The following is a 141483-nucleotide window of genomic DNA, read 5'->3' as shown; positions in this document are numbered from 1 at the left end:
AGACACTTGACAGTTCGTCATACTCCATAGCAAAATAATATTGCAGAATGAATGAACAGAATGATCATGGAGAAGGTTCGATGTATGTTGTCAAATTCCAACTTATCAAAGTCATTTTGGGCCAAAGCAGCCTTTACTACATGTTTTTTATCAACCAATCTCCATCCGTTGCCATTGAGAAAAAGACTCTACAAGAGGTACGGTTTGGTAATCTTACTGACTGTTCTGATTTAAAGATCTTTGGGTGTCATGCATATACTCATGTTAATAATGGAAAATTGGAACCGAGATCCATTAAATGTGTTTTTCTTGGTTATAAAGCTGGTGTAAAAGGGTATAAGTTATGGTGTCCTGAAAATAGAAAAGTTGTAATTAGCAAAGATATTATTTTTGATGAAACTACTATACTACCTAACTTATCTATTAAAGACTCTTCCCATAAAGAAAGTCAAAAGTAGGTAGAGCATCAAATTAATCCAGAATCTACAACAGAGTCGACTCCTCAAGCTAGTACAGAAATTCAGAATAGAGTTACTTCTTCATCATAATACTCTATTGCCAAAAACAGAACTAGAAGAGAAATTAAACATCTAAAGAAGTATGTCGAGGCTGATCTAGTTGCTTATACTTTAAATGTGGCTGAAGATATAGATGCAAACCAAGAGCCATCTAATTATTCTGAGGCGGTTAGTTGTGAAGACTCAGAAAAGTAGATGTTTGCTATGCAAGAGGTGATGGAACCACTCCACAAAAACAGAACATGGAATCTTGTGAAACTTTCTAAAGGCAAAAAGGTTATTCGTTGTAAATTGGTGTTTAAAAAGAAAGAAGAGACTCCAGGAGTTGAAGAACCCAGATATAAAGCAAGGCTTGTTGCAAAGGGTTACAGTCAAATTCCAGAAGTGGACTTTACAAATGAGTTCTCCCTAGTTGTGAAGCATAGTTCGATTTGAGCTTTGCTTGGTATTGTGGCCATGCATGATTTAGAGCTTGAGCAGTTAGATGTAAAAACTATATTTTTGCATAGAGAACTTGAAGAGGATATTTACATGCAACAACCAGAGGGTTTTACAATCTCAAAAAAAGAGGATTATGTTTTCTTGCTAAAAAAGTCCATTTAGAATTTAAAACAGTCACCAAGATAGTGGTACAAGATGTTTGATTCCTTTATGACTTTTCATGATTTCAAAAGAAGTAGCTTTGACAGTTTTGCTTACTTTAAGAAAAATAGTGATGGTTCTTTTATGTATCTACTCATTTATGTTAATGACATGTTAATAGTAGTGAAAGATAAAGAGGAGATAAGAAAGGTTAAAGCCCAACTAAGTGAAAATTTTGAGATGAAAGATTTGGAACCAGCAAAAAAAATACTTGGTATGAAGATTCTTAGAGATAGAAAAACAAGTAAATTGTACCTAAGTTAGAAATGGTACATTGAGAAAGTTCTTTGCAGGTTCAATATGCAGAGTGCTAAGCCTATTAGTACTCATTTAGTAACCCATTTCAGACTTTCATCAGCTTTGTCTCCACAATCAGATGATGAAATTGAGTACATGTTACATGTTCCATACTCTAGTGCAGTGGGATCTCTCATGTATGCTATGGTTTGTTCACGTCCAGATTTATTATATGTAGTTAGTGCAGTTAGCAGATACATGACAAATCCTGATAAAGAACATTGGAAAGCAGTTCAGTGTATTTTAAGATACTTACGAGGTACTATTGATGTTTGCTTACATTTTGGAAGAACTAGAGATGGAGTCATTGGGTATGTTGATGCTGATTTTGCTGGAGACCTTGATAGAAGAATATCTCTCATAGGTTATGTCTTTACAATCAGAGGTTGTGCAATCGGTTGGAAAGCTACTTTGTAAGCTACAGTCGCTTTGTCTACCACTGAAGCTGAGTACATGACGATTACTGAGTCTTGTAAAAAAGCTATTTGGTTGAAGGGACTCTTTAGTGAACTCAATGAAGACCTTTAAATCAGTACAGTATTTTGTGACAGTCAGAGTGCCATCTTCCTTACAAAAGATCAAATGTTTCATGAGAGAACAAAACACATTAATGTTCGGTATTATTTTGTTCCTGATATTATTGCTTGTGGTGATATTGTTGTGAGCAAAATTAGTACTCATAAAAATCCCGCAGATATGATGACTAAGTCACTTCCTATAACCAAGTTTGAGCATTGCTTAGACTTGGTTGGTGTTCATTGTTGAAGTTAAACCCTTAAAGGGTTTTATGGGTTTAGGGTTTAGAGTTTAGAGTTCGCGATGAAGAACATGTTCATTGAGAATTCATGTCAAGGTGGAGATTGTTAGAATTAAGTGACCTGAATCCTTATTTAAATAAAATACAATGGTAAAATAAAATAAAAGTAAAATCTCTATAGAACTACACTTCTTTTATTTTATTTTAGAATAAGGTTTTTTAAACCTTATTAAACTCTATCTATTTGATATTGATTAGAATAAGGTGTTTCAATCTTACTACACTCCTATTAGAATATGGTTTTACAAGCCTATAAATAGACATAGTCTACTCCTCTTGTAATCATTCGAATTCGACATAGTGAATTTTCTTCTCATTTGTCCGTGGTTTTTTTCCGAAAGGGTTTCCATTTAAAATCTGTGTTCTTTATTTTTTTTATTTCTCTTTTCTTTGCGATATATTGTCATTACAGACATTTTATTTTATTTTTACAATTTTTATAAATCTGTTAAAATGTTGGTGTCTTATTTGTATTTCAACTGTGTTGTGGTCCTTATGGCTAGCTAAAAACAAGGTGGTTTCTAATTATACGATTGTTTCAATGGACGAGGTTCTTTTTTCTGACTAAACTGATATCAATGTTCAAGGTGCATTGACTGAATCTTTAAGGTGGGATTATCCTTGATTTTGCTTTCATTCCATTAAATTTAGGGTGGGTTTGGATGGACGGTATATTTACTGTAGCGATATTGTAATGTGAGACTAAAAGTAAGCTAAATGCACCGCACCTAATCGCCCATCCAAATCTACCCTTAATGTGAATGGCACAGTGAGAGGGTATTCAAGTCCAGAAGGGTGTGGAAGGGTGGTGAAGGACTTGAGTCACAATATTTTAGGATTTATTTGGTTGGGTGGAAAATTGAAGGAAGGAGGGGAGAAATGGAAAAGTGGAAAGAAATAATTTTTTTAATATCCTTGATAAGAAAGAAAAGTGAAAGAAAATAAAATAGGAAAGATAATAATTTTTCATCATAATACATTAAAATCAATCTTTCAAAATTGGAATGATAAATCGAAAGAAAATGAAAGAGATGTGTATGGTAAATTAAAGTTATGCGTTTTCAATACTACCAAGCAATAGATGGAAAGAAAATTAAATTTCGTTAAATTTTTTCATATTTCTGCAAGCACACCTATGAAAATAAAAATCATATTTTTCATCTTTCTATTTTTCCACCTTCAATTTTTCAGATTTATAATTTTCTTTCCGCATTAATATTATTTTTCATTTTAATTATTTTGAAAATATTATTTTTCACCGACATAAATATAATCTATATCTATATCTACTTATTTATATTTATAAGGGTAAACTATAAAAATAATTATTTTTGTTTGCCTTAGATTACATTTTAGTAACCTACGTTTAAAATGTTATGTTTTAGTCACTTACGTTATCGTTTTGTTAAGAAGTGGTCACTCTACCGTTAAACTCTATTATCTTCCTAACGACAGTCCTATGTTGTAGTCCAAATCGATTTTAAATGCCAGCTTGGATGTCCAATTGCTAGGATGAAATTACATAATTATCATTTTCTGTAAAAATGAAATATTTTTAGAATTATTGTTAAAAAAATTGTAAAAAGACCAAATAGAATATTTTAACTATAATTTAGAGTCAATTTAGATATTAACCCTTGAGTTAACATGCCATGACACTTTTCAGCTAATGATTTAACGACTATTAATGGACGAGTGACCAAAATGTTATAACTCTATACTGTTAGCGACCAAACTGTAATATTTTCATAATTCAATGAAAAAAAGATAAATTTAAACAAAATTGAGTGACTATTTTTATAATTATCCAAAGAAAGACTTTAAATTGCACAACAAAGTCCAGGAAAAAAAAAGGGGTTAGAAAAAGAATAACCATATTGGAGCATTATTGAATGTATAGAGATTAAAAAAGAATAACCGGACCCATCTTAATTATCGTTGAAGAAGAAAAGTGATAGCTTCGTTGTCCAATTGCTTATAAGGTTTCACATTATAAGGTCATAAGCAATTGATGACATAGTTGAAAGGCTTTTAGATTGAACAAATGAAGTCAAGGCGCCTGGTCCCAACCCCAGGAAAGGGGTAAGAAAATGGAAGAATCATGGAAAATTGGGTAACCATTATTAAATCTAGGGCAAACTATAAAAATAGTTTATCTAATTATTAGTGTGTTTTTATTTTGGTCATTTAAGTTTAAAATTTTCTATTTCATTTACTAACATTATTGAAATTTAATATTTTGGTTGCTCCTCTGTTAAATCACTAACGGTGGCCTTTTTTATTAATATAATAACAAATTTAACCCTCCAATGTTGACAGATTCTATCAATTTAGCTTTAAATCTAAAAAATCAACAAATTTAGCTCTCAACTTTATACATTTTGTCAATGTAGTTTTACTTCTTAAAAATTCAAAATAAATATTTAAAAGTTTTAAAAGTTTTTTATAAAATACATAACAAATTATAAATAAATGAATACATATTTTCTCTTTTTTCTAACATAAAATTTATTTATTAAAACAATATTTTTATAAATAAAATATTTTTAAAAAAACCTCACAAACAATACTTAAATCATATTCAAACTTTTCTCTCTCTTTTTTTTAGTTTATTTTATAAATAATAAATTTTATTATATGTTTGACCTTACTCCTTATCAAATTAGTCAAGCGTTGGGCATCACCTTCGCCCACACCATCAGCACCAATACCCCTTACTTTGAGCTCATCAATTTTCACACCTCCATCATTGAGCCATCGAACTAGGAATTGGTTGTAGAGTTCGAAACACGATCTTCCACCTCTTGGGTCTTCAAGACCTCATTCTCGCCTATATATCTCTGATAGGCGTCGAAACCACCAAATATAAATTCCTACTACAAAATAACAATATTAGTAGTATAGAGCAGTAGGGTCGGATTCGCATGGATTGGCTATCTAATTTTGCCTTTTTTCGTAACCAGAATCATTGTTGCGATCACAGTCGTGCCCACAACTTGTGTGTAAAAATGCTGAAAATAGAAAATAAAAATGAGGGGCTTAAATTGATTAAGATAATAAAATAAAGAAATACGAAAAATAAAATAAAAACATATTTGAAAATGTAAAAATAAATTTAAGAAAATAAAATAAATGGATAAATAAAATATTTTTTTAAGCTTAGCCTTAGCCTCGGTGTACTCCAATCTTGAATCGATCATTGAAATATATTTTTCCTTCCAAGCAATAAGCTGATTATACCGACCAAGAATGTCCCGACCGCTAACTTTTCCTTATGTAGTCAATCCCGGTTCGACCTGCAAACTGACTCTTGCCAAATTTCTAACTGCGATACACGTGTTCGCAATTTAAGATTTTGACAGCCTTGCGATCTGAAAAGCCCAACTCGAATCAACAGTCTCAACCGCGTGGGTCGTTTAAATTTGATCTCTATCTCCCTTGACGGAATCCAATTGGCTTTTCCCACCTAGACACGTCAATTTGTTCGCGGGAATTCGAACACAGTATAACCAATTCATCTTCCCAACTGTACGCAAAACAACTCCAACCCAATGTGCACTTTTTGAATTGAAGCTGAATCAACTTTAAAGGACGAATTTGTACTATCCCATATACCGGAGAGATAGAAAATACTGCATTGAGAGGTTTTTTGAGTGGGCTCGTATCTCACGATTGTTTTATTGGAGCAATTACCGGGCTAAAGCTAAAAAGAGTTTAGTTAATCATGAAAAGAATCAAAATAAATGGTTTAATTGGAATTATGGAAAATGGAAAAGGAAATGGCCTTGAAAGGTAATTAAACCAAAAATGTTGAAAGTAAAGGAATGAAACAGTATGTGAATTGTCGCCGGAAAGGGAAGAAAAATAAAGAAATTTTTTTTATTAATTTGTGTTCAATTGGTTGTAGCTACTAAGTATTTATATATACTTTTAGTGCTAAAATTTAGCTAGATTTTTCCTAAATATTATTACTAAATAATTCTAAATATTATCACTAAATAATTTAAAATTCAAAATTAAATTTAAACTAGAATTTAAACTAATTACAGAGTTGTAACAATATAAAAAATCCTTCAATCTTTATCTAGTAATCTTTGAATCTTTAATCTATCAATCAAGCCCTCATCTTTGTTTTTTGTTCCAATTTAGTCCCTTTTTGTAAGAGTGTGAATCCAGCACACCAACTTCATTCCTGATAAGAAAAATTCAAATTTAATAGCATTTTATTTGATAATTAGCCAAAAATAATATATATTAAAAATACAAATTTATCTTGCTATCAAATTCCCCCTACTTAGCTGATACTTGTCCTCAAGCATGATATCCACTAAAAATAATTCGTCAATCTCTTTCAAAATCAAAAACCCCTTCCTAGTCAAGCATACTGCAAACAATTAGGTGAATAAAAAATAAACAACTGCTAAACTCAATCTATAAGCATTTTATAAAATCTCGAACAGTATGTCAAATTCAACTATTTCACTAAATTTAGGCTTAATCAAACATGCAAAATGATCATGCCCAACATATACTTTTACTTATATCTATTTAATTATTTTTATTTTTATTTTTTTTTCAAACATAGTCAAGTCCTTTGACGCGAAGTGAGATGACAACCAAGCACCTCACCCTGGTTACTCAACACGTTCAATTTATTTATTTTTAATGAATTCGATACATAATCAAACCTTTTGATGCAAAATGAGATAAGAACCCAATCACCTCATCCTAGTTACTCAATTTCACATGTCCCTAATCGATTTATTTCTGCTTTCTCAAGCTAGCTCGGTTAGCAGAGTGTTGCAAGCTTCGGCTTGTCACCAAACCTTTTGATGCGAAATGAGATGACAACCCAAGTACCTCGGTTACTCAACTTGGTCACATTTCTGAATCTTCACACCTAACCAAGCTATTAGAAAATTTATTTAAAACGAGTACTTTCATTAGGCAAGTTAAAAAAACCAACAATTTTCATGAAATATTGACTAAGGCATAACATTTTCAATTCTACAAAATATTCATTGATCAAGCAAGCAATAGTTGTACATGATTCACCCACTTATTTAAGTAAACTAAATATAAGAATTAGAGGTTTATTTTCGAAATGAATTAATAAATTATTCTTAGAAAAAAGAAAGTATGGCATGATCCAAATTCTCCCTACTTAGCCTACATTGCCCCTAATGTGCAAAAAGAATAATATGAGTGGAGAAAGTGTAATCACCATTTATATTTAATGGGCCGGAAGGCGGTGGAAATGATCACTTTGTAGTATGTTGAGGATGCTTGAGATGTTGGCTTCCACTGTTTCGAGGCGAGCTTCAATGTAATGAAGTCGTTTATCTACAGTAGAAGGTGGTTGCTCCTGGAAAATAGATTGATCAAATGGATTAAAATAATATTTATTAAATTCTCAAACTAAACTAGAATTCAAAATTAAATTAAATAAATGAAAATAAATAAAAATAAATGTCGGTTGCCTCCCATAAAGTGTTTTTTTTAATGTCGTTAGCTTGAGAAAACATGAAAAATTTAATCGTTCGGCTCCTCGAAAAATAATTCGTCCACCACGTGTACTTAAAAGTTCTCGCAAAAGGGTTTTAACCTTTGATCATTGACTTTAAAACATTTTTCGGATTCCTCGCTTTTAATTTCAAATGCACTATGAGGAAATATTTTAGTAATAACAAATGGACCAAGCCATTTGGTTTGAAGCTTACCCGAAAAAATTCTCAGTGTAGGATCGTAAAGTAACACATTCTGGTCATCTGAAAATTGTTTGCAAGATATTTTTTGGTCATGAAACGCCTTAGTTTTGTCTTTATAAATTTGGACGTTTTCATATGCGTCTCGCCGGATCTCTTTGAGTTCTTGAATATCTAATTTTTGATAACTACCTGCGGCGTCCAACTCCATGTTGCATCTTTTTACTGCCCAAAATGCCTTGTGTTCTAGCTCTACTAAAAGGAGACACGGTTTACCGAATATAAGTTGGTAAGGGGACATTCTTATGGGTACCTTGTAAGTAGTACGGTACACCCACAATGCATCATTTAAATGTAAGCTCCAGTCTTTCCTATTTGGTTTCACGGCCTTTTCCAGAATCGACTTTATTTCGCGGTTTGAAACTCCTGCTAGACCGTTTGTTTGTGGTTGATAAGCCGTGGCCACACGATATGTCACCCTATACTTTTTCAGTATAATATCAATTACCTTATTGCAAAAATGAGTTTCTCGATCGCTGATTAATGCTCTCGGTGTGCGAAACCTGGAAAAAAATAAATTTTGTTAGAAAATCCCACTACAGTTTTAGCATCAGCATGCTGGGTAGCTTTAGTTTCTACCCATTTAGATACGTAATCTACAGCGAGAAAAATGTAAACATTATTAAATAATGAAACAAATGGTCTCATAAAATCGATGCCCCACACATCAAAAATTTCACACATATGTATTGGTGTTAGGGGCATCTCACTCTTTCGGCTTAAATTCCTCACTTTTTAACAACTCTCGCAAGTTTTGCAAAATAAATAAGCGTCACGAAATATGTGTGGCCAAAACAATCCACACTTAAGTACTTTATGTGCGGTGCGTTTAGGACCGAAATGCCCTCCACAAGCATAAGAATGATAAAAAAAAGGATAGATTGTACCTAGGTTTCTGCGACACATCGTCCCAAATATAATATCGTGAGTCTCTTTTGAGCTTGTGCTTTTCAAAACGTGATACGTTGGAAAAAATAATACATGTAGAAATGTAATTTACCATATATGCAAACCATGGGTAAACTGTTTGAGCTGACAGAAAACTTTCATTTGGGAAGTCATCTTTAAGAGGTGTGTTATCTTTTGAAAAGAAAATTCGACTCAAATAATCAACTACTAAATTCTCACTTCCTTTCTTATCCTTGATCTCGAGATTGAATTCTTGTAAGAGAAGAATCCATCGAATCAACCTAGGTTTTGCCTCTTCTTTCCCGATCAAATATTTCAACGCTGCATGGTCAGAAAAAACAATAACTTTAGTGCCTAATGAATATGATCTAAATTTTTCCAAAGTAAAAACAATAGCTAATAATTCTTTTTCAGTAGTTGTGTAATTGCTCTGGGCAGCATCTAGCGTTTTAAAGGCGTAGGATATGACGTGAGGTTCCTTCCTAATTCTTTGCCCAAGGACAGCTCCTACACTTTGGTCGCTTGCATCGTACATGAACTCGAAAGGGTAGTCCCAATTTGGCAGTTGTACTATAGGAGCTAAAACAAGCTTTTTTTTTCAGAATGTCGAACACATCTTTTCATGCTTGATCAAATTCGAACTCTTTATCTTTTTGCAAGAGATTGTAGAGCAGTCACAAAATCTTAGAAAAGTCCCTAATAAAGTGCCAAAACCTGCATGACCAAGAAAAGAATGAATTTCACTCACAGTTGTAGGGTATGGAAGTGAGTTGAGAACATCAGTTTTGGTCTTATCGACCATGATCCTTTTAGTGCAAACAATATGCCCTAAAATCAATCCCTTATCTACCATAAAATGACATTTTTCATAATTAAGAATTAGGTTAAATTCTAGGCATCTTTCTAAAATTTTAACTAGGTTTGACAGACATTCATGAAAAGAATTTCCATAAACTGTAAACTTACCATACACCTTTGGAATGTGGCTGGTATATTGCAAAGTCCAAACGACACCCTTCTGTAAGCAAACGTGCTAAAGGGGCATGTAAACTTTACTTTCTCTTAGTATTTCGGTGCCATGGAATTTGGAAAAAACCTGAATAACCATCAAGACAACAATAGTGAGTTTTTCCCGCTAAACTATCTAACATTTGATCAATAAAATGAAGTGGAAAATGGTCTTTCCGAGTTAAAGAGTTTAACTTCCTATAATCTATACAAACTCTCCACTCATTTTGGACTCGAGTGGGAACTAAATCTCCTGTTACATTTTTTATTACAGTTATACCAGTTTTCTTAGGTACCACATGAATTGGGCTGACCCAATTACTGTCGGAAGTTGGATTGGATAGATTATCTCGGCGTCCAATAGCTTTTGAATTTCCTTTTTGACAACCTCCATTATTGGTGGATTAAGGAGTTTTTGAGCTTCTCTTTGGGCTTGCATTTTCTTCTATTGGTATTCTATGCATACAAGTCGAGGGACTTAACCCTTTTATGTTGGTAATTGTCCATCCGATAACCCCTTTATAGTCTCTTAAGACTCAAATTAAATTCTCCTTTTCCAATCCTAAAAGTTTACTTGAAACTATTACTGGTAAAGTGTTTCCATTACCTAGATAGACATACTTCAAGTGTTTCGATAATGATTTAAGCTCTATTTCTAGGGCCTACAAAATAGAAGACAACAATTTAGTTTTAGAATGAGAAAGTTCAAAGTACTTACCTTGGCTTCTAGGGAATTAATGAGTCTCCAATAGAACAACAGTTTCCTAAATTGATTTTCTGAACGTCATTATCTCCTCCAATTTATCCATCGTATTAATATCTAAACTTTTAGAGAGTACAGTTTACAATCCATCCCCTTCATGATACTCATAATGAAATTTTGTTAGTGGTTCGATAATATCAATACTAGAAATATTTGACATTATTTTGTTTTGGCCCATCCCTTTATAAACATTAAATTTTACCACATCACCGTCGAATTCCATAGTTAGGGTTCCACTACGAACATTAATCTTTGTACTGCAATACTTAGAAATGGTCTCCCGAGTAGAATATCAGAAGCATTTTTTGAGTGGTCGTCCTCCATATCGATGATGTAAAAGTCTATAGGGAAAATTAGTTCATCTACTTTTACAAGAACATCTTCCAATACCCCTTCTTGATATACGCATGACCTATCTGCCAATTGAATAATTACCCATGTTTCTTTCAAAAGACCCGTGTTTAGTAATTTTGAAAATAGATCTTTACATTAATAGGTGCTTCTAAATCACACATGGCTTTTTTTAGGCCAATATTACCTATTTTGAAAGATACAGAAAACATACATTGGTCCTTACACTTAGGTGGAATTTTCTTTTGTAGTACTGTAGAAACATTTTCTCCCACATTCACCTATTCGTTTCCTTGAAGCTTCTTTTTTCGGAACACAGTTCTTTCAAAAATTTTACATTGCGTGGAACCTGTTTAATTGCATCAAGTAAAGGGATATTAATTTTTACCTTTCGAAATGTCTCAAGGATTTTTTTTCCTCTCATTCCTTTTTAACTTGGGAGAGCCTTCTAGGGTATGGGGGAGGTACAACAAATAGTTTATGAGGCACCGATTTAGTGGGAGCTACTGGTTTGACTTCTTGTTTAACATCGTGGTCACGACTCATGCCAGACACTAGTTTTGGCTCTTTCCCATCCTTTACGGTCACAACACTTACATTTGGACGTGGATTTGGCTTGGTTTGAGTTGATAATTTTCCTTGGTTCTCCAAACTACTAATCGTAAGAGCTCACTTACTTATTTGCTGATCCATTTCTTAGAGATGTGCTTCAGTCTTTTGTTAAAACTTTTCAGTGCTAACGACTAACCTTTCTACTATGGTTTCGAGAGATGAATTTAGAGGTTGATAATTTTTTGTGGAGGTGGTCTTGGTTAATATAGTTAATTGTATCGAAGGTTCGATCCATAGCTTAGATTTGTGTGGTCTGCATTGTATGTGTTTGAATATTGATCATAGCGCCTTTAAGGTGTCCCTAGGAAGTTCCCAACGTAATCTACTTGTGCATTTGTGCCCTCAAGTAAAATTGGGCACGAGTCGGTAGGATGAATAGGCTTAGCACAAATCCCACACAACTGAGCTGGGTTCGTTTGTCCTACAAGCATATTTTTAAGCACATTAGTAAGTTCGTCAATCTTATGTACTATGGAAGGAGTAATTAGCTCATGAACCCTTCTTGTATGTTCCATAGGTGGTCGATACTGTTGAGAATTTGCAGCCATGGTCGAAATTAATTCCTTAGCTCTTTGGAGAGTCATGTTCACAAGAGTCCTTCCACTAGTGGCATCAATCATCTTCATTTCAATTGAGAGTAACCCCTCGTAGAAATACTATAAGAGCGACTATTCAGACAGGCCATGTTGTGGGCAACTTGTGTACAACTTCTTGTATCGCTTCTAAAATTCATAGAGTGACTCTGCTTCCTTTTATTGTATTCCGACTATACTTCTCCTTAATCCGGTTGCTCGAGCTGCTGGGAAAAACCTATCAAGGAACAATCGAGACATATTAGTCCAAGTATTAATAGATCCCAGAGGTAAATTAAACAATCATTCTCTAGCAGAGTCAGCTAATAAAAAAGGAAAAACTCATAGTTTTATTTGATCCTCAGTTACTCTTTTTGGTTTCATGCTTAGACAAACAATGTGGAACTCTTTCAGATGAGTATGGGGGTTCTCATTTTTCAAACCGCAGAAAGTAGCAATAAATGTATTAATCCCAACTTTAACTCGAACAGTCGTCTGCCGGATAAGTTATGCATAACGGTTGTTGTTCATCTAGGGCAGTGACAAGTTGGTGTATGGTTTGATCTGTTATTTCCTCTGAATCTTCGGATGAGTAGATATCTTCGGTGTAAAATCCTTCTCTAAAATCGGGTTGTGGTTATTTACGACACCAAATAGCTTTTCTTCAAAGTGATCGATCCAACTTTTCTATCTCTGGTTCAAATGCTAGAGTCATCAATTCTAATGACAAAATAACAGTAATTAGTAGTAGTATAAAGCAGTAGGGTTGAATCCACAAGGACTGACTATCTAATTTTGCATTTTTTCGTTACCAGAATTACTGTCGCAGTCACAGTCATGCCTACAACCTATGTGTAGAAATGCTGAAAATAAAAATAATAATGAGGGGCTTAAATTGATTAAGATAATAAAATAAAGAAATACGAAAAATAAAATAAAACATATTCAAAAATGCAAAAATAAATTTAAGAAAATAAAATAAATGGATAAATAAAATATTTTTTAAGCTTAGCCTTAGCCTTGGTGTATTCCAATCTTGGATCGATCCTTGAAATAGATTTTTCCTTCCAAGAAATAAGTTGGTTATACCGACCAAGAATGTTTTGATCGCTAACTTTTCCTTATGTAGTCAATCCGGTACGACCTGTAAACCGACTCTTGCAAAATTTCAAACTGCGATACACGTGTTCAGAATTTAATATTTCGATAGCCTTGAGATCTGAAAAGCCTAACTCGAATCAAAGGCCTCAACTGCGGGGTCATTTAAATTCGATCTCTATCTCCCTTAACGAAATCCATGCAACACCCCAAACCCGGCCTAGACGTTATAGTCGAATCTAGGAGTGTTACGATGCAGGGTTTTAAAACACGCTTTTTTTGGTTAAAATATGTCGTGTTATAAGTTATCCTTTAAATTATTTGAAAAATTTGCAGCCGAAGTATGAAAATTATTTTTTTCTTAAAAAACCATTTGCTCGCGAAAAATCGAAATTTTGTCAAAACGTTACAGTTTAGAAATCATAAATGCAACCAAACCAAAAAATTCAAAAGAAACAGTCCAAAAGTCCGGAGAGTCCAAAAATTACAAAACTCTCACAAATACTAGAAATTTAAGTAGTAATAATAAAAACAGTTTCTCGTCTAGTAGTCACTGCTGAGCCTCCGTCGCACCGAACCGCCTATGTCCGTGGATTACCTGAACAGAACAGACAAACAAATGTGATTTTTTGTAAACTCAGCGTGTAACCCAAGAGAGATAGACATGCAAAAGTACACAGTATTCTCATATACAGCCAAATACAGGTTTGGACCTAAGTCCTTAACAGAAACATATATTAGATTCAGATATTCAAAATAGAAATATAGAATTCTACCCCCATCCTTTACACACTATCTTTGACCATCCCATTACACCATGTGGAGTTTAAAACACCCACCCATCCCTACACACCATATAGTGTCGATGCGACACATAACAGAATAATGCGCAGTCAAGTTGCCAGAAAATAGGTAAAGGGTTGCCATACAAATCACTTCCTCCTCATATACAAATCTCACCCCATACATATATACAGAATATTTATACAGAAATAACAAAATTAACATGCTTAACATGCTCGTATACAGATAACATACATACTTAAACAGAACAGTCAGACGTACATATCAATTTCCTACTTAGATTAGACTATCAGAATATCAAATCACATATAATAGGGTTTGGTTAGCCGTTATCGACCCTACGGTAGGCCCACAGTTGATCGGAACGACCTGTGCGACCCTAGAGAAAATTTTATAATTTCGGGCCCACATGCTCGTGTGGGCCTACATGCCCAATCCAGTCTAGCCCATGTGGCCACATGGCCTGGCCCAAAGCCCATACACCCGTGTGGCCCTGATGTCACACGGTCATGTCTAGCACACAGCCACACCCTCGACAGTCACACGGCCGTGTGTCGCACACAACTAGCCACAAGCCTGTGTGACGTAGACAGTCCCAATTTTTGGCTTTCACCAAACCTCGATTTCTCATGTTTTAGGTACACACCTGGTTCATTTTTGCTGCAGAAACAACCTGAGACTCCCGAAACCTAAGAAAAAACATTCCAACGGCTGATTAACAGACAATTTGTGAAATCCACAACGCAAAATCGAATTACACAAATGAACTTACAGCCGATAAAAACCACTACTCTCTCGGTTTAGGCCGTTGGAATGCTAACCATAGGTTCTCCATCTATTCCTGCACAAAACGTTCTTAGAGAATTACTTTCTTTTTACTTTCCCGGCCACTATTAAAAACCAATGCAAAGAATAAATCCCAATTAGTTTACAGAAATCGAAACCTACAGTCAACAAAACCCCACTTACTAGAATCACACGATGAACACTGAAATTTCAAAATACGATGATACGACAAAAGATTATAGACAGAATTGCAGAAAAATAAAGAGGAGTAGTAGAGAAAAGAGAAAACTAACATTAGACTTTTGGGAAGAGAGAGAAAAAGAAAAAGAAATTAAAATAAAATAAAATTAAAGAGGATTTGAGCAAAATCCCACTACATCCACTAACAACCCAACTATCTTAGAATCCCACTACCACCGAACTACTATCAACAGCCGACGCCAAAAATTATCTCCCACTTTCACTCTGGGATTCAAACTCAAGACCTCCAACAAACTAACTCCTTACCACTCGAACCAGCAATCTCATTCTAACATGAATTTATAAAAAATATTATATAAGCCCACCCAACAGGGATAAGGCTTGGATAAAAAATAACAAATTTTCAAATGTGAGACTTGAACCCAAGACCTCATACACACACCCAGAATACTTAACCACTAAATCAAATACACATTTGTGTTAGATCTCAAAAAAATAGACTTAAGTTAATTGGGGTGTTACAATCCAACTAGTTTTTCCCACCTAGACACGCCAATTTGTTCGCAGGAATTCAAACGCAGCACGACCGATTCGTCTTCCCAACTGTACGCCAAGCAACTCCAACCCAACGTGCACTTTTTGAATTGAAGCTAAATCAACTTTAAAGGACGAATTTGTACTATCCCATTTACCAGAGAGATAGAAAATACTGCGTTAAGGGTTTTTTGAGCGAGCTCGTATCTCACAATTGTTTTATTGGAGCAATTACCGGGCTAAAACTAAAAAAAGGTTTAATTAATCATGAAAAGAATCATAATAAATGGTTTAAATGAAATTATGGAAAGTGGAAAGGGAAAGGGCCTTGAAAGGTAATTAAACCAAAAATGTTGAAAGTAAAGGAATGAAACAGTATGAGAATTGACGCCGGAAAGGGAAGAAAAATAAAGGAATTTTTTTTATTAATTTGTGTTCAATTAGTTGTAGCTACTAGGTATTTATACACACTTTTAGTGCTAAAATTTAGCTAGATTTTTCCTAAATATTATCACTAAATAATTCAAAATATTATCACTAAATAATTCAAAATTTAAAATTAAATTTAAACTAGATTTAAAACTAATTACATAGTTGTAACAATATAAAAATTCTTCAATCTTTATCCAGTCATCTTTGAATCTTAAATCTTTCAATCAAGCCCTCCTCTTTGCTTTTTGTTCCAATTTAGTCCCTTTTTGTAAGAGTTTGAATTCAACACACCAACTTCATCTTGATAAGAAAAATCCAAATTTAATAGCAATTTATTTGTTAATTAGTCAAGAATAAATGTATTAAAAATACGAATTTAACTTGCTATTAATCCCTAATCATGTTTGCCCTCAAACACAACCTCACACGTAACAAAATAATTCTAGGCAACAACATAAAGACATTGGTTCTCACCCTTTTCGACATTAGGTTGTAACTTTTGACCCAACCTAAATAAGGTGGCCATTAATGTTAAAAAAAAGGGGGAAAAGTTGAATATGTGTAAGTCTTCTTCATTGTTTTTCCCCTTAAATTGTTTTTATTCATGATATTAATTTATTTATAAAATTATTACTTTAATAAATAAATTTCATGTTAGAAATGAAAAAAAAATATTCATTTATTTATAAATATTTTATAATTTTATTGAAAATCATCGTTTAAATATTTTTATATTTCTAAAGTTTTATTTTAAGAATTAAAACTAAATTGAAAAATGTGTAAAGTTTAGGGCATTTGTTGAATTTTTAGATTTAAGACTAAATTAATAGAATTTGTAAACATTGGAGGGTTAAATTTAATATTATACCAATAAAAAAGACCACCATTAGTGATTTAACGGGGAGTGACCAAAATATTAAAATTTGATAACGTTAATGACTAAAATAGAAAATTTTAAACTAAAGTGATCAAAATAAAAACATGCTAATAATTGGGTGACTACTTTTATTATTTACTCTTGAATCTATAACCATCATTAAAAATTAATGAGTGGATATGTTCATCATTCAATAAATAAAAATATATGACAAAAATATTTAAAATTTAAAATTTATATTTTCATATTGACCGGTACATTGTATCTTAGCCAATACGGGCGAAATCTTGGACTTATTAAGTAGCTAGCTCGTTAAAATGAATTGCATGTAGAACCAAATTAATAGAATCGAACAAAAATGAATAAAAATGACTTGAGATTTAATTTAAAGTTTTTGAATTATTAATTAATTAATTAATTGGAGTTCAAAAATGAGATTAAATTAATTAGTTATTATGAAATTGTCATGACTTTAACAGAATTAGAATTAGATTGATAAAGTTATTTAATTAAAAAATTAATTTATTTAATTTAATGAATTTAATTAATTAATATTTATTCTGAGAAATAGAAAATAAATATTGAGTTGGATTAAATTATAAAGTTTTGGGTCAAAAGTATATGCAGCATATATAGTGGACCCAATACATGAAATGCCCAAATTCCCCTCATTTACAAGTGAGGGGCGACAACCTTAGTATTCTTAACTAGGGTGTGCCGCCCACCCCTCTCTTAGTTAGACTAGGAGATTGTTTCCTATTTAAATAATATTATTTTGCAAGAGCTTGTTCAACTATGATTCTTATATCTCTCCCTATAAATAGATGACATTGGTTGACCTAAAATTAGAAGTTTAATAAATTTTCATATATCAATATTTTACTAGAAAATAATAAGAATTTATTTACTTAAAATAAACTCTATTTTTTGAGAATTACAATATTCGTCGGTTTTTATTGAGAGAAACTATTTTCCTACTAAAAGTAATTACATTGTTTCTTTTTCTGTGTTTGGTATAACACCTTGTACCCGACTCGATCGACGAGTTTGGATATAAAATGTCACATAAGCTCTGAGACAATTATGAGCAATCTACAACTAAGTTGTACAAGCAACGCGACTAAAATCGCCAAATATGCTTTTACTAGTCATACTTAACTTAGCTAGTTGAATTGCTAATCGAAAATACGAATACCAACTTCTAAATCAAAAGCCTTAACAAGCGGACTTATGGAAAATTTACAATAACATCTAACCTTGAGGCTTACCCTCTAGGTCACTTCATTATATGCATGTTCCAATTTTGTACACAAGTTCGCCTAAACTTGATCGAATTCTGGCTTGATCCCTCTTCAGCTCCTTATATAAACCATTATACTTGGAAAACATAACAAAAACTAAGTTCAAATGAACTTAGTCAATTAGAGACATCTAGACAGATGACATGTAGAGGCCAAGGCAATAAAGAAGTGATTTAAATATAAAAGGCCTTACGAGCTGATCTTCTTGCCCATCTTGGTGATGAATAGTTTGGCAAGTTAGTTGACTAAAAGGGGGAGTGTTACTACCGTTGGGAGTTGATGTTAAAGGGAGTTATTTTGTGAACTATTATTTTATTTTAGATTACTTTAATCTTTAATTTTCTACTTGATGATATAATGTTGCTAAACTTTATTCCTTGTGAACGAATGACTTTTACTATTGATGCATTATTTCCTCGTTTCATTAACTTAGTTATAATTATGATTGGTTGATTATTGATGCAAAACACAAACTTGATATTGATGGTGTTGGAACATTTTAAATATTTATAGTGTTCCAATAACTATAAATAAAAGGGTGTAATGTTTTTGTTTATTGATCTAGAGTTATATCACTTGATTTTTGTAAAAGAATTATAACCATACAAGTAATATTACTTGAATAGTTATGAGATATTAGTTGAATAATTATATCTCTCTTTTAGAGTGATTATTCGAAAAGACACCTATTGAAAGTTATGTCTCTATCAAGAGACATAAGTATTCCTATAAATAGGAGTAAGATTTCATTTGGAAAAATACAAAAAATTCTCAAAAAAAATTTCTACCCTTCTTCCTTCTTCTACTATTATTAGATTATTCTATAAAGAATTACTGCAAAAATTCTTTATAGAAATTGATTTTCTTGTTATACTCTGCTCAGTACTCTGTGGACTATTTTCATCAGTGCAAAACGCAAATAGTCACTGAGCTTCATTGTATCCTCGGGATTCATTTGCTTGAAACTCATTTGCACCCCAAATATAGATAAGAGTGAGTAGAGCCTTAAAGATAGTGGTTTGATACACATCTTCTTTGCCAAAGCCTGCCATAGGCATATCTTGAACTATGGAGGATATTAACTGAGTCGAAGTTATACTTATAAGCTAGAAGTCTTCTAGTCTTCAACTTGTGAACTGCCAAATCAAAACTAACTCGGGTTTGATTTCCACGAACGTAGTGCCCTATCTTTTCAAAACCTGTATCCAAAAGAGAACATATCTTATACGAAATGGTCATACATTTTTCCACCTATGACCAAGTTGTCTTCACTTCAAACGAGTCAACTTTGACTCCTTAATAGACGAGGGATGTCTTGTTTCATCAGTCACCGTTAATCCTTTCAGAACATAAAGACTGCTAATATTTTTACCTTTCATCAAAATGAGAGCCCCATGGGATACCCTAATGACACTTGACTCGATGTAAATTCTACAACCCTTCGAGTCTAAAATTCTTGGAGATGAGATTTTTCTTTAAGTCAAGCACATGCCTAACATCTGACAGTGTCATAATTGTCCCGTTGTGTATCCTGATCTAAATAGTATCAATACTGGTTACCTTACTGGGTGAATTATTCCCCATGCACACAACTCCACCTTCAACTGAACTGTATGTGAAGAATCAGTCCCTATTGGGACACATGTGGAAAGAACACCCTGAATCCAAGATCCACTCAGACGTAAGCTCAGAGCTTTCACTTGTTGACATTAACAAGAAATCATCACCTTTGTCATTGGTCAAATTAGCGCCAACTAAATCTTCCTCATTGCTCTCAACAGCCCTTTTATTTCGCAGTTTGTAACAATATGCCTTGACGTGACTAACTTTTTATAATAGTGACATCTTTTGTCTCAGTTCCTTGATGCTACCAAAATTAAGGTTTACCTATTTGACTTGCTATCTGAACCAAACTCATTGTTGAGTTTGCCTTTACTCAATAGATGACCCTTCACATCCTCGAATGAGAGATTATCTCTTTCATAAATCAAGGTCTCCTTGAAAGACTTGTATGAAGGGGGTAAAAAGTACAATAATAGCATAGCCTGATCTTTATCGTCAATTTGAACCTAAATATTTTTTTAAATCATTTAAAAAGTAATAAATTGACTGATGTGACCTCTAATATGCTCACTTTCGTCCATGCGGAATGTGTATAGATGTTGTTTCAACACCAATCGGTTAGCTAGAGATTTTGTCACGTAGTGGGTTTCTAACCTTTTCCATAAGGTGAATGTCGTTTTCTCCATCAAAACCTCATGTAACACATTATTTGTTAGACATAATTGATCATGGATAGAGCTTTTTTATCTAACCTATCTCATTCTTATTTATCCTTGTTTGCAGGCTTCTTTTATGTAAGGACCTTCTCAAGATCGCTCTGAATCAGAATTGTCATAATCTAAACTTGCCAAAGATTGAAATTTATGATGTCATCGAACTTATCAATATTAAACCTTGTTACTACCAGATAAACCTGATTAAGTAACAAACAAGTAAAATAATAAAGAAATTGAAAAGACTGAACAAAAATATTTTACGTGAAAAAACCCCTCCGAAAAGGATAAAAAACCATGAGCAAAAATAAATTTCACTAAAATGGAAAAAACGAAGATTAAGAAGATGGAGATAAAACTAAACCCCTAAACCCGAAATAAGAACCCAAAAAATGTAAACACAAAATTTCTCTACTAAATGTGTTATAAGTTATTTTTTTAGGGTGAAAAAGGACCTATTTATAGACTAAATTTTTAAGTCAAATAATATTAAACTAATATACACTAATAAAAATTTATGTGAAAAATTAAAAACAGAATTTAATATCTCCCAAAAAAAAAAATGAGACATACATTCAGTTTCACAATTATATATAATTTTTTCTCAATTGTTATATTCTCCGAGATGCAAACTTTTAAAAACGACAAAGTGGAAAGACTTCAGATTGGACAACCAAGTCAAACAGCCGTCCGAAAACCAAACCCAACAAAGGGGTAAGACAATGAATACTTACAAAAGAGATTTTAAAAATGTTGGTGATGGGATATGTTCCCAGCAGGAATATTGTAAAATTACTTATATTTTTATTCCAATAATTTAGTTTAATGCTTATAATGAACCTAATTACTGTTTTGATACCTTAGATATAAAACCAAATTCAATCCATCTTGGATAATTGTAAAGTAACTAAACTCCTTCTGCTGTTAAGATTTTTAAATTGAAGTTTCTTGATTTCTTTATCAATAATTTCCTAAAACAAAAGTGCAAATTATTTTCTGTGTTATTTTATATAACTTTTTATTTTATTTTAGAAAATAGTTAGAATTATCTATAATTCTTTATTAATTCTTGTATAAGAAAACAAATACGTTTCAATACGGATAAATACTCATCCTCTAGTTCTAGTAACAAGCTCAATACTAACGCCAATTCAGTAATGACTCAATTGGCATGTTATATCCAATTTTCTTTCTAGAAATCTAGTTAAATGAACCATACTTATATTCTTACTTTATGGTGAAGTGTTGTTGAGGGTATTGACAGGATAAGAAAGAAAAGTATAATGATTTTTGGTCCTTCAATTTTATAAAAATGTTAATTTAGTTTTCTATTTCATTTTTGTCACTTTAACTCTTGAACTTGTATTATTTGCCAAATCACCTAAAATAAATAGAATAGTTAATGTCATTAACTTTCTTGATACGGCATACATGTGGATTGTTACGTATATACCACTTTAGCAATTAATTAGTTTTTTAAAAAATATTTTATATATTTTATACTTTTTTAAAAATTTAATATTTTAAAATAATTTTATAACTTTTTGAATTTAAAAATTAATTAATTGCTAACTTGACATAAACGTGTATGCCACGTCAACAAATTTAGCAAATGTTAACTTTTCCATTTATTTTAGAGTAATTTAACAAATAACCAAAATTTAAAAGTAAAAAACATGAAAAATTAAAATATTTTTTTGTAAGTTTAAAATAAATATTCAAAAGAAAACCTGTCAACCTCATTGAATGTTCTAAGAAATTTCATGGCTTATTTTAAATTTTAGTCAATAGAAACACAAATGAATTAGTGTTTAGATGCCGCTAGTTAATACAACTGGTAGGGTTGTTCATGTTCTTCGAAGTGACTGCTTAGTTGTCATTATATATACTTCAGATTTGATAAAATAATTTTATTATCATGTTGTCTAATAATTTCAGTAATCTAATAAAATGTTGTAATCTTAGTACAAGTGCAGTTAAATTACAATTCTATATATTATTTCTATGTAAAATTTAATATTGTAATTTCTTAAGAAAAAATGAAATTTAGAAAGAAATTTTTAAGCAATAATTACATAATTATCTTATCAGATCCTATAATAAATTCCGTAGTTTCTACCTAAATCACATTAAAAGAATTTGCAATCTTGCAAGAAGAAATTACAACATAAACTCCCTTTATATATATAAACACACACATATTATGTAAAAGAAGTGTGGGCATACGATTAGTGATCATTCAATTATCTGTCTAGCAATCTCAGTTCTGCCTTTCTTGGTAGCTTGATAAACACCCAAAATCAAATGGGGAATACTTTCCTCAGCTTCGCTCTTCTTATCATCTTCCATTTTTCTATGCCTACTATCTCTATGAAATTAACCACCATACTTACAGATCAATCAGCTCTTCTAGCACTAAAAGATCATGTTATTCATGATCCTGAAAATGTCTTGACAACTAACTGGTCAGCCTCTGCCCCTGTTTGCAATTGGTTTGGTGTAAGTTGTGGATCCAGGCACCGTAGAGTCACAGCTCTAGACCTTACTGGGTTGGGACTCGTAGGCACCCTTCCACCTCACTTGGGAAATTTATCATTCCTTTCTCTTCTTTATATCACAAACAATAGTTTCTATGGCAGATTACCTGCCCAGTTATCCAATTTGCATCGGCTGAAATATTTAAGCTTTGGTAACAACAACTTCGGTGGAGAAGTCCCATCATGGTTGGGATCATTAACTGAACTTCGAAGGCTGTTTTTGTACCAAAACAACTTCAAAGGTGTTATTCCCTTCTCTTTAGGCTATTTGTCGAAGTTAGAGTTCTTGACTTTGTTTGAAAACCAGATTTCAGGCTCAATTCCCTCCTCCATCTTCAATATATCTACGTTGCAAAATATTTATCTAAGTTATAATAAGCTCTCTGGCTCCATACCCTCTGGTCCACATGATTTGCTTTCGCTAGAATTGATTGATTTCAGCTCCAATAATCTCAGTGGTCATATCCCGAAAGATATGTTTGATTATCTTCCAAATTTGAAAGAATTGTACTTAAGTGTTAACCTGCTTTCTGGTAGAATTCCTGCCAGTCTATTCAAGTGCAAAGAGTTACAAATGTTATCTTTAGCGTATAACCAAATGGAGGGGAGCCTACCAATAGAAATTGGGAATTTGAGTATGCTTCAATACATCTATATTGGTCGGAACCACTTTGAAGGTAATGTATGCTAACCATTTGTTAAAGCTTTTTGAAGTGTTTACTTTTTTTTTTTGTAAGTACTTTGAGAATGTAAGGAAGGATTTTTTTTTTTTGGAAAAGAAATTAAGTTAATGAATATAACAAGTTAGATCAATCTTCTATTGAGATTGAAAATATAAATTTACTTATTAAATGAATTCATAGTTGAACATTTTCAAAAGAAGATTGAAGAATAAACTACAAGAAAATGATGAGAGAAATATTCTTTAATTTCCAACGGGACTTGGAAGTGTGTATGACACCTAATATGATGTGAAATACCTTTCTAATGGTGTTTTATTTATTTAGCCCTTCAACTTTATAAAAAATCATTTTAACCCTTTATTTAATTTTTTTTTGCTTCTTATGGTGTTTGATTGTTTCTATACATATATTTAAAATGACTTTTCTTTTTAAAGTTGGAAAACTAAATAAGTCATTATACTTTTATTTCATTCTTATAATCCTTGGTAAGAGATGAATTTTGAGTTTGATATGTGAATTTTATAATTGCAGGTAAAATTCCTAAACAAATTGTGAATTTAACTCTTCTTGTGGACTTTGATTGCTCCAATAGCAATTTTACAGGTGAATGTATAAGAAAGAATTAAATTGTTTCCAAATTATTTTTATTAGTTTGCAACTTCTATTAGTATATGTAGCATTATTTGTTTTGAACTTTATTCTGCTCAATGACTTACTGTGTTTTGATTATTTTACAAATAGTTATAAATTTTTCATACTCATTGCAATTAGTATATATGTATTTTTTTAAGTCCATTATTTGGCACACAAAACCCTAAGGAGCCTAAAATTATAATTGATTTATCTTTATGTTCTTAGAAGAATAAAAATTTAAATTTATCAAATCAGATAAAAGGAAAACAAGATATATTTTCATTTTCTTAAACTTATGAATGTTTGTTCTTTATGATTTAATTCACCAGTATTTTCTACATTTGATATTTGCAAGAGCTCCAAAATTGTAGACTCATATTTGATACACTAGTTGTCAATAAATTTACACATCGTTATATAATTTAATTTAAAATTTTTATAGTGTTTAAGAAATATAAGCAAATGTTTCATATATAAACTCTCTTTTTCCCACATTTGTCTAATATTTTTGTTTGATAAAATTTATGGCAGGTATAATACCAAATGAGATTGGCAACCTAAAGAATCTACAAGTGTTGAATTTAGAATTAAACAATATTGCTGGTTCTATTCCTCCACAAGTATTTAATATTTCGACTCTAAGGACGATTTCTTTGAGTACAAATCAGCTCTCTGGCCATCTTCCATCAAACATGGGCCTTTTCCTTCCAAACATGGAGAGATTATATCTTAATTTCAATCACCTTGTCGGCTCGATCCCAGTGTATATTTCCAATGCTTCTCAGCTTACTCTTCTTGACATGTCTAATAATTACTTTTCAGGGTCCATTCCTGATAATCTGGGCAATCTAAGAAACTTAAAGATTCTCACCCTGGCGAATAATAGTTTAACTTCCTCAAGAATGAGCTTTCTCTTTTCTTTGACAAACTGTAGAGTCTTGGAGAACCTTCTTTTCGGCATCAACTCATTTATTAGTGGTGAACTTCCAAGAGTGGTAGGAAATCTCTCAAGTTCTCTTGAAGAGTTCTCTGCTTCTGCATGCAACATCAGGGGTAGCATCCCCAGTGAAATTGGAAACTTAAGTCACTTGATAAACCTTGAGCTAGGAGGCAATAAATTGATAGGACAGATTCCTACTACAGTTGGAGGATTGGAAGAGTTGCAAAGTCTTTCTCTTGAGGACAATAAGTTAGAGGGATCCATCCCACCTGAGTTATGTCATCTAAACAAATTGGCTTTCTTGTTCTTGACCAATAACAAATTGTCTGGGCCAATACCTGCTTGCTTTGGTGATCTCACTTCATTAAGGCAACTATTTCTAGACTCCAATATGTTTTCCTCCTCAATACCTTCAACGTTGACAAAGCTCAACTATCTCCTCATCCTATACTTGTCTTCAAATTCTCTAAGTGGTCCACTGCCAATCGACATTGGAAAATGGCAAGTTTTGACTAGTTTGGATTTGTCGAACAATCAGTTCTCAGGTGATATCCCAACTGGAGTTGCAGATCTCAAGGACCTCACTCATTTTTCCTTATCCAATAATAGAATCATGGGTTCTATTCTTGAGTCTTTTGATGAATTGTTGAGTTTGGAATTCTTGGACTTGTCAAGAAATAATCTATCTGGAGAGATTCCCAAATCCTTAGTGAAACTCCGTTATCTCAAATATTTCAATGTCTCTTTTAATAGACTTGAAGGAGAAATTCCTGATGGAGGATCATTTGAAAACTACACAATCGAATCATTTAAGGGGAATGAAGCCTTGTGTGGTGCAGCTCGACTTCATGTTCCAAACTGCAAAACTAGACCTCTTAGAAATTCCAAGGCAAAAACTAAACTCCTAATATATGTAGCTCTGCCAATTGCCTCCACAATTTTGGTTGTGGCTCTGATAATCATTATCTTGCAATACAGGAGGAAAGACAAATTGCCAACTCAAGAAGACATGATACCTTTAGGAACGTGGAGACGGTTTTCATACCACGAGCTTCGTCAAGCTACTGATGGATTCAATGATAGTAGGTTGCTTGGTAATGGAAGTTATGGTTCAGTATTCCAAGGGAATCTCCAGGATGGGACGGTAATTGCGGTGAAGGTCTTCAAGTTAGAGTTAGAAGGAGCTTTTAAGAGCTTTGATGTTGAATGTGATGTTCTCTGCAACACTCGTCACAGAAATTTAGTCAAAGTAATAAGCAGTTGCTCTAATGATCTTAATTTCAAAGCGTTGGTGCTTGAGTTCATGCCTAGTGGGAGTCTTGATAAATGGTTGTATTCCAACAACCAATATTTGGATATCCTACAAAGGTTGAACATAATGATAGATGTTGCATCTGCATTGGAATATCTCCACCATGGTAATGCAACACCCGTTGTTCACTGTGATTTAAAACCCAACAATGTTCTATTAGATGAAGATATGGTTGCTCATTTGAGTGATTTTGGCATCGCGAAACTCTTACGTGAAGAGGTTTCAATGATACAAACCATGACAATGGCAACATTTGGATATATGGCACCAGGTGATACTTCTAATCAAACTCCATTTTTATTTTTCCATTTTCAATGTAAGCGTAGCATGTGCATAACAAAAGGGATCATATATGTTAAGATTTGAGTTTCAAACATATTAAATGTGACTTTTTAAGGAAGCAACTAGATTAAATCCCAGTTCAATTATAACATGCAAGCATATAATGTTTCGGATATTTTATACAAATTTTTCATTATCAAGATATCTTTGAATATTCATAATGTTGTTTTTATATTCATACAGAATATGGAATCGAAGGAATTGTTTCGACAAAAGGTGATGTGTATAGCTTTGGTATTCTTTTGATGGAAATCATCACAAGAAAAAAGCCCACAGATGAAATGTTTGAAGGAGAAAGAAGCTTGAAGAGTTGGGTGATAGAGTCGATATCATCTTCGCGAAATCAAGTTGTAGATCCCCAGTTGTTGAGCACCATTGGAAGGGAAGATTTAAAAGTCAAGAATTGTGCCTTATCCATTTTGCAAGTTGGCTTAGAATGTTCTACAGAGTTACCAAATGAGAGGCTTCATATGAAAGAGGTTGTTACAAAGTTAAAGAAGATCAAAGTAAAGTTATCAAGGGATATGCAACGCGTTCGTTGAAGAGGCCATTGTTAAATTGATTAAAATAAACATAAGCTTTGCTTTCTAGCAATGTCTTTGATAAATATTTATACAGATGCTCTGTTTTCCTATAAAGTTTATTAATAGTTATTTCTGCATTTTGTGAATTTTTTTAAAAAAGAAACAAGTTCAAAGAATTAGCTACAATTAGGTTGATGATAGTCTATATTAATCATTGCTCGATGAGCATCTTCTTCTAACAAAGATCGAGCATGATCAGCTGGGTCTTCAAAAGTTGTTAACCTATTAAGATTATTAGGAACAACTTTGGTCATGCAATCTGTCGGTCTATTATGTTCTCGCAGGACATATCGAAACTTAAGTTGCTAATATTACTTGTATAAATCATGTATTAAATGAAGTTCAAAAAGATTATTATCAACCGCATAACCGTTCCCAATTATATCAATTAGCAATGTATTTAAGTTCAAGTAAGTTATGCTGATTTTTATGATCATTTGTACTAATTTTATGAAATTGTATTGGTACAATATATTTTTTTTAAAGAATATAGGTACAGATCATTAAATGCCCAATTTCAAAACATAGCAAATTTTAGTTTAATAAAAATACTTTTTATAAGCCAAACAAACCTTATTAAAAGAACAAAAATATAAAACAGTACATAAAAGGGACATCAACATTTGACACACTCGATACGTATCTCTCTGGTCTTCAACCAATATGAAGTAGTATAGGTTTCATTATGGTAAATGTAGCAGGCCCAATTTGCCTGGATCCAAAATCAAATAAATAATACCAAAAAAATAAAAAAAAGTCTAATTTTTTACAGAATTCAACACCCAAAGCCCTACAAGCCCAAATTACATCCAACAAGCCCAAATTACAAAAAGCCCTAATGGCCCAAAACCTGAACTCTTTAGCAGAAACCCTCGCCCCTAACCCTGTTATGTCGCACCTAGCCTCTGCCACCTCTGACAGCCACTTGCCTCCATCGCCCATCCACTGCGACCACTTGCTCCACCGCCCATCAACTACCCTACAAAAGTGAAGCAAACACGCAAAGTAATAAGAACAATTTGTATATTGGCTACAGGCAGGGGATTTTTTCAAAAAAAAAAAAAAAAACTGATTCAAACAAGAAAAAATAAAAAACAAGAAATACAAAGCAAACTGAATCAGGATTAAGGTGTTTCTTCCTTTTTGTTTTTTTTTTCATTATTTTTATTTTATTTTCTTCCTTTTTTTTCGAAGCTATTTTTACATATATACACATAAAAAAAGAACACAAAGAAGGTTTATCTTTTTCTGATTGCACGAAAAAGAGAATTTTTTGGCCTTCTGGCCGCCATTTTGGAGGGTGGGGATTATTTCTCATTTGGTTCATCCTTATTATTCGCGCATTCAACTTGGTCCTTTTCTTTCTTATTTATTTTTGATTTGTCCCAAATTTTTGTTTTAAGCTTCGATTTAGTCATTTTTTGTTTTTTTTGCTATTTTATTATTTAATTAATTTAATATTATTACTATTATTATTTTCCCCATTTTATTTATTTACTCGTCATTATTACCATATTATTAAATTAATGAGTTTTGCATTATTATTTCTATTATATTTTTTATATATTTATTTACCTAAATATTTTATATACATTTATTTTATCATCAATTTATTTATGTCTTTTATATAATTTAGAAAAACTTTAAATTTTATTATTATTATCATTATCATTATTATTAATATTATTATTCTTAAATTTTTATACAATATTTATTTATTTCTATAATATTAGGTCTTTAGCTTTAAATTTTTAGTTCGTTATCCTTATTTTTTTGACTTGTTTATTTTATTTTATTCTCCATATTGTCATTCACATTAACGCACTTATTATTTTGTTATGCGTATTAACACCGTACTTTATTTCTACCAATTCATATTACATTAATCATTACCCAATACATATTTTGTAATAAGCAATATTTCGCATTTTGGAATTCGAAAAGTTGTTCCTTAACTTACGAGGTTTTGATTTTCTCGATAAATCCAAATGTAATAACCCTTTTTTAACATAAAGTTTTTTAACAATCTCGAGAATTAATAAAAAAATCGTATTCTAACTTACCGAACATAATTCCTTTTCTAAAATCGAGATAATTGAATATCTTTCAAATAAGTAAATTTTTCAGCATTCATTCTCGTATCGGGGTTTAAGACATTGTGTCCTAACTTACGGGACGTAATTCTCTATCTTGATTAACGTGAAATATGCCCCTTTCTCGAAAAAATTTAATTTTTAACAAAGGATCGTATTTTAAATCTCTTCAAAATTATTAATTTTCGACACTAAGACACTAAGTAATAAATTAGGTATCAATTTTGGGCATTACGAGGATGCTAATCTTTCCTCGTACGTAACCGACTCCCAAACCCATCTTTCTAAATTTTGTGGACCAAAATCGTTGTTTTGATAAATCAAATCGTTTATTAAAAACAACCACTTTTCAAGGTGATCTGATCACACCTCATCAAAAAGGATTGGTGGTGACTCACATATTCGTTTTCGTTTTTCAAAATCCAAGTCGATCCTTTTACAAAAATAAAAAGGTTTCGACAATTAAGATTTTGATGTGTTTCGACCATTCCGGTATGTTTTAGCTCGTTTCAGTCAATACTAACTTATACTAGTTCGTACTAGCTTGTACCGATTGATAGGAGCTGCTTGTCTTGAGATATTATGCAGTGTGTCTAGAGACAATTGATAGATTGTCTCGAGACATGACTTGCCAACGACTATATAACAACTATAAAAGCTAGAGGGAAAGGTTATATCTAAGCCTTAAGAAAAAGATAGTGTTGTAAATGTTATACCCTCTCCTTGAAAGGTATTAATTCTTATAGTAATTTGAGAAATTATTGATTGAAGTATACTAAAGTAGTGGAGATAGGCAATTAGAAGTGAACTACTTAAATTGAATTGCCCAAGCTTTTCTTTCCTTTCATTTAGAAAAGTTTACATTCCATAAAAAAGATGACTGAATTATCCAACGAGTATCATGGGAATTGTCATCTAAACTTTTGTTTGCTTAAGACTAATATCCTTCCTATTTTCACACACGTTCACATAATTTGTTGATTGCCATGAGATTTTGAAGCACTCTAATTATCTAACTCAAAATTTTCACCCAATGGAATATATTGAGAAACTTTTTACGGTAGAAATAAGAAGATAACTCCCTCCGTTGAATTTGCCACAATAGAAGTAAAAATTACTTGTTCAACGATACAACACATTGAGAATGGTTTTCATAATAGAAAATATCAATAATTTTTTATTTGGAATTGATAATTGACAATTAATCCTTTTTCATATCTAAGTAGAAAAATCTAATCAAGTAATACTTATTTCATCAATTATTCATCAATAATAGTAACATTTAGAAATTTTAACAGTTTCAAAAATTAACACTCGAGTTAGCTAAACTAGATTAAAATTAAAATAATTTCAAAATGTAAAATTCATTAAAATGATTTACTAATATTGATAGAATCTATAAATATTAATATGAATGTTGAATTTTTAGATTTAGGGCTAAATTGATGGAATCTATAAATATTAGAGGGTTAAATTTGTTATTATTCCAATAAAAAAGACCACTATTAGTGATTTAATGGAAGAATGACCAAAATATTAAATTTTGATAACATTAGTGACTAAAATAGAAAATTTTAAACTCGAGTGACCAAAATAGAAATATGATAACTGAGTGACTATTTTTATAGTTGTCCCTTCAATTTATAACAGTCACGAAAAATTAGTGAGTGGATATGTTCCCAACACTAGTCTCTTTGCTAAGAAAATAACATTTCATACTTCAAATAATAATTTATATAACAAAAATATTTAAAATTTAAAATTTATATTTCCATATATTGATCTCTACGTTGTATTTTACAGTTATTAAATAGTTAGCTGGTTGAAATAAAAATAAATTGTATATAAAATTAAATGGATAGAAATGAACAAAAATGAATAGAAATGACTTGAGAATTATTTTAAGATTTTTAAAATTATTATTTAATTAATTATAATTAAATAATTAAATTTTAAAATTGAGATTAAATTAATTAATCATTACTTATCCGAATAAAAAATTAAATATATTTTTTATAGATTCTTTTATGGTGAAATTGTCGTGATTGTAACAAAACTAAAATTAGATTAAGAAAATATTTAATTAAAATTAATTAAATGATTTAAATAAATTATATTTTAATTAATAATTAGAAGATTGTTTGTTTTCTATTTAAATAATATAAAATTTTCAATCATTTCTAAAGCAACAAAGTGGAAAGACTTTATACTTTAGCTCTCTATTTAATTATTTATCTCTTTTAACTCTTGAAATTGTATTGTTTGTCAAATCACCTAAAATAGATAAAAAATTAGTATTTATTAATTTTATTGATGTGACATACATGTGAATTGTCACATTAGCAATTAATTATATTTTTACATATTCTAAAAATTTAATAAATTTTAAAATAATTTAATAATTTTACTTTTAAATTTTAAAAAATTGCTAACTTGGCATTCACGTGACAATCCACGTGTATGCCACATTAGCAAAGTTAAAAAAGTTAACTTTTCCATTTGTTTTGGAGTAATTTGACAAATAACGTAAATTTAAAGATTACAAAATAAAAATAAATAAAAGACCAAATAAATTATTATTCAAAAAAATTTTAAATAAAATCTTTCAACCTCAAAGAAATTTCATGGTTTATTTTAATTTTTAGTCAATATCTTTTTATTCAAAAATTTTTAGTCAATAGAAACAAAATTTATTAGTGTTTAGATGCCGCTAGTTAAGCAAGCGGTAGGGTTGTGTATATTCTTCGAAGTGACTGTTCAGTTGTCACTCTATATACTTTTGTATTTGATATATAATTTTATCATTCTTATCTAATAATTTCAGTAATCTAAAATAATTTAATGAAAAGTTGTAACCTTTGTACAAGTGCAATTTAACTACAATACTATTTAGTTTTTCTATGTAAAGTTTAATATTGTAATTTTCTTAAGAATAAAAAGAAATTTAGAAAGAAGTTTCTTAAGCAATAATTACATAATTATATTATCACATCCTATAATAAATTCCATAGTTTATACGTAAATCGCATTAAAAGCATTTGCATTCTCGCAAAAAGAAATTGCAACATAAACTCCCTTTATATATACACACATATTATGTAAAAGAAGTTGTGTGGTCATTCAATTATCTGTCTAGCAATCTTAGTTCTGCCTTTGTTGGTAGCTTCATAAACACCCAAATTCAAATGGGGAATACTTTCCTCAACTTAGCTCTTCTTATCATCTTCCATTTTTCTATGCCTACTTTCTTGATGAAATTAACCACCATACTTACAGATCAATCAGCTCTTCTAGCATTAAAAGATCATGTTATTCATGATCCTAAAAATGTCTTCACATCATATTCTCATACACTCTTACTTTTTCTTTTTTTATTAAAAAACCCCAAAAATTACCTTAAGTTTTCCAATTATTTACCTTTCCAACGCTAAGGTCACTCTCACACCGAAAATTTCTGGTAAAAAAAACTAAACAGAAATCCAAACATTGTGCCATTATGACCCCAACCTTCTATTATATTTGTGTTATATTATCATGCATGTAAAGCTGCACCATTGCACCTATGTTCAATTAAATGAAAATGTATATGTGCTATTCTGCTTTATTCTTTATGGATCATCTTGTTACTGCCTAAGTTTCATGACTCTGCTGCAATATAACTACCTTTTCGCCATGAGCAAAATCAAGTAGGATAACTATTATTTTCATGATAGAACCGGTTAAGGATATCACACCAAGTTTCTTTCATAAACAATTATATCACTGTCATCAATCCTAAGTCTTAACAGCTTTTGCATACCTTTCAAATCAGATTCACAGCAACAACTAATCGAGAGAAACAAAAACATCAACAGCAACGATGTTCTTGCAACTTAGATTGCATGGGGTGAATATAAAAATCAGAACATCAACAGAAACAAAATTTCACTGGATGAAAGAAGATAACAAATAGCCTGTGCAAGATCTAGGTGGACTAGCAATCTAAAGCAATCATGGGCTCATTGTCAATGAAATAAAAATCCGCTATTAAAAAGAAGCAGTGACAAATGTAATTAGACAGGAGATCAGAAATTAACTAAGTAATTCACAATAGCTGGTGTTAATTATCGCAATAACACCAACTTTCACTTAAGCCTTCCATAGCAGTCAATAAAATATGCATATGGGAAATAAGGAGGGAAAACTCACCGAGAGACCTTCAATGGGATCCAGGTGGGATCTAAAATGCTTTGCAAACTCAATCCGAACTGCTTTCCTCTTCCAAAATTTCAAATGCCCTAGTAAAAATAAATAAATAAAATGAAGACAAGCAATCTATAAGCCAGTACCAAAATCCCATTCACTGTTAAAGCCTCAAATATTACTGATAAAATTTAAACGAAAAACCCGAATGAGAAAAGAAGCATATATACACTTAAAGCAGACTTTAGATAATGACACTTTCTTTTATCAATACAATATTGGGACTTTCAGATATTGTTTTATAAATATTGACATCATAAAGCTTACCATCAACATTTCCAGTGATGAAAAAAATCTGCAGACGATACAGCAACATAAGTAACTACATCTCGATGCATATAGTTTTTCTCATACCTAGAAATCACACACACAAAAAAAAGAGGCATACATCATGAGCTCTTGGAGCTCTTTATTCGCAACTTCAGTACAAAGAAATTAAGGTTTATTTTGTCGGTTCCTTTGCTCCTTGCTTCTTTTTTCACTTAAAAAAACAAAATGAAAAAAGGCTGAAGCTTGAATTCAAAACCCTAAACTCCAAAGCAAAGAAGATAATTTCATTAAACCCTACGGAAACCATGAGAAAGCGACAAAATTCCAATAAATAAATAATTACTGAAGTGAGAAGAAGAAGAAGAAGAAGAAGAAGAAAGTTACATGTTAGTTGAAGGTAGGGAATCGAGATATGTTTGTTCAAACTGGAGCGGGCGCTTCGGTTGAGCTCGAGGGGCGGGTCCTGGTCCTATAACCGGCTCCTCCTCTTCCTCTGCGATAGTATTCAACTTTCCGTTTCCGTTTTGAGGTTCTTCCATTTGCGTTGTTTTTCTCTTTACCTTTTTTTCTTTTTCCTCTTCTGAGATGTATGCAAAAAGAGGGAGAGAGGGGAAGATGATGATGAAGATTGTGGTGGCAGAGAGAAACACTTCAAGGATTTTAGGAGGGAAAAATTAGGGGTTCCCGGGGAAATTTTGGGATAAAAAGTGATGTGGAATGATTTTAGTTTTTATATTTTATTTTTATTTGTTATAATTTGGTTCTATCTAAAATAGATAGTTAACTATTCATATAGATATGTTATTTTTATTTATTTATTTATCAATGTTCTTTTTTAAATCTAATATTTAAATATATCAAATGATTTAGATTAAATATTTTTAAATACAAACCTTAAACCCCTATCCCTTAACCCCTAAATCATAAAACATAAAACATAAACCCTTAACCCTTAACCCCTAAACCTTAAACCTCAACCCCTAAACCTTAAACTATAATCCCTACACCCATAATCCATAAACCTTAAAATAATAACTCCTAAACCTTAAACCTTAAATCCTAAGCCTTATACCCTAAACTCTAAACTACAATGATAATTAATTCAATATTTTAAAAATAATACTATCTCTTTTACGATTATATAAGAAATTATTTAATATATAAATTAAAAAACAATCAGTCATGTACCAAAAAACTTTAAAATTATTTTAAATAATGGTATTTTATTTTTTATTTTTAACAAATATTTTTCTATATTTTTACTTTCAAAATTTTTCTACGTGTTATTATTTTTTTGAAGAATTTAAATATTCAATTAAAAATAAACTGTATTTTAATTAATATAAATAAACCAGTTAAAACAGATAAAATGCTCTTTGCGACATTTTCGATAAAGCGACGCTAAAGCTCGATCTATAGCGGCGTTTTTCAAAACGCGCCGCTAATGCTCCATCTCTAGCGACGTTTTACTAAAAGCGCCGCTAATGCCACTAAAACTCAACATAAAACGATGGTGTTGTGCTTAAATTTTTTGCGGCATTTTTCTAAAAGCACCGCTAATGCTCGATATATAGCGGTATTTTCCAAAAAACGCCTCTAATGCCACTAAAGGTTAACACAAAACGACGGCGTTGTGTTTAATTTTTTTGCGGCGTTTTTCAAAAAGCGCCGCTAATGCTCGATCTATAGCGGCGTTTTTCAAAAAACGCCACTAATGCTCGATATGTAGCGGCGTTTTTCAAAAAGTGCCGTTAATGCCACAAAAGCTTAACACAAAACGACTGCGTTGTGTTTAATTTTTTGCGGTGTTATCAAAAAGCGCCGCTAATGTTTGACCTATAGCGTCGTTTTTCAAAATGTGCCGCTAATGCTCGATCTATAGCAGCGTTTTTCAGAAAGCGCCGCTAATAATCGATCTATAGCGGCATTTTTTATCCAAATGCCGCTAAAAGTGTGGCTAAAAACCTGTTTTGCTATAGTGCCTGTAAGTTGTGGATCCAAGCACCGTAGAGTCACAGCTCTAAACCTTATTGGGTTGGGACTCGTAGGCACCCTTCCACCTCACTTGGGAAATTGGAGTTGTTACCAAAGCTTAAATATTTCAGCCGATGCAATTTGGATAACTGGACAGGTAATATAGTTTCTACGGCAGATTACTTGTCTAGTTATCCAAATTGCATCGGCTGAAATATTTAAGCTTTGGTAACAACTCCTTCAGTGGAGAAATCCCATCATGGTTGAGATCATTTAACTGCACTTCGAAGATTGTTTTTGTACCACAACAACTTCAAAGGTGCTATTCCATTCTCTTTAGGCTATTTGTCAAAGCTACAGATCTTGGTCTTGTCTAAAAACTGGATTTCAGGTTCAATACCCTCCTCCATCTTTAATATATCTTAGTTGCAAAAGATTGATCTAAACAATAATATGCTCTCTGGTTTCATACCCTCTATTCCACGAGAGATTTTCTTTTGCTAGAAGGCATCGATTTCAATTTCAATAATCTCAGTTGTCATATCCCAGAAGATATGTTCGATCATCTTCCAAATTAGAAAGAATTTGCTTTGAGTCTTAACCTGCTCTCGGGTAGAATTCCTGCCAGTCTATTCAAGTGCAAAGAGTTACAAATGTCATCTTTATCGTATAACCAAATGGAGGGGAGCCTACCAATAGAAATTGGGAATTTGAGTATGCTTCAATACATCTATATTGGTGGGGACCACTTTGAAGGTAATATATGCTAACCATTTGTTAATGAATATATTAATTTTCAAAAGAATATTGAAAAATAAACTAATAAACTACCAGAAAATGATGAGAGAACTATTCTTTAATTTCCAACTCGACTTGGAAGCGTGTATGACACCTAATATAATGTTAAATATCTTGTTAATGGTGCTTTATTTACTTTAGGCATAATGATTTATTTATCCTTCAACTTTATAAAAAAATCATTTTAGTTCACTATTTAATTTTTCACTTTTTTAGCCCTTAAACTTGCATTGTTTGTGAAATTACTCCAAAATGGATGGAAAAATTAATGTTCGTTAACTTTGCTAACGTGACATGCATAAATGTATGCCATATTAGCAATTAAATAAATTTCAATTTTTAAAAAAATAATTTTTAAAGTTTTTAAAATAATTTTATAATTGTTTTGAATTTTAAATTTTAAAAATTAATTTGTTGATGTGACATACAAGTGGACTTTTCAATCCGTTTTGAGGTGATTTGACCAACATAACAAGTTTAAAGGCTAAAAGATATAAAAAATTAAATAGAATGCTAAAATGACCTTTTTTTTATAAACCTGAAGAGCTATACAAGTAGAGGTGATCATGGGTTGGGCTACCCGGCCCGGCCCAACGGTCCGCCTAAAAAATAGGAGGGTTCGGGTAAAAAAATAGGCCTGAAATATGGGTTTGGGCAAAAAATGAAGCCCATTTAGAAAACGGGTCAGGCCTCGGGTAAGACTTTTTTGGCCCGGCCCAGCCCAGCCCGAATTATATATTAAATATATATTTTTATTTTTATTTTTAATAAAATATACTTTTTATTAAATATATATATTTTTTGGACTTTAATCCAAATTATATATTAAATATTTTTTAATTTTTAATCAAATATGGGTCGGGATGGGCCGGGCTCGGGCTTAACAATTTTCTTTCGGGCCGGGCTTGGACAAATTTTTAGGCACATATTTTGGGTCGGGCTGAGACCGGGCCTAGAAAATAGGCATAAAATTTTTTTGGGCCCAGCCCGGCCCATAATCACCTCTATATACAAGTCATTATACTTGGAGTTCTCCATGGGCCGGGTCGGGCCGAGTTCGGGATGGGCCCTAACAAAACTTTAGGCTTGATTGTTAGGCCTAAGCTCGGCCCAAAAAATAGGCCTAAATTTTTGTCCAAACCCAACCCACATCATGTTAAACTCAGGCTCGAACTGACTCAACCCATATTAAAGCCTAAAGTATCTGTACCATAAGAAATGTATCGATACTTGCTATGAGGTACTGATTCCTTGGGGCTGGTATCAACATTCAGGTAATTTTTCTTTAATTTTCAAAACATCGAACCTTAAAGTGGTATTAATACTTTTGTGAAAGGTACCGATACTTTGTTAAGGGTATTGATACTATTGATTTTTTAGACATGTATTTGGGCCAAGCTGTCGAAACCATTTTTTTGTAAACGGGGTCGACTTGGGTTTTGAAAATGAAAAATGAACGTGGGAGTCGCCACCAATCTTTTTTAATGAGGTGTGATCGGGTCACCTCGAAAAGTGGTTGTTTTTAATAAACGATTTGATTTTATTAAAACAACGATTTTGGTCCACGAAATTTAGAAAAATGGGTTCGGGAGTCTATTATGTACGAGGAAGGATTAGCACCCTTGTAACGCTCAAAATTGGTACCTAGTTGATTAATTAGTGTCTTGGTGTCGAAAATTGAAGATTTTGAAGAGATTTAAAATATAATCCTTTTATTTAAAACTTGTATAAATCAAATTACATGTTAAGACCCTCTCATTTCGAAGAGAAAAAATGTCACACCCAATGGGTTAGGGCATGATATTTCACATCCTCAAAAATGAGGTTGTCCTTTAAAAAAACTCATGCAATGAAATTTAAAAGGATATTCAATTGTTTAAGTCAGATGAAGAAATCGAAGCACAATATGTTCGGGCCCAATTTCTCAAAATTCCAAACATTGAATATTGCCTTTATTGTTTTTTAGAAAAACCCTCATCTCGAGAAAACATGTCATATCCAATGCGTTAGGACACAATGTATTGAATTCTCGATACGAGAATAAATGCCAAAATTTACTTGTTTAAAAAGATATTCAACTATCTCTAGTTTAGAAAAGAGATCACGTCCCGTAAGTTAGAACACGATCATTTGTTAATCCCCGAGATCGTTTAAAAAACTTATGTTTGAAAAGATTCGTATATTTGAATTTATCAAGGAAAATCAAAACCCCGTAAGTTAGGGTACGACTTTTTCGAATCTGAAAATACGAAAAGCTATTTATTTAAAAAAAATTTGATATATCGAGTAAAAATGAAACACGATGTCATAGTAAAAAATGCGAAAATAAATTACATTGTTGGTATGCATAACAAAACAATAATAAATACGATGATACAAGCATAAATAGCACGAGCAATAGCAAATAAAAGATAAATAAAAGACGAATCAATTATGTAAGATAATAAGTAAATAAACAAGTCAAATTAAAATATCTTTGAAATAAAATGGGCACATAAATAAAAAAGTAAACATCATGCGAAACAACGAAACAATAAAGGAAATAAATAAAATTATAAAATATATATGTGTATGTGTATATACATAAAATTATAAAAATATGAAAATATATGTATGTATATATATAATTTAAAATTATAAAATAATTACCTAAACACTACCTACTACCACTAAGTATATTGAAACTTGTTAAACTTAACTTGTACACTTTGCAAAGCTAATTTATCAGCTCAAACATCAACCAAATTACATTAAGTACATCAACAACTTAGTTCTAATCTAACTAAGTTACAAAATATCATTCAAAAGTAGCAAAATAAATCAGCAGCATGAACTTCAGGTGGAACTGTTAGGCTCGGGCAGCTCCTATTGCTTCTTGTCAGCATGCAGGCCAACTTCAGCACTCCTCCTTGGCTTGCATGCTGCAAACTTTCAATTTGACTCTAAAATGCTCAAACCTTGTTACATTAAGGGGCTTTGTCAAGATATCAACCAATTGATCCTCAGAACTGCAATGAATCAGTTTCACCTCTTGAGTTTGTTCCATTTCCCTAACAAAATGAAACTTAATCTTGAAGTGCTTTGTTCTCCTATGGAACACTGGATTCTTTGCAATTGCAACAGCAGATTAATTGTCACATTTGATCTCTGTTGCTTCCCTTTGGTGTAGATTCAGGTCTGTCATGATCTTTCTTAGCCAAATGGCTTGGTTAGCTGCACTAGCAGCTGCTACATTCTCTGCTTTAGCAGTTGATTGAGCAACAACAGTTTGCTTCTTTGAACTCCAACAAAAAATTACTGAACCAAGGGTAAACAGATACCCTGATGTGCTTTTCATATCATCTATCGATCCAGCCCAATCACTATCAACATATCCAAGCAGCTTCAAGCTTTCAGTCTTGGTGAACATCATTCCAAAACTCAGTGTACCTTTGATGTATCTGAGAACTTTTTTGGCAGGTTGAAAATGCTTCTCATTGCAGCAGTGCATGAATCTAGATAGCAGACTTACAACAAACATGATATCTAGTCTAGTGGCTGTCAAATAGAGTAAACATCCAACCAAACTTCTGTAGGTTGTGTTATCTACCTTCTCAAAATCACCTTGGCTTGACAGCTTCTCTCCAACAGCAACTGGAGTACTTATTGCTTTACAATTCAACATGGAGAACTTGTTCAAAATCTTCAAGAAAAATGCCTTCTGACTTAGAAAGACCCCATGCTGAGTTTAAAACACTTCCATTCCCAGGAAGTAGGACATTTATCCCAAATCAGACATCTCAAACTTTTCTTCATTTTATCTTTGATATTAGCCAGCATTTTATAACTTTCTTCTGTCACCAGCAGGTCATCAATATATAGAGACACTATGAGCTGTGTTTCATTGCCATTTTTCTTTACATACAAGGTTGGTTCACTGATACTTCTTTCGAACCCCGAGCTAGCTAGGTAGCTATTGATTCTGTCATACCAGGCTCTTGATGCTTGTTTCAAGCCATACGAGGCCTTCTTCAGTTTATCCACTTTGTCCTCTTCACTAAAAACTTTGAAACCTTTAGGCTGTTCAACATAGATTTCCTCATTAAGAAAACCATTGAGGAAGATTGACTTTACATCAAGTTGATGAATTTTCCACTGCTTCTGTACAGCCAAAGCAACTAGCAGCCTAATTGTGTCAAGCCTGGCTATTGGTGCAAATGTCTCATAGTAGTCAATGCCATACTTCTGACTAAATCCCTTCACTACCAGTCTTGCCTTTAGCTTGTTCAAAGTTCCATCAGCAATTTGCTTGGCTCGAAACAACCGTTTCACTCCTATGATCTTCCTGTTGGCTGGTCTAGCAACTAGCTCTTAGGTTTGGTTCTTGGAAATCATGCTCATTTCATTGAGCATAGCCTGTTTCCATCCTTGTTGAGCTTCAGCTTCTTCAAAGTATCTTGGTTCAACAGTAGCCACTTCCGCCCTTTCATATATCTTACTCAAAGGTCTGGTTCCCCTAACTGGCTCATGGTCAATGTCTATTTCAAGATCATTTCAATCAGCTTCAGTCTGATCTATCATTAGATCTTTAGCAACTATTTCTGGTTTATTTTTATTCTTGTTCCAGCCTGAATTCACATTAAACACAACATCTCTGCTCACAAAGACTTTGTTGGTTGAAGGATCCAGAATCCTATAGCCTTTCTTCACACTACTGTAGCCCACTAGGATACCATGTTGTGCCTTTTTGGCTAACTTGTCCCTCTTGACAGTAGGAACATGTGTATAACAAATGCAGCCAAAGACCTTTAGGTGAGCAAGTGATGGTTTGTACCCAAACCAAGCATCAAATGGAGTTTTATGAACCAAAGCCTTAGTTGGTAGCCTATTTTGAAGATAAATAACAGTGTTAATAGCTTCAGCCCTTAAGGTTTTGGGAAAATTTCTCTCAAACAATAGACATCTTGCCATATCCATTAAGCTTCTATTATTTCTTTCACTAACACCATTCTGTTGAGGTGTCTAGGTGTTGGTAAGTTGGTGCTTGATGCCTTCTTCATCACAGAAACTCTGAAACATTGCTGAGGTGTACTCTGTCCTATTATCTGACCTCAATGTCTTCAACTTGCAACTTGTTTATGTTTCTACTGCAGCCTTAAACTTTCAAAATACTGGGGTTACTTTTGATTTGTGCTTCAAGAAGTAAATCCAACAATATCTCATTGTTTAAAAGCTTTTGTCAATGTTCTTGAATATAACAACATTAGGAGTCATGTAGTTTGTGCAACCACTGTCTATCAGCCATTATTTTCTGCCTTTTCTTTTGGCATCTGAGTAAGAGACTGCAAAGACTTGCTCTTTCTTTTGGCTGTTGAGGTTGGTTTTGTCTCAGCTTGCCTTTATTTCTACAGACTTTCTCAACATGGCACATCTTTTTGCAGACTTTGCACTGCACATCAGGCCTAAACTAATAATTTTCTCCTAGATGACTGAGGTTTCTACAATGTGGGTAAGGTGGATATCTTCTTCTTGCTCCATCTCTTCTTGGCTTATCAGACCAGGCCTTTCTCCCTTTGTAGCCAGAGGAGGTCGAGGCAGGTCTACTTTTGGCTTGGAAGGCACCTTCTTGATGCTCCTCCTGCTTGCTGACCCTTCTTTGCTCTTGTGCATAAAGAGCATTGATCAACTTAGTCAAAAAGATACTAGTCAGATCTCTCGAGTCTTCAAGGGAAGAAATCTTGGCTTCATATCTCTCAGGAAAAGTTGAGATAACCTTCTCTACAATTCTTGGTTCACTAAACTGGTCCCCAAGCAATCTGATGCTGTTCACAACGGCCATAATTCTGTCTAAATATTACTTTACAGTTTCCTCCTCCTTTATCTTTAAATTTTCGAAGTCACTTCTCAAATTCAGGAGTTGTTGCTATCTTGTTCTCTTAGTCCCTTGAAACTCCTCATTCAACCTATCCCAAGCCTACTTTGGTGACTCACAAGCCATGATCCTTGTGAAAATCACATCAAACATACTATTTTGGATGTAAGACATGGCCTTGTGTCTTTTGGTTCTTTCATTTATATGCTGCCTGATCTGAGCCACTGTGGGATTGACTCTTAGAGGTGCTGGTTCAACATCAAAGTTAACAACCTCTCACAAGTCGAATGCCTACAGGTAGGTCTTCAATTTCACTGCCCAAATGTGGTAGCCTTCACCATTAAACACTGGTGGTGGAGTTGGAGAGAAACCAGATGAATAAATGATTTTTTTTTAAATTTTAAAAATAACAGGTCCACTAAGAAATAAGCTCTTGATACCAATTGTTGGAACAAATGAATGAAACAAGTAATTTCTTGAGCTAGAAGGCTTGATGCTTCCTGTGTAAACAAAATAGAATTTTGCTTAAAGAACAAAAGAAAAGAAATGAATCATGAGAGCATTGAATGATGAATTCTTTGATGAATATTTCATTAACTTGAAGAATGGCATAATGCCAATACATATACCAGACATAAGTTGGTCAAAGAGAAATAAAATAATTACCTAAACACTACCTACTACCATTAAGTACATTGAAACTTGTCAAACTTAACTTGTACACTTTGCAAAGCTGATTTATCAGCCCAAACATCAACAAATTACATCAAGTACATCAAAAATGTAGTTTTAATCTAACTAGTTACAAAATATCATTCAAAAGTAGCAAAATAAATCAGCAGCATGAACCTCAGCTGGAACTACTAGGCTTGGGAAGCTCCTGTTGCTTCTTGTCAGCTTGCAGGCTAACTTCAACAAATTCAGTGATAGTAGGTTGCTTGGTAATAGAAGTTATTGTTCAATATTTCACGCGACTCTCCCAGATGGGATGATCATTACGGTAAAGATCTTCAAGTTAGAGTTAGAATGAGCTTTTAAGAGCTTTGATGTTGAATGTGATGTTCTCCGCAACATTCGTCACAGAAATTTAGTCAAAGTAATAAGCAGTTGCTCAAATGATCTTAATTTCAAAGCGTTGGTTCTTGAGTTCATGCCTAATGGGAGTCTTGATAAATGGTTGCATTCCAACAACCAATATTTGGATATCCTACAAAGGTTGAACATAATGATATATGTTGCATCTGCATTGGAATATCTCCATCACGACAATGCAACACCCGTGGTTCACTGTGATTTAAAACCCAACAATGTTCTATTAGATAAAGATATGGTTGCGCATTTGAGTGATTTTGGCATCACCAAACTCTTATGTGAAGAGGTTTCAATGATACAAACCATGACAATTGCAACATTTGGATATATGGCACCAGGTGATACTTCTAACCAGACTCCATGTTTATTTTTCCATTTTCAATGTAAGCGTAGCATGTGCATAACAAAAGGGATCATATATGTTAAGATTTGAGTTTCAAACATATTAAATGTGACTTTTTAAGGAAGCAACTAGATTAAATCCCAGTTCAATTATAACATGCAAGCATATAATGTTTCGTATATTTTATACGGATTTTTCATTATCAAGATATCTTTGAATATTCATAATGTTGTTTTATATTCATACACGAATATGGAATCGAAGGAATTGTTTCGACAAAAGGTGATGTGTATAGCTTTGGTATTCTTTTGATGGAAATCATCACAAGAAAAAAGCCCACAGATGAAATGTTTGAAGGAGAAAGAAGCTTAAAGAGTTGGGTGATAGAGTCGAAATCATCTTCGCTAAATCAAGCTGTAGATCCCAAGTTGTTGAGCACCATTGGAAGGGAAGATTTAAAAGTCCAGAATTGTGCCTTATCCATTTTGCAACTGGGCTTAGAATGTTGTTTTGAGTTACCAAATGAGAGGCTTCATATGAAAGAGATTGTTACAAAGTTAAAGAAGATCAAAGTGAAGTTATTAAGAGATATAGAATGAGTTCGATGAAGTGGTAGCTATCAAGTTGACTAAAATAAACATAAGCTTTGCTTTCTAGAAATGTCTTTGATAAATATTTATACTGATGCTTTGTTTTGCTATAAAGTTTATTAATAGTTATTTTTGTATTTTGTGAATTTTTTAAAAAAAGAAATAAGTTCAAGCAATTAGTTACAATAAAGTTGATGGGAATCTATATTAATCATTGTTGGATGAGTATTTTCTTCTAACAAAGATTGAGCATGATCAACTTGGTTTTCAAAAGTTGATAACCTGTTAAGATTACTAGGAACAACTTTGGCTATACAATCCGCCAATCTATTATGCTCTAAAAAGACATGCAGAAATTTAAGTTGCCAATATTGTTTTGCATAAATCATGTATTAAACAAAGTTCAAAAAGATTATTATTAATCGCATAACCATTCCCAATTATATCAATTAGAAATATTAAATTTCGCTAAATTTTTATGATCATTTGTAATAATTTTATGAAATTGTATTGGTGCAATTTTTTTCTTTGTAGAATATAGCTACAAATTATTAAATGCTCAATATCAAAACATAGAAAATTTTGATCTCATTTTTCAATCTTTGCATAAGGTTTTCATTTATTTTATTTTAATAAAAATAGTTTTTTATAAGCCAAACAAATCTTATTAGAAGAACAAAAATATAAAGCAGCACATAAAAGAGATATCAACATAGAACACGCTTGATACGTATCTTTCTGGTCTTCAACCAATACGATGTATTGGTTAAGATTTTGATGCGTATCGACCATTCTAGTATGTTTTAGCTTGTTTCAGTCAATATTGACTTATACTGATTCATATCGGCCTTTCTTGAGACATTGTGCAGTGTGTCTAGAGACAATTGATAGATTGCCTCAAGACATGACTTGTCAACGACTATATAACAACTATAAAAGCTAGGGGGAAAGTTTATATCTAAGTCTTAAGAAAAGTATAGTGTTATAAATGTTACACATTCGTCTTGAAAGGTATTAATTCTTATAATGATTTGGGAAATCATTAATTGAGGTATACTAAAATAATGGAGGTAAGCAATTAGAGGTGAGCTACTTAAATTGAAATGCCCAAACTTTTCTTTTCTTTTCTTATTATTTAGAAAAGTTTACATCCCGTAAAAAAAGATGGCCGGGTTATCCAACGAGTACCATGGGAATTGTTATCTAATTTGTTGATTGCCATTAGATTTTCACCCAATGAAATAAATTGAGAAACTTTTTGTGGTAGAAATAAGAAGACAACTCCCTCCATTGAATTTGCCACAATAGAAGTAACAAGATTACTTGTTCAACAATACAACACATTGAGAATGTGAGAGGTATAACATAAATATAATGTGCATCAACAATTATGCATGAGATCCTATTTCTTTAAAAAATTATTTTTAAAACAATAAAGGTAAGGGATTGAGTCATCGCTATGAGAATTCTAATTTTCGGGACTTCTATTTTGTGTCTATTTGCAAAAACATCATAAAAACTATGTTTTTTTTGTAACCTTTTTAGAAAACATCACGAAAAACAATATTATCCGCGACATTTTCTAAAAAGCTACAGTAAAAAGATTCATGAAAGAATGCATTTTTAATGAATAAATAAATAATTTCTAATAAATATTTTTATTGTTTTAAAAAATAAATAAATAATTTTTGAAAATTTTCATTTTCTTGTATTTTTAATGAATAATTTTAGAATCATCATTAAAAAGTTGTAAAAAGACCAAATAGAATATTTTAACTATAATTTAGAGTCAATTTAGATATTAACCCTTGAGTTAACGTGCCACATCACTTTCAAAGATGCAACGACGGTTAATGGACAAGTGACCAATACGTTATAACTCGATACTGTTAGTAACTAAAACGTAACTTCTTGTAATTCAATGATAAAAAAATAAATTTAACCAAAATTGAGTGACTATTTTTACAATTTACCCAAAGAAAGACTTTAAAATGCACAACAAAGTCCAGGAAATTTAGGGATCGGTTATGTTTCCATACCAGACCTTAATTATCCTTGAAGAACAAAACTGATAGCTTCGTTGTCCAATTGATTATAAAATTATCCCAATACTGAAGTTTCTCTCAAATTAGACTATTATATTATAAGGTGATAAGCACTTGTTGATGTTTTTAAACGACATAGTGGAAAGACTTTAGATTGCTCAAAAGTAAGTCAAGCCAATTATTAGTCACCCAACAAAGGGGTCGAAAATTGGTAACCATTATTCAATCTAGGGCAAAGTATAAAAATAGTCACCCAATTATTAGTGTGTTTCTATTTTGGTCACTCAAGTTTAAAATTTTCTATTTTAGTCATTATCATTATTGAAATTTAATATTTTGATCTCTCCTTTGTTAAATCACTAACGGTGGGCCTTTTTATTGGATAACAAGTTTAACCCTCCAATGTTGATAGATTCTATCAATTTAGCCTTAAATCTAAAAACCAACAAATTTAGCTCTCAACTTTACACATTCATCAATTTAATTTTACTTCTTGAAAATTCAAAATAAAAATATTTAAAAGTTTATTTTTTGATAAATATGCATACTAAATGAATACCCATTTTCTCTTATTTCTAACATAAAATTTATTTATTAAAATAATACTTTTATAAATAAAATATTTAAAAAAAACCCTCACAAACAAGACTTAAATCATATTCAAACTTTTCTCTCTATCTTTTTTTAGTTTATTTTATAAATAATAAATTTTATTATATGTCTGACTTTACTCCTTGTCAAATTTGTCAAGCATTGGGCATCGCCTTTGCCCACACCATCAGCACCAATACCCTTTACTTTGAGCTCATCAATTTTCACATCCTCCTTTATTGCACCATCAAACTAGGAATTGGTTGTAGAGTTCTCGACATGGTCTTCCACCTCTTGGGTCATCAAGACCTTATTCTCGCCTATATATCCTTAATCATGCACGCCCTCAAGCATAACCTCATACATAACAAACTCATTCTAGGCAATAACCTAAAGACATTGATTCTCACCCTTTTCGACATTAGGTTGTTGTAACACCCCTAACTCGTGTTCGTCGCTGAAATAGGGTTACAGAGCATTACCAGAATTTACAAAACAAATAAACAGATATTTCATATCATATAGCATTCATATCCGAAAACAGTCGTAATCAAGCATAATGTTCCTTATGTGAGCCCTCGAGGCCCAACATACACATTAAAAACAAGTCGGGACTAAATCAGGTACTCAAAGAATTTTTCAGAAAATATTAAAAATTTTCAAAGGTGCATGAGACACACACCCGTATGGCTAGGCCATGTGTCTCACACAGTCAAGAGACATGCCCGTGTCTCAGGCCATGTGGGTATTCAAAATAGGGACACACGGCCGTTTCCCAACCCATGTCCAAACTTATGAGCTCTATGACTTGTCACACGGCCAATCCACACACACGTGTGCTAGGCCGTGTAAGCATTCTATTTTGTGCAAATTTAATATACAGGGGACACACACCCGTTCTGCCTGTGTGGCCAAAAATAGGTCATTTCCAAGCCACATTTCTTACCTCATTTATCATCAACCTAACACAACACTTACACAACATCAAGTCATAACAAGGCATTCAAATCAAGCTAAAAAAAAGTTTTATACATAACATATCAACACATATATCCAAGTATTCAAACTTGCCAAATTGACCAAATACACATATATGAATATTTTTACCAAATATACACTCTCTCATACCAATCATCAATATGCTTATAAATTATCCCATATTCAACCACATCAAGCACACATCAAACATGATAAGGCCACAAGTATATATACATCAAAATATACCAAATACAAGCCATACAAATGGCTAATTTCAATAAAATATTGGTATACCATCATTGGCCAAATTAACCTATACATGCCATTATAACCAAAATTAGTTTACTATATGTACCAAAAAAGCTGATGGATAGTGTGAAGTAGCTCCGACCAACTTCCAACCAAATCGAGCTTCTGAATTACTATAAAACGTGGAAAATAAAATAGAGTAAGCATTTAAGCTTAGTAAGTTTGTATAACATGGAATTTAACTTACCATTTATTCACATTTAAGGTAAGCATTCATAACATATCCAAACCAATTTAGCCAAAAGCCTATACACATATCCTCAACATGTTAGTCATGTGAATCTCATGTAATATTCCATAAACATGGGTGAACATAATCACCAAGCAAGTTCCATATACATGTATCATCCCATTTCATGTTTCATTATCATCAATATCATTTCCATGTAATTCAAGTATACACCCATAATTGTTCATTTCAAACTCATATTGTTTCTTATCAGAACTTTGCCCGTTGAACGATTTAAAATATCGTTGGATACACGGGTAGTACACACGAAGTGTACAAATCTATAACCCATCAATTCATGTACTTGTATGCTTATATAAGCATGTAAACGGGAAGCTCTTCTGAGCCATATAACAGGAAAAGGATATAATGTATTTTGGTTATTGGTCAAGAGTTATATCACTTGATTTTTGACAAAGAATTATAACTATACTAGTAATATTACTTGAATAATTATAAGATATTAGTTGCATAATTATGTCTCTTTTAAAAGGGATTATTCGGAAAAGACACCTATCGAAAGTTGTGTCCCTATTAAGAGACATAAGTATTCCTATAAATGGGAGTGAGATTTCAGTTGAAAAAATACAAAAAATTCTCAAAAGATTTTTCTATCATTCCTCCATCTTCTACTATTATTAGATTATTCTATAAAGAATTACTACCGAAATTCTTTATAGAAATTTATTTTTTTTGTTATACTCTGTTTTGTGCTTAGTGAACTATTTCATCAATACAAGTCGCAAATAGTCACCGAGCTTCATTGTATCTTTGAGGTTCATTTGCTTGAAACTCATTTCCACACCGAGTATAGGTAGAGCAAATAGAACCTTAAAGATAGATGTTTGATACACGCCTTGGAACCTTGTTTTATTGCTTTGTTTTTCTATTCGAGTTGTTGTTCATGGTCCGTTTGAGCTCCTTTTATGTGTTTGAAATTTTCCTCACCAAAGTTCCACACCAACATATGGTTAATTTACTTAATTATTTTCTAAGATAGTTTTGGAAATAATGGGAAATGCTAAGGGGGAGATAAAGTTACCTGATGATATAGCTCCAATTGTTGTTTATGTTTTGTTCAACAAATTGTCAAAAGGGAAGATTGTTGAAAACTATGGAATGACTAAGATATACTTGAGGAAGTGTCACTTCCTGAAGCACTGCAATTGGTTAAACTGTTTTCATATCTAGGTGATTGACAATTTATTGAACCGAATTTTTTGGTTGTGCTGATATTGTGGATTTTATCTAGCCCATCAATAAAGATCATGTAACGCCTTGATTATTTAACCTTGTTTCTGTGAATTATGTCATAAATATGTATTTGCTTCAGTGGCTGAGTATTCTGATTGTGTGTTTGAGGTCTTGAGTTCAAGTCTCACTTTTGAAAAATATGATATTTTTTATCCTAGTCTTATCCCTGTTGGGTGGGCTTATGTTATACTTCCGGTACACTTGTATTAGAATGAGCTTGCTGGTTCGAGTGGTAAGGAGTTAACTTGCCTAAAGGTCTTGTGTTCGAGTCCCTGCGGGAGCAAGGATGATAATTTTTGTCTTGGTAGTCTGATAGAGTTTGGGTGGAGCTGAAATTCTAAGCTGGTTGGATGTGGATTAGTGGGAGTTGAAGGGATATTTTATTTAAATATTATTTTATTTTTATTTTCTTTTCCCAATTTTTTTTCCCTTATGACGTTTTTCTATTCTCCTATTGTCAAAATTTTCTTTTTCTTTTCTTTTTGATTTCTGTCATAACCTCCCTTTCAAATCAAGGTGTTTCGGTCTTCCTGTTTTCGTACGGCTTGGTAAGTAGTGGTTGAAAGGTTTAGCATGGGTTAGGGGAGATTTATTTGAAAGCGGTTTTTCTTTTTAACGATGTTGTCTTTTTCGTTAGTATTGATTTTTTGAGTTGTTGGCAACAGCGAATTGTGAGGAACGGAGCTCTCCTCTTGTGGAATCGTAGAATAGAGATCATTCGGGAAGTTGGGTAAGTGATGAACACTCGATTTCCACTGTAGTCAATTTCTGTAATTTGGTTTAATTGAGGAGTAAGACTGATTTTGGGAGCGTGTATTGTGATTGTTAGGTTCTGGTGGTCTCGGGATTGTTGTAGCATAAAAAATGAACCAGGTGTGTAACAAAAACACAGAAAAATAAGGTTCGGTAAAATCCAAAAAAGTGGTCTATCACGCCACATGGGCGTGTGCGACACACGGGATAGGCCAATTTGGGGCCAAGTCGTGTGGGCCACACGAGCAAGGCCAATTTGGGCGTGTAGGCCCACACAAGCATGTAAGCCCAAAATTCTGAAATCTTCTCTATGGTCACATAAGTCGATTCAATCGACTGTGGGCCTTCGGTCGGGTCGGTAAGGGCAAAACATACCCTAATGCATGATACATGTATTCTGATAGTCTGATTTGAGCATTTAGAAATTGATATGTATGGTTTGACTAGTTCGTAATAACATGTATGCTACCTATATATATATATAAGCATGCAAGACTTGATAATTTTATTATATCTATTATCTGCTATTTATATATATATGGGGTGGGATCTATTTATTGGAGGAATGTTCTGTGAGGCCATATTTTGCCCTTACTCTAGCAGCATAGCTGCAAATTATTCTGATAAGTGTCGTGCAGACACTATGTGGTATGTAGGGATGGGTGGGTGTTTTATACCCCACATGGTGTGATAGGATGGTCGGAGATGGTGTGTAGAGGATGGGGGTAAGATTTTGCATATCTGTGTTCTAACTATCTGGTTCTGTTAAGGACTTATGTTTGTATGTATATCTATTTTGCATATGGAAATTCTGAGTATATTTGTATGTCTATCTCTGTTGGGTTACACACTGAGTTTATGAAAACTCACATATGTTATCTGTTTTGTTAAGGTAGTCCTCAGACATAGGCGGGTCGGTGCGACAGAGTCTCAGTGGTGACCACTAGTTCGCGAACTATTTTGATTAACGATGTTTTTAAAAATTTGAATTGTTGTTGAGAGTTTTGTAATTTTGGGACTCTCTGGACTATTTGTTTTAATTTTGGTTTTGTATGTGTTTTTTGACTTTTATACTGTGAGATTTGACAAAACTACGGTTTTACGCAAGCAAATATTTTCTGAAAACACAAACTCGATTTTCAACTTTAACAATATCAAACTTCCGCTGCAAAATAAGTTTTCTGAAAGATCAAATTAACAATATTTCCCTTAACGAAAATAATAATAAGATTGATTTTAAAACCCTTCTTCGTAACACTCCCAAATTTGGCCATAATGTCTAGGCCGGGTTTGGGGTGTTACAGATCATATCACTTCAGGAAACATGTTTAAGGGATCGGATTGGATCAGACCATGTCTATCTAATCGCTTGGATCGAGGAAGTTGAATCGAATTGGAACGTTGAAGACTTAGCTGCCAACAATCATTGTTTACCTTATTCATTATTATAATTTATTCAACTAGTTTAGTTGTTGTTTAATAGAGATTGATATAGATTTTCATTATGTTAGTAAATCTCGAAATCTATATATAATTGAGAGACTTGTATAGGTGATTGTGTAGAGAATTGAGAGCACTTAGTCTATTTAAGCGAAGAATATTGTTTGTAAGAGTGCATTTGATTGTAAAACTTGTGTATTGTGATTTTATAAATTAAGTTCACAGAGGTGAATTTAGTGGTGAGAGTACTAGTCTTCAAAGGTACAAAAGTGAGGAAATTGCCAGTGGGTTGTGATAGATTTAAGATCACTTATTATAAATGTTGGTGATAGTAGATATTTCTCACTAAACTAAGATCCGCAAGCGTAAAAAAACCGAACTACGTAAACAATTTGTGTCTCCTTTTTTTATTTTTTATTTTGTAATAAGTTGAAAAAGTGTCAACTTCGCAATCACTTCTTCCCGCACTCAGATATGCATACTTTTAAAACGACAAAGTGGAAAGACTTTAGATTGCACAACTAAGTTAAGCAGCCGTCCCAAACCAAACCCAACGAAGGGGTAAGCCACTGAATACTTAGAAAATTGGAGAGCGCGCCATTACTGAATCTATAGAGATATGTTCCCAGCACCAATATTGTAAAATTGCTTATCTTTTTATTCCAATAATTTAGTTTAATGCTTATCATTAATCTATTTACAGTGTTCATATCTTAGATATAAAGCCAAATTTGATCCATCTTGGTTAATTGTAAACTAAACTCCTTCTGCTGTTATGATTTAAATTTAAGATTTTAAATTAAAATTCTTGATTTCTTTATTCAATAATGTCCTAAAATAAAAAGTGAATTATTTTCTATGTCATATTATATAACTTTTTTTTTATAAAATGCTTAGAATTATATATCTATAATTTTTGCTAATCCTTATATAAAAGGATAAATATATTTCAATAAGTTTAAACCTGTGTCTTTTTATATATACAGACAACAATATCAATTTTCTTGCTAAAAATCTAGTTAAATGAACCATGCTTTATATTCTTACTTTATGGTGGTGTGTTGTCGAGGGTACTGATAAGACAAGAAAAAAATGTATAACAATTTTTCCACCTCCAACTTTATAAAAAGAAGAAGAAGTAATTTTAGCCATTTATTTAATTTTTCGTCAGTTTTAACTCTTGAAACTACATTATTTGTCAAATAACTTATAATGGATGAAAAAATAACATTTGTTAACTTTGCTGATGTGGCATACATATAGATTACCACGTATATGTTATGTTAGCAATTAATTAATTTTAAAAAATATTTTTATACTTTTTAAATAAATTTAATATTATTTACATCGACAATGTTAATAAACATTAATTTTTTCATTCATTTTGAAATAATTTGATAAACAATATAAGTTTAAAGACTAAAAAAGTCTTTTAAAAAAATTAGAAGCCAAATAAGTTATTAATTCAACAAAAATCAAAATTAAAATAAAATCTTTCAACCTCATTGAATGTTGTAAAAGATTTCATGGTTATTTTAATTTTTGGTCAATATCCTTTTGTTCAAAATTTAATCCATCTTGGATAATTGTAAAGTAACTAAACTCCTCCTGTTATGATTTAAATTTAAAAGTTTTAAATTGAAAATTCTTGATCTCTTTATTCAATAATTTCCTAAAATAAATAATGCAAATTATTTTCTAAATCTTGCTATATCAAATTCTTTTTATAAAATGTCTAGAACTATCCATAATTTTTTTGCTAATAATTATATAAGAAGATAAATATGTTTCAATGCATTTAAATTCACATCCTCCTATACTGACAATAATATTAATATATTCTCTGGTTCTATACCCTCTGTTCCACGTGATTTGCTTTTGCTAGAAGTCATCGATTTCACCTCCAATAATCTCACTGGTCATATCCCAAAAGATATGTTTGATCATCTTCCAAATTTGAAAGGATTGTACTGGAGTCTTAACCTGCTTTCTGGTAGAATTCCTGCCAGTCTATTCAAGTGCAAAGAGTTACAAGTGTTAGCTTTATCGTATAACCAAATGGAGGGGAGCCTACCAATAGAAATTGGGAATTTGAGCCTGCTTCAAGACATCGCTATTGGTCGGAACCACTTTGAAGGTAATATATGCTAACCATTTTTAAAACCTTTTGAAGTGTTTACTTTTTTTTTTAAGTACATTGAGATGCAAGGAACGATTTTTTTTTGTTTTTTGAAAAGAAATTAAGGTAATGAATATAATAATTTAGATATTGAGATTGAAAATATAAATTTATTTATTAAACGAATACATAGTTGAAATTTTTCAAAAGAAGATTGAAGAATAAACTACGACAAAATGATGAGAGAAATATTCTTTTAGTTCCAACTTGACTTGGAAGTGTGTATGACACCTAATATGATGTGAAATACCTTGCTAACGTGCTTTGTTTACTTTAGAAATAATTATTTATTTAGCCCTTCAACTTTATAAAAAAATCATTTTAATTTTTATTTAATTTTCCGCTTTTTAGCTCTTGAACTTGTATTGTTTGTTATATCAGCCCAAAAATGTATGGAAAAGTTAATGTTTGTTTACTTTGCTGACACGTTAGTAATAAAATAGAATTTTTTAAAATTTTAAAATTAATTGTTGATGTGGCATACACATGGAATTTTCAATTCATTTTGGGATGATTTGACAAACATTGCAAGTTTAAGGGCTAAAAGAGATGAAAATTAAATGAAAGACTAAAATGATTCTTTTAATAAAATTGAAGAGCTAAATAAGCCATTATACCTTAATTTTATTATTATAATCCTTGCTAGGAGATGAATTTTTAATTTGATATGTGAATTTTATAATTGCAGGTGAAATTCCTAAACAAATTGTGAATTTAACTCTTCTTATGTCGTTTGATTGTTCCCATAGCAATTTTACAGGTGAATGTATAAGAAAGAGTTAAATTATTTCCAAATTATTTTTATTAATTTGCAACTTTTACTGATAGTTTTATTAATTTGAACTTTATTTTGCTCAACCGCTTTCTGTGTTTTGATTATTCTACAATAATTATAAAATTTTCATAGTCATTGCAATTAGTATATTTCTTTTTTTTAAGTCCATTATTTACATTTACCCTGTTGAGGCCAAACAAAACTCCAAGGGACCAAAAATCATATTTGATTTATTTTTATGTTCTTAAAATTTTAAATTTATCAAATCAGATAAAAGGAAAACAAATTTAATTCACCATTATGTTCTTAATTATTTTATTTGACTTATAAATGTTTGTTCTTTATCATTTATTTCATCATTATTTTCTATAACTTGAATGAGAAGTGATTGTATGAAACTGTGATTCTACGTAATCTCTATCCCTTTCCAATAAGAGAATGATAAATCAGATTTTTCCTCTTAATTTTAACTTTTTAGTTGGATTTTAAATTTTTCAAGAAGAAAAGCTAAAATTAGGAGGAAAAATCTGAGTTGTTATTCTCCTATAAGGATAAAGATGACATAGAATTGTAATTTCATACAATCCTTCTCATTTTGAACTTATTCCAACTTTAAACCTAAAAATTCAATTTAAAATTACTTGAAGTACTTTAATATTTGCAAGCGCTCTATAAAAACAATTTTATTGTGAATTAATTTTTTGTAAATATTGTTGATTCATATTTGATACACTAATTGTCTATGGTTGTACACATTATAAAAAATATAAGCAAATGTTTCATATATATAAACTATTTTCTTCCTCATATTTGTCTAATATTTTTGTTTGATAAAATTTGTGGCAGGTATAATACCACGTGAGATTGGCAACCTAAAGAATCTAAATTGGTTGGATTTAGACTTTAACAATCTTACTGGTTCTATCCCTCCACATGTATTTAATATTTCAACTTTAAGGATGATTGCTTTGGATATAAATCAGCTCTCTGGCCATCTTCCATCAAACATGGGCCTTTTACTTCCAAACATGGAGCAATTATATCTTGCTAGCAATCACCTTGTCGGCTCGAACTTTCTTTTCGATAGCAACCCATTTATTAGTGGTGAACTTCCAAGAGTGGTAGGAAATGTCTCAAGTTCTCTTGAAGAGTTCTCTGCTTATTCATGCAACATCAGGGGTAGCATCCCCAATGAAATTGGAAACTTAAGTCACTTGATAAGCATTGATCTCGGAGGCAATAAATTGATAGGACAGATTCCTACTACAATTGGTGGATTGGAAGAGTTGCAAAGTCTTTCTCTTAAAGACAATAAGTTAGAAGGATCCATCCCATCTCAGTTATGTCATCTAAACAAATTGGCTTTCTTGTTCTTGACCAATAACAAATTGTCTGGACCAATACCTGCTTGCTTAGGTGATCTCACTTCATTAAGGCAACTATTTCTAGACTCCAATAAGTTTTCCTCCTCAATACCTTCCACGTTGACAAGGCTTAACTATCTCCTCATCCTATACTTGTCTTCAAATTCTCTAAGTGGTCCACTGCCAACTGACATTGGAAAATGGAAAGTTTTGACTAGTTTGGATTTGTCGAACAATCAGTTCTCAGGTGATATCCCAACTGGAGTTGCAGATCTCAAGGACCTCACTCATTTTTCCTTGTCCAATAATAGAATCATGGGTTCTATTCCTGAGTCTTTTGATGAATTGTTGAGTTTGGAATTCTTGGACTTGTCAAGAAATAATCTATCTGGAGAGATTCCCAAATCCTTAAAGAAACTCCGTTATCTCAAATATTTCAATGTCTCTTTTAATAGACTTGAAGGAAAAATTCCTGAAGGAGGATCATTTGGAAACTACACAATCGAATCATTTAAGGGTAATGAAGCCTTGTGTGGTGCAACTCGACTTCATGTTCCAAACTGCAAAACAAGACCTCTTAGAAATTCCAAGGCAAAAACTAAGCTGAAGCTCATAATATATGTAGCTCTGCCAATTGCCTCCACAATTTTGGTTGTGGCTCTGATAATCATTATCTTGCAAAATAGGAGGAAAGACAAATTGCCAACTCAAGAAGACATGATACCTTTAGGAACGTGGAGACGGTTTTCATACCACGAGCTTCGTCAAGCTACTGATGGATTCAATGGTAGTAGGTTGCTTGGTAATGGAAGTTATGGTTCACTATTCCAAGGGACTCTCCAGGATGGGACGGTAATTGCGGTAAAGGTCTTCAAGTTAGAGTTAGAAGGAGCTTTTAAGAGCTTTGATGTTGAATGTGATGTTCTCTGCAACACTCGTCACAGAAATTTAGTCAAAGTAATAAGCAGTTGCTCTAATGATCTTAATTTCAAAGCGTTGGTGCTTGAGTTCATGCCTAATGGGAGTCTTGATAAATGGTTGTATTCCAACAACCAATATTTGGATATCCTACAAAGGTTGAACATAATGATAGATGTTGCATCTGCATTGGAATATCTCCACCATGGTAATGCAACACCCGTGGTTCACTGTGATTTAAAACCCAACAATGTTCTATTAGATGAAGATATGGTTGCTCATTTGAGTGATTTTGGCATCGCGAAACTCTTACGTGAAGAGGTTTCAATGATACAAACCATGACAATGGCAACATTCGGATATATGGCACCAGGTGATACTTCTAATCAAACTCCATGTTTATTTTTCCATTTTCAATGTAAGCGTAGCATGTGCATAACAAAAGGGATCATATATGTTAAGATTTGAGTTTCAAACATATTAAATGTGACTTTTTAAGGAAGCAACTAGATTAAATCCCAGTTCAATTATAACATGCAAGCATATAATGTTTCGTACATTTTATACGGATTTTTCATTATCAAGATATCTTTGAATATTCATAATGTTGTTTTTATATTCATACACAGAATATGGAATCGAAGGAATTGTTTCGACAAAAGGTGATGTGTATAGCTTTGGTATTCTTTTGATGGAAATCATCACAAGAAAAAAGCCCACAGATAAAATGTTTGAAGGAGAAAGAAGCTTGAATAGTTGGGTGATAGAGTCGATATCATCTTCGCGAAATCAAGTTGTAGATCCCAAGTTGTTGAGCACCATTGGAAGGGAACATTTAAAAGTCAAGAATTGTGCCTTATCCATTTTGCAAGTTGGCTTAGAATGTTCTGCAGAGTTACCAAATGAGAGGCTTCATATGAAAGAGGTTGTTACAAAGTTAAAGAAGATCAAAGTAAAGTTATCAAGGGATATGCAACGCGTTCGATGAAGTGGCCATTGTTAAATTGACTAAAATAAACATAAGCTTTGCTTTCTAGCAATGTCTTTGATAAATATTTATACAGATGCTCTGTTTTCCTATAAAGTTTATTAATAGTTATTTCTGCATTTTGTGAATTTTTTTAAAAAAGAAACAAGTTCAAGGAATTAGCTACAATTAGGTTGATGAGAGTCTATATTAATCATTGCTCGATGAGCATCTTCTTCTAACAAAGATCGAGCATGATTAGCTGGGTCTTCAAAAGTTGTTAACCTATTAAGATTACTAGGAACAACTTTGGTCATGCAATCTGTCAGTCTCTTATGTTCTCGCAGGACATGCCGAAACTTAAGTTGCCAATATTACTTGCATAAATCATGTACTAAACGAAGTTCAAAAAGATTATTATCAACCGCATAACCGTTCTCAATTATATCAATTAGCAATATATTTAGGAAGTTACGCTGAATTTTGATGACCATTTGTACTAATTTTATGAAATTGTATTGGTACAAATTTTTTTTTAAATATAGGTACAAATTATTAAATGCCCAATATCAAAACATAGCAAATTTTGATATCTTTTTTCAGTCTTTGCATAAGCTTTTCATTTATTTTATTTTAATAAAAATAATTTTTATAAGCCAAACAAATATTATTAAAAGAACAAAAATATAAACAGTACATAAAAAGGACATCAACATTTAACACACTCGATGCGTATCTTTTTGGTCTTCAACCAATACTAAATAGTATAGGTTTCATTATGGTTAAGATTTTGATGTGTTTTGACAATTCCAGTATGTTTAAGCTCGTTTCAGTCAATACTAACTTATACTAGTTCATACTGGCTTGTACCAATTGATAGGAGCTGCTTGTCTTGAGATATAGTGCAGTGTGTCTAAAGACAATTGATAAATTGTCTCGAGACATGACTTGCCAACGACGACTATACAACAACTATAAAAGCTAGAGGGAAAGGTTATATCTAAGCTTTAAGAAAAAGATAGTGTTGTAAATGTTATACCTTCTCCTCGAAAGGTACAAATTCTTATAGTAATTTGAGAAATTATTTGATTAAAGGATACTAAGTGGAGGTAGGCAATTAAATGTGAACTACTTAAATTGAATTGCCTAAGTTTTCTTTTCCTTTCCTTATCATTTAGAAAAGTTTACATCCTGTAAAAAAAATGATCGAGTTATCCAACGAGTATCATGGGAATTGTTGAGAAACTTCCTATTTTCACAACGAGTATCATGCCTAAGCAATTAGAGGTGAACTACTAATATCCTTCCTATTTTCACACACATTCACGTAATTTGTTAATTGCCATGAGATTTTGAAGCACTCTAATCTAACTCAAAATTTTCACCCAATGAAATTTATTGAGAAACTTTTTATGGTAGAAATAAGAAGATAACTCCCTCCATTGAATTTGCCACAATAGAAGTAAAAATTACTTGTTCAACGATTCAACACATTGAGAATGGGTTTTCATAATAGAAAATATCAATAATATTTTTTATTTGGAATTGATAATTGATAATTAAGCCTTTTTCATATCTAAGCAGAAAAATCTAATCAATTAATACTAATTTCATCAATCATTCATCAATAGTAACATTTAGAAATTTTAACAGTTTCAAAAATTAACACTCGAGTTAGCTAAACTAGATTAAAATTACAATAATCTCAAAAATATAAAATTCATGAAAAACAAGATTAAAATTACTCACCGTGTAAAATGAGAAGGTTGGCCGAACATGGGACTTCAACAATGGCTGCTCATATGTTTTCTTCTGTTCTCACGGTTTAGAAAAAGACTTTAGATTGCACAACTTAAGTCAAGCTATAAAAGTCATGGAAAATTGGTTGGCCATTATTGAAACTATAAAAGTGAATTGCAAAATAAAAAGTCCAATTTATTTTGAAGTCATTGTTGTATCCATTTCTCGTAAATTCGATGGCTCAATATGGAATTTTATTAGTCAATTGCATAAAAAACAACTTGATAAAGATCTTGTCCAAGTTAAATCATAGATACAAATTATTAGTGTGAGACGAAATTAAAGAAAGCTAAGTTTGCTGCGTTACTCATAGAATTGCAATCAGTAAAATTAGCTGATTCTTTTTCTTAGTCCTCGTCTGTTCTGAAGCTGCGGTAATTATGTATTTGTGTAGAATTATAAAGTAAATAATTAAAAATTAAATATACTTTAAGCAAAGTTTTTAGAACTAAAATGGTGGTTGAAATATTGGTTTGTATAGTTGGATTACAAATTATTAAAATATTAAAAAAACGATTCAATCAGTTTTTTAGTCTAGTTCTAATATTGGTCTGTACTGGTTTGCGAGTGAACTGATCTAATGCCTCTCTCCAGACTGGTATCATTGCCAGTTCAATAGGTTCAGATAACCATGACTCAATCTACATTTTTATCTGTACCATTATTTTAAGTCTTTGATTGAGTTGATATTACGAGTCAGACGAGCATCAACTCGGTTAGAGAAATTATGGAAATGTTCTTTTGTAATTAAATAAATTATATTATTCGGGGGTACTTTAATCTTTTACTTTCTTAAAAAAATAAAAAAAATATACATATTATAATATCTACGCCAATCACATTAGCAAAACCCTAAATTAACCACTCAACCAAAGTTTTATTTTGATTTTTCATATACAATTTAATTTTATTATGCACACTTCATCCATTGTATATATTAATAATGTTATTAGTTGAGTTGGTTTAGTATTGTTAATTTAATGTATTTATATGTTTAAGTTTAGTTTTACTCACAATTTAATCTAATTTTTAACTTTAATATCATACATATTTCATGTGTTATTATGATTAATTAGTTTCAAACTATACGATTTCATTATTTATTGGATTTCATTTTAAACACAAATCTATGTTCTAAATTCATGATTGCCACATGTGCACAACGTGATAGGATTTCTAATATAATTTAAATTTAAAGGATTCTATGGTTTTTAAAACATTACATAATTACAATTTCAAAATATATATTTTTATAGTATCAAACAATAAATAAATTTTAAATTTTTATTTTTAATATTTTTAATAAATTATGACCAAGTTGAATGTTTTAACTATAGTTCAAAGGTCAAATTAAATATTAACCCTTGAGTTAACGGCACTTTTCCTTAAGGATAAAATGGCGGTTAATGGATGAGTGACCAAAACGTTATAACTCGATACTGTTAGTGACTAAAATGTAATTTTTTTATAATTCAGTGAGAAAATAAATTTAACTAAAATTAAGTGACTATTTTTATAAGTTACCCAAACGACAAAGCTGAAAGACTTTAAATTGCACAACAAAGTCGAGGAAAAGACGAGGTTTGAAAAAGAAGAACCTTCAATTGGGGAGCATTATTGAATGTATAGAGATTTTAAAATGTGCAAAACATTGAAAAGAAAATGGCCAAAAAGTGATGGAAATTTAGTGACCATGCCAGACCCATCTTAATTATCCTTGAAGAAGAAAAGTGATAGCTTCGTTGTCCAATTGCTTAAGGTTTCACATTATAAGTTCATAAGCAATTGTTGACATAGTTGAAAGGCCTTTAGATTGCACAAATAAAGTGAAGCCGGGTCCCAACCCCAAGAAAGGGGTAAGAAAATGGAGGAATCATGGAAAATCGGGTAACATTATTAAATCTAGGGCAAAGTAAAAAAAATAGTTTATCTAATTATTAGTGTGTTTCTATTTTGGTCATTTAAGTTTAAAATTTTTTATTTCATTCATTAACATTATCAAAATTTAATATTTTTGTTGTTCCTATGTTAAATCATTAACGGTGGCATTTTTATTAATATAATAACAAATTTAACCCTTCAATGTTGATGATTCTATCAATTTAGCTTTAACTCTAAAAATCAACAAATTTAGCTCTCAATTTTATACATTTTGTCAATGTAGTTTTACTTCTTAAAATTCAAAATATGTAAAGTTTTTTTTATAAAACACATAAGTTTTATAACAATACATAACACAATTATAAATACACATGAATACCCATTTTCTCTTCTTTCTAACATAACATTTATTTCTTAAAATAATATTTTTATAAATAAAATATTTTTAAAAAACCTCACAAACAATATTTAAACCATATTCAAACTTTTCTCTTTTTTATTTTTAGTTTATTTTATAAATAATAAATTTTATTATATGTTAGACCATATATAACGTTAGGCTGGGTTTGGGGTGTTACAGATCATATCACTTCAGGAAACATGTTTAAGGGATCGGATTGGATCGGACCATGTCTATCTAATCGCTTGGATCGAGGAAGTTGAATCGAATTGGAACGTAGAAGACTTAGCTGACAACAATCCTTGTTTACCTTATTTATTATTATAATTTATTCAACTAGTTTAGTTGTTGTTTAATAGAGATTGATATAGATTTTCATTATGTTAGTAAATCTCGAAATCTATTTATAATTGAGAGACTTGTATAGGTGATTGTATAGAGAATTGAGAGCACTTAGTCTGTTTAAGCGAAGAATATTGTTTGTAAGAGTGCATTTGATTGTAAAACTTGTGTGTTGTGATTTTATAAATTAAGTTCACAGGAGTGAATTTAGTGGTGAGAGTACCGATTTTCAAAAGTACAAAAGTGAGGAAATTGTAGTGGGTTGTGATAGATTTAAGATCACTTATTATAAATGTTGGAGATAGTAGATATTTCTCACTAAACTAAGATCTGCAAACGTAAGAAACCAAACTACGTAAACAATATGTGTCTCCTATTTTTTTTTTTAATAACTTGAAAAAGTGTCAACTTCGCAATCACTTCTTCCCGCACTTGAAGAAGTGCCAAGTTTTTAATCACTTAACGTATATATTAGCAACTACGTTCAGTTTCACAGCAATATATAATTCTTTCTCAATTGTGATATTCTCCGATATGCAGACTTTTAAAACGACAAAGTGGAAAGACTTTAGATTGCACAACGAAGTCAAGCAGCCGTCCCAAACCAAACCCAACGAAGGAGTAAGCCAATGTTGATAAATAATATAAGTTTTAAGGAATAAAAAATAATTTTTTTATAAAATTAGAAGCCAAATAAGTTATTATTTAAAAAAAATTAAAAATAAAATCTTTCAACCTCATTGAATGTTGTAAAAGATTTCATGGTTATTTTAATTTTTAGTCAATATCCTTTTGTTCAAAATTTTTTAGTCAATAGAAACACAAATTAAGCAAGCGGTAGGGTTATTTATATTCTTCAAAGTGACTGCTCACTTGTCACTTTGATAAAAGGTTCTCATTTAATTTTATCATGTTCTCTAATAATTTTAATAATTTAATAAAAAGTTGTAACCTTTGTACAACTGCAATTTAATTTCAATACTACATATTATTTCTATGTAAAATTTATTACTGTAATTTCTTAAGAAATATGAAATTTAGAAAGAAAAATTTTAAGCAATAATTATAGAATTATATTATCACATCCTATAATAAATTTCGTAGTTTCTACGTAAATCACATTAAAAATTTGTAATCTTGCAGGAAGAAATTACAACATAAACTAAACTATTCCTCATAACGTAGGCTCTGTAGGAATAGAAAAACTAAACTATGTAAATAATCTATCCCTGTTTTTATTCTTTGAACCCAATCACTTTTCTTCCAGCACATGAAGAAGTGCAAATTTTCCGATCACTTCTAAAACGACAAATTGGAAAGACTTTAAATTGCACAACGAAGTCAAGCAACCTTCCCAAACCAAACCCAAGAAAGGGGTAAGACAATGAATACTTAGAAAATTGAAGAGCCAGTACTTAATCTATAGACATTTTATAAAATGGGAAAAAGAAGTTATGAAAAGTTGGTGATGGGATATGTTCCCACCACGAATATTGTAAAATTGCTTATATTTTTGGGTAATTTACCAAAAAAAGCCGTTTTTTTTTCAAAATTTACCGAAATAGACCGATTTTTTGATTATTTACCGGAATGATCCATTTTTCGGGAAATCGCGTCCACGTCAGAGCGATGTCAGGGTACGTGTCAGGACATCGCGTCCACGTCAGCGCGACCTGCTGACATGGAAGGAAATCGCGTCCTTGAGGGAGTGATTTCCTTCCACGTCAGTAGGTCGCGCTGACGTGGACGCGATGTCCTGCCACGTAGCGCATTCCGGGGGACGTGATTTTGACTTTTTTTTCACGTTTGGTTTTTTTGGCTTTTAGGGTTTAAGGTTCAGGCTTTTTAGGATTTTTAGGTCCAGGAATAAATTATTTCGAGTTGACGTTTCTGGTCAAATAGTATAAAATCGCTTCTACCAGGATGCTATTTGAGAAGAAATTGTGAAATCGCGCCCTCGTGGACGCGATTTTGCTATAGTAGGTCATGTAAGAAATAATTTTTTTTACGTTTCTGAGCAAATAGTATAAAATCGCTTGTACCAGGATGCTATTTGAGAAGAAATTGTGAAATCGCGCCTTCGTGGACGCGATTTTGCTACAGTAGGTCATGTAAGAAATAAATTTTTTTGACGTTTCTGAGCAAATAGTATAAAATCGCTTGTACCAGGATGTTATTTGAGAAGAAATTGTGAAATCGCGCCCTCGTGGACGCGATTTTGCTGCAGTAGCAAGTTTGAGCTGAGGCTATAAACTAGGCAGAAAATGTTCTTAGAATGCATAAGTCATAGCAGAAACAATTTAGAGAGGCTAAGAAAGTTAGAGTTTCAAAATGAGTGAACGTATTAGTGCTGTTATTTACTAGGATGGTGAGGTTTGCCACACCGAGAATGGTGTTGTTCTTTAGTCGGAGAATACGGTGTGACTGTCATTTAACCAGAACATAGATTTGACAGAACTTCGTAAAAGAATTAGGCGTAAAATCTTCGGAACGATGCCAATGAAAGTTTTGTCAATCACGTATTGATTTTGTTCTTGTGTTGATCCGGTGACATATGACTCGTTCGACAGAAAATGTGCTCGTAGCTTGGAGGCAATGGTGGAGACTCATCTTGCTAGTGGAGCAACTTATATTGAGTTATATGTACAATTTACGTTGCCAACTGATGTACTTCCGTCTGGTGTTTGAGATGTATACACGACCCCTGGCCGACACTCGGTTAGCGGGTTACAAAATATAGAACAGCCCATGTTCGGTAGCGCTGTCGAATGCATCCCCCGCAAGACACTCTGTCGGTGGATGGGACATATACGTCGGTGGCTCGACGTTTGATGCTGGAAATACGTACTGGGGAACTGCATCAAGTTCTAATGGATGGCAATCTACATCTAATTGGAAACGTTATCAAATACCCAGAAGAAGGGATGGCGTACTACCTACGACGTCAACCGGTGAAGGGACGTCGTACGCTGCAGATGATTGTGGGTTAAAAGATGACTCCGATGTGGATCCACCTCGAGAGCCCGGGCCGGATGGTGCAGAAGTGAGATTATTTTCTGAACCGGAGCCTATTCCAATAGAAGGTGAAGATGCTGAAAGGAGTTCAGATGATGAAGAAAATCCACGATTCAAAGCATACTCACCTCCAGCCCACATGCATAATGTCGATCTGTCAGCAGATGATGCGTTAGAGTTTCCAGATCTACCACACCGGTTGTGCGATCGTACAAGTTCGGGGGTAAATTTCGGTGAACTTGACGTTGGTAATCAGTTTACCAACAAGGATAGTTTTATTGGTGCTTTGAAACAGCATAGCATCAAAAACGGCGTTAATGACCACGTCTTTAAATCAAAATCTGATAAGTTTGAGGCGAAGTGTGCGGTGTAAGACGGCACATGTTCATGGAAAATCGTCGTCTCGTTAAGGAAAAGGACAAGGTTGTGGGAGATAAAAAAGTACAAAGGTCCACATACATGTGCTGCAGGTACATGATTTAATGTATCTAAATAATTATTTTATTTTGCAATGTTGCATTATTTAATGTACTCCCTCTGTAGGTGTTTCACAAGATCATCCCAAAATGGATTCAGCTATGTTAGATAGCTTGATACTGCCCATGATAAAAGCAGATCCTAGGACTTCAGTGTCGGTGATAATTGCCAATATCCATAGCCAAATGGGGTACACGCCCTCTTACCGCAAGGCTTGGATAACTAAGCAAAAGGCGTTGGAGAAGATGCATAGTGGGTGGGACGCCTCATATAATGAAATATGACAGTGGTGTCAGGTGCTAGAGAGATACGTCCCAAGTGCCATCACAGACCTTGAAACGGAACATGCGTACTACAACGGCCGATTGCTACGTGGATGTCAAGTGTTCAAACGCCTATTTTGGACCTTTAAGCAATGCCGAGACGCATTTCCATACTGCAAGCCATTGGTACAAATTGACGGTACCTTCATGTACAAATTGGCACAGGACGGCGGTGGGAAAATTCTTCCAATTGCATTTGCAATAACACCGGGGGAGTTGTCTGATGACTGGGATTTCTTTCTCTCTAGGTTAAGGAGGCATGTGTGCCCCCAACCTGATATCTATGTTATTTCAGATCGGGGCGCCGGTATACTAGCTGCATTTGATCGATAGGGAAGCTTGTGGCAGCGCACACACCATAGATATTGCCTAAGATACGTTGCTTCGAACTACTACAGGCAATATCCATCTAAGAGCGAACGACGACAAGTGACCAATATGGGTATTTAGTCTATAACTATATTATTTCGTTTGTCAATTTGAATTAGTTTTATTGGTAGAAATGGTATAAAATATTCGCTATAATCTTATATTGGCGGGGTATGAAATAAATAAAGATCGTTTTCACGAGATGTTGGTAATTTTACGATCCCAAAACGGAGAAGGGGCAGACTACCTTTGTAACATACGTTTCGAACAGTGGGTACAAGCATACGACGGAGGCCTGCGATATGGCCATATGACGTCAAACCCGCGTAATGCATAAATTACATTATTAAAGGAACGTGCCATCTATCGATAACATCGGTTGCGCGAGACATATTTCCGCTTACGGCGCTATTTCCAAAGCGAGCAACAACTTATGCGAGCGATGCGGGGTGGCCATGTATGGTGCGAGAAGGTAGTTCAAGAAATTAACAAGGCGAAGGCGAGGGCAAACATCATGCACACAGTGTGTCACGATCGAGACAATTTATGGTTTCGTGTGACAGAGTTTGACAGACCGCACCAAGGTGTTGTTGGCGGACAATATAGTGTACACTTGCAAAACAGGACTTGTGACTGTGGGAAGTTTGATGCACTTCGCTATCCATGCGCTCATGTTATTGCAGCTTGTCAGAAACTCCGTCTGGATCCGATGAGTTATGTGGACGAAGTGTACAAATTAGAAAACATGTACAACGTATGGAGACACGTTTTCCCACCGGTCCCAGATGAACGTAAGTGGCCGCCCGTATCTCTTGCTCCTTTTAAGCTGTTACCGGATAGAGAATTGCGTCGCAAACTAAAGGGTCGACCGTGCTCCACTAGAATACGGAACAATATGGATATCCGAGAAACAGCCAGTCAACAGAAGTTGTGCAGATGGTGTAGGAACCCAGGCCATACAAGTCGATCATGCCCTAATCGCAATAGTTGAATGTAATTTTAGAAAAAAATATATTTTATTCAATTATTAATTGATAATTGTATTAATTGTTAGTAAAATTATCAAATTAGTTTAATTTCTTAATTGTTAGTACCAGTCAAAATATTTTACCAAATCTAACATTATGTAAATTTATGTAAAATTATTAAGCCAAAAATTTTTTTGTTAATGGTTAGTAAAATTATCAAATTATGTAAAATTATTAAGTCCAAAAATTGTGTTAATGGTTAGTAAAATTATCAAATTATGTAAAATTATTAAGTCCAAAAATTGTGTTAATGGTTAGTAAAATTATCAAATTATGTAAAATTAGGTTAGGGCTAGGGTTTTAATTAAGTTAGGTTAGGGTTAGGGTTTTAATTAAGTTTGGTTAGGGTTAGGGTTTTAATTAAGTTAGGTTAGGGTTAGGGTTTTAATTAAGTTAGGTTAGGGTTAGGGTTTTAATTAAGTTAGGTTATGGTTAGGTTTTTAATTAAATTATGGTTTTATTACATCAAATAGAACTTCTATTTTATTATATCAAATAATATCAAAATAACTCGAAAAAATTTCTATGCCTATTATATCAAATAAACTTCTATTTTATTACATCAAATAATATCAAAATAACTCGAAAAAATTTCTATGCGTATTACATCAAATAAACTTCTATTTTATTACATCAAATAATAAATTTAAATACGGCAATCAATGTCTATGCCCGGGGGATTCAGTTGCACATGGCGGTCGTCGACGGTTACGCGCTAGATTCCTCCTTCCTCTAGCTTCCGGCGGCGGTTGTTCTTCCTCCGGTGGTGATTGTGGTTCTTCCGGTTTGGCATCTGGTTGTCGGACTTGGGACGATGATCCACCTTCAAAGAATAGTGTATGTGGAGGTGTTTGCATCATGAACGACGACGGTGTTTGAAAGCCATACGTTGGTGGCGATTGGTAAAAAGGAGAGCTTCCCGACGGCCCCCCTTGCGATCCCTCCTGCGCCGCTGGCCTAGATATCGGCGGTCCGCTCGGCATAACAGGAAATGGAGCTGAACCGGGCATTTGGCTCCAACCTGCCATAGGATTCGGAAAAGGATACATGTAAGGGTTAGGGTACATATAAGGGCTAGGAAACACACCTGGCATCATAGGGAAAGGCGGTTGCGTGGGTATCATCTGTTGAATTGTTGCGCCAGGTGACTGCGTCGATGCTCTCATTGGGGAAGGTGATTGCATGGCCGCTGATGATGAGCCGGTGACTGTCTGGGCCTTGTTGAGGGGCTGCCTTCGTAGTATTCTTGTCTTGGATTTAGAGGCCCACGCCTTTCCTTGCCGACACGTATTTGCCGCTGCCTATCCTCTGGCTTAAGTAAATACGGCTTGCCATGGATCCTAAACTATGGCATGTATTCTGGAACGCACGCTAACTCCGGAACGATGATTTCTTCCCGAGTAGGTAGATATTCAAGCCGATTTTCCCACATTTGTGTGTACTCGGACCAGTATCTAGGCCAATCCATACCTAATAGCCGAAGGTCGATTTTGTGGTGATCGTCAAACACCTCAAGGTCCGCAGGAATCGGTTGTCTACATCCAAACTGTCGTAGCACTCTATCTGTCTGGTGGGGCTCCACGGTTGCATAGTTGATCAACACCACTTTCGCGTGCCAAGCGTTCGGATTTTGTAAAAACTCTTCCTGGATTACTACTCGAATTGCCGGATCCTCGTATGGTGTCCATTGAAACTATATGAACATGATAGAAATATTAGTTATATACATAATACTAAATACTAAATACTAAATATCAATCGACTAGCGAATGTATGGAAATATCTATTTGCAATAATACTTACTTCTGCTTCCGACCGTTGCTCCAATAGAAGCCGTATATCTTCAAGTTCAGACGGTAATCCTCGATAACTTGCCTGATGGTTCCACCTAATTAAATAAATATTTAGCATAGTTTTATTCTTACAAAATATACATAATAATTCCAAAATGTAATATAAAATTTACCTCGTTACGAGTGGGAATGTATATGGGTGGTTCACTCGAGGATGTAGAAATGGAAAGCGAAACCGTGCCCATGATTGCAGTAGTGACAGGCAACCTCCGATGTTTGCTCTCCTCGGTCGCGTCACCTCGCACATCTCCCGATATAATGTTGTCAAGACGGCAGACCCCCAACTAAATTCACCAGCTCCTCTAAAATCAACGAGTTTTAGCAGCCACCTTAGATGTACACGGCTCTGTGATGTGTCGGGCATCAGATAACCTCCAATTATTTGAAAAATGTATGATCGAGCATATCAGATTCTTTCAATTTCAGTTGAATTTGCATTCGGATCGGGGAAGGTGGCACGTAACCAGCCCATCTCGACCTTACCTCCATCCATTTTATCCGGAATAGCGCCCAAAAGCTCGTAGCACACTGCCTCCCAATTACTAGATTGGGCGGACCAGTGATCGGGTGCCCGCCCACCAGAATCCCAATCGCAGATCGACATCTTCTAGAGTGATAGTGCACTCTCCACATGGAAGATGGAATGTGTGCGTCTCGGGTCTCCACCTCTCGATCAACGCACTAATCAGTTTCGGGTCCAACTTGCATCCCCGGACTACCGTCGCCACGTGCCAAAAACCCGCTTCCCACAGGTAGTTCTCTACTAACGGTGATGGAGGAGCATGCATATTCCGGATATTGCATTCCAATATCTGATCTGCAGACTTTGATAACAAATAATAAATTAATAATTATCTAAAAATACATAAATAAAAAAATCTTAAATAATATTTAAAAATTAAATTTAATACTTACCATTTTCATTTGCTCCACCGATATGTGAATCCTATCAAGACGAATCAATGATCCGCCATTGATGAAATTATAAAAAATTTAAAATTATTTTTAAAAATATAAAATATAAAATTATTTTAAAAATAAAATTGAGGGGTAATTGAAATTAAATATGGATTTGAGAGAATTTTGGAAGGAAATTGAGAGGAAATTGAAATTAAATATGGGTTTGAGAGAATTTTGGAAGGAAATTGAGAGAATTTTGGAAGGAAATTGAAGATAGGATTTGTTTGTGAAAAAAAAAAGGGGTGGGGGTATTTATAGTTTTTTTTTACCGTTGGGGGGGGCAACGGTCAAATTTTTGACCGTTAGTATCGTTTATTCACACAAGCGACATCGCGTCACGTTAGCGTGATTGCCGACGTGGAAGGAAATCGCTCCCTCAAGGACACGATTTCCTTCCACGTAAGCAGGTCGCGCTGACGTGGACGCAATGTCCTGACACGTACCCTGACATCGCTCTGACGTGGACGCGATTTCCCGGAAAATAGACCATTCCGGTAAATAATCAAAAAATCAGCCCATTTCAGTAAATTTTGAAAAAAAACAGCTTTTATTAATAATTTCACCTATATTTTTATTCCAATAATTTAGTTTAATGCTTATCATAACCTAATTACGGTTTTGATATCTTAGATATAAAACCAAATTTAATCCATCTTGGATAATTGTAAAGTAACTAAACTCCTTCTCCTGTTATGATTTAAATTTAAAATTTTTAAATTTAAAATTCTTGATCTCTTTATTCAATAATTTCCTAAAATAAATAATGCAAATTATTTTCTAAATCTTGTTATATCAAATTCTTTTTATAACATGTCTAGAACTATCCATAATTTTTTTGCTAATACTTATATAAGAAGATAAATGTGTTTCAATGCATTTAAATTCACATTCTCCTGCATCGACAATAATGTTAATGTTATTTCTATGTAAAATTTATTACTGTAATTTCTTAAGAAATATGAAATTTAGAAAGAAAATTTTAAGCAATAATTACATAATTATATTATCACGTCTTATAATAAATTCCGTAATTTCTACGTAAATCATATTAATTTGCAATCTTGCATGAAGAAATTACAACATAAACTCCCTTTATATATACATACACGTATTATGTAAAAGTTGTGTGGTCATACGGTTAGTGATCATTCAATTATCTGTCTAGCAATCTCCGTTCTGCCTTTGTTGGTAGCTTCATAAACACCCAAATTCAAATGGGGAATACTTTCCTCAACTTAGCTCTTCTTATCATCTTCCATTTCTCTATGCCTACTTTCTCTATGAAATTAACAACCATACTTACAGATCAGTCAGCTCTTCTAGCACTAAAAGATCATGTTATTCAGGATCCTGAAAATGTCTTGACGACTAACTGGTCAGCCTCTGCCCCTGTTTGCAATTGGTTTGGTGTAAGTTGTGGATCCAAGCACCGTAGAGTCACAGCTCTAAACCTTACTAGGTTGGGACTCGTAGGCACCCTTCCACCTCACTTGGGAAATTTGTCATTCCTTTCTCTTCTTCATGTCACAAACAATAGTTTCTATGGCGGATTACCTGTCCAGTTATCCAATTTGCGACGGCTGAAATATGTAAGCTTTGGTAACAACTCCTTCAGTGGAGAAATCCCATCATGGTTGGGATCATTAACTGAACTTCGAAGGTTGTTTTTGGACCAAAACAACTTCAAAGGTGTTATTCCATTCTCTTTAGCCTATTTGTCAAAGCTAGAGGTCTTGTATTTGTCTGGAAACCAGATTTCAGGTTCAATTCCCTCCACCATCTTCAATATCTCTTCGTTGCAAGAAATATATCTAAGCTACAATATGCTTTCTGGTTCCATACCCTCTGTTCCACGTGATTTGCTTTTGCTAGAAGTCATCCATTTCTCCTCCAATAATCTCACTGGTCATATCCCAAAAGATATGTTTGATCATCTTCCAAATTTGAAAGGATTGTACTGGAGTCGTAACCTGCTTTCTGGTAGAATTCCTGCCAGTCTATTCAAGTGCAAAGAGTTACAAATGTTATCTTTAGCGTATAACCAAATGGAGGGGAGCCTACCAATAGAAATTGGGAATTTGAGTATGCTTCAATACATCTATATTGGTCGGAACCACTTTGATGGTAACATATGCTAACCATTTTTAAAACCTTTTGAAGTGTTTACTTTTTTTTTAAGTACTTTGAGATGCAAGGAACGATTTTTTTTTAATGAAATTAAGGTAATGACTATAATAATTTAGATCAATCTTCTATTGAGATTGAAAATATAAATTTATTTATTAAACGAATACATAGTTGAAATTTTTCAAAAGAACATTGAAGAATAAACTACATGAAAATGATGAGAGAAATATACTTTTAGTTCCAACTTGGCTTGGAAGTGTGTATGTGTGAAATACCTTGCTAACGTGCTTTATTTACTTTAGGAATAATTATTTATTTAGCCCTTCAACTTTATAAAAAAGTCATTCTAACTCTTTATTTAATTTTCCTTTTCTTTTAGCTCTTGAACTTGTATTATTTGTTATATCAGCCCAAAAAATGTATGAAAAAGTTAATGTTTGTTTACTTTGCTGACACGTTAGCAATAAAATAGAATTTTTTAAAATTTAAAAACTAATTGTTGATGTGGCAAGCACATGGAATTTTCAATTCATTTTGGGATGATTTGACAAACATCGCAAGTTTAAGAGCTAAAAGAGATGAAAAATTAAATGAAAGACTAAAATGATTCTTTTAATAAAATTGAAGAGCTAAACAAGTCATTATACCTTAATTTTATTCTTATAATCGTTGCTAGGAGATGAATTTTGAATTTGAAATGTGAATTTTATAATTGCAGGTGAAATTCCTAAACAAATTGTGAATTTAACTCTTCTTATGGAGTTTGATTGTTCCCATAGCAATTTTACAGGTGAATGTATAAGAAAGAGCTAAATTATTTTTATTAATTTGCAACTTTTACCGATAGTTTTTATTAATTTGAACTTTGTTTTTGCTCAACCGCTTTCTGTGTTTTGATTATTCTACAATAATTATAAAATTTTTCATAGTTATTGCAATTAGTATATTTCTTTTTTTAAGTCCATTATTTACGTTTATCCTGTTGAGGCCAAACAAAACTTCAAGGAACCAAAATCATATTTGATTTATTTTATGTTCTTAATTATTTTATTTGACTTATGAATGTTTGTTCTTTATCATTTATTTCATCATTATTTTCTATATCTTGAACGAGAAGTGATTGTATAAAACCGTAATTTCACGTCATTTTATTCCTTTCCAATAGGAGAATGATAAATCAGATTTTTCCTCCTAATTTTCAACTTTTTAGTTAGATTTTAATTTTTCAAGAAGAAAAAGCTAAAAATAGGAGGAAAAATCTGATCATGACGTGGAATCACAATTTCATACAATCCTTCTCATTTTGAACTTATTCCAACTTTAAACCTAAAATATTCAATTTAAACTTATTGTGAATTAATTTTTTTTGTAAATATTGTTGATTCTAATTGTCTATAATTGTACACATTATAAAAAATATAAGCAAATGTTTCATATATATAAACTATTTTCTTCCTCATATTTGTCTAATATTTTTGTTTGATAAAATTTATGGCAGGTATAATACCACAAGAGATTGGCAACCTAAAGAATCTAAATTGGTTGAATTTACAATTTAACAATATTGCTGGTTCTATTCCTCCACAACTGTTCAATATTTCAACTCTAAGGATGATTTCTTTGGCTACAAATCAGCTCTCTGGCCATCTTCCATCAAACATGGGCCTTTTCCTTCCAAACATGGAGGAACTATATCTTGGTTTCAATCACCTTGCCGGCTCGATCCCAATGTATATTTCCAATGCCTCTCAGCTTACTCTTCTTGACATGTCTAGTAATTACTTTTCAGGGTCCATTCCTGATAATCTGGGAAATCTAAGAAATTTAAAGATTCTCAACCTGGCGAATAATAATTTAACTTCCTCAGGAATGAGCTTTCTCTTTTCTTTGACAAACTGTAGAGTCTTGGAGAGCCTTTTTTTCGAGATCAACTCATTTATTAGTGGTGAACTTCCAAGAGTGGTAGGAAATCTCTCAAGTTCTCTTGAAGAGTTCTCTGCTTCTGCATGCAACATCAGGGGTAGCATCCCCAGTGAAATTGGAAACTTAAGTCACTTGATAAGCCTTGAGCTAGGAGGCAATAAATTGATAGGACAGATTCCTACTACAGTTGGAGGATTGGAAGAGTTGCAAAGTCTTTCTCTTAAGGACAATAAGTTAGAGGGATCCATCCCAACTGAGTTATGTCATCTAAACAAATTGGCTTTCTTGTTCTTAACCAATAACAAATTGTCTGGGCCAATACCTACTTGCTTAGGTGATCTCACTTCATTAAGGCAACTATTTCTAGACTCCAATATGTTTTCCTCTTCAATACCGTCAACGTTGACAAGGCTTAACTATCTCCTCATCCTATACTTGTCTTCAAATTCTCTGAGTGGTCCACTGCCAATTGACATTGGAAAATGGAAAGTTTTGAGTAGTTTGGATTTGTCGAACAATCAGTTCTCAGGTGATATCCCAACTGGAGTTGCAGATCTCAAGGACCTCACTCATTTTTCCTTATCCAATAATAGAATCACGGGTTCTATTCCTGAGTCTTTTGATGAATCGTTGAGTTTGGAATTCTTGGACTTGTCAAGAAATAATCTATTTGGAGAGATTCCCAAATCCTTAGAGAAACTCCGTTATCTCAAATATTTCAATGTCTCTTTTAATAGGCTTGAAGGTGAAATTCCTGAAGGAGGATCATTTGAAAACTACACAATCGAATCATTTAAGGGGAATGAAGCCTTGTGTGGTGCAGCTCGGCTTCATGTTCCAAACTGCAAAACTAGACCTCTTAGAAATTCCAAGGCAAAAACTAAGCTCATACTATATGTAGCTCTGCCAATTGCCTCCACAATTTTGGTTGTGGCTCTGATTATCATTATCTTGCAAAATAGGAGGAGGAAAGACAAATTGCCAACTCAAGAAGACATGATACCTTTAGGAACGTGGAGACGATTTTCATACCACGAGCTTCGTCAAGCTACTGATGGATTCAATGATAGTAGGTTGCTTGGTAATGGAAGTTATGGTGCAGTATTCCAAGGGACTCTCCCGGATGGGACGATCATTGCGGTAAAGGTCTTCAAGTTTGAGTTAGAAGGAGCTTTTAAGAGCTTTGATGTTGAATGTGATGTTCTCCGCAACACTCGTCACAGAAATTTAGTCAAAGTAATAAGCAGTTGCTCTAATGATCTTAATTTCAAAGCGTTGGTGCTTGAGTTCATGCCTAATGGGAGTCTTGATAAATGGCTGTATTCCAACAACCAATATTTGGATACCCTACAAAGGTTGAACATAATGATAGATGTTGCATCTGCATTGGAATATCTCCATCACGGCAATGCAACACCCGTGATTCACTGTGATTTAAAACCCAACAATGTTCTATTAGATGAAGATATGGTTGCGCATTTGAGTGATTTTGGCATCGCGAAACTCTTATGTGAAGAGGTTTCAATGATACAAACCATGACAATGGCAACATTTGGATATATGGCACCAGGTGATACTTCTAATCAAACTCCATATTTATTTTTCCATTTTCAATGGAAGTGTAGAATGTGCATAACAAAAGGGATCATATATATCTGTTAACATTTGAGTTTCAAACACATTGAATGTGACTTTTTAAGGAAGCAACTAGAGTAAATCCTAGTTCAATTATAACAGGCAAGCATATAATGTTTGAGATATTTTATAGGAAATTTTCATTATCAAGATATCTTTGAATATTCATAATGTTGTTTTATATTCATACAGAATATGGAATGGAAGGAATTGTTTCGACAAAAGGTGATGTGTATAGTTTTGGTATTCTTTTGATGGAAATCATCACAAGAAAAAAGCCCACAGATGAAATGTTTGCAGGAGAAAGAAGCTTGAAGAGTTGGGTGATAGAGTCGATATCATCTTCGCGAAATCAAGTTGTAGATCCCAAGTTGTTGAGCACCATTGGAAGGGAAGATTTAAAAGTCAAGAATTGTGCCTTATCCATTTTGCAAGTTGGCTTAGAATGTTGTGTAGAGTTACCAAATGAGAGGCTTCATATGAAAGAGATTGTTACAAAGTTAAAGAAGATCAAAGTGACGTTATTAAGGGATATGGAACGAGTTCGATGAAGAGGCAGTTGTTGAATTGACTAAAATAAACATGAGGTTTGCTTTCTAGCAATGTCTTTGATAAATATTTATACACCTAAGGTTTATTACTAGTTATTTCCGCATTTTGTGAATACTTTTTTAAAAGAAGAATTAGTTATAATAAAGTTAATGGGTATCTATATTAATCATTACTTAATGAGCATTTTCTTCAAACAAAAATCGAGCATGTATGAAACGAAGTTGAGCTGAAATTTGATGATCATTTGTACTAATTTTATGAAACCTTTTTTTTTAACATTAATGTGCATATAATAAGCAAAGAACCTTTCAATCTTCTCCAGCTTCAGGTCTCTTGTTCTTTTTCTTGCCCCAACACAGTTTTCTTTGTTTTTTTATAATTTTAAAAAATAACTCTTTTGAAAAATATCAAAGTCCCTATCATTTTTTTATAAAAGATTTTTGCTTCAACACCTCCTCCGCAAATGGTGCTGTCAAAGCGTAGCCATAGGTTTTTCAAGTTTAGAAGTCCAAAAATTCACAGTTTTCAACCCAGAAACGGTTCTCCTCCATCAAAACAAAAACCCAAATTTCATGTCATTTGCTTAATGAGAAAAAGAAGACCTTCAACCTGCATGAATGAAGATGAATGAGAAAAGGGATGAAAATGAAGGAATAGGAAAGGAAGAATATGAATATGAGGAGAGAGGAAATATAATATTAAATATATATATATTTAATTAAAAATACTTGGGTGTGTGTGTGTTTTAAAATTCGGTTAAAAAAATAGACAGTCGTGAATCTATTTTGGAAAGAAAAATTCCTGATTTAGAATCTTAAATAACTTATATGGTCATAAATAATCTTTTCCTTTTGTTAGGTAAAATTTGATACTGTAAATTTTAACATAGATTATTTGAATAAATTCGTTCAAATGCGAATAAAAATTTATTATTTTAAAAATAAAATAATAATTATATATAAAAATTATTTACACCACCAAATTTAAGCCCAGTTGTCATTATAACAAATATACGTAAAATTCAATAAGTTAACTATCTAATTGCACCCAACTCAATTACTCAAGTTATAATGAATTGTCTATTCAAATTCTTTGTACTTTATATATATTAGCAATGTGAGATTAGTAACACTAGACTTGCATTTTAGCCTCCATTGAGCTTTTGTAACATTGTTAATGTGGTAATCAACGTGTGCATTTATAATTGTCACATTAGTAATTAATTAATTTTTAATATTAAAAATATTTTTTATTTTAATATTTTAAAACACTTTTAATAAATTTTGAAATTTAAATTTTAAAAAAATTAATTGATGATGTGATATTTAAGTGGCGCATATACCATTTTAGCAAAAGTAACCGATGTTAAATTTTTATTTATTTTAGAATAATTTGATAAATATTATAAATTTAAAATTAAAAAGTGATTAAAATAATAAATAGAAGGTTAAAATAATTATTTTTATAAAATTGGATGGGAAATGATTCAAATTATTTCTTTGAATATTCTGCATATAAACAAAGACCCTTTCAATCTTCTCCAGCTTTTCTTTTTCTTGCCCCAACACAGTTTCTTTGTTTTTTTACAATTAAAGAAAATAAAAAGAACTCTTTTGAAAAAAAAATCAAAGTCCCAAACTTTTTTTAATAAAGGATTTTTGCTTCAACACCTCATCCACAAATGGTGCTATCAAAGCGTAGCCATAGGTTTTTCAAGTTTAGAAGTCCAAAATTTATAGTTTTCAACCCAGAAACGGTTCTCCTCCATCAATATAAAAACCCAAATTTCATGTCATTGGCTTAACGAGAAAAAGAAAAAACCTTTCAACCTGCATGAATGAAGATGAATGAGAAAAGGGATGAAAATGACGGAATCGGAAAGGAAGAACATGTATATGAGGAGAGAGGAAATATAATATTAAATAGTAATTTTATTTAACATTAAATTTATTTTTTATAATTAAAAATACTAAATGCGACAATGCGCTTCTAGTAGAATTAATTTTAATTGGTGGAATGGCTAATAGCAAATTGAGAGATTCTAAAAATAAAATTGCTGATCATATAACCAAGATAGCTTCACATGGATTAGGTAATGTACAATTATTTTGAGAGATTCCAGTGAGAAATATACTGATAGTTGAGCGTAATATCATTTCTCTATGTTAATAGTACTTTAAGAATGTAATTACTTTATGGTGTTGTCTACCTATATAAAAAAAACTACATAGGTCCATAATGGTAATTTAAATATTTGGTTAAGAAAATAGATAGCTAACTCAAAATACTAGATAACCTATTATTTAATTAAGTTTAATAAATAATTAGAAATATTTGGTTAATTGTTACTAAATTTTTAGATTTTATAAATAGGATTAAGGGTTGACAAGTGTTATCATAGGTGTACAATAAAATATTAAAACTAAATAAATTTTTAAAAAATAGATATATGATAAAATTTTAAAACTATTTATAGAATAAAAAACACTATCAACGTATCAAATACAAATTTATAAATAATATTTGGAGGATCTTTTGTCAAGAAAAATTATTGCAGGCCAAGTATTTTGAGTTAAATAAGAAAATTTAGTTTAAAACTATTTTTATTTAGATTCAAACGCTAGCTAGGGATGACAAGGCATTGACTCCTTAAAATGAAAAAAATTCATTTAGACCCTTTAAAATTTTAAAAATTTAAATTAATAAATGTAAAATTACACTTTATGACCCTAAAATAATAAAATTTGATTTAACCCTTTAAAATTATAAAGATATAAGTTATTAAAATGGTGAAATTACATTTTTACTATTGTAGAAATTACAATTTAATTTTGGCTCCTAAAAATTTATGGCTTCACCCTATTTAGATTAATTAGAGTTTTATTTAGATGTACTTTAGGTGTTTAGAGTTAGTTTTTTGTGTAAGATTTTTTCTTCGATTCTTAAAAGTAATTTTCTTCTCGATTTTCTTCAAAGAGTTCTGAAATTCATTATTCACCCTTCAAATTGTCAAGAACTATTTCTTGTAAAGTTGATTAGAGCCATTAATTGAGCTTATTGGGATTTATATCTTAAATGGTTCAATTGGAGACTATTCAACATATTTATTGGTTTACTGCTTCATCTTCCAATTGATAAAATACTTTGGCAAACTACATAATAAATGGCTATCCGATTATTATATATATATATTTTTATTTAAATTATTTGATTTTTAAAATTATAAAATGATTATCAGACTATCAAAATCATTTTTTAAGTTCAAAACTGCTAAATTACTAATAATCTGCTGACGTGGCTGTTAACGATATGTCTTTTAATCATTAATTTTATTCCACATTTCCATGTCATATTGGAATTTTGGAGTTTAAATTAGTTTTTTTAAATTATAATATGACATGGAAATAATGTGAAAAAAGTTAATGGGTTAAAAAACATATCATTAAGTTAACAACACACCATTCGACTGTTACTAATTTATAACAGTTTTGGATATAATAAATTTAATAAATTAAATGAAATTTAATTATTTTGAAACTTTTAAATTGGAATAATCTAACAAAATTATAATAGTCAATTGACATTTATGTAATTCACACTTATTTTCAATAGCATGTCATAAACCGCATCAAATACAAATCCAGTTCTTTTATATTTATCTCACACAAAAGAATGTATTTTTAAGCTTAAACCCTATTTCTATGGTAAAGTATTCAAGCTTATTTATAACACAAGTAACAGATTATAATTTAATCATTATCATTTTTAGAATTTGAGCTAATAAGAATAAGCATTGCAAACTTTGTTCATCAACAATAACTACTCATACACCTCATTGGCAAGCATCCAGTCCGTAGCTTATATAAATGAAGAGAGCAATCAGATTCAAATCACAATGCAAATACAGCGTCAACAATATACATACATCCAACCACATACATCTTTAACTATGTACACGGCAGCAACTCTATCAATTTCGAGCTTGACGTTGTGTAAAGATGTAGACCTGATCGAAACCCTTCCTACAGCATTCAAATTCACAACCATGTCAATCAGCTTACATTCAAGAGGATGGTGTCCTAATAGTGTCAAAACTCAAAAGGATTGATATCAGCTTACCCAGCTTTCCCATAATACTTGGGCCTGTAATTATAAATAAGGCTGTCACGCACTTTTTGAGCAGCTGGCCTATTCAGTGATCTCCTAGCCTCTCTGTACCAGAAAAAAGAAAAGTTAAATTACCTCATCTTCCAAACAGACGAAGGAAAGAGATGGTATTTATTTTTTATAATTTGGTAGGGCGAAACAATGTTAGGGTTTGAACTCAAATTCTTATGCCGCGAACACAAATACCTCACCTCTAGTCTGTCACATAATTAGAAATACGCATTTTCTTTCCTTTCCTCTTTCTTATATTCATAAAACCACGGGCATTTCATTCTCAGCCAGAAAAACTACTTGTAGTATAGCATGCTGAAAATGAATTTTGCCTATTTCCTTTCCTTCTCCTTTCATGCTAAACTATTTATATTCTTATATTGTTTATATCCTAAAATTTATCTAAGTTCCTTTAAACATTTCTTCCTTACATATGCTCTAGGACGAAGCAAAGCATATCCACATAGGAACAGCTGCCCAAAACCCAAATAATATGCTGAAGAGCAAGATTGTGTCTCACTCGAATATAACATTCGCTCAGTTTGTTGTTGACTAAATTGTAAGAATATAGAGAACTATTAATAACTTCCTTACTTAACATTCCTAACCTGATGAAAAAGTTTGCAACATGTTGTGTCACTTCAATGGCGTCGTCTGAGTGTGGAATCATAGACAAGCCCGATTCAAAAGCATTTTTCTGCAAAATATATGGTCAGACTATTCATAATGAAATGGAGTGTATTAGTGGATCATAGAATAACACTACAGTTTTGCAAACAAAATTAAAAGGAGTAAGAGAAACAGAAGCAGAGATACACAAAGAAGTTAATAGGGAAAAAAAGGACACCAATTCCTTGTAGTGGTCATTGATATGATTATTATTTAACAAGAAAAATTAAAATTGCCATGCCAAACTGTACTGAGGCATAAACATGACGATGATCAGAAAGCACTAAAAGAGGTACCTCTGGATGCCACTGGAAGGCAGTGACAGGATAGCGATGTGCTTGTGCAGTGGAGACATATACCTGTTATTAACACTTAAATAGAAATAAGGACATTTACAGCAGCCATAAAATGTAATGAGATAAATCAAGTTAAGACACTTCCTATGGCATAGGGATGGTAAGATTCAGAACCTTGTTATTTTTATCTGTGCTTGTTGTTAAGATCTTGAAGAATCTGGACAGATTTGGAGTATTTTGAAGCTTCTCTGGTGAAATGCCCCACTGTTACAATTAGACATTGATTTTAGGCAATGCTAATTAGCTTGTACATAGAAACATAACACAGACAATGTGCCACAAAGGAGGGCGGCAAGGATTCTCTTAATACGCACATGAAAGAAAGATAACTTTTGAATAGGGATATATTATCCTTAACTCTGAAGAAATATTAGCATTTTTCTTCTTTGACAGGTCTCTACTCTTAGCACGACATCTTGCCTGTTGAGTTTTCTTCTAAGTTAGGCTTTTAGAGACCAAGAATGAGGTTCAAGGAAATCAAATTACATATTAGGAGAACAGAACGCAGGAACAATTTACTGTGCATTAAAATACATTTCATCTCTCAAATAATAATCTGCACAAGCTAACAAGTAGGAAGCTGTTAAAAGTGCCAAATAGAGGAAACAGGCAACCAGTGGCAACAAAAATTGATAAAAAAAATGAAAACATTGAATAAATCAGAATTTAGATCCTTCATTATCAGTTCAAGGTTTTAGGAATGATCCAAAGCGGACATACTAGAGAAGCAAAAGACAAACACTTACACGTGCAACTAATTTAAAATATAAATGAAAGGAGCCATGAAACTCACACAATGGTTTTGCATGACTAGGAGATCTGTGCCAAGCTTTTGCAGCAAATTTGGAGGAAATCTGGCAAAAGGGAATAACTATCAAGCTGTAGAAGTGTGGCACTGACTGGAGCAATGAACATATAATTACACTGACTATAAGAAAAGCTCTCGAATAAAAGATGTCAACCAGGTTGGGCTAAGTAGAAAGTTTATGACAATATTGTTCTGCTACTAACTTGGACCAAACTACAAATTATCAGCTTAAAATCACCTCATTTTTACTACTGATTGAAAGGTTAGATATTATAAATGGATATACCTACAACATTCATAAAGCCTTTTGATGATAAAGCAAACAGGCAATTAATGTTTATTGCTGTGCTCAGCTATTGCTATTTATCAAAGGTGTAACTCTGAAGTTCAGAGAAGGGTTTATTACACTCTCCTCAATCAACTAAGAACAAATTCAATGACACTAATCAGGAAGCTAAACAAGCACACATCTATTCTCTTCCTATTTAAGTGTTAAACTTGTTTATGGTCTACACTAAAAGCTTCATGTGAAGTCTGGTTACCATACCAATTCATTGCCATGTGCCTATGGTGCAAGCAAAAGCTAACAAGAAAAGTGGTAAGCCCATAGTACCAAAGTTTCACACCAAATATTATGCTATGGTCATCATTTAACCTGAAGAACAACTTCAGGAAATCTCAAGCAACTAGTTGACTTCCTTTTCTCTATCCTCATGCAACAAAGTTCTTATTCAAATAGTGAAATGGAGAGATCAGTCTGACAGAACATAAACTGCATATGTATTACAAGACTCTTTCCCTTATTAGCAGCGCATACAGAGAGGCTTTCGTTACTTCAACACGTTAACTGTTGTGAACTTTCCTATAAATCATCTAATGCCTGACCAGCAAAACATATTTGAAATATAAAATACTTAATCCTCCAAGGATAATAATGTAAAATCTGAGCAAAAGCATCAATAGAAAAATGGCACCAAAATCAAACAATACTAATGTACCATGAAAGGTAATAAAGGTTTTGCACCTTTGAAATACTGTTCCTTCAATATTAACATTTTCCACAAATTGGAGACTAGAGGCCCGATTTAATGCAGAAAATCGTTCAAGAATTTTTTTGTCCTATCAGCAAGAAGAAAAAAAGTATGTATTCATTAAAATAAGATTTTGTTAAATTTTTTATAATTCAACAAAGAAAATCCTTAAGTAAAATAAGTTATTGGATACAGTAGACATGGGTAGATTTAAGCTAACTTGAAATGAAGTGATTTCTAAAGAATCAGTAGATAAGATTTTGAGATTTCAAATCCATTAGAAAATGTTTTCCAGCAAGGTCAACCATTGGTTTGGATGCCACAAACAAGGTAACCATGCCATCCTAACGGATCAAATACTGCAGTTTCCACAATACGGTGAACATGCAGGAATTGCCATTATTTAGCCATGTTAGGCCAACAGTAATCTCTCACAAATGGAAATTATAGAGTTCCTTAAATCAAGAAATTTAAAAACGTCTCATTTGGTCATTCTGCCATGACGCATGAATGAATATTAGTAGAGAAAGTCCACAATAGTGAACAAAAGTTAACTACATCAAGAAAAGCCATATAAAAAAGCCATATAAACAGATAAAAGCCTGAAGAAAATTAAATTGTTTTTCTTTTTTCTTTTTTTTTTTTAAAAAGGAAACAGAAAAAAATGTCAGATAATGTGAGGTGCTTACTTCGCTGATAATCATTGTTAAAAGTTCAAAACCCAAACAAATGGCATATAACGGGAAATGATCTCCCCTATCGTTCTTCTCTATAACTTTCTGCAAAAACACAAAGAATAAAAGTTTTCTATGCAACCCATGGAAAATTGGAAATATAAAAACATTTGAAGCATAAGTTGAAGAAACAAAAGACTTGCATGCTAACACCAATCTCTTGCCTATATTTTTTTGTTAGTTTCATGTGAATTTCATAAAATCAAGAAACAAACAAATATAAATATAAATTACCTTGAAAATCTTTTCAGCAATATCATAGTACAAGCCGGATTTAGACCGCCCTCCTGGTAAAAGCACGCCATTAACCAATTCAAGCTTCTGCAATACGAAGGTGGAGAAGACACTTAGCAAGGTGACAGGCTTTTGGCAAAGGAAGGCAACAACTATGCTAAAGCGGGTATCATAGCATCATACCACTGTCTAATCGTAGCAAATCAAAAGCAAGGGAATGAAAGGCATATGCATATGCATATGCAATCAAAATATCATTTCAAATATTAAGGTACTAAAGAATATCCACAAAAATGCAACTAAGCTAAAATTCTATCCTTTGCATAGACAGTAAGGAGATTGCAACAACTGGTAGTATCCTAATTTTATGATTTAACAAAAACGAGAGAATTTTTTGAAATGCGGGAATAGCAAGCATTTTTATATTCTTACATTTAATTAAGAGGAAAAACTTATTATGAAACAAAATATTAAAAATTCACAGTATCAAATTTCACAGTATCAAAGTTATTTAAGATTCTAAATCAGGAATTTTTCTTTCCAAAAATAGATTCACGACTGTCCATTTTTTTAACCGAATTTTAAAAAACACACACACACGCAAATATTCAAAGTCAAAATTCAGCATTTTTACAAGGAAATGAACATCATGATTATTACCTGGAAAAGAATCTCTTCCGGCTCATTATAAATAAGAGGAATGACTCGACCCCCGGCCGCTTCCACGAACTTCACGTACGACGCAACTATGTAGGAACGGCCCCCCGACGCGCCGCCTACTGGATGACTCAGTATCCCAATCACAGGCCGATAATATAGCTTCGGGTCAGCATTCGCGCACCTCGAAAAGGAAATTAGTGAATCATCGGCCGAGCCGTCGCCGCGTTGACTCGGGAGGAGGAGTCCAGTTGAGGTTTGAGCTTTAGCAAGGGAGAGTTTTTTGGTGAGGTGGAGGAGGATAGGGATAAAAAAGTAATTCCACATGTCCGGAGAGGAGGAGGAGGAACAAGAAGAGGAAGGGGAAGGCACGGTGTCGTTTGCAGGATCGGAGGATGAAGGGTTAGAGCCAAATAAGGAGGGCATCTTGGAGACCTGACATATAAACAGAACGAAAGAAAAACAAAGGAAAAGTTAAAAATTGAAAATCAAGTCCTTAAAAGCTAGAGGTGCTCCTGTCAGGACGGTCCGCCCGAAATATGAGAGAATTCAAGTAAATATATAGATCTAAAATATGAGTTTAGACAAAAAAGAAGGCTGGTTTAGAAAATAGATTGGGCCTTGGGTACCACTTTTTTGGCCCAAGCTCGGGCCCGGCCTGGCCCGAATATAGTAAATATATATATATTTTTAAAAATTTTAAAATACTTTTTATTTTTTAAATAATTTTTTGGTGTTTATTAAAAAATGAGTCGGGCCGAGCTTAAAAATTTTTTCTCAGGTTGGACCTGGATAAAATTTTAAGCGCATATTTTAGGGCAGGCCAAAATTTTTTTGAGCCCGGCCCGGCCCATGAACTCCTCTAGTCTATGGCTTGATTATTTTTTGGGGGAGGGGGATTTTGTGCATGCATATATTACTGAAGTTTAATAACTAATAATTGCATGATATATGGCTTAAGTAAAATTGACATTGATCACCAATTTTTCATTGTGTTACAAATTAACTGCTTTGAAAAACAAATCAATAAGGCAGTTGGATTTCCAAAATGATATGAATAATAGTTTTCCACTACATTTTAAAGATTTGATTTTGTGAAACAAAATATCAAAACAATTAGTTTTCTAAAACATGACAACAATAATAAAATAGAATCTAAGTAAAGATGGCCTAATTGAATGAATGTTTTAATGTTAATTAATTTCAAGGGTGATGACTTTTCTAAAGTTAGAAAAAAATTAGGGTTTTTTTTTGTAAGAAAACCCAATAAACAAATGTTTTATCTAACTTGGATCACCAATACCAATTTTCTTTAAAATTAGTTGTGTGTTAAGGATTTTCAAAGGTCAAATAGTCTGTTTAGTCATTTTGGAGTCTAATGTAGCCTTTTTAATATGGTCATAACGTCTAGTCCAAGTTAGGGAGATTATAACCTTAGACAAGAGGATCCGCTAAGTCCTTATCTATTCTTGATTTGTGGAGAGGGGTTATTGACATTGATGAGGATGGTGAAAGGGGAGGGGAGAACAAAAGGTGTCAAGGTATGTAGAAAGGGTCTTGAGATTACTCATTTGCTTTTTGCGAATGACTATATCTTGTTTGGTGAAGATACAGAAAAGCGAGCAAATGAGATTAGAAGGATTTTGCAGAAGTATGAAGAATATTCAGGGCAAAGTATCAACTTAGAGAAATCAACACTATTTTTTAGTTCAAATAATTCTACATATGCAAAGGACTCAGTAGCTCAATTATTAAGGGTGCGTTGTTTGATGGATCCAGAGAAGTCTTTGGGGCTCTTGAATGTTGTGGGGAGGTAAAAATGAAGGACCTTTCAGGGCTTGAAAGATAGGATTGCAAAACGAACAAATAATTGGTGTGTTAAAATACTTCCCTAGGGAGGGAAGGAAGTTTTCTTATTAAGAGTGTACTGCAATCAATTCCGACTTATGCTACGTTTTGTTTTTTACCACTGAATTCTTTATGTCATGACATGGAACAGGCTATAAATCGATTTTGGTGGCAGAAACAAAAAGGAAAGAGGGGGATTCATTGATGCAATTGGAATAAATTGTGTGAACTAAATGAAGATGGGGGAATAAGGTTTAAAAATTTATCCAAGATGAATTTAGCCTTTGCAAATCAGGGTTGGAGTTTAATGAATTATCATGATTCGTTATTAGCTAGAACTTTAAAAGCTAAATATTCCCCAATGTCGAGTTCATGCAACCAAAGTTAGGTAATTATCCTTTTTATACTTGGAGGAGCGTATGGGCGATGAAGCAACTACTATAGGATGGAATGGCTTGGAGAGTGGCAGGATGCTCGGATCCTTGGGTTGAAGGATAAAAAAATCCAGGAGTTAGTTTGAGATCACAATATAATTAAGGTGGAAGAGCTGAGTGAATCTAATCTGAGACAAAGGAAGGAGGATCTTGTTACCTCTTTGTTTACAGGGGAAGAGGTACAAACTATCTTGCAAATTCCTCTAGCGAGACATCCACGAGAGGAAAATAGGGTATGGAATGGGGGGGGGGTAACAAGAGAGTATATTGTGAGGAGTGGTTACAGAAGGCTACTGAAAGAGACCTCTAGTCTAGATGATGATACTAATGAAATTACAAACAAAGCTTTCCTAAAAAACCTATGGCATACAGACTTACCAGAGAAAATCAAAATTATGGTGGCATGTTGTTAAGTGTATTGATAGGACAAAAAAAAAAAGGATGATGAATTTTTTGGCGTTTCAAATTTATTTTTAAAAAAAATTCATTTTAGCCTTTTATTTAATTTTCTATCACTTTTAACTTTTAAACTCAGATTGTTTTTCAAATCATCTAAAATGAATGAAAAAGTTAATGTACAACGTTAGCAATTAATTAATTTTAAAAATAAAAATATTTTTATAATTTTATACTTTTATACTTTTTAAATAAATTTAGTATTTTAAAATAAATTAATAATATTTTCTAAATTTTAAATTTTTAAAATGAATTAATTTCTAACTTGACATTCCGTGACAATCCACATGTGGCACATTAGCAAAGTTAACAAACGTTGATTTTTCCATTTATTTTAGGATAATTTGACAAACAATGTAAATTTAATGACTAAAAAATAAAAAGTTAAAATATATTTTTGGTAAAATTATAAAGAAAAAAATTATTCCAAAATAACAAAATTAAAAATAAAATCTTTCAACCTCATTGAATGTTCTAAGAAATTTGATGGTTTATTTTAATTTTAAGTCAACATATTTTTGGTTGAAAATTCTTTTAGTCAATAGAAACAACAATTAGTGTTTGATACCGTTAGTTAAGAGAGTGATTGAGTTGTTTATATTCTTGGAAGTGACTGCTCACTTGTCACTTCCTATCTGATAAGAAATTATCACGTTGTCTAATAATTTCACTAATCTAGAATAATTTAATAAAAAAGTTGTAATCTTAGCACTAGTGCAACTATATGAAATTTAGAAAGAAGTTTTTAAGCAATAATTACATAATCATATTATCACATCCTATAATAAATTCTATAGTTTCTACCTAAATCACATTCAAAGAATTTGCAATGTTGCAAGAATAAATTACAACATTCAGTTCTGGCTTTGTTGGTAGCTCGATAAGCACCTAAAATCAAATGGGGAATACTTTCCTCAACTTAGCTCTTCTTATCATCTTCCATTTTTCTATGCCTACTAATTTCTCTATGAAATTAACCACCATACTTACAGATCAATCAACTCTTCTAGCACTAAGAGATCATGTTATTCATCATGATCCTGAAAATGTCTTGACAACTAATTGGTCAGCCTCTTCCCCCGTTTGCTATTGGTTTGGTGTAAGTTGTGGATCCAAGCACCGTAGAGTCACAGCTCTAGACCTTACTGGGTTGGTGTAAAACTACAAGAAACTAAGAAAATGAAAGAATCAAGAAGAGAATTGTTTTCATTAGATCACTTAAAACATGCAGACCTCACATGTATTTATACAAGCACGTAAGCTAAAGCTGACTAACGTTGTAGCTAACTTTCTAACTGCTAACTGACTTAGTAACAGCTTAACTGCTAACTGACTTAGTAACAGCTTTGACTATTTTATTAATAACTCTAACATTCCCTTAGCATGTTTGATTTTTTATCATTAAGTTCACTTAACGTCAAGACTCGAAGAGCATGTCGAAATGATGAAAACAGCTTAGGAGTAACTGGTTTAGTGAGGACATCTGTAATCTGTTGATCAGAGGGAACAAAATTGACCTGTAGGATTCCAGCAAGAACTTTCTCACGAACAAAATGGTGATTTATTTCCACATGCTTCATCCTAGAATGATGCGTGGGATTTTCAGCTACTGAAACTGCAGAAGAATTGTCGCACCAGACGATTGGCAACTTAGACAGAGGTACTCCAACTTCATTTAGCAGCTGTTGAATCCACAGCAGTTCAGACACACAGTTGGCTAGGCTACGATACTCTGCTTCAGCAGACGACCTGGATACCACCGACTGTTTCTTTGAGCACCAGGTAACAGGATTTGATCCTAAGTATACCACATATCCCGACGTAGACCGTCGATCTTCAATGGATGAGGCCCAGTCAGTATCAGAGTAACACACCAGCTCTAATGGACCTGCTGCAAAATACAAACCATGATCTATGGTGCCAGCCAGATACCTTAAAACACGTTTGACAGCTTTCCAATGAGTGACACTGGGGGAACTTATGTACTGGCTAAGCTTGTTTACACAGAACAACAAATCGGGTTGTGTAATACATATATATTGAAGCATACCCATTGTACTTCGGTACAAATGAACATTTGGAAAAAGAGGACTGCCATCTGAAGCAACTAACTTGGGAGTGCTTACTATGGGTGTCGGTGTAGAAGCTGCCCCGATCATACCAGTTTTGAGAAGAAGCTCAGTGACATACTTCTTCTGATTGAGCAACATTCCTTGGGACGTACGTTGGACATCAATTCTCAAAAAAAAACTGAGAGTTCCCATATCCTTAAGAGCAAATTTGTTATGAAGATGATGTACCACAGCATCTATATCTTGAACACTACTACCAGTGAGCACAATGTCATCGAAATAAACCATGAGAAGCAGGTAATTCCCTGTAGACACTCGAATGCACGAGGGGCTTGTCGCAAGCCATAGAGTGCTGTATTCAATTTGCACACAAGTGGCTGACCAGAGGCACCTGAGACTTCAAAACCAGAGGGTTGCTCTATGTATATTTCTTCAGTAAGCTCACCATTACGAAAGGTGTTATTGATGTCAACTTGACGCATTGCCTACCCCTACATAACAGCTAACGCAAGAATAGTGCGAATGGTGGAAGCTCGAACTAGTGGACTAAATGTGTCATGAAAGTCAAGCCCTGTATGTTGAGAGAACCCTTTCGCAACTAATCTTGCTTTGTACCTGTCGATGGACCCATCAGCCTTCCTTTTAATTTTAAAGAGCCACTTGTACCCGACTGCTCGTCGATTTTCAAGGAGAGAACAAAGAGTCCACATATTATTACGAACCAAAGCTTGCAATTCACTGTGAACCGCTATTCGCCAGCATTCAAACGCCATCGTTGCATGTATGTTAGAGGAAACATCACTAGGAGAAGAAGATGTCGTGCTCAAATAAGCCTTTGGCTTGAAAATTCCAACCTTACTCCTGGTGATCATGGAATGAGTGTTGATCGGGGCGGATTGGGAGGGTTGCAATTGTGGAGGTGAAGAGGATCTAGATAACGTAGGTGAAGCAGGTGATGTTTGAGCTAAAATAGGATAGGTGGACTGTGAAGTGGGTGTTGAAGAGGGATTAGTAGAAATAACATTAGGTGGGATGCTATTACAAGATACAGTGCTAGGATGTAGGACAAGAAGTTTTGTATTGACCTGTGGAACAGCAGTAGATGGGATGACTGTTGAACTATGCATTTTGTAGGAAAAAATGGCCTCATTAAATGTGACATGACGAGTAATATAGATTCTACCAATAGGGTCTCTACATTTGTAACCTTTGTACAATGGGTAATAGCCGAGAAAGACACAAGGAATAGATATAAACTGTAGCTTTGTTTTATTGAAAGGTATAAGATTAGGAAAGCATAAGCAGCCAAAAGTTCGAAGGAAAGAGTAATTTGGTTTTGTTTTAAACAATTTTTCATATAGTGATATATCACCCAAGGGATGGGAGGGTAATCTGTTAATCAGAAACACGGCACTGCAAAAGGCTTCATTCCAGAACATCAAAGGCATGGTTGGATGAGCTAACATGGACAGGCCGGTTTCAACTACCTGTCGGTGTTTTAATTCAACAAGTCCATTTTAAGCTGACGTGTATGGACAAGTGAGCCGATAGTAACAACGGTCAACAAGGTGACCAGCTTTCCCACATAGCTGACATTGAATCCTCGTGTTGGACGAACGCCCTCACCGATGTCCCCGAGTTGCAGATGACTGTCGATAAGCAGGTATTGAACCAGTAGTATCGGAAGACTCAGAAGACTGGTAAGACACCAAGTTTGCAGAACTGGAGACTTTACAACTCATCACCTGCTGTCGAGCTTCAGTATCGAGAAGCATGGAAGTTACACCTTGTACTGTGTAGGGCACTTGACTTGCTGTAACAATGGTGATGACAGGTTTATATTCTGGAAGAAGACCATTGAGTATTGCAGTAACATGCTCATGCTCGCTGATGACTTCACCGCAACTAGCGAGATTATCACAGCAACTTTTAACATTCATCAAGAACTCATTCATGCTCAAGTTGCCATTGCGTTGAGAATGCAAAGCTCTTCGATAGGACATCAGTTTAGAGGTGGTTTTACTACCAAACAAGGTAACAACTGCATTCCAAATCTTGGCACTGGTATCCATACCAATAAGATGAGGAAGCACCGTTTGGCTAATAGAAGATAACAACCACAATGCAAATGCACTATCTTGTTGCTCAAAATGTGCAAACTCTGGATTCTCATGAAAACCACCACTACCATCGGCAAGAAACTGAGTGGGAGGATCTTGTTGAGGGTCCAAGAAGTTTTGAAGTTTATGCGCTTTTATAGCCAAGAGAACCTGCTGACGCCACAGTAAATAGGTATTATCGTCAAGAAGAACACTAATCCTCTTTGTAGAAAAGAACCGACTGTCAATAGCTCCGTCAGAAGAATTGAAGGCCATATTGACTATGCAGACTGCACAGCGGATTAACGAAAGAAGAAGAAAAAATGCCAGGAAAAACTTACATCTGATACCATGTAAAACTACAAGAAACTAAGAAAATGAAAGAATCAAGAAGAGAATTATTTTCATTAGGTCACTTAAAACATGCAGACCTCACATGTATTTATACAAGCACGTAAGCTAAAGCTTACTGACATTACAGCTAACTTTCTAACTGCTAACTGACTTAGTAATAGCTTAACTGCTAACTGACTTAGTAATAGCTTTGACTATTTTATTAATAACTCTAACAGTTGGGACTCGTAGGCACCCTTCAACCTCACTTGGGAAATTTGTCATTCCTTTCTCTTCTTTATGTCACAAACAATAGTTTCTATGGCAGATTACCTGTCTAGTTATCCAATTTGCGACGGCTGAAATATTTAAGCTTTGGTAACAACACCTTCAGTGGAGAAATCCCATCATGGTTGGGATCATTAACTGAACTTCGAAGGTTGTTTTTGTACCAAAACAACTTCAAAGGTGTTATTCCATTCTCTTTAGCCTATTTGTCAAAGCTAGAGGTCTTGTATTTGTTTGAAAACCAGATTTCAGGTTCAATTCCCTCTACCATCTTCAATATCTCTGTAATAATCAATTTTTTCCCAAGCCCAAAACCCAAAAATAAACAGAAATAAAACCAAAAAAATAAATAATCCAAACAATCCAAATTATCAGCTAAATTACAAACCCAATTACAGCCCAAATAAATCAAAACCTTAAAGCCCAAATGGCCCAAAACCTAAACTAATTTTCAGCAAGAGGGAGAGGCAGAAACCCTAGGTGCGCCACAAGCCTCTGCCACCTCTGACACTGCCATCGCCGCCCGTCACCTCCACGCGCATCGCACGCCTCTGACACCTGCAGAGAGAAATCAATGCAAAGCAACAGAAGAATCCAGCAAAATAAAGAGCAAAAAAAAAACAAAAAGATGAAGATCAAACGGTTGTAATTTGGCTATAAAAGCCAAAGTATTCTCGTTGTAACAATTTTTTACGCACACATTGATTCGAAATATATAAAAATTAATCAAAAATAGAAAGTTTTTTTTAAGGTGATTATTTTCGATTTCAATCCTTTTTTTTATTCTTTCTTTCTTTTTGTTGTTCGAAAATAAGAAAAAGGGGAAGGGACTCACCGGAGTTACGCCGCGCCTTGATCGTCAGAAGGTCCCTTCTTTAGTGGCAAAACTCGTCGTTGAGAGGGTTGTTAGCCCCTTTTTATTACGTTTTTGGGTGTTTTGTGGTTGGATTTGAGTCTAGGGGGCTGAAAAATTAAAAAAAACTTTTTTCCCTCGCCGACCACCGTGCTCGGCGGCGCTAATGCCGACGATCGACGACCGGTACGGTGGATAGTGGCCAGACTTTGGCCGAAGTTTAGGGCTGGAGAAAGGGGACTTGAGAGAACCCCCAATGTTTTTTTTCTGAAACAAGGAGAAAATGAGTCTATTTTGGAAAATTTTAACTTTTATAGTGCTATTGAAATGACGTCGTTTCACCTGGGAGTTTCAGTGCCGAAACGGCTCTGTTTTGCACGACCAGCACGCGACCCGCCCCGATCCGGTCCCAGATCTGCGTGTTTTATAACGCGTGGGAAATTTACGCAAATGGTCCCCTGTATTCCATATTGAGTTCAAATCGATCTTTTGTTCCCTTTAAATATGGCCATGCATTTTATTTTTTGTTCCAATCTGGTCCGCGCAAAACTCAACATTCTGGAAAGCTGGGATTATTTCCCATTTTGGTCTTTCCCCGTTGTTCGCGTGTTCAGCGCGATCCCTTTTTCATTTATTTCTAGATTTGCCTCAAACTTTTATTTTCAAGCTTAATTTAGTCCTTCTCTGTTGTCAGTGCTATTTTATCTATTTTTATTTTTTCTTGTAAAATTAACTGTTTAATATTATTTTATTTATATTATTATTGTTATTAGTACTGTTACTATTATTATTATTGGTACTATTATTACACTTATTTATATTTATTTACTCTTTTATTATTACGTATTTATATTTTTAACGTTTTATATCATTATCATTATTTCATATTATTATATCAATCCAATGGGATTTATTTCTTTAAAATGGTTTTATTTTATGATACATAGTTTTTATCAAATTACATATTAATTTTCAGTCCTTTCTTTACTATAGTTGTATATATATTTGCTAACATCTATTTTTTATCTATAAATATGTAGTTCTAAAAAAAAATCCTATTTTAATATACTTCACTAACTCCAACTTTTACGTATAGTACCACATATTATATCCACCCATACGTATTACTTTTTTAAAATTTTAATATATGTATATATTAATATTTTGAACCTTTACTCTAAAATTTACTTCGCATACTATTTATTTTATTTTATTTTATTTTAAACTCCATTTTAATCTATTTCAAATTTTTGTATATACTTATGTTAAAATTTCTATGTATATGCTTTATTGATTCACAATTTCCATTCTTTTCATACCATTTATTTTTCTAGTCATTTCAAAACTTATACACTTGGCTTGTGTTTGCATTAATTAGCTCGTTTTTATTTCAAATATTGATATCGATATTCGACATGTATGATTGAGATTATTATCGCTATGTTAGTTTGTGTTTATTTATTATTCATGATTCGTTAACGTGTATTTTATTTTTAAATTATACTTTTGCGTAATACGTTACCATTCAATCGCGTTACATCCGTTTAGAAAAATATTGAAATCATTTTATCCATAAGTTTTCAACTACTCGGTATCCAAGATTCTCGAGGGGATTGTGCCCTAACTTACTGGGCTTCAATTCTCCTTGTTGAATGTAAGTAACTGAATATCCCTTTTTCAATTTAAACGTAGAAATTCCAAAATTAAAGCTTATCTCGAGAATTCGATATGTTGTGTCCTAACGCATTGGATATGACATGTTATTTTTCTCAAGATGAGGTTCTTTTCTAAAAAATAATAAAGGCAATATTCTGTAATTGGAAATCCGAGAAGTCGTATCCTAACTTACTGGGTCTTGATTCTTCTCGCGTTGAACCCAAATAACCGAATATCCTTTTAAAAACTAAAATAAACATGTTTTGAGAAAAAAAAACAAAAGGGAGCTTATTCTCAAAAGTACGTGGTATTGTGTCTTAACTTACGGGACGTAATTCTCTTTTCTCGATTAACGTAAAGTATGCCCTTTTCCTCAATTTTTTTTAGCATTTCAATAAAGGATCAAATTTTAAATCTCTTTAAAGTTTTCAATCTTCGACACTAAGAAACTAATTAATCAACTAGATGCCAATTTTGGGTGCATCGAGGGTGCTAATCCTTCCTCATGCATAACCAACTCCCGAACCCTTTTCTTGGATTTTGTAGACAAAAAAATTATCGTTTTAGTAAATTTAAAACTTTTATTAAAATGATTAAATTATAAGGTGATCCGATCACACTTAAATAAAAAGGATTGGTGGCGACTCCCATGTTCGTTTTCGTTTTTCAAAATCCAAGTCAACGACCTTTTTACAAAAAAATGGTTACGACACCTATTTGTACAGTAGCTGAGATGAGTTTTGGTTATTTCTATCCTTGAACTCCTCTATAACCAACTTTTTGTTGGGTCTTTCAACTAACTATTTTAATTTTTTTAACCCATAGAAATGAAACCTAGATCATAATGAGAAACTCTTTTCTTTTGTTTTCATTCATAAAGATTGAAGTTAAGACCAAAAAAAAGAATCGAACGTTCGAGTATTCCACCAAATTGCTTGAGAAAATCGAGAATAAGAGAGACATATATATGTTTTGAAATATCCATCTATATTGACTTGCGAATACAGAAATGATAAAATATTTTTGATTGGACCAAATAAAAATAAATATTGGTCTTTGATAGAGAAGAAATAAGATAAACAAACAAGAAACTAAGTACGTGACATGCACATGGATTTTTGATCCATTTTGGAGGTATATTTGACAAATATTACAAGTTTAAAGGTGAAAAATTAAATAGAGAATTAAAATGACTTTATTATATAAAATTGGAAAGCTAAGTAAGTTATTAAGCATTTATTATCTTATAATCTTTACTAAGAGATGAATTTTGAATTTGACAAGTGAATTTTATAATTGCAGGTGAAATTCCTAAACAAATTGTGAATTTAACTCTTCTCAGGCTGTTTGATTGTTCCCATGGCAATTTTACAGGTCAATTATTTCCAACTTTTAATGATAGGTTTAATTTTGTTCAACGGCTTTCTGTATTTTGATTATGTTACAATAGTTATAATTTTTTTTCGTGTCATTGCAAATAGTATATTTCTTTTCTTTTAAGTCCATTCTTTCCCAGTTGAGGCCACACAAAACTCTAATAAAATCATAATTGAGTTATTTTTATGTTCTTAGAAGAACAAAATACAAGCAAATGTTCCATATTTGTCTAATATTTTTGTTTGATAAAATTTATGGCAGGTATAATACCACATGAGATTGGCAACCTAAACAATCTAAATTGGTTGAATTTAGCATTTAACAATATTGCTGGTTCTATTCCTCCACAACTGTTCAATATTTCAACTCTAAGGATGATTTCTTTGGATACAAATCAGCTCTCTGGCCATCTTCCATCAAACATGGGCCTTTTCCTTCCAAACATGGAGTAATTGTATCTTGATTTCAATCACCTTGCCCGCTCGATCCCAATGTATATTTCCAATGCCTCTCAGCTTACTCTTCTTGACATGTCTAGTAATTACTTTTCAGGGTCCATTCCGGATAATCTGGGCAATCTAAGAAATTTAAATATTCTCAACCTGGCGAGTAATAATTTAACTTCCTCAGGAATGAGCTTTCTCTTTTCTTTGACAAACTGTAGAGTCTTGAAGAACCTTTTTTTCGACATCAACTCATTTATTAGTGGTGAACTTCCAAGAGTGGTAGGAAATCTCTCAAGTTCTCTTGAAGAGTTCTCTGCTTCTGCATGCAACATCAGGGGTAGCATCCCCAGTGAAATTGGAAACTTAAGTCACTTGATAAACCTTGAGCTAGGAGGCAATAAATTGATAGGACAGATTCCTACTACAGTTGGAGGATTGGAAGAGTTGCAATGACTTTCTCTTAAGGACAATAAGTTAGAGGGATCCATCCCATCTGAGTTATGTCATCTAAACAAATTGGCTTTCTTGTTCTTGACCAATAACAAAATGTCTGGGCCAATACCTACTTGCTTAGGTGATCTCAATTCATAAAGGCAACTATTTCTAGACTCCAATATGTTTTCCTCTTCAATACCTTCAACGTTGACAAGGCTTAACTATCTCCTCATCCTATACTCGTCTTCAAATTCTCTGAGTGGTTCACTGCCAATTGACATTGGAAAATGGAAAGTTTTGACTAGTTTGGATTTGTCGAACAATCAGTTCTCAAGTGATATCCCAACTGGAGTTGCAGATCTCAAGGACCTCACTCATTTTTCCTTATCCAATAATAGAATCATGGGTTCTATTCCTGAGTCTTTTGATGAATTGTTGAGTTTGGAATTCTTGGAGTTGTCAAGAAATAATCTATCTGGAGAGATTCCCAAATCCTTAGTGAAACTCCGTTATCTCAAATATTTCAATGTCTCTTTTAATAGACTTGAAGGAGAAATTCCTGATGGAGGATCATTTGGAAACTACACAATCGAATCATTTAAGGGGAATGAAGCCTTGTGTGGTGCAGCTCGACTTCATGTTCCAAACTGCAAAACTAGATCTCTTAGAAATTCCAAGGCAAAAACTAAGCTCATAATATATGTAGCTCTGCCAATTGCCTCCACAATTTTGATTGTGGCTCTGATAATCATTATCTTGCAATACAGGAGGAAAGACAAATTGCCAACTCAAGAAGACATGATACCTTTAGGAACGTGGAGACGGTTTTCATACCACGAGCTTCGTCAAGCTACTGATGGATTCAGTGATAATAGGTTGCTTGGTAATGGAAGTTATGGTTCAGTATTCCAAGGGACTCTCCAGGATGGGACGGTAATTTCGGTGAAGGTCTTCAAGTTAGAGTTAGAAGGAGCTTTTAAGAGCTTTGATGTTGAATGTGATGTTCTCCGCAACACTCGTCACAGAAATTTAGTCAAAGTAATAAGCAGTTGCTCTAATGATCTTAATTTCAAAGCGTTGGTGCTTGAGTTCATGCCTAGTGGGAGTCTTGATAAATGGTTGTATTCCAACAACCAATATTTGGATATCCTACAAAGGTTGAACATAATGATAGATGTTGCATCTGCATTGGAATATCTCCACCAAGGTAATGCAACACCCGTGGTTCACTGTGATTTGAAACCCAACAATGTTCTATTAGATGAAGATATGGTTGCGCATTTGAGTGATTTTGGCATCGCGAAACTCTTACGTGAAGAGGTTTCAATGATACAAACCATGACAATGGCAACATTTGGATATATGGCACCAGGTGATCCTTCTAATCAAACTCCATGTTTATTTTTCCATTTTCAATATAAGCGTAGCATGTGCATAGCAAAAGGGATCATATATGTTAAGATTTGAGTTTCAAACATATTAAATGTGACTTTTTAAGGAAGCAACTAGATTAAATCCCAGTTCAATTATAACATGCAAGCATATAATGTTTCGGATATTTTATACGAATTTTTCATTATCAAGATATCTTTGAATATTAATAATGTTGTCTTTATATTCATACACAGAATATGGAATGGAAGGAATTGTTTCGACAAAAGGTGATGTGTATAGCTTTGGTATTCTTTTGATGGAAATTATCACAAGAAAATAGCCCACAGATGAAATGTTTGAAGGAGAAAGAAGCTTGAAGAGTTGGGTGATAGAGTCGATATCATCTTCGCTAAATCAAGTTGTAGATCCCAAGTTGTTGAGCACCATTGGAAGGGAACATTTAAAAGTCAAGAATTGTGCCTTATCCATTTTGCAAGTTGGCTTAGAATGTTCTGCAGAGTTACCAAATGAGAGGCTTCATATGAAAGAGGTTGTTACAAAGTTAAAGAAGATCAAAGTAAAGTTATCAAGGGATATGCAACGCGTTCGATGAAGAGGCCATTGTTAAATTGACTAAAATAAACATAAGCTTTGCTTTCTAGCAATATCTTTGATAAATATTTATACAGATGCTCTGTTTTCCTATAAAGTTTATTAATAGTTATTTCTGCATTTTGTGCATTTTTTTAAAAAAAGAAACAAGTTCAAGGAATTAGCTACAATTAGGTTAATGGGAATCTATATTAATCATTGCTCGATGAACATCTTTTTCTAACAAAGATTGAGCATGACCAGCTGGGTCTTCAAAAGTTGTTAACCTATTAAAATTACTAAGAACATCTTTGTTCATGCAATCTGTCAGTGTATTATGTTCTCGTAGGACATGCCGAAACTTGAGTTGCCAATATTACTTGCATAAATCATATATTAAACGAAGTCCAAAAAGATTATTATCAACTGCATAACCGTTCCCAATTATATCAATTAGCAATATATTTAGGTTCAAAAAAGTTATGCTGAATTTTGATGATCATTTGTACTAATTTTATGAAATTGTATTGGTACAATTTTTTTTTTAAGAATATAGGTACAAATTATTAAATGTCCAATATCAAAACATACCAAATTTTGATCTCTTTTTTCAGTCTTTGCATAAGGTTTTCAGTTATTTTATTTTAATAAAAATAATTTTTATAAGCCAAACAAATCTTATTAAAAGAACAAAAATATAAAACAGTACATAAAAGGGACATCAACATTTAACACACTCGATATGTATCTTTCTGGTCTTCAACCAATCTGAAGTAGTATAGATTCCATTATGGTTAAGATTTTGATGCGTTTCGACCATTCCAGTATGTTTCAGCTCGTTTCAGTCAATACTAACTTATACAAGTTCATACTGGCTTGTATCGATTGATAAGAGCTGCTTGTCTTGAGATATTGTGCAGTGTGTCTAGAGACAATTGATAAATTGTCTTGAGACATGACTTCCCAACGACTATATAACAACTATAAAAGCTAGAGGGAAAGGTTATATCTAAGCCTTTAAGAAAAAGACAGTGTTGTTGTAAATGTTATACCTTCTCCTTGAAAGGTATTAATTCTTATAGTAATTTGGGAAATTATTGATTGAAGTATACTAAAGTAGTGGAGATAGGTAATTAGAGGTGAACTACTTAAATTGAATTGCCCAAGCTTTCCTTTCCTTTCCTTTCCTTATCATTTAGAAAAGTTTACATTCCATAAAAAAGATGACCAAATTATCCAACGAGTATCATGGGAATTGTCATCTAAACTTTTGTTTGCTTAAGACTAATATCCTTCCTATTTTCACACACGTTCACATAATTTGTTGATTGCCATGAGATTTTGAAGCACTCTAATTATCTAACTCAAAATTTTCACCCAATGAAATATATTGAGAAACTTTTTATGGTAGAAATAAGAAGATAACTCCCTCCGTTGAATTTGCCACAATAGAAGTAAAAATTACTTGTTCAACGATGCAACACATTGAGAATGGGTTTTCATAATAGAAAATATCAATAATTTTTTATTTGGAATTGATAATTGATAATTAATCCTTTTCATATCTAAGTAGAAAATTCTAATCAAGTAATACTAATTTCATCAATTATTCATCAATAGTAACATTTAGAAATTTTATCAGTTTCAAAAATTAACACTCGAGTTAGCTAAACTAGATTAAAATTACAATAATTTCAAAATATAAAATTCATTAAAATGATTTATTAATATTTATAGAATCTATCAATATTAATATAAATGTTGAATTTTTAGATTTAGGGCTAAATTGATGGAATCTATAAATATTGGAGGGTTAAATTTGTTATGATTCCAATAAAAAGGACCACTATTAGTGATTTAATGGAAGAATGACCAAAATATTAAATTTTGATAACATTAGTGACTAAAATAAAAATTTTAAACTCGAGTGACCAAAATAGAAATATGATAATAATTGAGTGACTATTTTTATAGAACCGTCATGAAAAATTAGTGCGTGGATATGTTCCCAACACTAGTCTCTTTGCTAAGAAAATAACGTTTCATACTTCAAATAAAAATTTATATAACAAAAATATTTAAAATTTAAAATTTATATTTCCATATTGATCTCTACATTGTATTTTACAGTTACTAAATAGTTAGCTCGTTGAAATAAAAATAAATTGTATGTAAAATTAAATGGATAGAAATGAACAAAATGAATGGAAATGACTTGAAATTACTTTAAGATTTTTAAAATTATTATTTAATTAATTATAATTAAATAATTAAAGTTTAAAATTGAGATTAAATTAATTAGTCATTACTTATCCGGTATAAAAAATTAAATATTTAATTAAAATTAATTAGTCATTCTTTATGTGAAATTAAAATTGGATTGAGAAAATATTTAATTGAAAATTAATTTAATTAATTAAATGAATTAAATAAATTATATTTTAATTAATAACTAGAAGATTATTTTCTATTTAAATAATATAAATTTTACAATCACTTCTAAATCGACAAAGTGGAAAGACTTTATATTTTAGCTCTCTATTTAATTATTCATCTCTTTTAACTCTTGAACTTGTATTATTTATCAAATCACTTAAAATAGATGAAAAGTTAGTATTTGTTAATTTTGTTGATGTGACATACATGTGGATTGTCACGTTAGCAATTAATTATACTTTTACATATTCTAAAAATTTAATAATTTTTAAAATAATTTAATAATTTTATTTTTAAATTTAAAAAATAATTAATTGCTAACTTGGCATTAGCGTGACAATCCATATGTATGCCACATCAGCAAAATTAATAAAAGTTAACTTTTCCATCCATTTTGGGGTAATTTAACAAATAACGTAAATTTAAGGATTAAAATAATAAAAATAAATAAAAGACCAAAAAAAATATTATTCCAAAAAAAAAATTAAATAAAATCTTTCAACCTTAAAGAAATTTCATGGTTTGTTTTAATTTTTAGTCAATATCTTTTGGGTAAACTACCAAAATAGTCACTTTTGTTTGCCTTATGTTACATTTTAGTCACTTATGTTTGAAATGTTACGTTTTAGTCACTTACGTTATCGTGTTGTAACATTTTAGTCACTGAGTCGTTAATTGTCGACAATGGTGTAACGGTAAGTTGATGTGGCACGTTAAATTATCATTTCAAACAAAAATTTTAGGTTAAATTCTACAATTGGTCCCTATATTTTTTTATTTTCAACAATTTATAAATTTTCTTTTATGTTCTTTTAACTTTTTTTTTCCATTCTCTTATGCTTCGCCCTCTATTTTCCTCATTCTTCATTTCTTTTAACATAGTTTTTCTATGCTTTCCATTTGTAACTAGTACACAAGCTCGCCTCACTCGAAAAAATTAAATTGTTCAAAAAAATAAAACATAGAAAAACTACGTTGAAAGAAATGGAGAAGGGAGGAAAACAAAAGGAGAAGCATAAGAGAATGAAAAAGAAAGAAAGTTATAAAAACATAAAAGAAAAAAATTAAATTGCTCCAAACGAAAAAAATATGGAGATCGATTGTATAAATTAACCTAGAATTTTGTTTGAAATGATGATTTAACGTACACATCGCCATCGTTACACGCAATGTAAACTAACGGCTCAATGACTAAAATGTTACAACGTGATAACATAAGTGACTAAAACGTAACATTTCAAACATAAGTGACTAAAATGTAACCTGAGCCAAACAAAAGTGACTATTTTGGTAGTTTACCTATATCTTTTTATTCAATTTTTTTTTATTCAATAGAAACAAAAATTTATTAGTGTTTAGATGCCGCTAGTTAAGCAAGCGGTAGGGTTGTGTATATTCTTCGAAGTGACTGTTAAGTTGTCACTCTATATATACTTTAGTATTTGATATATCATTTTATCATGTTCTCTAATAATTTCAATAATCTAAAATAATTTAATAAAAAGTTGTAACATTTGTACAAGTGCAATTTAATTACAATACTATTTAGTTTTTCTATGTAAAGTTTAATACTGTAATTTTCTTAAGAATAAAAGAAATTTAGAAATTAAGTTTCTTAAGCAATAATTACATAATTATATTATCACATCCTATAATAAATTCCATAGTTTATACGTAAATCACATTAAAAGCATTTGCATTCTTGCAAGAAGAAATTGCAATATAAACTCCCTTTATATATACACACATATTATGTAAAAGAAGTTGTGTGGTCATTCAATTATCTGTCTACCAATCTCAGTTCTGTACTCTTTGTTGGTAGCTTGATAAACACCCAAATTCAAATGGGGAATACTTTCCTCAACTTAGCTCTTCTTATCATCTTCCATTTTTTTTATTAACCACCATACTTACAGATCAATCAGCTCTTCTAGCATTAAAAGATCATGTTATTCATGATCCTAAAAATGTCTTGACAACTAATTGGTCAACCTCTGCCCCTGTTTGCAATTGGTTTGGTGTAAGTTGTGGATCCAAGCACCGTAGAGTCACAGCTCTAAACCTTACTGGGTTGGGACTCGTAGGCACCCTTCCACCTCACTTGGGAAATTGGAGTTGTTACCAAAGCTTAAATATTCCAGCCGATGCAAATTGGATAACTGGACAGGTAATATAGTTTCTACGGCAGATTACCTGTCCAGTTATCCAATTTGCATCTGCTAAAATATTTAAGCTTTGGTAACAACTCCTTCAGTGGAGAAATCCCATCATGGTTGGGATCATTAACTGAACTTCGAAGGTTGTTTTTGGACCAAAACAACTTCAAAGGTGTTATTCCATTCTCTTTAGCCTATTTGTCAAAGCTACAGATCTTGGTCTTGTCTAAAAACCGGATTTCAGGTTCAATACCCTCCTCCATCTTTAATATATCTTCGTTGCAAAAGATTGATCTAAACAGATAGTAAACACGAAAGTTCGCAACGAATGCTGAACCTCGGTTTACTTGGGTAATTTGCCGTCAATTCATCCTTTACAATTCGTAGTGCCATAACCCAGTTATGGTCTTATCGTCAGAATGCCATAGCCCACCTATGGTCTTACATATAAACACTGCTATGGTCCAACCATGGTCTTACGTTCATAGTGCCATAACCTAATTATGGTCTTATTCGTCAATTCATATTCTTCATGTGCGTACATTTCTATTTCAGAGAGCACACTCCTGCGAACCTCATCCTTAAAACGGGATTACCAGTCCAGGCTAAATTCCTTGTAATATAAACTCAAAGAGTATTGTTGGGATTACCAGTCCAGGCTAAATCCCCTACAACGACAATTTACTCTAATGAGCTTGGATCTGAATTACAGGTCCAGGCTAAATTGAGACCCTAATTCGGATTACCCATCCGGGCTAAATCCATTTTACACATATTCTTCAGGAGGGCTATATCAGGATAAGATCACCCGTCCGGGCTAGATCCTTTTTACACTCAATTCCTTTTTAAAGATCCATCGAATTTTCCTTTCATTCAACCGGGATTTCTTCCCTTTTTTATCAAATATATCAATGTTTCATCAATTTTCATACAATGAACAATTAAATCATATTCACATCAATAACATATATTTCAAGCATTTAAGAATATAATTCAGGTTACACGAACTTACCAGGCTAAATTTACAGAAATACAAAAATATAGGGGCATTTTGGTAATTTTCTATGTAGCGACCAAAAAATTTGGGCACGTGCGCTAGTCGAAGTAATTATTGCAAATTTGAAAACAGAATCTCGATTTTTTTAAAAAAGGAGTCGCCATCGATCTTTTCTTTAGGTGTGATCGGACACCTACAAAATTCTCTTTTTAGAAGAAAAAATTATTTTTAAACTTTTCTAAAAAAGAGGTAATTTTAGGTCTAAAAATCCAGAGAAAATTCGAGTTCGGGAGTCGGTTACGCGCAAGGAAGGTATTAGCACCCTCGCGACGCCCAAAATTGGTATCTCGTTAAACGCATGTTGTCTTAATTTTCAAAAATACGAGTTCAATTTAATATTTAATCGTGATCCGATTGAAATACGAGATTTTTCTTTTTAAACACAAAGATTTTTGAAACAATTATATTTATTTTTTTTGAAAACACGAAAATTTTTTAAAAATAGAATTTTTTGAAAACATTAGAATTTTGAAGAACGGAATCTTTTTTATTTTTATTTTGTGAAAACACGATTATTTTTGAAACCACGGAAAGATTTTTTTTTATTACACAAATTTTTTTATTTTTATTAAGCATGTATCGTATTAACACGAACCGGTGATATTCACTCAACATAGCAATGAAATCAACGAATTAGTGTCAAATCGAATCGTTGCCTTATTTTTGAAAACACGAATATTTTTTGAAACACGAGAAAAATATTTGAAGACACGAAAATTTCGAAACACAGGAATTTTTTCGAAAACATGAAATTTTTTGAATACTTTTGGTTTTTAAAAGGACGTATCGAGTTTAACGCAAACCAGTGATATTCACCCAACGTAGCGATGAAATCAACGATTTTATGTTAAACTGATTCGTTGCCTTATTTATTAAAATTATTTAAAATAAAATTAAAATAGAATGGAATTAAATTAAATTAAAAATGCATAAAATGCATAAAATGCTAATAATATTAAAACTAAATAACATAAAAATACGAGCATGAAATTAAAAGTGAAATAAACGAAATTACCGAAAAGATCCCGAAACACGAGCTACGTCGAACGGGTTACACAAATTGAACCTTTTTTCTTTTTTCCTTTTTCTCTTTTTTTTTTCTCTTTTTTCCTTCTCTTTTTTTTTCTCTTTTTCTGGCCTGCTTCTCTTGGGCCTGCTGGGCTGGTGCGTGCTGGCCTGGAGGCCTGCTGGTTGGCTGCTGCAATTGGGCCTGCGCTTGGGCTGCTGGAAAGGCCTGCTATTTTTTTACTGCTGTTTTTTTGCTGCTGCTATTTTGTTTTGTTTTTTTGGGGGGCTGATCTGCTACTGTTGGGCCTGCTAACTACTTCCGGGTCTGGTCACGGGTCAGTCGGGTCGAGCCAGATTCGGGTCGGGTCGGCCCGATTTTAAAAAAATTGTTTTCTTTTTCCTTTTTCTTTTTTCTTCTTTCTTCTTCCCATTTTCTTCTTTCTTTCTCCTTTCTTTTTTCTTCTTTCTTTCTTCTTTTTCTTCCTTTCTTTCTTCCCCGATCAACCCCCTCTTGTTGCTCTCGTCGACGGCGACCTACTTCCCACCGGCGGCCGACGGTGGCGCGCACGGTGGTCTTCCCTTTCCCCCTTTTTCTTTTTTTCTTCTTTGCTCTTTTTTTTCTTCTTTTTTTTTCTTTTTGCTTGTTTTTTTTCTTTTTTCTTGCCTCTTGGTTGTCTTGCTAGGTATCGGGGCAGTGCGAGTGCGATGGTGGGTACAGTGGCGCGAGCACGACGGCGGCGGTGCCCCTTTTTTGTTACTGTTTTTGCTCTCTTTTTTTTTCTCAAATTTTTTTTTTCTTTTTTGCTTGTTTGCTTGGCTGCCGAATTGGGTTGTAGGTAATGGTGGTGGAGGGAAAGAAATGGTGCGGCGGTGGGCACAGTGATGGTGAAGGAGCGGCCGAATTTGAGTGTTGTTTTCTTGAAATTTCTCTGCTATTTTTTTCTTTTTTGGCTGCCCAAAACCGAATCCCCCTCTTTCTCTCATTTGCTTCTTTTTAATCTCATTGATTTGTCTTCTTCTTCTTTGTTTTCAGGTGGTAGTGGAGCAATCATGGCCTAGGGAGGCTGCTGGAGTAGCTGGAGGTGGGTGGAGCACGCTCGGCTGCCGATTGGCTAATTTGACATGTCCAGAAGGACCAAATTGTAGAAGTTGTAAAATTTCTAGGGTAAAAGTGCAATTTTAGAAAAATATGGGGCCAAAATATAATTTTTAGAAATTTTAGGGGTCTAAATGTAATTTATAAAATATTAGGGGTCAAGGTGTAAATTTAGAAAAATCTAGGGGTCAAAATGTAATTTTTGAAAAAACTAGGGGCTAAAATGTAATTTTTTTAAAAAACGCAAATTCGTCCCGGACAAAATTCAGTGATTACAGCTGCCCCTCTTTGCTCATCACTGTGAAACAGAGATAGAGCAAAGACTTAAAAGCACTGAATTTTGTTCGACTGTCCAAAATTTTCTTTTTATTTGAAAAATAAAAATCGAGAAAAGCTCAACGTGCGACCCGAAGCTCAACTCACCTCTCGCATTATGAGTTTTTTTTTTTGAAAAACAGAAATTGGAAAATACCTCGATGTGTGACCCGATGCTCAACTCACCTCTCACAATATGAGTTGATTTTTAAAAAATAGAAATTTAAAAGAAATACATCGGCATGCGCCTCGAGGCTCAACTCATCTCTCGCAATATGAGTTGATTTTTTTAAAAAAATTTAAAAACAAAAATTCAAAAGAAATACCTCGGCATGTGACCTGAGGCTCAACTCACCTCTCGCAATGTGAGTTAATTTTTGAAAAAAAACAGAAATTAAAAAAATACCTCAGGATGTGACCCGAGGCTCAACTCACCTCTCGCAATATGAGTTGATTTTTTGAAAACAGAAATTTAACAAATACCTCAGGATGTGACCAGAGGCTCAACTCACCTCTCGCAATATGAGTTGATTTTTTTTGAAAAAAATAGAAATTGAAAAATACCTCAGGATGTGACCCGAGGCTCAACTCACCTCTCGCAATATGAGTTGACTTTTCGAAAAATAGAAATTAAAAAATACCTCGGCGTGTGTCCGAGGCTCAACTCACATCTCGCAATATGAGTTGATTTTTTGAAAAACAGAAATTTAAAAGAAATACCTCGGCATTTGACCCGAGGCTCAACTCACCTCTCGCAATATGAGTTGATTTTTGAAAAAATAGAAATTTAAAAAATACCTCAGCGTGTGCCTGAGGCTCAACTCACTTCTCGCATTATGAGTTGATTTTATTAAAAAAGCAGAAATTGAAAACTATTTCTTGAAAGAAACAGGGTTTCAAAAAACATCAGTTGAAACTAAAAGTCTTTTTCTTCACTGATTCTGTGCAGCTTTCTCCTAGTATTCCTTACTCTACTGGGATACCTGTATATGTCATGTACAATGTTATCATGATATGCACGTGTTTGTCCTAAATACTTTTATGCCTACATGATCATGCCATACCCCCTGGGCTGTTTCTCACATGCCCCCTTTTTCGTGAGAGATTGCATTCATTGCTTCAATCTTTGACTTTTCTCTCAAGTTTTGTACTCATCTTCAAGTTTGGTGAGTAACCCACATTTTTTCGTATATCACCCTCTTGCCCCCTTATTGAACTTTGTTCCTGTTTTGGGGCCCTTGTACTTGTCAAATTCTCATCCAGGTAATGTTCAACATTCCTTTTGTTTAGAATATGTCATCTTACTATTTATCATTTAAATGATTCAAACACGATATGCATGAAGAAATGGCAAAGTAGGCATACAAGAAATACCTCACATTTAGTTTTTTTCAAAAGCAACAAACGAAGAATATTGACAAGGAATAGTTCAAAGAAAGAAAGTATCAAAAAGAACGGAAAGTGAATTCAATGGTCACGAATGCTCTGGATATCCAACACATGAACTTTTCCACGTTTCTTCGTCAAGGATCTTTTCGAGCATGGCTTTCTGTGTAGAAGATTTCGAGCTTCTGAGAATGCTTCAAATATTGCGACTTCGTCATTCAACTCCCCGTTCAAATCACTTTGCTCCTTTAAGCCCGAACCCATTTCATTAGGACGCCCTTTTGGGTTTTCATCCTAATCCTTTTTGTTTATCAAGACGCCCTTTTCGGGTTTTCATCTTGATTTTTCTTTTTCTTTTTTTTTGTTTTTGTTTTTGTTTTTGTTTTTGTTTTTGTTTTTTTTAGGCATAATATTTCTTCACAGCATCTGTGTTTACTGGATTAGGTAATTCTTTCCCATCCATCTCAGTGAGAATCAGAGCCCCCCTGAGAATGCCTTTTTAACAACGTATGGCCCTTCCCAATTTGGCGACCATTTTCCTCGAAAGTCTTTCTGTATCGGGAGGATCTTTCTTAGTACTAGCTCTCCTTCGCGAAATTCTCTTGGTCGCACCTTTTTATCATGGGCCGTGATCATTCTCTTCTGGTACATCTGTCCGTGACAAATTGCCTTCAAGCGCTTTCCTTCAATAAGGTTTAACTGGTCATATCGAGCTCGAACCCATTCCGATTATTCTAGTTTTGTCTCCATAAAGCTCACAAAGATGGGATCTCTACTTCAATAGGCAAAACGGCTTCCATCCTGTAGACCAAGGAGAAAGGAGTTGCTCCCGTAGACGTCCGCACAGAGGTCCCGTAGACGCTCAACTGCCGATTGGCTGATTTGACATGTCCAGAAGGACCAAACCGCAGAAGTTGCAAAATTTCTGGGGTAAAAGTGCAATTTTAGAAAAATATGGGGCCAAAATATAATTTTTAGAAATATTAGGGGTCTAAATGTAATTTATAAAATATTAGGGGTCAAGATGTAAATTTAGAAAAACTTAAGGGTTAAAATATAATTTTTGAAAAATTTGGGGGCTAAAATGCATTTTTTTTTAAAAACGCAAATTTGTCCCGGACAAAATTCAGTGATTACATTCTATTTTCCTAGATTTTCTACCCGATCTTGATTAAAATTAATATTTCATTCAATTTATTAATTTAAATAATAAAACAATTCATTTTATGCAATTTGACATTTTGATATTTTTACAAAATTGCCCTAAAATTTTACTTTTATTCTATTTAGTCCATGAGTCCAAATCATGCAAATTAACCATTTTAATGCAAACCCATACTAGCAAAATATTCATGTATTTTCCTCCTCTCCATTCCACATCCTTGATATATACATAATAATACTATTTACTTGTTTATTCATAACAAGCTGTTCACTTGAGTCATAGTCACTAAATTAATTATATCTTAAGCTACAGAATTCGAATTAAGATCCGCTAATTTTCTCTGAAATTACGCTCACATATCTTCTTACCATAAAATTTTCATAATTTTGGTTTAGCAAATAAGTACAGTTTATTCTTTAAAGTCATCCCTATTCTTCTATCGACAGTTTTAACCCTTCTTCACTAAAAATTAATTATCTCTTAGTACAAATTTGGATGATATTTCTCTTTGTTTCTATTGAAAATAGACTCATTAATAATTTAAACATGTAAATTTTAACCCTAATCATTTTTATCCAATTTTTATGATTTTCCAAAGTCAGAACAGGGGAACCCGAATTCATTCTGAACTTGTCTCACAAAATTTATTATATCTAATGATTTACAATTCCATTACTTACACTGTTTCTTTTATGAGAAACTAGACTCAATAAGATTTAATTCCATATTTTGTTCATCCTCTAATTCGATTTCCACAATTTATGGTGATTTTTCAAAGTTAACCTACTGCTGCTGTCCAAAACTGTTTTGGTGCAAGATGTTGATTACTAAGTTTATAACTCCCTTATTCCCTTTCTCTATAATATTTCCCATCACTTTCACTTATTTCTCTTCACTAATATATCAAGAACATAAGACCTTATATAAGAAAACTCTACTATAACATCATTTCCATGCTTTGTCAATAATATCAAACTTAAAAATATATTGAAATCTTGATGTTCTTACCTTGTCCTATTAGTTTCAACCTTTAACTTGATTTTCTCTCTCCTCCAGCTTCTATTTCTTGAATCTAACTTGATATTCTAGCTCCCCATAGTCTCATTGTTATCTTTCTCTCTTGATGGATATGAAAATTCTTTTGATTTCTAAGTGAAAATGGTGAATATTTGGTGAAAAGACCAATTTGTAATGAAAAGAAAAACTTTCTTTCTTTCTTCTTCTTCTTACGTTGGTGCATGGGAAAGATGATGATAATTCTTCATCTTTCTCTCCTTATATATTAAATACAATAATAAAATAATAAAATATCTCATTAAAATACTAATAAGCTAATATTTAATTAATTAATTAATCTAAAATATCACCAACGTCATCATTGCCTTTTAGATTTCTCTCTCTTCTAATTGACCATTTTGCCTTTCATAATCTTTTAAAATTTCATCATTGAGTCATCACTTAATTTGACAAAATTATGATTTAGTCCCTCAAAATTCTTCACCTTTTCAATTTGGTCCTAATTCATCCATTTTCCTTAGTTTCTAGATTATTCCACCCTTAAAATATTTACATTATTGGTCCTTCAACTTTTCATATTTACAGTTTACCCTCTCAAATTTTGAGTATTTACTCTTGGTCAACAAAACTTTTCTCACTTTTGCGATTTAATCATTTCTTGAATTAATATGTCATAATATACTTCCTAATGTTGCCATAACTCAAAATTTTCCTTTTTGTCACTTTATTTCCTTATTTTACTATATCAAGGATACCTACTTTCTTACTGTATTAATTTTTGGGGTATTACAGGGTATTCAGGTCCAGTAGGGTGTGGAAGGGTGATGATGGACTTGAATCACAAGATTTTAGTATTTATTTGGTTGGCTGGAAAATTGAAGGAATCAGGGGAGAAATGGAAAAGTGGAATGATAAACCGAAAGAAAATGAAAGAGATTTGTATGGTAATTTAAAGTTATGCATTTTTCAATACTCCCAAGCAATAGATGGAAAGAAAATTAAATTTCGTTAAATTTTTTCATATTTCCTGCGAAGCACACCTATGGAAATAAAAATCATATTTTTCATCTTTTTATTTTTCCACCTTCAATTTTTCATATTTATAATTTTCTTTCAGCGTTAAAATTATTTTTAATTTTAATTATTTTGAAAATATTATTTTCACCGACATAAATATAATCTATATCTATATCTACTTATTTATAAGGGTAAACTATAAAAATAATTAATTTTGTTTGTCTTAGATTACATTTTAGTCACTTATGTTTAAAATGTTATGTTTTAGTCACTTACGTTATCGTTTTGTTAAGAAGTGGTCACTCTACCGTTAAGCTTTATTATCTTCCTAACGACAGTCCTATGTTGTAGTCCAAATCGATTTTAAATGCCAACTTGGATGTCCAATTGCTAGGATGAAATTACATAATTATCCTTTTTTAAAAATATATTTTTATAGTTTAAAAAATTACATAATTATCATTTTCTGTAAAAATGAAATATTTTTAGAATTATTATTTAAAAAATTGTAAAAAGACCAGATAGAATATTTTAACTATAATTTGGAGTCAATTTAGATATTAACCCTTGAGTTAACATGCCATGTCACTTTTCTGCTATAAAGATGTAACGACTATTAATGGACGGGTGACCAAAATGTTATAACTCGATACTGTTAGTGACCAAACTGTAATATTTTCATAATTCAATGACAAAAAGATAAATTTAACCAAAATTGAGTGACTATTTTTATAATTATCCAAAGAAAGACTTTAAATTGCGCAACAAAGTCCAAGAAAAATAAAGGGTTAGAAAAAGAATAATCATTGGAGCATTATTGAATGTATAGAGATTCAAAAAATGGGCAAAACATTGAAAAGAAAATGTCCAAAAAGTGATGGAAATTTAGTCCGGCATTATCGTTGAAGAAGAAAAGTGATAGCTTCGTTGTCCAATGGCTTATAAGGTTTCACATTATAAGTTCATAAGCAATTGTTGACATAGTTGAAAGGCTTTTATTAGAATATTTATATCCTAATGAAATATTTATATTTTTTATTAGAATAATACGTCTTACACATTCAGTTTAGACATTGAAATTAAACTAAAGTAGTAAGAATATAGCAAAGTCAAGCTGCACCCACATCCAATAAATGTATAAGAAGGAGAAGCGTATTATTGGAGAGATGATCGGCCAATTTTGAGCCTAGAGATTAAGAAATCGGCATAAAGTCAAGAAAAGCTAGTGAATGGAAATGTTTTCATTAGGACCCATCTTATTTACTCTTGAAAATGGAAAGTGGACCTGTGTCTGTTGTACTATTGCTTATTAGTTTAAAATTAATTCTAATAATTAAGTTGAGATGTTCTTAATGTTTGTAGTTATTAAGCTAATTACAATATTTTTATACAAATCAGGACAAACAACCTAATTATAATTTTAGTCTCTTAGATATTACACCAAATTTCTCTCAAGTTCTATGATTAAACTCCTGCTGGTTTGATTTAAATTTGAGGTTTTTAAACTGAAATTTCTCTCAAGTAGGTTTACACTTTCGCCATTAAACTTCAAAAAGATATAAATAATCATTTAATTAGATTACACAAATAAAGTCAAGCCGGGTCCCAACCCCAAGAAAGGGGGTAAGAAAATGGAAGAATCATGGAAAATTGGGTAACCATTATTAAATCTAGGGCAAAATACAAAAATAGCTTATCTAATTATTAGTTTGTTTTTATTTTGTTTATTTAAGTTTAAAATTTTCTATTTCATTCACTAAGATTATTGAAATTTACTATTTTAGTTGCTCCTCTATTAAATCACTAACGGTGACATTTTTTATTGATATAATAACAAATTTAACCCTCCAATGTTGATGATTCTATCAATTTAGCTTTAACTCTAAAAATCAACAAGTTTAGCTTTCAGCTTTATACATTTTGTCAATGTAGTTTTACTTCTTAAAAATTCAAAATAAAAATTCAAAATATTTAAAAGTTCTTTTTTATATATAAAAATACATAAAGTTCTATAAAATACATAACACAATTATAAATAAATGAATACCCATTTTCTCTTTTTCTAACATAAAATTTATTTATTAAAATAATATTTTTATAAATAAAATATTAAAAAAAAACCTCAAACAATACTTAAACCATATTCAAACTTTTCTCTCTTTTTTTTTAGTTTATTTTATAAATAATAAATTTTATTATATGTTTGACCATAACGTCTAGGTCGGGTTTGGGGAGTTACAGATCATATCACTTCAAGAAACATGTTTAAGGGATCGGATTGGATCGGACCATGTCTATCTAATCGCTTGGATCGAGGAAGTTGAATCGGATTGGAACATTGAAGACTTAGCTGCCAACAATCCTTGTTTACCTTATTTATTTTTATAATTTATTCAACTAGTTTAGGTGTTGTTTAATAGAGATTGATATAGATTTTCATTATGTACGTAAATCTCAAAATCTATATATAATTGAGAAACTTGTATAGGTGATTGTATAAAGAATTGAGAGCACTTAGTCTGTTTAAGCAAAGAATATTATTTGTAAGAGTGCATTTGATTGTAAAACTTGTGTGTTGTGATTTTATAAATTAAGTTCACAATGGTGAATTTAGTGGTGAGAGTACCGGTATTCAAAGGTACAAAAGTGAGAAAATTGTCATTAGGTTGTGATAGATTTAAGATCACTTATTATAAATGTTGGAGATAGTAGATATTTCTCACTAAATTAAAATCTGCAAGCGTAAGAAAATCGAACTATGTAAACAATTTGTATCTCCTATTTTTATTTTTTTGTTTTGTAATAACTTGAAAAAGTGTAAACTTCGCAATCACTTCTTCCCGCACTCATACTTTTAAAACGACAAAGTGGAAAGACTTTAGATTGCACAACGAAGTCAAGCAACCTTCCCAAACCAAACCCAACGAAGGGGTAAGCCAATGAATACTTAGAAAATTGAAGAGCCATTACGGAATCTATAGAGATTTTAAAAATGGTCAAAAAGTTATGAAACGTTGGTATAAAATTAGAAGCCAAATAAGTTATTATTTAAAAAAAAAATCTTTCAACCTCATTGAATGTTGTAAAAGAGTTCATGGTTATTTTGATTTTTAGTCAATATCCTTTTGTTCAAAATTTTTTAGTCAATAGGGTTATTTATATTCTTGGAAGGACTGCTCACTTGTCACTTTGATAAAAGGTTCTCATATCATTTTATCATGCTCTCTAATAATTTTAATAATTTAATAAAAAGTTGTAACCTTTGTACAAGTGCAATTTAATTTCAATACTATTTATTATTTCTATGTAAAATTTATGACTGTAATTTCTTAAGAAATATGAAATTTAGAAAGAAAAATTTTAAGCAATAATTACAGAATTATATTATCATATCCTATAATAAATTCAGTAGTTTCTACGTAAATCACATTAAAATAATTTGTAATCTTGTAGGAAGAAATTACAACATAAACTAAACTATTCTTCACTAACGTAAACTCTGCAGGGATAGAAAAACTAAACTACGTAAATACACTATCCCTATTTTTACTCTTTGAACCCAATCACTTTTCTTCCAGCACATGAAGAAGTGCAAATTTTCCAATCACTTCTAAAACGACAAATTGGAAAGACTTTAGATTGCACAACGAAGTCAAGCAACCTTCCCAAACCAAACCCAAGAAAGGGGTACGACAATGAATACTTAGAAAATTGAAGAGCCAGTACTTAATCTATAGACATTTTTAAAAAAATGGGATATGTTCCCAGCACGAATATTGTAAAATTGCTATATTTTCATTCCAATAATTTAGTTTAATGCTTATCATTAACCTAATTACAGTTTTGATATCTTAGATATAAAACCAAATTTAATCCATCTTGGATAATTGTAAAGTAACTAAACTCCTCCTCCTGTTATGATTTAAATTTAAAATTTTTTAATTGAAAATTCTTGATCTCTTTATTCAATAATTTCCTAAAATAAATAATGCAAATTATTTTAAAATCTTGTTATATCAAATTCTTTTTATAAAATATCTAGAATTATCCATAAATTTTTTGTTAGTACTTATATAAGAAGATAAATGTGTTAATGTTAATGTTAACACTTATATAAGAGGGTTGTTTATATTCTTCGAAGTGACTGCTCAGTTGTGACTATATATACTTTGTATTTAATAAAAAGTTGTCCTATAATTTTATCATCATGTTCTCTAATAATTTCAATAATCTAAAATAATTTAATAAAAAGTTGTAACCTTTGTACAAGTGCAATTAAATTACATTACTATATATTATTACTATGTAAAATTTATTACTGTAATTTCTTAAGAAATATGAAATTTAGAAAAAAATTTTAAACAATAATTACAGAATTATATTATCACATCCTATAATAAATTCCGTAGTTTCTACGTAAATCATATTAAAAGAATTTGCAAGAAATTACAACATAAACTCGCTTTATATATACACACACATATTATGTAAAGGTTGTGTGGTCATACGGTTAGTGATCATTTAATTATCCTGTCTAGCAATCTCCGTTCTGCCTTTGTTGGTAGCTTCATAAACACCCAAATTCAAATGGGGAATACTTTCCTCAACTTAGCTCTTCTTATCATCTTCCATTTTTCTATGCCTACTTTCTCTATGAAATTAACAACCATTCTTACAGATCAATCAGCTCTTCTAGCACTAAAAGATCATGTTACTCATGATCCTGAAAATGTCTTGACAACTAACTGGTCAGCCTCTGCCCCTGTTTGCAATTGGTTTGGTGTAAGTTGTGGATCCAAGCACCGTAGAGTCACAGCTCTAAACCTTACTGGGTTGGGACTCGTAGGCACCCTTCCACCTCACTTGGGAAATTTGTCACTCCTTTCCCTTTTTTGTGTCAGAAGCAATAGGTTCTATGGGGGATTACCTGTCCAGTTATCCAATTTGCGACGGCTGAAATATTTAGGCTTTGGTAACAACTCGTTCAGTGGAGAAATCCCATCATGGTTGGGATCATTAACTGAACTTCGAAGGTTGTTTTTGTACCAAAACAACTTCAAAGGTGTTATTCCATTCTCTTTAGGCTATTTGTCAAAGCTACAGACCTTGAGCTTGACTCGAAACCAGATTTCAGGTTCAATTCCCTCCTCAATCTTCAATATATCTTCATTGCAAAATATTTATCTAGGTGATAATATGCTCTCTGGCTCCATACCCTCTGTTCCGCGTGATTTGCTTTCACTAGAAGTCATCGATTTCACCTCCAATAATCTCACTGGTCATATCCCAAAAGATATGTTTGATCATCTTCCAAATTTGAAAGAATTGTCCTTGGGCCTTAACCTGCTTTCTGGTAGAATTCCTGCCAGTCTATTCAAGTGCAAAGAGTTACAAACGTTATCTTTATCGTATAACCAAATGGAGGGGAGCCTACCAATAGAAATTGGGAATTTGAGTATGCTTCAATTCATCTCTATTGGTCAGAACCACTTTGAAGGTAATATATGCTAACCATTTTTAAAACCTTTTGAAGTGTTTACTTTTTTTTTTTTAAGTACTTTGAGATGCAAGGAACGATTTTTTTTGAAAAGAAATTAAGGTAATGAATATAATAATTTAGATATTGAGATTGAAAATATAAATTTATTTATTAAACGAATACATAGTTGAAATTTTCAAAAGAAGATTGAAGAATAAACTACGAGAAAATGATGAGAGAAATATTCTTTTAGTTCCAACTTGACTTGGAAGTGTGTATGACACCTAATATGATGTGAAATACCTTGCAAACGTGCTTTATTTGCTTTAGGAATAATTATTTATTTAGTCCTTCAACTTTATAAAAAGTCATTTTAACTCTTTATTTAATTTTTGTTTCTTTTAGTTCTTGAACTTGTATTGTTTATTATATCAGCCCAAAAATGTATGGAAAAGTTCATGTTTGTTTACTTTGTTGACACGTTAGTAATAAAATAGAATTTTTAAAATTTAAAAATTAATTGTTGATTTGGCATATACATGGAATTTTCAATTCATTTTGGGATGATTTGACAAACATCGCAAGTTTAAGGGCTAAAAGAGATGAAAATTAAATGAAAGACTAAATGGTTCTTTTAATAAAATTGAAGAGCTAAATAAGTCATTATACCTTAATTTTATTCTTATAATCTGATGAATTTTGAATTTGAAATGTGAATTTTATAATTGCAGGTGAATTTAACTCTTCTTGTGGAGTTTGATTGTTCCCATAGCAATTTTACAGGTGAATGTATAAGAAAGAGCTAAATTATTTTTATTAATTTGCAACTTTTACTGATACTTTTTATTAATTTGAACTTTGTTTTTGCTCAACCGCTTTCTGTGTTTTGATTATTCTACAATAATTATAAAAGTTTTCATAGTCATTGCAATTAGTATAGTTCTTTTTTAAGTCCATTATTTACATTTATCCCTGTTGAGGCCAAACAAAAGGGTAATTTACTAATAAAAGCCGTTTTTTTTAAATTTACCGAAATGGGCCGATTTTTTGATTATTTATTGGAATGGGCCATTTTCATGAAATCGTGTCCACGTCGGTAGCGATGTCGAGTGCGATGTCGGGACATCGCGTCCACGTCGGCAACTTTCTGGCGTGGAAGGAAATCGCGCCCTAGGGCGCGATTTGCTGACGTGGCATGAACAATTTGTGTTTTAGCTTGAAAACTTTGAAAGGCCATAACTTTTGGCTCGGTTATGCGATTGAGGCAATTTTTTATTTGAATAAATTTTGAGATCTGTGACGCAAATAGCGAAGAAGTGCAAGTTTTCATCGAAAAAGATCCTTTTGCCCTAAATTTTGATTTTTTCGGTTTAAAATTGAATTTTGAAACATTCAAATCGTTATTTTCCTCATTGATTTGAAGTAAACACCGAATCTTTTTTTACAGAATCGTTGTATTATTTTTTCTGATTTGACACGTGTATGGAATAGGTCCGATAAATCATTAGAACGTAAGTAATATAATTAAGATAATAGCAGTATTTCTATAATATGTCAATTAATTAGTTTGACTTAGTTGGTTAAATGCAACAAGTACAAAAAAGATTCAAAATTGTTACCAATAAGATTCGAACCAAGGTATTAAAAGAAAAGAGCAAGCATCTTAACCAACTAAGCCAAACTAATTAATTGACATATTATAGAAATACTGCTATTATCTTAATTATATTACTTACGTTCTAACGATTTATCGGACCTATTCCATACACGTGTCAAATCAGAAAAAATAATACAACGATTCTGTAAAAAAAGATCCGGTGTTTACTTTAAATAAATGAGGAAAATAACGATTTGAATGTTTCAAAATTTAATTTTAAACCGAAAAAATCAAAATTTAGGGGCAAAAAATGATCTTTTTTGACGAAAACTTCAGCAAACCGCCTTCGGCTATTTGCCAGCGCGTAGATCTCGAAAAGTTATTCGAAATAAAAAAAATCGTCTCAATCGGACAACCGAGCCAAAAGTTATGGCCTTTCAAAGTTTTCCAAGCTAAAAACACAAACTGTTCATGCCACGTCAGCAAATCGCGTCCTAGAGGGCGCGATTTCCTTCCACGTCAGCAAATCGCGCTGACGTGGACGCGATGTCCTGACACGTACCCTGACATCGCGCTGACGTGGACGCGATTTCGCGGAAAACGGCCCATTCCGATAAATAATAAAAAAAATCGGCCCATTTCGGTAAATTAAAAAAAAAACGGCTTTTATTGGTGATTTGCCCCAAACAAAACTCCAAGGAACCAAAAATCATATTTGATTTATTTTTATGTTCTTAAAATTTTTAAATTTATCAAATCAGATAAAAGGAAAACAAATTTAATTCATCATTATGTTCTTAATTATTTTATTTGACTTATGAATGTTTGTTCTTTATCATTTATTTCATCATTATTTTCTATATCTTGAGCGAGAAGTGATTATATTAAACTGTGATTCCACGTAATCTCTATCCTTTTCGATAAGAGAATGATAAATCAGATTTTTCTCTTGATTTTTAACTTTTTAGTTGGATTTTAATTTTTTCAAGAAGAAAAGCTAAAAATTAAGAGGAAAATCTGATTTGTCATTCTCCTATTAATAAGGAATAAAGATGATGTAGAATCGCAATTTCATACAATCCTTCTCATTTTGAACTTATTCCAACTTTAAACCTAAAACTTCAATTTAAAATTACTTGAAGTACTTTAATATTTGCAAGAGCTCTATAAAACAATTTTATTGTGAATTAATTTTTTTGTAAATATTGTTGATTCATATTTGATACACTAATTGCTTATAATTGTACACATTATAAAAAGATAAGCAAATTATGTTTCATATATATAAACTATTTTCTTCCTCCTAATTCTGTTTGATAAAATTTATGGCAGGTATAATACCACGTGAGATTGGCAACCTAAAGAATCTAGAATTGTTGAATTTGGAACATAACAATATTGCTGGTTCTATTCCTCCACAAGTATTTAATATTTCAACTCTAAGGGTGATTTCTTTGGAGACAAATCAGCTCTCTGGCCATCTTCCATCAAACATGGGCCTTTTCCTTCCAAACATGGAGGAATTATATCTTGATGTCAATCAACTTGTCGGCTCGATCCCAATGTCTATTTCCAATGCCTCTCAGCTTACTCGTCTTGACATGTCTAATAATTACTTTTCAGGGTCCATTCCTGATAATCTGGGCAATCTAAGAAATTTAAAGTTTCTCAACCTGGTTTGGAATAATTTAACTTCCTTAGGAATGAGCTTTCTCTTTTCTTTGACAAACTGTAGAGTCTTGGAGAAGCTTTTTTTCGGTAGCAACCCATTCATTAGTGGTGAACTTCCAGGAGTGGTAGGAAATCTCTCAAGTTCTCTTGAAGTGTTCTATGCTAGGGAATGCAGCATCAGGGGTAGCATCCCCAGTGAAATTGGAAACTTAAGTCACTTGATAAGCATTGATCTCGGAGGCAATAAATTGATAGGACAGATTCCCACTACAATTGGTGGATTGGAAGAGTTGCAAAGTCTTTCTCTTGAAGACAATAAGTTAGAAGGATCCATCCCATCTGAGTTATGTCATCTAAACAAATTGGCTTTCTTGTTCTTGACCAATAACCAATTGTCTGGACAAATACCTGCTTGCTTAGGTGATCTCACTTCATTAAGGCAACTAGGTCTAGATTCCAATATGTTTTCCTCCTCAATACCTTCCTCGTTGACAAGGCTTAACTATCTCCTCATCCTATACTTGTCTTCAAATTCTCTAAGTGGTCCACTGCCAATTGAAATTGGAAAATGGAAAGTTTTGACTAGTTTGGATTTGTCGAACAATCAGTTCTCAGGTGATATCCCAACTGGAGTTGCAGATCTCAAGGACCTCACTGGTTTTTCCTTATCCAATAATAGAATCATGGGTTCTATTCCTGAGTCTTTTGATGAATTGTTGAGTTTGGAATTCTTGGACTTGTCAAGAAATAATCTATCTGGAGAGATTCCCAAATCCTTAGAGAAACTCCGTTATCTCAAATATTTCAATGTCTCTTTTAATAGGCTTGAAGGAGAAATTCCTGAAGGAGGATCATTTGAAAACTACTCAATCGAATCATTTAAGGGGAATGAAGCCTTGTGTGGTGCAGCTCGGCTTCATGTTCCAAACTGCAAAACTAGACCTCTTAGAAATTCCAAGGCAAAAACTAAGCTCATAATATATGTAGCTCTGCCAATTGCCTCCACAATTTTGGTTGTGGCTCTGATTATCATTATCTTGCAAAATAGGAGGAGGAAAGACAAATTGCCAACTCAAGAAGACATGATACCTTTAGGAACGTGGAGACGATTTTCATACCACGAGCTTCGTCAAGCTACTGATGGATTCAATGATAGTAGGTTGCTCGGTAATGGAAGTTATGGTTCAGTATTCCAAGGGACTCTCCCGGATGGGACGATCATTGCGGTAAAGGTCTTCAAGTTTGAGTTAGAAGGAGCTTTTAAGAGCTTTGATGTTGAATGTGATGTTCTCCGCAACACTCGTCACAGAAATTTAGTCAAAGTAATAAGCAGTTGCTCTAATGATCTTAATTTCAAAGCGTTGGTGCTTGAGTTCATGCCTAATGGGAGTCTTGATAAATGGCTGTATTCCAACAACCAATATTTGGATATCCTACAAAGGTTGAACATAATGATAGATGTTGCATCTGCATTGGAATATCTCCATCACGGCAATGCAACACCCGTGATTCACTGTGATTTAAAACCCAACAATGTTCTATTAGATGAAGATATGGTTGCGCATTTGAGTGATTTTGGCATCGCGAAACTCTTATGTGAAGAGGTTTCAATGATACAAACCATGACAATGGCAACATTTGGATATATGGCACCAGGTGATACTTCTAATCAAACTCCATGTTTATTTTTCCATTTTCAATGGAAGTGTAGAATGTGCATAAGAAAAGGGATCTTATATATCTGTTAACATTTGAGTTTCAAACACATTGAATGTGACTTTTTAAGGAAGCAACTAGATTAAATCCCAGTTCAATTATAGCAGGCAAGCATATAATGTTTTGAGATATTTTATAGGAAATTTTCATTATCAAGATATCTTTGAATATTCATAATGTTGTTTTATATTCATACAGAATATGGAATGGAAGGAATTGTTTCGACAAAAGGTGATGTGTATAGTTTCGGTATTCTTTTGATGGAAATCATCACAAGAAAAAAGCCCACAGATGAAATGTTTGCAGGAGAAAGAAGCTTGAAGAGTTGGGTGATAGAGTCGATATCATCTTCGCTAAATCAAGTTGTAGATCCCAAGTTGTTGAGCACCATTGGAAGGGAAGATTTAAAAGTCAAGAATTGTGCCTTATCCATTTTGCAAGTTGGCTTAGAATGTTGTGTGGAGTTACCAAATGAGAGGCTTCATATGAAAGAGATTGTTACACAGTTAAAGAAGATCAAAGTGACGTTATTAAGGGATATGGAACGAGTTCGATGAAGAGGCAGTTGTTGAATTGACTAAAATAAACATGAGGTTTGCTTTCTAGCAATGTCTTTGATAAATATTTATACACCTAAGGTTTATTACTAGTTATTTCCGCATTTTGTGAATACTTTTTTAAAAGAAGAATTAGTTATAATAAAATTAATGGGTATCTATATTAATCATTACTTAATGAGCATTTTCTTCAAACAAAAATCGAGCATGTATGAAACGAAGTTGAGCTGAAATTTGATGATCATTTGTACTAATTTTATGAAACCTTTTTTTTTAACATTAATGTGCATATAATAAGCAAAGAACCTTTCAATCTTCTCCAGCTTCAGGTCTCTTGTTCTTTTTCTTGCCCCAACACAGTTTTCTTTGTTTTTTATAATTTTAAAAAATAACCCTTTTGAAAAATATCGAAGTCCCTATCATTTTTTTATAAAAGATTTTTGCTTCAACTCCTCCTCCGCAAATGGTGCTGTCAAAGCGTAGCCATAGGTTTTTCAAGTTTAGAAGTCCAAAAATTCACAGTTTTCAACCCAGAACCGGTTCTCCTCCATCAAAATAAAAACCCAAATTTCATGTCATTTGCTTAACGAGAAAAAGAAAACCTTCAACCTGCATGAATGAAGATGAATGAGAAAAGGGATGAAAATGAAGGAATAGGAAAGGAAGAATATGAATATGAGGAGAGAGGAAATATAATATTAAATATATTTTTTTATAATTAAAAATACTACATGCGGTCCATAATGGTACTTTAAATATTTGGTTAAAAAATTAGATAGCTAGCTAAAAATATTAGACAACTTTTTATTTAATTAAGTTTAATAAATAATTTGGTTAAAAATAAGTTTAATAAATAATGAGAAAATATTTTGTAAATTGTTACTAAATTTTATAATTTACAAATAGCGTAAAATTCACAAGTGATATTATAGAGATATAATAATATATTTAAAAAATTTAAAAAACAAAAACTAACTATGAAAGTATGGAAAATAAAGTAACTTATAATTGTGTATTAAATTTTTAAAATGGAGATAATATTGCATAAAGTTTGTTTTATTTACTTAAAAATTATTATATAATATTTTTATTTTATAAGATTTAGTATAATATTTGGTATTTTAACTTGAATTTTTCTAATTTGGTACTTAATTTTTTTGTCTAAATTAATACTTGAATTTATCACTTTTTTTTAATTTGATTTTTCAACTGCACAGTTTCCTTCCAAAGTTTTTAAGGACTTGATTTCAATCTTTAACTTTTCCTTTGTTTTTTTTTTCGCTCTGTTTATATGTCAGTTCTCCAAGATGCCCTCCTTATTTGGCTCTAACCCTTCATCCTCCGATCCTGCAAACGACACCGTGCCTTCCCCTTCCTCTTCTTGTTCCTCCTCCTCCTCTCCGGACATGTGGAATTACTTTTTTATCCCTATCCTCCTCTGCCTCACCAAAGAACTCTCCCTTGCTAAAGCTCAAACCTCAACTGGACTCCTCCTCCCGAATCAACGCGGCGACGGCTCGGCCGATGATTCACTAATTTCCTTTTCGAGTTGCGCGAATGCTGACCCGAAGCTATATTATCGGCCTGTGATTGGGATACTGAGTCATCCAGGAGACGGCGCGTCGGGGAGGCTGAACAATGATACTAACGCTTCCTACATAGCTGCGTCGTACGTGAAGTTCGTGGAAGCGGCCGGGGCTCGAGTCATTCCTCTTATTTATAATGAGCCGGAAGAGATTCTTTTCCAGGTAATAATCATGATGTTCATTTCCTTGTAAAAATGCTGAATTTTGACTTTGAATACTTGGGTGTGCGTGTGTTTTTTAAAAATGGGTCAAAAAAAATAGACAGTCGGTCTATTTTTTTTGGTAAATCTATTTTTGGAAAGAAAAATTCCTGATTTAGAATCTTAAATAACTTATATGGTCATGAAAAATCTTTTCCTTTTGTTAGGTAAAATTTGATACTGTGAATTTTTAATATTTTGTTTCATAATAAGTTTTTCCTCTTAATTTAATGTAAGAATATCAAAATGCTAGCTATTCCCGCATTACAAAAAATTCTCTCGTTTTTGTTAAATCATAAAATTAGGATACTACCAGTTGTTGCAATCTCCTTACTGTCTATGCAAAGGATCGAATTTTAGCTTAGTTGCATTTTTGTGGATATTCTTTAGTACCTTAATATTTGAAATGATATTTTGATTGCTTGGTCGATTGCATATGCATATATGCCTTTCATTTCCTTGCTTTGATTTGCTACGATTAGACAGTGTTATGATGCTATGATACCTGCTTTAGCATAGTTGTTGCCTTCCTTTGCCAAAAGCCTTTCACCTTGCTAAGTCTCTTCTCCACCTTCGTATTGTAGAAGCTTGAATTGGTTAATGGCGTGCTTTTTACAGGAGGGTGGTCTAAATACGGCTTGTACTATGATATTGCTAAAAAGATTTTCAAGGTAATTTATATTTATATTTGTTTGTTTCTTGATTTTATGAAATTCACATGAAACTAACAAAAAAATATAGGCAAGAGATTGGTGTTAGCATGCAAGTCTATTGTTTCTTCAACTTATGCTTCAAATGTTTTTATATTTCCAATTTTCCATGGGTTGCATATAAAACTTTTATTCTCTGTGTTTTTGCAGAAAGTTATAGAGAAGAACGATAGGGGAGATCATTTCCCATTATATGCCATTTGTTTGGGTTTTGAACTTTTAACAATGATTGTCAGCGAAGTAAGCACCTCACATTATCTGACTTTTTTTATCTGTTTCCTTTTAAAAAGAAAAAAAAAGAAAAACAATTTAATATTCTTCAGGCTTTTATCTGTTTATATGGCTTTTCTTGATGTAGTTAACTTTTGTTCACTATTGTGGACTTTCTCTACTAATATTCATTCATGCGTCATGGCAAAATGACTAAATGAGACATTTTTAAATTTCTTGATTTAAGGAACTCTATAATTTCCATTTGTGAGAGATTACTGTTGGCCTAACATGGCTAAATAATGGCAATTCCTGCATGTTCACCGTATTGTGAAAACTGCAGTATTTGATCTGTTAGGATGTCATGGTTACCTTGTTTGTGGCATCCAAACCAATGGTTGACCTTGCTGGAAAAAATTTTCTAATGGATTTGAAATCTCAAAATCCTACCTACTGGTTCTTTAGAAATCACTTCATTTCAAGTTAGCTTAAATCTACCCATATCTACTGTATCCAGTAACTTATTTTACTTAAGGATTTTCTTTGTTGAATTATAAAAAATTTAACAAAATCTTATTTTAACGAATACATACTTTTTTTCTTCTTGCTGATAGGACAAAAATATTCTTGAACCATTTTCTGCATCAAATCAGGCCTCTAGTCTCCAATTTGTGGAAAATGTTAACATTGAAGGAACAGTATTTCAAAGGTACAAAACCTTTATTACCTTTCATGGTACGTTAGTATAGTTTGATTTTGGTGCCATTTTTCTATTGATGCTTTTGCTCAGATTTTACAGTATTATCCTTGGAGGATTAAGTATTTTATATTTCAAATATGTTTTGCTGGTCAGGCATTAGATGCTTTATAGGAAAGTTCACAACAGTTAACATGTTGAAGTAACAAAAGCCTCTCTGTGTGCGCTGCTAAGAAGGGAAAGAGTCTTGTAATACATATGCAGTTTATGTTCTGTCAGACTGATCTCTCCATTTCACTATTTGAATAAGGACTTTATTGCATGAGGATAGAGAAAAGGAAGTCAACTAGTTGCATGAGATTTCCTGAAGTTGTTCTTCAGGTTAAATGATGACCATAGCATAATATTTGGTGTGAAACTTTGGTACTATGGGCTTACAACTTTTCTTGTTAGCTTTTGCTTGCACCGTAGGCACATGGCAATTAATTGGTATAGTAACCGGACTTCACATGAAGCTTTTAGTGAAGACCATAAACAAGTTTAACACTTAAATAGGAAGAGAATAAATGTGTGCTTGTTTGGTTTCCTGATTAGTGTCATTGAAATTGTTCTAAGTTGATTGAGGAGAGTGTAATAAATCCTTCTCTGAACTTCAGAGTTACACCTTTGATAAATAGCAATAGCTGAGCACAGTAATAAACCTTAATTTCCTGTTTGCTTTATCATCAAAGGGCTTTATGAATGTTGTAGTTATATCCATTTATAATATCTAACCTTTAAATCAGTAGCAAAAATGAGGTGATTTTAAGCTGATAATTTGTAGTTTGGTCCAAGTTAGTAGGAGAACGATATTGTCACAAACTTTCTACTTAGCCCAACCTGGTTGACATCTTTTATGTGAGAGCTTATCTGATTTCTTATAATCAGTGTAATTATATGTTCATTGCTCCAGTCAGTGCCACACTTCTACAGCTTGATAGTTATTCTCTTTTGCCAGATTTCCTCCAAATTTGCTGCAAAAGCTTGGCACAGATTGCCTAGTCATGCAAAACCATCGTGTGAGTTTCATGGCTCCTTTCATTAATATTTTAAATTAGTTGCACAACGTGTAACTGTTTGTCTTTTGCTTCTCTAGTATGTCCTCTTTGGATCATTCCTAAAACCATGAACTGATAATGAAGGATCTAAATTCTGATTTCTTCGATGTTTTTTTTTTTTTCAATTTTGTTGCCACTGGTTGCCTGTTTCCTCTATTTGGCACTTTTAACAGCTTCCTACTTGTTAGTTTGTGCAGATTATTATTTGAGAGATGAAATGTATTTTAATGCACAGTAAATTGTTCATGCCTTCTGTTCTCCTAATATGTAATTTGATTTCCTTGAACCTCATTCTTGGTCTCTAAAAGCCTAACTTAGAAGAAAACTCAACAGGCAAGATGTCGTGCTAAGAGTAGAGACCTGTTAAAGAAGAAAGATGCTAATATTTCTTCAGAGTTAAAGATAATATATCCCTGTTCAAAAGTTATCTTTCTTTCATGTGTGCCACCCTCTTCTGTGGCACATCGTCTGTGTTATGTTTCTATGTACAAGCTAATTAACATTGCCTAAAATCAATGTCTAATTGTAACAGTGTGGCATTTCACCAGAGAAGCTTCAAAATACTCCAAATCTGTCCAGATTCTTCAAGATCTTAACAACAAGCACAGATAAAAATAACAAGGTTCTGAATCTTACCATCACTATGCCATAGGAAATGTCTTAACTTGATTTATCTCATTACATTTTATGGCTGCTTTAAATGTCCTTATTTCTATTGAAGTGTTAATAACAGGTATATGTCTCCACTGCGCAAGCACATGGCTATCCTGTCACTGCCTTCCAGTGGCATCCAGAGGTACCACTTTTAGTGCTTTCTGATCATCGTCATGTTTATGCCTCAGTACAGTTTGGCATGGCAATTTTAATTTTTCTTGTTAAATAATAATCATATCAATGACCACTACAAGGAATTGGTGTCTTTTTTTTCCTTATTAACTTCTTTGTGTATCTCTGCTTCTGTTTCTCTCACTTCTTTTAATTTTGTTTGCAAAACTGTAGTGTTATTCTATGATCCACCAATACACTCCATTTCATTATGAATAGTCTGACCATATATTTTGCAGAAAAATGCTTTTGAATGGGGCTTGTCTATGATTCCACACTCAGACGACGCCATTGAAGTGACACAACATGTTGCAAACTTTTTTATCAGGTTAGGAATGTTAAATAAGGAAGTTATTAATAGTTCTCTATATTCTTACAATTTAGTCAACAACAAACTGAGCGTATGTTATATTCGAGTGAGACACAATCTTGCACTTCAGTATCTTATTTGAGTTTTGGGCAGCTGTTCCCATGTGGATGTGCTTTGCTTCATCCTTGAGCATATGTAAGGAAGAAATGTTTAAAGGAAATTTGATAAATTTTAGTATATAACAATATAAGAATATAAATAGTTTAGTATGAAAGGAGAAGGAAAGGAAATAGGCAAACTTCATTTTCAGCATGCTATACTACAAGTAGTTTTTCTGGCTAAGAATGAAATGCCCGTAGTTTTACGAAAATAAGAAAGAGGAAAGGAAAGAAAAGGCGTGTTTCTAATTATGTGACAGACTAGAGGTGAGATATTTGTGTTCGTGGAATAAGAATTTGAGTTCAAACCCTAACATTGTTTCGCCCTACCCAAATTATAAAAAATAAATACCATCTCTTTCCTTCGTCTGTTTGGAAGATGAGGTAATTTAACTTTCTTTTTTTCTGGTACAGAGAGGCTAGGAGATCACTGAATAGGCCAGCTGCTCAAAAAGTGCTTGACAGCCTTATTTATAATTACAGCCCCACGTATTGTGGGAAAGCTGGGTAAGCTGATACATCAATCCTTTTGAGTTTTGACCCTATTAGGACACCATCCTTTTGAATGTAAGCTGATTGACATGGTTGTGAATTTGAATGCTGTAGGAAGGGTTTCGATGAGGTCTACATCTTTACACTACGTCAAGCTCGAATTTGATAGAGTTGCTGCCGTGTACATAGTTAAAGATGTACGTGGTTGGATGTATGTATATTGTTGACGCTGTATTTGCATTGTGATTTGAATCTGATTGCTCTCTTCATTTATATAAGCTACGGACTGGATGCTTGCCAATGAGGTGTATGAGTAGGTATTGTTGATGAATAAAGTTTGCAATGTTTATTCTTATTAGCTCAAATTCTAAAAATGATAATAATTAAAGTATAATCTGTTACTTGTGTTATAAATAAGCTTGAATACTTTACCATAGAAATAGGGTTTAAGCTTAAATACATAATTTTTGTGAGAAATATAAAATAACTGGATTTGTATTTGATGCGGTTTATGACATGCTATTGAAAATAAGTGTGAATTACATAAATGTCAATTGACTATTAAATTTTTTTGTTAGACTATTCGACTTTAAAAGTTACAAAATAATCACTTAATTTATTAAATTTTTTATATCCAAAACTGTTAAATTAGTAACAGTCGAATGGTGTGTTGTAACTTAATGATATGTTTTTTAACCATTTACTTTATTTCACATCATTTCCATATCATATTATAGTTTTAAAAATTTTATTTTAAACTCCAAAATTACAATATGACATGGAAATGTGGAATAAAATTAATGATTAAAAGACATGTCATTAAGTTAACAGCCATATCAGCAGATTATTAGTAATTTAGCAGTTTTGAACTTAAAAAATTGATAGTCGAGCAATTATTTTATAATTTTTAAAATCAAATGATTTAACAAAAATATGTATGTAATAATCGGATAACCATTTATGTAGTTTACCTTGAAAATAAAGTATTTTATCAATTGGAAGATAAAACGAGTAAACCAATGAATATGATGAATAGAATGATAAGTATCCAAATGAACCTTTTGATAAATATAAATCCTAACAAACTCAATTAATGGTTCTAATCAACTCTCCAATAAATAATTCTTGACAATTTGATGGGTGAATAACAAATTCCCAAGACTCTTTGAAGAAAATCGAGAAGAAATCATAAGAAAAAACTTGTACAAAAAACTAACTCTAAACTCTAAAGTACATCTAAATAAAACTCTAATTAATCTAAACAGGCTAAGTCATAATTTTTTAGGGGCGAAATTAAATTGTAACTTTTATGATAGTAAAATGCAATTTCACTATTTTAATAGCTTATATCTTTATAAATTTTAAAGGATTAAATCAAGTTTTTATCATTTTTAGGGGGACAAAGTGCAATTTTACATTTACTAATTTAAATTTTTAAAATTTTAAAGAGCCTAAATGAAAAAATTTCCATTTTAAGGAGTCAATGCCTTGTCACCCCTAACTAGTGTCTAAATCTAAATAAGTAGTTTTAAACTAAACTTTTTATTTGACTCAAAATACTTGGTGTGCAATAAAATTTTTTTGCCAAAAGATCCTTCAAATATTATTTATAAGTTTGTATTTGATACATTGACAGTGTTTTTCTTTTTTGTTTTACAAACAATTTTAAAATTTTATCATGTATCTATTTTTTAAAATATTTATTTATTTTTAATATTTTATTGTACTCTTATAATAACACTTGCCAACCTTTGATCCTATTTATAAAGTCTAAAAAATATTTTTTAATTTTAAAAAATTAATTAATTACTAATGTGATAGTCATAAATGTACACGTTGACTAGAGGTGCTCATGGGCCGGGCCGGGCCCATAAAAAAATTTCGGCTCAGGTCCTAGGCCTGGCTCAGCCCGGCCCATTTTTATTTTAAAAATTAAAAAAATTTAAAAAAAGTATTTTAAAAATATTTTAAAATTAAAAATATTAAAATATTTTTAAAAATATTTTAAAATTAAAAAATTAAAAAGTATTTTGAAAATATTTTAAAATTAAAAAAAATTAAAAAAGTATGTAAAAAATATTTTAAAATAAAAAAATATATTTATTATATCGGGCCGGGCCGGCCCGGGCCCAGGCCAAAAAAGTGGTGCCCGAGGCCCGGCCCGTTTTCTAAACGGGCCTCATTTTTTTGCCCAAGCCCATATTTTGGGCCTATATTTTTACCCAAACCCTCCCATATTTTGGGCGGGCCATCGGGCCGGGCCAGGCCGGGCTGCCCGGCCCATGAGCACCTCTAACGTTGACTACCACATCAACAAAGTTACAAAAGCTCAATGGAGGGCTAAAATGTAAGTCTAGTGTTACTAATCTCACATTGCTAATATATATATAAAGTATAAAGAATTTGAATAGACAATTCGTTATAACTTGAGTAATTGAGTTGGGTGCAATTAGATAGCTAATTTATTGGGTTTTACGTACATTTGTTATAATGACAATTGGGCTTAAATTTGGTGGTGTAAATAATTTTATATATAATTATTATTTTATTTTTGAAATAATAAATTTTATTCGCATCTGAATGAATTTATTCAAATAAACATAATTTTTAAAAAGACTCATAATGAAGAAATATAGTTTTTCGAAAGTTGTTATGTGATGAAAAATCATAACTTGTTCCATAAGTTATGTACTAAATGACATTTTCTTTTATGGAAGACACAATGTGCCTATATAAAACTCAATAATACCATTTTCACTATTTTGTTTTATCGTTTTAAGACTTGTATCTAAAGGCAAAATAAAAACTTTAAAGACAATTAATCGCGCTTCAAATCTATATTTTATTTCTCTTAATTCTTTTTAACACTACAATTTTTTAACATCCCATACAATCCAAATTTAATACATTTTTTTTTCTTGAAGTGAAAATCTCTCCATATATAATGTGATGATACTCAGAAGTTTGATGACTTCCTTTTTAAGTTTCTATGAAGAACCAAATCCAATCTAAACTTCTCAAAGTTTTAGGTCACAAAAGAATTCACAAATATGGGCACAAGTTTTCCAACTCCTCACAAAGGTTAACAGGATGTTAAGCTGAACAAGAAACTAATGAAATAAGTTGTTGAGACAATCACTCATAATCTAGCTACTAAAATTATTTGTTAAGATCTACACCTAGCTTGTGATGTATGTCAGCCTTGACCCAAAATGCCATGGTTTACTCATAAAAGGCACTTCGCAAGCATGGCTTGCTATGAAGTCATTTCACGACATCTAAATCTAATATATCATACTAATTGATATCAATGTGTTACGGTATCATTTCGAGTTTTTGACATATATATATATATATTTAATGAATTATGTATATTATATGCATGCAAATAAGTTTCAAATACACGCATATAAATATATTTAGAGTTAATTATCCAATTAGCTATCCAACTTTTAAGGTGCTTTCATTTTAGTCACCCAACTTCTAAGTTGCTTTCATTTTGATCACCGGAGAAATCATTGATTTTGATGATACTATTAAGGGATAAAAATTTGGTTGACACTATTAAGGCATAAAAAATTCAAGAAGTTACTTTTATTGATTTTTTTGTTTTGAAATTTAAATATTCAATATTGAAAAAAACTTTCGACAATGGGGTAAACAAGTACAATTTGACAATTTTTAATGTACCATTTTAGTTTCTACCGCTTTTTCACTTTAACCCTTAATTTTTTTTTACCCCATCAATACTAAAAAAATATCATTTTAGGTGACTAAAATGAAAGTGTAAACATGATCTGATATGTATAGCCAATCGTCATTGGAGATTTAATGCTTGAGTGATTAAAATGAAAATACCCTAAAAGTTAAATGACAAAATTGCAATAATTTCTTTTGGGATGACCAAAACAAAAGTACCTTAAAAATTAGGTGACCAACTACGTGATTTACTCATATAATCACATACAAATATAAGATTTAAAATATTAACTACATTCGATAACTTAATTTAGTAATTATAGTTTAATTTTAAATGTAATTATAAAAATTAAAATATTTAAGATAAAAAAGTTTAAAAGTTAAGTTTAAAATGATAAAATGGTGTATCAATTGGTACAGGCCGGTATGAACCAATATTAGTCACTATTAACCGAAACAAGTCGAAACACATTAGAATAATCGAAACGCATCAAAATCTTAATCATAACGAAACCTAAACTACTTTGTACTTGTTGAAGACAAAAAAGATACATATTGACTGTGTTCTATCTTTTATGTACTACTTTATATTTTTGTTCTTTTAGTAAGATTTGTTTGTCTCATAAAAAATATTTTATTAAAATAAAATAAGTGAAAACCTTATGCAAAGACTGAAAAATGAGATCAAAATTAGCTTTGTTTTGATGTTGAGCATTTAATAATTTGTATCTACATTCTTAAAAAACAATTTGTATTTTTACGATTTGATTAGTACAAATGATCATCAAATTCAGCCTAATTTATCTTAACCTAAATATATTGCTGATTGAAATAATTGAGAACAATTATGCAGCTGATAATAATATTTCTGAACTTTGTTTAATATATGATTTATGCAAGTAAGACTGACAACTTAAGTTTCGACATGTCCCGCGAGAGTATAATAGATTGATGGATTGCACGGCCTAAGTTGTTCTTAGTGATCTTACCAGGTTATCAACTTTTTGAAGACCCAATTAATTACACTTAATCTTTGTTTGAAGAAAATGCTCATCGAGTAATGATTAATATAGACTCTAATCAACCTTATTGTAGCTAATTTTTTGAACTTGTTTCTTAAAAAAAAATAGAATTTACAAAATGCAGAAATAACTATTAATAAACTTTATAGGAAAACAAAGCATGTGTATAAATATTTATCAAAGACATTGCTAGAAAGAAACGGTCATATTTATTTTAGTCAAATTAACAATTGCCTTTTCATCGAACTTATTCCATATCCCTTAATAACTTCACTTTGATCTTCTTTAACTTTGTAACAATCTCTTTCATATGAAGCCTCTCATTTGGTAACTCCACACAACATTCTAAGCCAACTTCCAAAATGGATAAGACACAATTCTTAGCAGCAAAATGTTCCTTCCCGATAGTGCTCAACAAATTGGTGTCTACAACTCGGTTTACTGAAGATGATATCGACTCTTTAACCCAACTCTTCAAGCTTCTTTCTCCTGCAAACATTTCATCTGTGGGCTTTTTTCTTGTGATGATTTCCATCAAAAAAATACCAAAGCTATATACATCACCTTTTGTCGAAACAACTCCTTCGGTTCCATATTCTGTGTATGAATTTCAAACAACATTATAAATATTTAATGATATCTTGATAACGGAAAATTCCTATAAAATATGTGAAACATTATATACTTGCCTGCTATAATTGAACTGGAATTTAATCTAATTGCCTCCTTAAAAAAGTCACATTCAATATGTTTGAAACTCAAATGTTAACAGATATGATCCCTTTTGCTATGCACATGCTACACTTGCATTGAAAATGGAAAAATAAGCACGGAGCTTGATTAAAAGTATCACCTGGTGCCATATATCCAAATGTTGCCATTGTCATGGTTTGTATCATTGAAACCTCTTCACATAAGAGTTTCGCGATGCCAAAATCACTCAAATGCGCAACCATATCTTCATCTAATAGAACATTGTTGGGTTTTAAATCACAGTGAACCACGGGTGTTGCATTACCATGGTGGAGATATTCCAATGCAGATGCAACATCTATCATTATGTTCAACCTTTGTAGGATATCCAAATATTGTTTGTTGAAATACAACCATTTATCAAGACTCCCATTAGGCATGAACTCAAGCACCAACGCTTTGAAATTAAGATCATTCGAGCAACTGCTTATTACTTTGACTAAATTTCTGTGACGAGTGTTGCGGAGAACATCACATTCAACATCAAAGCTCTTAAAAGCTCCTTCTAACTCTAACTTGAAGACCTTCACTGCAATTATCATCCCATCCGGGAGAGTCCCTTGGAATACTGAACCATAACTTCCATTACCAAGCAACCTACTATCATTGAATCCATCAGTAGCTTGACGAAGCTCGTGGAATGAAAACCGTCTCCACGTTCCTAAAGGTATCATGTCTTCTTGAGGTGACAATTTGTCTTTCCTCCTACTATTTTGCAATATAATGATTACCAGAACCACAACCAAAATTGTGGAGGCAATTGGCGGAGCTACATATGTTATGAGCTTAGTTTTTGCCTTGGAATTTCTAAGAGGTCTAGTTTTGCAGTTTGGAACATGAAGTCGAGCTGCACCACACAAGGCTTCATTCCCCTTAAATGATTCGATTGTGTAGTTTCCAAATGATCCTCCTTCAGGAATTTCACCTTCAAGTCTATTAAAAGAGACACTGAAATATTTGAGATAACGGAGTTTCTCTAAGGATTTGGGAATCTCTCCAGATAGATTATTTCTTGACAAGTCCAAGAATTCCAAACTCAACAATTCATCAAAAGACTCGGGAATAGAACCCATGATTCTATTATTGGATAAGGAAAAATGAGTGAGGTCCTTGAGATCTGCAACTCCAGTTGGGATATCACCTGAGAACTGATTGTTCGACAAATCCAAACTAGTCAAAACTTTCCATTTTCCAATGTCAATTGGCAGTGGACCACTTAGAGAATTTGAAGACAAGTATAGGATGAGGAGATAGTTAAGCCTTGTCAACGTTGAAGGTATTGAGGAGGAAAACATATTGGAATCTAGACCTAGTTGCCTTAATGAAGTGAGATCACCTAAGCAAGCAGGTATTGGTCCTGACAATTGGTTATTGGTCAAGAACAAGAAAGCCAATTTGTTTAGATGACATAACTGAGATGGGATGGATCCTTCTAACTTATTGTCTTCAAGAGAAAGACTTTGCAACTCTTCCAATCCACCAATTGTAGTGGGAATCTGTCCTATCAATTTATTGCCTCCGAGATCAATGCTTATCAAGTGACTTAAGTTTCCAATTTCATTGGGGATGCTACCCCTGATGTTGCATGAATAAGCAGAGAACTCTTCAAGAGAAATTGAGACATTTCCTACCACTCTTGGGAGTTCACCACTAATAAATGGGTTGCTATCGAAAAGAAACTTCTCCAAGACTCTACAGTTTGTCAAAGAAAAGAGAAAGCTCATTCCTGAGGAAGTTAAATTATTACCCGCCAGGTCGAGAAACTTTAAATTTCTTAGATTGCCCAGATTATCAGGAATGGACCCTGAAAAGTAATTATTAGACATGTCAAGAACAGTAAGCTGAGAGGCATTGGAAATATACATTGGGATCGAGCCGGCAAGGTGATTGAAATCAAGATATAATTGCTCCATGTTTGGAAGGAAAGGGCCCATGTTTGATGGAAGATGGCCAGAGAGCTGATTTGTATCCAAAGAAATCATCCTTAGAGTTGAAATATTAAACACTTGTGGAGGAATAGAACCAGCAATATTGTTAAATGCTAAATTCAACCAATTTAGATTGTTTAGGTTGCCAATCTCATGTGGTATTATACCTGCCATAAATTTTATCAAACAAAAATATTAGACAAATATGGAACATTTGCTTCTATTTTATTCTTCTAAGAACATAAAAATAACTCAATTATGATTTTATTAGAGTTTTGTGTGGCCTCAACTGGGAAAGAATGGACTTAAAAGAAAAGAAATATACTATTTGCAATGACTACGAAAATATTTACAACTATTGTAACATAATCAAAATACAGAAAGCCGTTGAACAAATTTAAACCTATCATTAAAAGTTGGAAATAATTCACCTGTAAAATTGTTATGGGAACAATCAAACTGCGTAAGAAGAGTTAAATTCACAATTTGTTTAGGAATTTCACATGCAATTACAAAATTCACATCTCAAATTCAAAATTCATCTCTTAGTAAAGATTATAAGAATAAAATAAAGGCTTAATGACTTATTTAGCTCTCCAATTTTATATAATAAAGTCATTTTAACTCTCCATTTAACTTTTCGTCTCTTTTCGCCTTTAAACTTGTAATGTTTGTCAAATCACCCCAAAATGGATAAAAAAATCCATGTGCATGTCAAGTACTTATTTTCTTGTTTGTTTATCATCTTTCTTCTCTATCGGGGACCCATATTTATTTTTATTTTGTCCAATCAGAAAATATTTTATCATTTCTGTATTCGCAATTCAATATAGATGGATATTTCATAACATATATATGTCTCTCTTATTCTCAATTTTCTCAGGCAATTTGGTGGAATACTCGAACAATCGATTCTTTTTTTCATCTTAGCTTCAATCTTTATGAATGAAAACAAAAGAAAAGAGTCTCTCATTATGATCTAGATTTCATTTCTATGGGTTAAAATATTAAAATAGCTGGTTGAAAGACCCAACAAAAAGTTGGGTATAGAGGAGTTCAAGGATAGAAATAACCAAGACTCATCTCAGCTACAGTACAAATAGAATCCGATCCCTTTCATTTATTTCTTTGTATTCTCTTTCATATTCCATTTCTTCATTCTCTTTTATGTGACTCTCTAGAGTTCATCTAAGTGATGTGCGCGATACAAAGTTTACAGTATAGAACCCTTGTTGTTCATCCTATTGTCTCGACTCGTCCAAAATAAAATAAATTAATAAGTCTTTTCAAAAATTGAGAATCTCAATGATGTGTTGTCTTTTATTTCTTTTATTTATTAGTCTATTCATAAAAATATTAATGAGACCTCAATTCCTCTATTTGAGCTAGAAGAGAATGTACAAATATTCCTTGAATTTTCCAAGTTTTCAACTATTAACTTTTAAAATTTAAAATTTAAAATATTACTAACATGTTCATCTATTTTTGGGGTGATTGACAAACAATACAAGTTAAAGGGCTAAAATAAGCGAAAATTAAATAAAGGGCTAAAATAAATTTTTTTATAAAGTTGGAGGGCTAAATAAATCGTTATTACCAAGGTATTGCCCATCATATTAGGTGTCATGCACACTTCCAAGTCCAGTAGGAAATTAAAGAATATTTCTCTCATCATTTTCTGTAGTTTATTCTTCAATCTTCTTTTCAACTATGTATTCAATTAATAAATAAATTTATGTTTTCAATCTCAATACAAGATTGATCTAAATTATTATATTCGTTAACTTAATTTCTTTCCAAAAAAAAAAATCTTTACTTACATTCTCAAACTACTTTAAAAAAAAAGTTTAACACTTGAAAAAGCTTTAAAAAACGGTTAGCAAGCATGTATTACCTTCAAAGTGGTTCCGACCAATAGAGATGTCTAGAAGCAGGCTCAAATTCCCAATTTCTATTGGTAGGCTCCCCTCCATTTGGTTATACGATAAAGATAACGCTTGTAACTCTTTGCACTTGAATAGACTGGCAGGAATTCTACCAGAAAGCAGGTTAAAACTCCAGTACAATTCTTTCAAATTTGGAAGATGATCAATCATATCTTTTGGGATATGACCAGTGAGATTATTGAAGGTGAAATCGATGACTTCTAGCAAAAGCAAATCACGTGGAACAGAGGATATGGAGCCAGAGAGCATATTATGTCCTAGAAATATATTTTGCAATGAAGATATATTGAAGATTGAGGAGGGAATTGAACCTGAAATCTGGTTTTGAGTCAAGCTCAAGGTCTGTAGCTTTGACAAATAGCCTAAAGAGAATGGAATAACACCTTTGAAGTTGTTTTGGTACAAAAACAACTTTCGAAGTCAGTTAATGATCCCAACCATGATGGGATTTTTCCACTGAAGGAGTTGTTAGCAAAGCTTAAAGATTTCAGCCGTCGCAAATTGGATAACTGGACAGGTAATCCGCCATAGAAACTATTGCTTGTGACATAAAGAAGAGAAAGGAATGACAAATTTCCCAAGTGAGGTGGAAGGGTGCCTACGAGTCCCAACCCAGTAAGGTTTAGAGCTGTGACTCTACGGTGCTTGGATCCACAACTTACACCAAACCAATTGCAAATAGGGGCAGAGGTTGACCAGTTAGTTGTCAAGACATTTTTAGGATCATGAATAACATGATCTTTTAATGCTAGAAGAACTGATTGATCTGTAAGTATGGTGGTTAATTTCATAGAGAAAGTAGGCATAGAAAAATGGGAGATGATAAGAAGAGCTAAGTTGAGGAAAGTATTCCCCATTTGATTTTAGGTGTTTATCGAGCTACCAACAAAGGCAGAACTGAATTACTAGATAGATAATTTATGTTGTAATTTATTCTTGCAACATTGCAAATTCTTTGAATGTGATTTAGGTAGAAACTACAGTATTTAATATAGGATGTGATAATATGATTATGTAATTATTGCTTAAAAACTTCTTTCTAAATTTCATTTAACTGCACTAGTGCTAAGATTACAACTTTTTTATTAAATTATTTTAGATTACTGAAATTATTAGACAACGTGATAAATTTTTATCAGATAGGAAGTGACAAGTGAGCAGTCACTTCCAAGAATATAAGCAGCCCAATCACTCTCTTAACTAACGGTATCTAAACACTAATTGTTGTTTCTATTGACTAAAAGAATTTTCAACAAAAAGATGTTGACTTAAAATTAAAATAAACCATCAAATTTCTTAGAACATCCAATGAGGTTGAAAGATTTTATTTTAATTTTGTTATTTTGGAATAATATTTTTTCCTACTTTTACCAAAAATATATTTTAACTTTTATTTTTTGTCCTTAAACTTACATTGTTTGTCAAATTATCCCAAAATGAATGAAAAATCAACATTTGTTAACTTTGCTAATGTGCCACATGTGGATTTTCACGGGATGTCAAGTTAGAAATTAATTAATTTTTAAAATTTAAAATTTAGAAAATATTATTAATTTATTTTTAAAATACTCAATTTATTTAAAAGTATAAAATTATAAAAATATTTTTATTTTAAAATTAATTAATTACATTAACTTTTTATTCATTTTAGATGATTTGACAAACAATACGGGTTTAAAGGTTAAAAGCGACAAGAAAATTAAATAAAAGGCTAAAATGAATTTTTTTTAAAAATAAATTTTGAGCGCCAAAAAATTTATCATACTTTTTTTTGTCCTATCAATACGCTTAACAACATGCCACCATAATTTTGATTTTCTCTGGCAAGTCTGTATGCCATAGGTTTTTTAGGAAAGCTTTGTTTGTAATTTCATTAGTATCGTCATCTAGACTAGAGGCCTCTTTCAGTAGCCTTTTGTAACCACTCCTCACAA

The 141483-nt window shown here is 32.4% G+C and overlaps 5 protein-coding genes and 2 long non-coding RNA genes across 16 annotated transcripts; 4 read left to right on the top strand and 3 right to left on the bottom strand.

The window, feature by feature from the left end:
- Window positions 1-22737: 22737 nt before the first annotated feature.
- LOC105777114 (probable LRR receptor-like serine/threonine-protein kinase At3g47570) lies at window positions 22738-27671 on the top strand. 2 transcript variants are annotated; one of them, XM_012600181.2, is made up of 4 exons: window positions 22739-23777; window positions 24315-24386; window positions 24948-26939; window positions 27194-27671. In XM_012600181.2, exons 1-4 carry the CDS (start codon window positions 22868-22870, stop codon window positions 27550-27552), a joined length of 3333 nt encoding a protein of 1110 aa, XP_012455635.2. In that variant the 5' UTR covers window positions 22739-22867; the 3' UTR covers window positions 27553-27671. The 2 variants fall into 2 exon arrangements, with proteins under 2 accessions (XP_052486298.1, XP_012455635.2); XM_052630338.1 differs by lacking the exon at window positions 24315-24386 and having other exon boundaries at window positions 22738-23777.
- Window positions 27672-28247: 576 nt separating this feature from the next.
- Window positions 28248-34920, bottom strand: LOC128041042 (uncharacterized). Its single transcript, XR_008195794.1, has 4 exons — window positions 34584-34920; window positions 34197-34283; window positions 33876-33964; window positions 28248-28573 (listed from the first exon to the last, which is right to left on the bottom strand). It is a non-coding gene; the product is annotated as an uncharacterized LOC128041042 (long non-coding RNA).
- A 9052-nt stretch (window positions 34921-43972) lies between these two features.
- On the top strand, window positions 43973-58730 carry LOC105786672 (receptor kinase-like protein Xa21). The gene is made up of 4 exons (XM_052629418.1): window positions 43973-44252; window positions 54332-54583; window positions 56247-58055; window positions 58312-58730. Exons 1-4 carry the CDS (start codon window positions 43973-43975, stop codon window positions 58668-58670), a joined length of 2700 nt encoding a protein of 899 aa, XP_052485378.1. The 3' UTR covers window positions 58671-58730.
- A 13467-nt stretch (window positions 58731-72197) lies between these two features.
- LOC105777093 (gamma-glutamyl hydrolase 2) lies at window positions 72198-130559 on the top strand. 8 transcript variants are annotated; one of them, XM_052630335.1, is made up of 11 exons: window positions 77246-77369; window positions 125215-125664; window positions 126287-126373; window positions 126563-126652; window positions 127237-127331; window positions 128317-128377; window positions 128949-129038; window positions 129150-129212; window positions 129481-129569; window positions 130124-130216; window positions 130316-130559. In XM_052630335.1, exons 2-11 carry the CDS (start codon window positions 125224-125226, stop codon window positions 130365-130367), a joined length of 1161 nt encoding a protein of 386 aa, XP_052486295.1. In that variant the 5' UTR covers window positions 77246-77369; window positions 125215-125223; the 3' UTR covers window positions 130368-130559. The 8 variants fall into 8 exon arrangements, with proteins under 8 accessions (XP_052486290.1, XP_052486281.1, XP_052486284.1 ...); XM_012600161.2 differs by lacking the exon at window positions 77246-77369 and adding an exon at window positions 123804-123952; XM_052630326.1 differs by lacking the exons at window positions 77246-77369; window positions 126287-126373; window positions 126563-126652; ... (5 more) ...; window positions 130124-130216; window positions 130316-130559 and adding exons at window positions 72205-73221; window positions 73943-74014; window positions 121305-123299; window positions 123558-123590; window positions 123666-123952 and having other exon boundaries at window positions 125215-125392.
- Window positions 81113-86507, bottom strand: LOC105777125 (gamma-glutamyl hydrolase 2). Of its 2 annotated transcripts, XM_012600196.2 has the most exons (10): window positions 85985-86504; window positions 85325-85411; window positions 85046-85135; window positions 84350-84444; window positions 83311-83371; window positions 82632-82721; window positions 82458-82520; window positions 82101-82189; window positions 81454-81546; window positions 81113-81356 (listed from the first exon to the last, which is right to left on the bottom strand). In XM_012600196.2, the coding sequence occupies exons 1-10, from the start codon at window positions 86405-86407 to the stop codon at window positions 81305-81307; spliced, it is 1143 nt and encodes a 380-aa protein (XP_012455650.1). In that variant the 5' UTR covers window positions 86408-86504; the 3' UTR covers window positions 81113-81304. The 2 variants fall into 2 exon arrangements, with proteins under 2 accessions (XP_012455650.1, XP_052486303.1); XM_052630343.1 differs by lacking the exons at window positions 83311-83371; window positions 84350-84444 and having other exon boundaries at window positions 85985-86507.
- LOC105786671 (uncharacterized) lies at window positions 99904-100361 on the top strand. The gene is made up of 2 exons (XR_008195795.1): window positions 99904-99939; window positions 100015-100361. It is a non-coding gene; the product is annotated as an uncharacterized LOC105786671 (long non-coding RNA).
- A 5102-nt stretch (window positions 130560-135661) lies between the features above and the next one.
- Window positions 135662-140406, bottom strand: LOC105777086 (LRR receptor-like serine/threonine-protein kinase GSO1). The gene is made up of 3 exons (XM_052629380.1): window positions 139962-140406; window positions 139498-139806; window positions 135662-137770 (listed from the first exon to the last, which is right to left on the bottom strand). The coding sequence occupies exons 1-3, from the start codon at window positions 140404-140406 to the stop codon at window positions 135681-135683; spliced, it is 2844 nt and encodes a 947-aa protein (XP_052485340.1). The 3' UTR covers window positions 135662-135680.
- Between the last annotated feature and the right edge of the window lie 1077 nt (window positions 140407-141483).

The sequence above is a fragment of the Gossypium raimondii genome, chromosome 1 (assembly GCF_025698545.1).
Source record: "Gossypium raimondii isolate GPD5lz chromosome 1, ASM2569854v1, whole genome shotgun sequence".
NCBI classification, from domain to species: Eukaryota; Viridiplantae; Streptophyta; class Magnoliopsida; order Malvales; family Malvaceae; genus Gossypium; species Gossypium raimondii.
This window is presented reverse-complemented; position numbering and strand designations above follow the sequence as displayed.

Coding starts and splice junctions, on each gene's coding strand:
- LOC105777114 (XM_012600181.2), top strand. CDS start 22,868: ATGGGGAATACTTTCCTCAGCTTCGCTCTTCTTATCATCTTCCATTTT. Junction 23,778..24,314: donor TGGTCGGAACCACTTTGAAG/GTAATGTATGCT, acceptor TTATAATTGCAG/GTAAAATTCCTAAACAAATT. Junction 26,940..27,193: donor ATTTGGATATATGGCACCAG/GTGATACTTCTA, acceptor ATATTCATACAG/AATATGGAATCGAAGGAATT.
- LOC105786672 (XM_052629418.1), top strand. CDS start 43,973: ATGCCTAATGGGAGTCTTGATAAATGGTTGCATTCCAACAACCAATAT. Junction 44,253..54,331: donor ATTTGGATATATGGCACCAG/GTGATACTTCTA, acceptor TGCTTTTGCTAG/AAGTCATCGATTTCACCTCC. Junction 54,584..56,246: donor TGGTCGGAACCACTTTGAAG/GTAATATATGCT, acceptor AATTTGTGGCAG/GTATAATACCACGTGAGATT.
- LOC105777093 (XM_052630321.1), top strand. CDS start 72,312: ATGGGGAATACTTTCCTCAACTTAGCTCTTCTTATCATCTTCCATTTC. Junction 73,222..73,942: donor TGGTCGGAACCACTTTGATG/GTAACATATGCT, acceptor TTATAATTGCAG/GTGAAATTCCTAAACAAATT. Junction 76,718..123,557: donor ATTTGGATATATGGCACCAG/GTGATACTTCTA, acceptor ATATTCATACAG/AATATGGAATGGAAGGAATT.
- LOC105777125 (XM_012600196.2), bottom strand. CDS start 86,407: ATGCCCTCCTTATTTGGCTCTAACCCTTCATCCTCCGATCCTGCAAAC. Junction 84,445..85,045: donor TAACAATGATTATCAGCGAA/GTAAGCACCTCA, acceptor TCTTGCTGATAG/GACAAAAAAATTCTTGAACG. Junction 83,372..84,349: donor GAAGGAACAGTATTTCAAAG/GTGCAAAACCTT, acceptor CCCTTTTGCCAG/ATTTCCTCCAAATTTGCTGC.
- LOC105777086 (XM_052629380.1), bottom strand. CDS start 140,406: ATGGGGAATACTTTCCTCAACTTAGCTCTTCTTATCATCTCCCATTTT. Junction 139,807..139,961: donor ATCATTAACTGACTTCGAAA/GTTGTTTTTGTA, acceptor ATATATTTCTAG/GACATAATATGCTCTCTGGC. Junction 137,771..139,497: donor TGGTCGGAACCACTTTGAAG/GTAATACATGCT, acceptor AATTTATGGCAG/GTATAATACCACATGAGATT.